This window comes from Rutilus rutilus (assembly GCF_951802725.1).
Source record: "Rutilus rutilus genome assembly, chromosome: 13".
NCBI lineage: Eukaryota > Metazoa > Chordata > Actinopteri > Cypriniformes > Leuciscidae > Rutilus > Rutilus rutilus.
The window spans coordinates 18,513,038-18,650,228 of record NC_140218.1 but is presented as its reverse complement, the minus strand read 5'-3'; the positions used below and the strand labels follow the sequence as shown (position 1 = coordinate 18,650,228).

Here is a 137,191-nt window from a genome sequence, read left to right as displayed (position 1 = left end):
TAGCCTTGCAGTGAAAGCACTAATCTGCAAATTCATCTCAAATGACTCATAACTGTCATCATGCACTGATTAAATAAATGTGTATGGAACACTGAGTCTTAGACAATAGACTATACACCTAAAAAACTCAGTCAGTACAATACAAATAAAAGACTATGTCCCTAGTCCAGTCCGGCATCATCGGTTTTTAAAATATCCAATTTGAAACACCTGTATTAGAAAAACTAACATAGTATTACTTTATTTCAGGTGCTGCTAGACAGATTGAGATGCACCATGGACCTTAATGTGTTTGTAAGTAAGAGAGGTTTCTCATCCTCCATAAAATGGTGATGACATCCACATCATGAGTGAGTATTTAAATGCCAGAAAATCTGAGACTGTTGATTTGTATCACAATTTAAATCCAACAGAACTACTGAAGCCCAGATCAGTTCACATTCAGGAGAATCAGATATGGTTTTAACACAATAGACACAAATGGAAACAATTATTTAAAATCAGAAAAACCTTGATATGAGAATTGATGTCTAATGTCAGCCTACACATATGTGGGCTGCTGATGAATAGGCTATGGAAAAGATGCTCAAATTCCATTGTATATTTTACAAAACAGAAATGCCTTCATTATGGTAAACCGGCGCAAGTCACATCAGGCAGTGATACTGTTTAAACATCTTTTATTTTTGTCACGACGTAAATAGCCTACTATAGCAGCAAAAGCCGGCCTGCGTATTGACAAATCATAAATTACTCAGGTATTTAATGTAAATTAAATGTAACATATACCATTTCGCCAGCAATGTCTACCGTAATTTAGACGAAATGATAGCCTATTCTTTCACGTTTTCCAGCATCCCTACTCACCTCGGAGACGAACACCGGATAATTTCACGCAAGTCACTCCAGTCTCGCGATATCAGCGGAACGAGCAAGAGTGTGTTAGATGATATCTCGCGATATCTTTGAGGCGCATCCTGGTATGTGCGTTCAAAATGTCAATGAATGTAACTCATGCAAGCGGTGTTCTATATGAACGAGGATGTAAGATCTCTAAGTATTTACCTATAAGTATAGAAAATTACCCAAACTTTTTTTTAAATATAATTTGTTGATATAGCCAACAATGTTTGTAACAAAATATAAGCACATGTCGATTAGAAAATCGTGATGTAACAACGTGATTAGAATGTGATTAGAAAACTCACCAGAGTTCACTAACATGTTCAGTGACGTGTTTTCTTAAACTGAAAAATTAAATTTTAAAGAAGATTATGGACCTGCGTGATGAAAGCAGATTTGAATGTTATGATTTTTTTTACAAATCTAGGCTATTTCATAAATATATACTGGTAAAGAGGACATGGTTGTGAAACTTTATAAATAAAAAGAGGTGTAACTAAGTAATCTTTGTTAAATCAGGAAATAGTACTATTGTTCCTATGGAAGATGCAATTTTTTTTGTTGTTAAGTTTAATAATATTTATCTCAAGCATTGAGTTGGTTTAAGCACAGGTGATTTTAGTAAATGAATGTAAATGGTTTGATACAAAAAAATATGTGAGTAAAGAACATTCTGATGATCTCTAAATCAATTTAAAGTGGAAATGTTGTTTATCCGGTTAAGTTGGCAGGTAAAGTTGTATTGTTTCATGTCTCAAAAAATAATAATCTGTGAGCTAATACATTTTGATAATGTTTCCTCCAGAAATGTGTATTATGTGATAATTTACAACTGAAGGATCTGTTGCTGCAAATGTTTGGAAGCACATTTCCATATTGTGATTAATTATTCAGCTATGACTGAATCTAATGAATAAGTAACCTACTAGATGCTGCCAAATTACAGAACTTGGCAGTAACTGATTTCCTCAGGCTGCCAACTCAGTAGTTACTTACTTAGATATTGCATGCCAGATTATCAGTATGGCAAAATATCACTCTTTATAAAGATCATATTACACTACAAGAAATACACACAGCTTCATGACAAGCTTAAAATCTTAATGGGTCTAATTATTACAGGACTTGTCACTGCGTTGTGCTTCTTGTACATCAATAAATTTGTTTAAAATGCCTGCTCATCTAGATTTTTTAACAGTAATTGTGCACACAGTGCCTGCCCAGACCTAGTCCAGATGAAAAGGAAACTTGGTCCACCGTGTGTCAGTGGGTTTATGATCGATGTGTTTATCAATTCAGTGGTTAGGAAAAGAGAGAGGGAGTGGAGCAGATGCTTGCAGCTGCACACCAGATTATAGGGTGGAGTGCTGTATGGGGGGGGAGTGCTGTGTTTGTGTGCACTGGGAGTTTTGGGGGTTATGGGGTGGGCAGAAGAGGCTACAGTGGGTAGGGGTGGGAGCAGGAAAGCTGGGCTGGGGGGTGGTGGGGGTGGTGGGAGTTATAATTTAAAGGAGCCTCTCCTCTGAAGTGTTTGCCAAAGTGCACCCCAGCAAACACAATCATAAGTCGGGTTGGTTAGGCTTGCAGAACTAATGAGGGCTTGCACATTTAGGCAATGGCTTTGATGTTCTGGGTAACTGGCTCCTTGTTTTTTCTTTCCCTTTCTCTCTCTATCCCACATCAAAAATGGAAGGGGTAGCTGGACAAGGAGCCCAGAAGCAGATGTTTCCAGCTGTTTTTCCCTTTTCCTTCTCTTTTGATGTACCTAAGTATATATTCACATCTTTCCATTTCCGCTTCTACCAATATCTCATGTTTTATTTCAATTGCACATATCTATCTATCTATCTGTCTGTCTGTCTGTCTGTCTGTCTATTTATACGTATAGTAACTAACCGAAATATTTCATATGACCCAACATTAGTTCAATGCCCTTTTGTCTTAACTGTGGCAGTCTGGTTGTCATTATTCTTGATGCTGTCAGTATGTTGCTTTGTATGTGTGATTGGCTGCACTGCATTATAGGGGGAGGTGTTGGGGGGGGGGGGGGGGGGGGGGTGTCTATGGCCGTCCAATTTCTCTGTCTCACACATGGGAGAAACAGCGACAGGAAATTCCCTCTTGCAGCAGCTCCAGGGTGAAATGATAAAGGAATAAAGAAATACAAACCAGATATCTAGTGCTTTATCATTCCACACCACTCTTTCTCCAGTTCTCTTTCACTCCCATCGTTTATTGCCAGAGGAAATACCACAAGAAGCGAGTTCGATAAAGCCAGCAGACCGTAGGTGGTCACTTCACTCAATCGCCAGCCGCCACAGCGCATCCTCATTAGAGAGGCTCGTGAGGAAACATACAGAAAAACTCATTTATTCTTAAGATGTTTGTGATTGTTGTGCAATCACAGAACTCAGACAGAGTGTAGACATCAGAAGCGGGCCTGTGTTTAGTTAGGAAATCACAGTGGTCCACTCTCTGACGGCTGCAGATGCAGATTCACAGACGAGGACAAACAGTACTCAGCAGCACATGGCACAACTTTGGACAGCTGATCCCTGTAAGACAGGTTCATGCCTTAATCTGCTCATAGAACTCTTATGAAAGCCTATCCCTGTTGTCCATTATGAGAGGTCAGATTCAGTTAAAAAAAAAAAAAACTCCAGAAGAGAAGAATTATATCTAAAACGGTGATCTATGGCCCCTCTTCTGTTCTAGAGGGTCTTTTATGGTTCTAAAACCAGTGTGATTATACACACAATAAACCAAGAAAGGTTCCTTAACATTAAAATTGAGGCTTTCTTAACATATTACAACAATAAATTCTCTACACTCTCCTTGAAAATGCAAAAGGCGGCAATATATGAAAGTTAATTTATCCATATAATTCATTTGATTTCCTAAGCATCGCTTAATCAAAATGAAAGTTTTAAGACTGTATACATCAATTTCACTGTAATAAGATTGTAATGGCAACTGTTTAAATACAGCTTAACACAGGACTTTAGAGTATGAATGTCTTCCATTCTTGCATCAAACGCATCTGGCATCCAATATCGTTCAGCAGTTTGAGATGAGATGTGACTGTTTTTAATCAGCTGCAAAAAATCCACGGGAGGCACAAGTGTTCTCCAGTCGTTCCTTCACTCTATCCATCTCCGTTTTCTGATTGGTCTGTCTCTATAAAGGTTAGGATGGGGTTACACAGCATATCAACTTCACAATTGTCCTGGTTTTCATAAAAACCAACCAAACTCAGACCCCTACGCAAGGCACATTCTCTGTCGATGGCCAAGATTTGCTCCAGACTTGGGAAAGTTTCTCTATAACATCTTATGAAATGGCACTGAAATGTTCCATTCAATTATCAGAGCCGCTGATTCTTCACGATCAACGTGGGCAAAGATCATAACGCTGCAAGATACAGTGTTTTGAAACCTCAACCCAACTCAGATGGTTTTTCACCATCGTAAATGATTACAACATAAACTTCTCAAATATTTTGCCAAAGTAAGGAATATACATTAAGTGCACTTTTGAAAGAGTAAAAAAAAAAAAGGTAGACCGTAGCAGTGCCTATATTTTGCAGGAATAATTTGTTCCTGCTGTTGTGCCTTGTTATTTGGAGGAGTGCAGATGACGTTTGGGCCTTTTGCATGCTGGAGGCTGAAGATTCCAAGTGAGGAAAAAAAGACAAATGACATGAGTCACCTCCTCCTCAATCTCTGACTTGGCATTTTGAGAATAACAACAGCAACACAACGCAAATGGATCCCAGATGATGGAGGTTAAAAGAAGGAGAGAAATGGATAAACAGACACACCGTGGGAGAGCCAAACACACAGGCAGTCACATTCGGTATGGCAGGGTACAGGTTGTTGTACTCCCGGTCCAAAAACAAGGAAATGGAGATTTGGACCAAGGTGGGTCACTCACTTGCACACATTAACCCACTCCGAAACTCTGCACTCCTCACAGAGCACGTAGCAGCACCAGTGGAAGCGGCAGTGACACCGTTCACTGCGTGCCTGTTTGAGGATGTTGTGTCCGCGGCCGCAGCACAGCGACCCGCAGCCGTCCATGCTGGGGCTGCTCTTGTTGCAGATGCGACCCTGCGTGCCCAGCGAGTCCACCTCGGGCTCGTGGTCGCAGAAGTCAGGGGACTTCTCGAAGAACACTAACTCGCGCGAGATGCTGCGTCGCCGGCCTCTGAGCTGATCTGAGCCGGCGCTCACGCCAGTTCGAGAGTTGAATACCCCGTTGTTCTTGTTCTGAGAGTTTATGAAGATGGCAGTCATAAATTTCTCCCGTAGCAGTGACCCCACCAGCCGGAATTCAGGAGAAACATACCAGCAGGTCTTGAACTGGCAGCTGCCTGATGTGCCATGGCACTTGCACTTTCTTCTCATGTTGTCAGTAACTACCTGTAAGGTCAAAAACATAATAAAAATAATATAGTATTTTTAAAGTTAGAAATCAAATGCTTAACACCGTGTCCTAACCAGGAATGAGTGAGCCAACAAGCAATTTGACAAGCACTAGTGATAGTGTCTATAATAAGAAAAAAAAGTTTGAGACAAGATCTATCTATCTATCTATTAAAAATCTAGTGACACATGGACCAAGTTATTAAAAATGTACCCACATTGTTTTTTATATTTTTATTGAAAAATGTAATTACTCTAAGAGTCTAGTGCAACCATAAAAATATATTTTTCTTACATCTTGAATGCATCTTGAAACGTGTACAGTTTAATCATTAATTTCAAAAATGTTTTAAATATCTATTTTTTAATGCATTTTATTTTTTTTACAAATATTCTTAAATTATTAATCTATAAATATAATTATGTTTTTGGGGAACATCCAAAAAAGTTTAATTTAAATTCAGAAATTAAAAACATTTGGATGTATAAATTGCATTTGCATGTGTTTTTGGATAAATTAATAGATTAAAAACAGTGTCATTGACCCCCAACCCAAAACTCCAATATACATTTATTATTTCACGCCCGTTTAGGACACAGTTGTCATTGTTTTAAAGACCATATAATGCAATACAGATTATTAGAAATGATTATTAGATTTGAACATATAAAACCACACCTGTCTGCCCACTCTATTATTGTGAATCCGCATACGAGCGTGTATATCACGAGGAGATCCTCTGGAATCCAGCCAATCCCTAGAGAACCGTACGCCAACACGAACATCGTGACTACAGCCTCCCCACTCCCAGCTGTCCTGTAACGTTGTGACCTCATCTGGTAAGGGTTTGAGGAGACTGACGGGGTGGGACGAGCGCAGATTGGCCGGCAGACCGCCCTGGAGTGAACTGAACTCAGGTGTGTTCTCTCCTGCACCTGCTATGGACACTCCACTCTTCTGAAAAGTCTGAAGTTGGAGCTGGGTTAACTTGAGACGGATTTTGTCATCGTCCAGGTGACGTTTAGCCTCGCAACCACACCCGCGCAACTTACCGAGGCTGCAGGCCGAAGCCACCGAGTGCATGACACCTGCAGCCAGCAGCGACAGCGAGAAGGCGCTCTCTCGGAAACCTGGGATGAAGAGAGCAGTTTTAAGGGCCGTTCACACCAAGGACAATTAGACAAAGATAAGACAACGATATTAGCGTATACATTAATGGACGATAACATGCTGTTTATAGACCTTAGTCAGGGTAGCACCAGGAAATAAAATTAGGCTGTGAGGGATAGAATTACAGTGCGTTCAATGGACTGTACTGTTGTTTAACAACATATCGATTGTTCAGCTGATGAAACATAAAAAAAAAAAAAAATTCGAGTTTTACAAGTTGTGAATTGTGACAATTACGTGATCTAGGACCTGTACACTGTGTGTGCCACTGTAAAGACTAAGGCTGCATCCGAAATCGCAAACTTCCCTACTATATAGTAGGCGAAAAACAGTATGTGATAAAAGAAGTATGTCTGAATTTACGGTACTCATAAAAGAGGAGGCAAAAAGTACCCGGATGACCTAATTACCGGCGAGATTCTGAAGCGAGCATTCGATGGACACTTTACTCTCCCATGAGGCCACGGGAGAGGATTTATGAATGACTGTGAAGTGACGTACAGTAACTGACGCTGGTAGGTCACGTGATAATGACAGCATGGTTAATGTGGTATGTGCAGATTACATTCATACTACACACACTTATACTACATAGAACATACCTTTTTAGCAGCTGTGAAGTAATTACTTATTCAAAATAAGTACCTACTCAACAGAGTATGCGATTTCGGACGCAGTCAATGTCTGTACCTCACAGCCTCATTTTCATCCTCATTAAATTCAATATGGCGTCTAACCTGACTAAGCTGTGCTGCAGTTTTGTTGTCTGCCTCTTTAAATGTTTAAGAATTTTAAAGTCGGATGGATTCTGATTGGCTGTTTTTGAAAAGTGATTCCAATGAGATAGTTCCTCTGTGACGTTATAGTTGTGGTGTGCCCACTATTAAATTTAGAACGATTTTTAAAACTATCTTTATAGTTATGGTCCTTAGTGTGAATGGGCCTTTACATAGCAAATAAAACTGCCAAGAGAGTAAACAGAGCCTTCAGAAAGTGAAGCGCGCACGAGCCAGCTGGTGATATAATTATCTATAATGATCTTTATCTAAAATCTCATAAAATATGTTTTCCATGGCGCAAATGCGTTAAACAATGACTCAACGCTGATATTTGCCTCTCTGGCATTTGTAGCATTTCAATGCCCGGATTATGACTGTATTGGCTCTCTCTACAACTTCAACTTCAGCACTTCCCATGCCCCTTTTGCCATCCACTCACCCCTGTTGAGAATGGCACTCTGATGGGGCAACTTGCCATGGTTCTCCAAGGAGGAGCAGTTCCAGCGCTGGTCTCTGAGCTGGTGTTGGCATTCGTGAATAGCAACCTGAATGCCCTGCAGAGCAGAGGCTGTGACATCAGGGCTGCGCACACACAGACGCATCTGTTTTTTGGTCAGGCCAGCCAGTCGTAAACACACTGCGTTGGGGGTAAGCACTGGCTCTCCTGCCACCTTCAGGCCAAGGATGTCATTGCCCAGCACCCTGAGAAAGGAGAAAACTAATTTTATAGCAGTGATATCATTATGAAGTAACACCGCATGCAGTAAATACTGCAGAAGGCTGGTGTTACTTAGCATCACATGTGGTCTTTTTTAAATGACTCACATATGTGAAGAAATTATGACAATGAATTCAGTCATTAGCGAGACGCAGGAAAGATTGTAAAAGGAATGGATGTTTTTATGGTGCCATATTCATTTCAAATAATATGATCAATACATGCTTACTGGAACATTTTAAATATGGCAAAGAAAAAAGTGACAAATTCTAGAGATTCAGCAGTTGGAAACACTTGTGTGCTCAAGTGCCCTGCCACTCAAACAAGGCCGTGACCTTGCAAGAGGCATACATAAAACATCTATGAATATTCAAACGCCCTGGTTTCTATCAGTGTCTTGGCATGCCTGAGGATAATCTGATGAGAAAATGACTATATGGAAAAGATTTGTGGGAAGTATTATATCCAAATCATAACACACTGATGTTAATAAATACTTTATGCCCACTGACAGTTTTGAGAAAAGTGAGAGAGCTTACATAAGTTTCACAGTTACAGTAAAATTAAAACTCTTTCTGGTAACAATTACCAGAATTGTGTCTATTCAATTAGTAGGAAAACCAAAATGAATTGTTACTATTAAAATGAGTGAAACAGGTACCAGCAACAGTTGGAATACAACTGAACAGTATCTGAACTACAGATTCCCATTTATTCAATGCCAAGCAAGCATGTGCAATTTGTTACCAGTAACAATGGAGGAGTCACTTGTCTAGTAGCAAAGGAATAACTAGCCTACTATGTAAATAAATCAGTAGCCTTTTATTGACTTGAAAATGATATACTTGGAAAAAACAAATACTAAAATATGATTAAAAACAAATACTAGTAACATTAATATAGAAGTTACGGTTATACTTTATTTTAAGGTGTCCTTGTTACAATATAATAATACATTTAAGTACTAAGTAATATTAATTAACTACATGTAGCCTACTTACTAGGGTTGGGATGTAATTATGCATAATTTATAGTAATTACTTTAGAAACTACATGTAACGTGTAACAAGGACACTGTAAAACAAAGTGTTACCGAAGTTACATTAAAATAGATACTAGTTCGTTTTAGATATAAGTAGTTTACTAAGGAGGTCACTAGTTTTAGATAGCCCACTATTACCCGCTGTTACACGTTACCTGACATATTTTATTAAATAATAATAGCTAATAATCATGCAAATGACAATTTGAGGCTATTGTACAAAATCATGTTTTTGAATCCCTGGCTTTCTAAAACAAACAGATGATTTACTCCAGCAGATTCCATGAAAGGGATCTACCTTTCTACTTACGTGAACGCAGGTGACAGAAGCGCAGCAGTCACAATCAGGACTCGTCCCAAACACTGTCTGTGAGGTAACTCCATTGCGCTGAAAGCTTTTCTCGACGGGACATTAAAACACCTGTGGGATCGCTTTATGGGCGAACTGGAAATGACTTTTGTGCGAGGAGCGGAGTTGAGCAAGCAGCATTTGATGAAGCTTGGGACTGGAGCGTGTATGTCACTGAGGAGGAGGGGGCGCCGTCGGGGTGGGCAAACATCGCCTGAGGCGCTTGTTTTTAAACACGATGAAAAAGTGGCGAGGCCTGTCAAATTCTCCATATTCCTGAAACTGCATGTGATGTGATCTCTACCAATATTATTCATGCTGAATGAGTATAAATCTGGCAATGAATAAATAAATTATTGGTTGTTTTCAGTATAGCCTATAGTCCAACACTCAACTAATGGAAGCAATATTGACAACATTGACTATATTTAAATCTCGTTTGGTATCAAGTGCATTGAACAACACGTGACAGAAAATAGACATGTTCTCAATGGTAGCCTATCTATTTTTACCATCCAATTTGTTTTAATTTTATTTTTTTTACAACCATTGCATTAGCTTTTTTTTTAATTGGTTGTATTTATTTCTACTTTTTACACAGCAAAAACATTAAATAGATTATAATTTTGTTTAGCCTATTATTACTAGGCTATTTGTGCCATTACATTTATAAACAGCGAATTTATTGTCATCTTTGTTTTGGGCAATAGGCTAACACGTTCCTTGTTGATCACTTGAAAACAAATGGCTGCTATATGTAAAAAGTATTTTATGCCAACCACATATAATATGCAATTTGCTTTACATGTGATTACTGTTGTTTCCTGTTAAAGTATTGTAATGGCATTCTCGGGTGCCGTTTTTGAAGAACCCCCAAATGATGCCATGTATCGGTATACCGATACCTGATTAAATAGAAAAGTATAACTCAGGTAAATAAATAAATAGTCAATTAAAAAAATTAAATAAGATTTTAATTGCAGCTTTGAATTTGAAGTAGGCTAGGCTAACATTCATTTGGTGTACCCAATGACAATCTGTAATAAATTAATTTCCGTTTTTTTTTTGCACTTTGAATTGAATTAATGATAAACATTTGAGTTGAAACTATGCAAACTCATTAAATCGAGTAAATTTACCTTAATTGATGGTGTACACTGCCTCTAGTGTGTAACTTGATGCATCGCTGTTGTTACACTTCTAGAACTTGTCCGTTGTCAAGTGTTACCATTTGCAAGCTGTTAATTTTTATATTGTCCGCTGTCTATTTCAGTGTTTTTGTTTTGTTCTTGTTTTTTACAGTGTAGGCCTATTATCTGACCTGCAATACTGCAGAATTTGTGAAAAGACATTTTTCTACCCCGTAAACATGTATGTCAACTATAAGCTAAACTAAACTAAGAGTCATTCATATAGGCTACAATGAGCAGGGCAGCAGCAGGCAGGCGTGCGACTCTTCTCGAACAATGCGAGGTGCGTGTGCGCGTTCATGTGTCCGCCCATCCTCCCACTCCGAATCAGTTCAACAGTTCACCGTGCAGCCCTAGTGACGTTTCACTTTAATTAGGCCCACATTCATCATTTTCCCCGACACTCTTAATGAGAAGGCTTTGCTGACTGTTGCTGCCGGAGATAGCCTAGAGCACTACTGGAAAATAGACTTATTTCGTTTGTTTGTCTACACGTCTGAGTTTGTGCGTATAATTAGTCCCATAACTGACCATGATGGAGAGGTTTTTGTCAAGACTCATTGAAAGGGATGCGCAATTACATAGTGGGCCAACAAATTATGCATAATGCACATAATAAGTTTGTTCAATATACAAGCTGTCAGTGTTTTTTATTTTTTTCTAGTTGAGACGTGATATGATACAAGAAGACTTGAACACTGAATGTATGAATAAACCAGAAATTTTAAGGCATTAGCAGTTTACAAGATTAAGGGATTATCGTGTTGGTGGTCAGCTATGCACTATGCGCAGCAGGTGAAAAAAAAAACTCTTTAACTGACCCTATAAGAGCATCTTGCGTCTTATCTTTATTAATATTACTATTAACAGTAGTAGAATTGGGATTAATGTCATGAAATTGAGTTAAATCCACCCTTAACCATACTTAACACAGAATCCTGACAACAGTTCTTGGTTTTGGGCTAATCACCTCCTATTCTGGAAGATCAATTCTTGTATTGGAGCTAATCACCTCTATTCCTCTTCTTAAGCTCTGGCAATGAAAAGTGCATTAGCATTTTGCCATGGCGTGTATATCTAAGTGGCTTAAAAAGTGATTTGAAGTTGATTTGTATATAAAAGGCGTCCCTTTAACCGGATTGCCGCTAATCTGCGCCGCATCGCATGAGTGTTTCAGGAAAACCTGTTTAAGATCCTTCAAGAGTATAAGAGCAGGCTAAGCCCAGAAAAGCAGCCCTCATTAAATACCACTAACAAAAGCGCACTTCCTTCAGTTAGCCATTTACTTCAATCCCTCAGAGAAAAAAGTGCGCTCTCTTTCTCCCAGATTCTTTCATGGCGACATCAAACACCTTATATGCTTAAAACACGTTGATTTAATATTTGCCACTTGATCATAATTCTTGTGCAGACGATAGCATACCACAAATGTATGGAGTCAAAACTGACAGCAAGATACTATTTTATTCGTGCCTTTAGTGACCATATGCGATCAAGTGAGGTCTGCAGTCCAGATGGGGAACAGTTTTATCATGACTATTTCTCCTGTGGTGTCACACTGTAAACTCAGATGTGTTGAGTTATTTATCTGTAACAATTTCTTATTTTATTCGTTGTCGCAAACGACGAAGAATGGCCTATTCGATGACTGGGAGTGTTGTAACACCATCAGTGTAACCAATTAGAAATGAGCTTGCATGGGGTTAAATTACTATTAGAAGTTGTAAGACTCTGAAAACAATTAAAGATTTATAGAATTAATTTTGAGGTTAAAGGGTAGCCTATATTTTATAAAATGTTTGGCATTTATTTACCTTTGAATTAAATGATTAAAATGAAATGAGGATGGGGTGGTGATGGAATAATTATTTTGAACAAATACATTTGATAACCATAATAAATAAATGTGCACAATTTAAAATGTCCACGTTTTCTATTACTGTTACAATCAACGTATCGTTCCAACCCAACATCCCTTATTGAAGTTGACATTCATTTACACAGTTTAGTGATACATTGTAGACATCTAACCCATTTAATTTGTAGCAAACAAATATAGCCTAGGCATATGCATAAATATATAAAAATTTGAGACACAACACAAAAAAGTAGTTGTTTGAAACAAAAGAGTGTTACACTCTCCGGTCAGACTCATTTAAAATGAGAAACTGAAGCAGAATTAGCACTGCCCCATGTCTTTAATATTCTCCTTTTCATTTAGCCCAGATTTTTTACCATAATCATAGCATGACGTTTCCACTTGATGTGCTTTATTCAGGCTAAAGTACTAACGGGTGAGTGCAGAGCGCAAGCATGGACATCTATAAAAACACTTTTTTACGCGCAAAGAGGGAGGAGACGCAGTTAAGGGAGTAATGCATGCACTCCGGGTAAAAAAAAAAAAAAAGCCAGTTTAGATGTTTTATATTCCCTTCTTACAGTAACCGTGTCGAGACAGCATCCACGCAGAAGGAACTGCAGACACAAATGGCGCGCGCGCGCACACTCACTGCAATGAGAAGGAATAAATCTGCTCTGCATATATTGAAGACGCCTGAAGGAACTGTATTATATGATTTCGCTTGAATGTATCTGAGGAATCTCTAGACGAGGATTACAAAATGATATGTAATTTAAAGCGCCTATAACGGATCTTTTCTTCATCTCCTCTCCTTTATGTCGGGTTTTGCCTCCTGTATTCATTGTGCCCAATGAGAAGAATTAAGCTATCCGTCCATTCAGTTCCACTCAAAAGGAGGGAGGAAAAAAAACAGAGGGAGATGAGAGCAGCAAATCCCTTTTTTATTCATCTTGTAGCGTTCAATAAGTGAACAATGTGTCGCCTATCAGTCACCGAGGGGATCAGGTCTTCGGGACTGTCCCACGCGCTCAGTGCTGTGAGCAGAGCATCACTAACACACAGACTGTAAGAGCAGCAGCAGCAGCAGTTGCACTGGCATCCCATCCAGGACCCTTTCTGTGACTTCTACACTGATTTTATGAATAAACATTGACCCGCGCTGTCAGTCGCACTGGAATGTGGAGTGGTAAGTGGATGCGTAATGCAACCAAATTGCTTGTTTATTTATTATTATTATTATTTAATTTTAGAATGTCAAAAATAAAGGTTCTTTATAGCACCAAAAATCATTTTGGACAGTATAGGGTTTCGTGTGTTGCTATATGGTTCTTTGGAGACTAAAAAGTGATTGATGTTGGGCTCTTTAGATAAGCATATTAGTTCCTATGTTCTTTAAAACATCATATGGTGTTCGAAAGAACTAAAGAAATTTATGGCATCTGGACTATATTGGCTCTAAACCTTTAAAGTTTTTTTTTCTATATACGTGTAGACTATTTTTAGTTGAGCCACATACAGAATCCTGACATTAGTATTTTGATATTCGTGTAAAACTTCATAAACATATGTAAACAAAAGCGCATTTCTATAGGCTATAATAAAATTCGCCATGCGCTAAAAGGCTAAAATAAAACATAAATCTCATAATTTCATTGCACTACACTAATTATTTTGCTATTTTTATTAATTTCATAATTGTTAAGATGCTCACCAGCTCCTCTAATATAGAAAGACATAACATAGACTGACATCGTTTATTATTGCAGGAATGTAATTTGAGGTTAATTGGTTAACTTTGCCCTTTCAGATATCATGCGGGTCCTCGCGTTGCTTCTCGCAGTCAAAGCGGCATGTGTCCTCCTGGTCTCCTCTCTCACTGGCACAGGGGCGGTCAACAACAGCGGCCGGTGGTGGTAAGATACAGCAGGCCTTTAATATATATAGCAACTATGACATTTAGTGTCATGTAAGATATAGTTGTATAGCATGTACATCCTAGAATGTGAATAATTAGTGCTATTTTTCTTTAGGCTGGTGCACAATGTCTATGATACATATCTAAGTCTCTCAGATGCTTAGTGCATGATATAGTAGTAGGCCCGAATTAAACAATCAAAGATATTAGACAAGCTAAAGATTTATAATGTCATTCCGTTGTTTGAAGTGAAACACTGCGTTAGCATGCGAAGGGCATATGCGGAGCTTCATTGTTATTTTATTTCATATGGGCTATATAAAAAACATATTATTAATATTATAAGTATATTATATATTATGAATATATTATAAGTCAAACTAATTTCCCAAATAAATGAATGCATTCTCAGCCTGTTTACTCAGAGCCACTGCTTGCGCGCGCGCGCGCTCTCTCTCCCTCACTCACTCGGTTTCTCTCTGTCATTTTGACAGTGTGGCTTGAACACGGGACAAGATTTTTCAATCCAATGTGGGATAAATTAAATGCGGATTTATTTTATGGCTGGGAGCAGTTCCTTTCCAGGTCGTTTTCAGGGTCGAATTCGTGTAATGTGCTGAGCGTTCCGGAGTAGGTTAAAACTAGACACGACATATGAGCCAAAGCCTTAAAGCTGTACGTATATGGCATAATAGCGGTCAAAGGGGAATTAAAAATTAAAAATGATAAACGCTGATTGATAGGCCTACACTACAAAGGATGAAGGTCTTCTTTCTTCTTCCTTCTTTTATCTATATAAATAAAAGTGTATATATTATTTTATATTATAATCAATTTGATTATATATACACATACATACATATATATATATATATATATTTATATAAATATATATAAATTATATAGCCTAAATATATACATACGTATAGGCTATATATATTTATCTCACAAACCAAACCTTAACTTACAAAGTTTTAGCATTTCAGTCCATTCAGATGATAAATGGCCTTTTTCCAACTTACCAAAGTCAATTTTTCGTTTTCTCCACCAGGGGTATTGTGAATGTGGCATCCTCAGGCAATCTCCTCACCAACTCTAAGAATGTACAGTTGGTGCTGGACCCAAGCTTGGCGTTGTTAAGTCGTCGTCAGAGAAAACTGATCCGGCAAAACCCTGGCATCTTGCACGCCATTGCAGCAGGCCTGCATACAGCCATCAAGGAATGCAAATGGCAGTTTCGTAACCGGCGCTGGAACTGTCCGACCACCCACAGCCCCAACGTCTTTGGCAAAATTGTCAATCGAGGTGAGCATGGTTTCTCAGAGTGGCAAGTATGAAAGCTTTAAACGATGTGCTGAACACTGTTCATATCTCATACCGTGAAATAAGAGAATATATAATTACACATTAGTATTATCTGGATGGAGACGAGATTGTAAGTTGTGCTTATTGTTTTGTTAGGTTGCCGTGAGACTGCATTTGTGTTTGCCATCACAAGTGCTGGTGTTACTCACGCTGTGGCTCGGTCCTGCTCTGAGGGGGCCATTGAGTCTTGCACCTGCGACTACCGGCGCCGAGGTCCTGGAGGGCCAGACTGGCACTGGGGAGGCTGCAGCGACAATGTGGAATTTGGCAGGATGTTCGGACGAGAGTTTGTGGATTCCAGTGAGAAGGGCAGAGATCTACGGTATTTGACCAACCTGCACAACAATGAAGCAGGAAGAATGGTAAGAGACCCCTTAAACACTCAACTCTCCGAGGCCATTTGTCTCATCAAATTACCAGTATGTCAGAAATAGATTTATCAATAAATGGATTTTCCCAAAGTATTCAAAGCATTTTCTCTCCTCTCCCCACAGACAGTCGCATCAGAAATGCAACAAGAGTGCAAGTGCCATGGGATGTCCGGGTCCTGCACTGTGCGAACGTGCTGGATGAGACTGCCCAGCTTCCGCGTAGTGGGAGACTTCCTAAAGGACCGTTTCGATGGCGCATCCCGTGTCGTGTACGGCAACAAAGGCAGCAACCGTGCATCCCATCGAGCCGACCCCCGCCACCTGGAACCGGAGAATCCAGCACATAAGCTCCCTTCGGTTCGGGACCTGGTCTACTTTGAAAAGTCGCCCAACTTCTGTTCCTACAATGGCAAAACAGGCACGCATGGCACATCGGGACGTACCTGCAACAGTTCCTCGCCGGCGCTGGATGGGTGCGAGCTGCTGTGTTGTGGAAGGGGATACAAGACTCGAATGGAGCAGGTCACAGAAAGATGCCACTGTACTTTCCACTGGTGTTGTCACGTGAGCTGCCTCAACTGCACCAGTACACAGACTGTCCATCAGTGTCTATGATGAACAAACACAACAAACTGAGAAACCAGAGACAAAGGGTCCCAAGCTGGGTAAAAAAAAAGGGGCCATTGGGGTATCTGGAGGTTATAGAGGAATGAATAAACATGTTAAGTTTAAATACTGGAGAAAAGAGACAGGATGGCAAGGTTAAAAGGGACTAAACACAATCTGTTGGTTGAATAGGCAAGTATATTCAATGTATTAACTACTGAGAACAGTTCAAAAGTTCATGAGCAGAACTCTTTGCTGATGGTAGGTCTTGAAAAACAATATTTTGGTGATGTTACTACAGCATAGGGCTTCAAATCGTAAGAAATGGGTCGAGAACCACTACACACTGCGCAACTATGAGCAGGAAAAAGCGTTCATGTAGGCCCCGTTTAAAATGTAGGGTGCTGAACCACCAAGTCCTGAGGTTCTAGCTTGTCTTTTCCTCTCCTGATCTCCATCTCTGGTACTCTGGGGAACATAGAAGCTAGAAAGTAGTAACTGGACACAGTTTGACAGATGTTCCTGTGGTTAGCGAACCACAAGCATGCTCTCTCATAAACCAGTGCAAAATTCTAACAAGAGGGCGGTTCTTTAAAATATTTTAGTGTTTTGTTTTCTTTAGCTGCAGTCCTACTCGTCTCACATAAAACTGTGTGAAGTGCTTCTCAAGGGATGGGGCTTCCTTTTCCGATTACTATGTAGCGGAATCCCGAACTCGGCCCAACCTCTCGTGATTTCCCATTCGGACCTGCCATACTTCCCGTCATTGCTTTGAGTCTCCTGCCATTTTTTAATACCATTTATTATTATGTGGTATACCATGTTATTGTACTGATGGAAAAGTATTGGGAAGAGAAAAATTAAGATTGACCTGAGATTGACTCGTCGATTCAGCTTTGACAGAAGTATGTTTACTATTACAGAAGAAGGCTTCTGTCAGAAGTTGTCAAAGACACTACATCGATTACGCACAAGTACATACTAGTTTTAAAAAAAGTGTGTAAAGATAATCCTGTAAATGCCCTACTACCTAGTTTACAGTGGACAAACAGTTCACATTTATGTTTTTGAAAGAGCCACAATTATGGAAACTGTATTTTGTATATCAGCTAACATGACCAAAATGTTGTAAATATTATAAATAGATATGATCTATATATTTATGCTGCAACTTGCAATGTGAGAAAATGACTTAATCTGAAAGTGGGGTGAATACACTATTATTATTTACAATTTTATGAGTAATTCCATCCAGTTGTGTGCTAACTTATACAGATGATCACAAATGGATGATCAAAACGAGGCCACATACATCTCAGAGACATGATTACTTTGTCAAATGCCTGATTTGCTTGTCTCTTGACACTTGTGTTTTACATGCACTGAACACCATCTTTTAATATTGTGAATGAAAAGTATTTATTATTGTATGATGGCTTTTTTTGTTAGAAAAAGGTAAAAACGCTGATAAAATGAAATATTTTAGCTCAGTTTAGAAAAGTTGTTTTCATATAGAGTAATAGCACAATAAAGTTTATATTTTCATTATCTGTGTTTTCAGAGAACCCCTCATTTCCTAACACTGCTCACAGTCTGAGCAGAATAACAGGTTCGTCTTTCATATGTTCCACACAATATTCTCCTCAGCTTAGTTTATGATCTATCAATCATTTCTCAGAACCACAACCTGGCATGACAGGGTATGTCTAAAGCACTTAACCTAAAATCAACAATGTGAGTGTGCAAAGTATATCCGTTCCTCTAAACATCATTCCCACCACCAAAAGCACAAGACCAGCCCTCTTCATCGAACAGTTAAGCACCCTAAATCCACAGTAACCGCTGAGGGAATTTGGGCAGTGGTGTAACACAGCGTTAAATCTGTATGTTTTCAAAACACTAGCGGTTTTGCTTCACTTACTTAATATCAGAAACAAAATAAAGAAATGGTATTAGAAATAATGACAGGTTGCGTTGTCCCCGCCCTGCTGCCGAGGCCAGCGCGACCACAGGAGTTTGGATGAAGGCAGACGATTCTTTCTCTCACCCACCGCAACATATCGCAGGGCCACTGAAGGTCAGCCAGACGGAGTGCAGCACCGCTGTAGTCGTCACATCCGCATCCCAGAACACACAGCGATGGGAAAGGATGAGAGGAGAAATAGGATCTGGAATGCTGACAGGATAAAAGAGAAAGCTCACAGATAACTGATAGAAAGAAAAGAATATAATAAATATAAACATAGATTAAAAATTAAATGATATAAAATATATTTTTTTTAATGTTTTTGAAAGTCTTTTATGATCACCAAGACTGCATTTATTTGATGAAAATTACAGTAAAAACAGTAATATTGTGAAATATTGTTACATTTTAAAATAACTGTTTTCTATTGTGATATATTTTAAAAATGTAATTTATTCCTGTCATGGCTAAGCTGAATTTTCAACATCATTACTCCAGTCTTCAGTGTCACATGATCCTTCAGAAATCATTCTAATATGCTGATTTGCTGCTCAAGAAACATTCCTTCTTATTATCAATGTTGAAAACAGTCCTGCTGCTTTTGTGGAAACCGTGATATACTACCACTCAAAAGTTTGAGGCAAGTAAGACTTTTTAAATAATCATACTTTTATTCCAAAAGGATGCACTGAATTGATCAAAAGTGACAAAGACATTTATAATTTTACAAAAGATTTCTATTTTAAAATAAATGCTGTTTTTTTTTAAACTTTCTATTCATCAAAGATTCCTGAAAAACTGCACCATGGTTTCCACAAAAATATTAAGCAGCAAAAACTGTTTTCAACATGAATAATAATAAGAACTATCATTAACAATTGAGCAGCAATAGTAATTGGTAAAAACTGAGCATTAAATCAGCATAATGAGTTCTGAAGGATCATGTGACACTGAAGATTGGAGTAATTCAGCTTTACAATCACAGGAATAAATTATATATATATATATATATATATATATATATATATATATATATATATATATATATATATTCATTCAAATAGAAAAATGATATTTAAAATTGCAGTAATATTTCACAATATTACTATTTTACTGTATTTTTTATCAAATAAATTGAGTAATTCATGTATAGCTATAATGTATAGCTATACAATCACAGGAATAAATTCAATTTATATATATATATATATATATATATATATATACATACATATATTCATTCAAATAGAAAAAGGATATTTAAAATTGCATTAATATTTCACAATATTACTATTTTACTGTATTTTTTATCAAATAAATGGAGCCTTGTCATAAAAGACTTCTTTAAAAATAAAAAAAATCTGATTTATTCCAAACTTTTGACTGGTGGTGTAGTTATACGAGACAAAAACAATGCACATTATACATACTTTCGTTAAAAGCCGTAACCTTGTGGGCTGCACTTCTACATATTGCATAGTAGCGCCTCCGACGATCTGAGTTTGAATCTCAGCTCGATGTCCAATCACAGTCCTTTCACTTCCTGTCTCAATTCAACTGTCTTAATAAACCCAAACAAGGCAAAAAATATATAACTAAAAAGCTTCCCTGCTTGAATGGTAAATAATACTGAATAAAATAGAAATAACAAATGAAACTGATCTTTGACTTTACAGGAAGTTTCTGTATACATGCATGTGCATTATAAGGCAAAATAATGAAACAATACGAAGCATTAACAAAAACGGTAAAGATATAGTGAGAATAAGGAGAGAAGGATAAAAAAAGGGGATAAAGAAGCAAAGTCAGGCTGCATTCCCAGGCACTGGTGGGATGAGGGAGGCGGAGGGTGGAGGGCTACTGTCATTGTGGGAGTGCTGAAGAGTCACTGATAATTAGCTCAATTAGTGACAAAGGCAGTGTAATAAATACCGACTTAGTGTCTGGGTCCCTGCTGTCCACTCTCTACACGGCCTGTGATGCAGCCAGGGACTGACGGACAATTCATTAAACCGACAAAATACCCCACCGTCCAGGCGTGACGCTGCGAGTTAGCCTCCTACAGGCCCGGCCCATTGTTCTAATTGTCTGGGTTGGAGTCGCTTTCTGGCCATCTCCTCCTCGCCCCCTCCTTCGTCCTCTTCTTTCAAAAAACCCAAGGAGTTAATGCCCCTACCTAACTCTGTAAGTAGGTGATCGGCAGGTTGGGGGAAAGAAAAAAATGGAAAGAGTTACTCGGGAGGGAGGGGTGCAGTGGGATTAGGGTCCGAGGGTTGCCCGGGAGTGTGAAGACCGGCCCCGATCGGAATGTCGTAGAGATGAGTCCAGAAGCTCGGATGCGGGACAAAGCGAGAGTTAATTAGGAAAGATTGAAGGAGTTGGCGACAATGGGCCGCCACCCGAGTCGAGATGAAATTGCTTCCGCGGATTATTGGGGAGCGAGTGTGTGGGTTGCGGAGATGTGTGCGCCGGGAGGGGTTCGAGCAGGCTTGGATTGATGGCTGCCCCTCTGGTTAGGGAATAGGGGACAGGGGAGGCTGACCGGCTGTTCCCACAGTCTGTTCTGCAGCAGCCACCTTTGACACACGGGCCTGCCAGGCGGCAAGCAGGGAGGGAGGCTGGGAAAGGGAGGCATCTCGAAACACAAGAAAAAAATAAATTCATTTCTCTTTCAATGCCAATAAGGAGCGTGATGGACATATGCAACCGACGAGTCAAAAAGCACAAAGTCGCAGATTGCGATAGATGCAAAACCGAAAACTCTTTAACACTCTACATCTCTATTTAGTAACATGGTCGAGAGGGTTTATGAATTGCCGTTTTCCTTAATTGGAGCGCTCTGCTCTTTTTCCAAAACTGAGCAATAAAGTTTTAATTCGATAAGTGCCCTTGAGAGTCTCTGAAGAACTTAGAGAAACGTAACCTTCCAGTCGTGGTTTGAAGCTAATAGAATAATGGCAAAAAATTAAATCACTTGATAAAAATCCAAAACAAAACCTCACTGGGTTGGACGGAGTAAGAGTTTGGCTAAGCGATGTTGTTGTAGAATGACTACTTTCCATTTGAGGAAAGAAAAGAGTCACTTTAAACTCAAAGGAACAGTACAGCAAACAGGTACATGATATATGGACCACAAAAAAAACGTGGCAAGCAGCTTCTTCCAAAAAATTCTGGGAGATTGTTTTCCCTCTAAGCTCGGGGCCTATTCAAAGGGTTGAGGAACAGGCTGACGGGCAAAATGGACCAAAGAAATGGAATGTGAGCAAAGTTCGAGTCACCGTGCTGAATAGAGCACAGTGGAGCAGTGGTCACATGCAGGGCTGATGCAGTGTGGGCGCATGGGTTCAACAGAATGTGTGGATTTTGCACAAACCCAAAGAGGGAGGAAAAAACACTGGTACCTCAAGACAAGAATCCCAACATTCTTTACTGTCAGCCCTGATGAGAATGGTTTCGGCAGCGCAGCATGCCTGGGATTATGCGCGTCTACGAGTGTGTGTGATAATTGCGAGGTGTGTAAGTGTGGTTGTGTGTGGATCTCGGAGTGCCTGGGCATGGCAGCTGGGAAGCAGGCAGAATCCAGGAGATTTGAACCCTACATGCTGCCTGACCCTCTCAGCAGATGGTGGCTCCAGAGAAACTGCCATCTTACATCACAAAGGCTCTAGTCTTGTAACATCTCCATCATGCGCTCGTACTCTGCCTTGCAACTGCTCCTTGAGGAGGAGAAATGTTAAAGATGACAGGGCATTAGTTGGCATCATTGTTTAGAAATCATAATGCAATTAGATGTATGATCACTGATCTAATAGATCATTTGATTTGATTCATATGGGCACAACTTTAATTTAAAGGGATGGTTCACCTCAAAACGAAATTGTGTCGTCATTTACTTGACCTCATGTCGCTTCAAACCTGAATGACTTTCCTTCTTCCGTGAAACACAAAATAAGATATCTTGAAATATGGGGTCCATGGGGTCCAAAACAACACTGGACCCTGTGGATTTTCATAGTATGGACAAAAACACATGAAATTATCCAAAATATCCATCTACAAAGAGATTTGTGGCTTTTAGTCTATATCTATGGAGCCCATTATGTCATTTGGCCACGATTAAGAATTCAGAATTCAATGATTTATTGTAAGACAAGGATTGAATTTATTCAACGTGGTCAAGATTTACCTAATACAAGGGAACAAATTATTAATTAGCTTTTTTTCCTACATATCATGTGCAGGGATACATTTATATCGGATAGCCGGAAGCCAGTTCTATGCTAGTGGACTCATAAATATCGACCAAATTTATGTATATACACATTTAAAATGTACATTCCTGCTCTTATAGAAAAAACAAACAAATAAAAAAATTGATTACTTATCTTGCACTCTGGGTCACATGCACATTGCACATTGGTAAATACCAAATACCAAATAATGTTTGATGACTGTGACGTAACTTAGATATTTGATATGTCTGTCCAAACCTCCTGTTTCAGTACAAAATATTTGAGCATATGATAGAAAATGCACAAATCAAGAGGTTGAGACACATAACATTGCTTTTAACAGAGCTGAGGGTATGAGATTGACATGAAAGGTCAAAGAGAGAGAGAGTATTACATTATTTAGTGTATGAGTAGTCTATATCCACAGAAATAGGAGCTGTGACAATCTTCAATCCACTTATTTCCTGAGGATGTGTCTGTGGAATGAGGGTGGGAAGTATAAACTATTAGACTGATATCTGTGGCTAATACTGAGCAATGTGTGAGTGGAGTCTGCCTGTGTAATGTACAAGTCTGCATGATAATATCTGTATGTCTGTGCAAGTGTGTACGTTGGCGTGTGTGTGGGCGAACAGGCCTGATGTAGTAATGATTTAGGTGGCAATATCGACCCCCCTCACTAATGGACCATGACCTCTTGATTTAGTCTATTGAGGCGACGGGCGGTTCTCAGTAGGCCTGTTTTTCAGCCAGGCTAAATCACTTTCTGCAACCACATGATGACAGAGATAAAGCTCAAATATAATGGTGCCATATTTTTTCAATGACTGTAAAAAAGTGAATTGTTACTGTTGACTCAGGGGGAAAAAAGTCTTGAAGGGTCAGTTCACCCCAAAATTAAGATTCCTTCATCAGTTACAGTGGGGAGAACAAGTATTTGATACACTGCTGATTTTGCAGGTTTTCCTACTTACAAAGCATGTAGAGGTCTGTAATTTTTATCATAGGTACACTTCAACTGTGAGAGACGGAATCTAAAACAAAAATCCAGAAAATCACATTGTATAAATAATTAATTTGCATTTTATTGCATAACATAAGTATTTGATCACCTACCAACCAGTAAGAATTCCGGCTCTCACAGACCTGTTAGTTTTTCTTTAAGAAGCCCTCCTGTTCTCCACTCATTACCTGTATTAACTGCACCTGTTTGAACTCGTTACCTGTATAAAAGACACCTGTCCACACACTCAATCAAACAGACTCCAACCTCTCCACAATGGCCAAGACCAGAGAGCTGTGCAAGCAGCTTGGTGAGAAGGCAACAACTATTGGCGCAATTATTAGAAAATGGAAGAAGTTCAAAATGACGGTCAGTCTCCCTCGGTCTGGGGCAACATGCAAGATCTCACCTTGTGGGGCATCAATTATCATGAGGAAGGTGAGGGATCAGCCCAGAACTACACGGCAGGACCTGATCAATGATCTGAAGAGAGCTGGGACCACAGTCTCAAAGAAAACCATTAGTAACACACTACGCCACCATGGATTAAAATTCTGCAGCGCACGCAAGGTCCCTCTGCTCAAGCCAGCGCATGTCCAGGCCCGTCTGAAGTTTGCCAATGACCATCTGGATGATCCAGAGGAGGAATGGGAGAAGGTCATGTGGTCTGATGAGACAAAAATAGAGCTTTATGGTCTAAACTCCACTCGCCGTGTTTGGATGAAGAAGGATGAGTACAACCCCAAGAACACCATCCCAACCGTGAAGCATGGAGGTGGAAACATCATTATTTGGGGATGCTTTTCTGCAAAGGGGACAGGACGACTGCACCGTATTAAAGGGAGGATGGATGGGGCCATGTATCGCGAGATCTTGGCCAACAACCTCCTTCCCTCAGTAAGAGCATTGAAGATGGGTCGTGGCTGGGTCTTCCAGCATGACAACGACCCAAAACACACAGCCAGGGCAACTAAGGAGTGGCTCCGTAAGAAGCATCTCAAGGTCCTGGAGTGGCCTAGCCAGTCTCCAGACCTGAACCCAATAGAAAATCTTTGGAGGGAGCTGAAAGTCCGTATTGCCCAGCGACAGCCCCGAAACCTGAAGGATCTGGAGAAGGTCTGTATGGAGGAGTGGGCCAAAATCCCTGCTGCAGTGTGTGCAAACCTGGTCAAGAACTACAGGAAACGTATGATCTCTGTAATTGCAAACAAAGGTTTCTGTACCAAATATTAAGTTCTGCTTTTCTGATGTATCAAATACTTATGCCATGCAATAAAATGCTAATTAATTACTTAAAAATCATACAATGTGATTTTCTGGATTTTTGTTTTAGATTCTGTCACTCACAGTTGAAGAGTACCTATGACAAAAATTACAGACTTCTACATACTTTGTAAGTTGGAAAACCTGCAAAATCGGCAGTGTATCAAATACTTCCCCACTGTATGTGCCCTGATTCAAAATTGCATAACTTTTTTCTTCAGAACATAACTTTGTCCATACAATGAAAGTCAATAAGGGTCCAACGTTGTTTGCAATGTTGTTACTTACCAAAAATATATAGACATAAAATATTTGATAATTTTACCTGTATATTATCTCAAAGGTCTTTTTCACAAAAATCAGTAACAGATGCATTTTTGTAAAACAAGAATAAATGGTGTAATACAGCAGACAAAAAAGAAACGGTTTCAGTTAGCCGATAAGTAGTTTGATATATACAGTGTTACTACAGACAATGGTAAATATTAGGAAATATCTGACCGCTGGATGGCACTATTGACCAATCAGAATCAAGTATCCCAAATAGTTCCATAAGTTTTAACTGGATTCTACATTGCTAACAATCCTCCAGCATGGCCATCACAAAAGTTGCCTGTGTGGATGCAAATGATATATATAGTAATCTGCAGTGTCTTGCACACTTCCATACTATCCAGTCTTGGTGGTAAAAAAAAATATATGAATGTTACATTGTCGAAATGCAATCCACTGGACGAAAAATGTTGTTTAAGACAAAGGAAAAAGTATTGGGTTTTTGGTTTTAATTATTGCCTATGTTTTTACAGCAACAGTGGGCAAGTGTTCAGCTCTGACACATGAATGGAGGAATGTTTATTTGCTGCAGTTTAAGGGCATAGTGGTTACAGGAACACTGACACATTCCTGTGTCACCATCTCTCCTTTTTTCTCTGTCTCATGAAAGCTTAAAACACTATTCAGCTTCTGCACACACACTGACAGGCACTTTCCATTCTCAAATTCAATTTACCAATGCAAATATTATAGCCACAGCAAACTTTCCCTCAAGTATGACTAAGTCCCAGCACCGAAATGACTATCTTAAATGCCATATTACAAGGTCAAAGTAAAATGAGAGGGAGTATATTTGATTGAATGCACCTTTGCGTAGGTGGGCCCAAGTTTTATCCTTTCAATTCCCATCAGTGACCCTGTAAAAAAGACTTGGCAACAGCTCCCTAAGTGCAGTGACACAGGGGACAGTCAACTGCAGGAACTACACATTCACTCTTCCAGACTGCACATGCATGCTGAGAGCTGCTTGCATAAGAACACCTCCCTCTTTTGCCCCCACCCTTCACCAGAGCTCCACTCCACAACCCAACTCTGTAATCACTTCCAGAGGCAAACCAGAGGACATCAGCCAAATGTCAATCATTGTCCATAATCTCAGAAATCCACCGAAGAAATTACAACACTGGTACATACAGAGGTGTGGTTTGATCTTCGATGACTGGTATTTTAAACAGCAAACGTGTTCATAAAGAAATCCACTGTGCACTGAGCACTAACCAACATACATAGATACTGAGAAGGACCAGTCCATTTAGATTAGTGGTCAATCAATGTAAGTGTCTCAATGACTGATTCTTAAACTTCTATATTTGGTATCTCTCAATATTCGGTGCTTGTCCACTAGTTTAGCTATTAAGTGGTTTATCTGCACTGACTAAATCTAAGCATTGGCAAAATCATTAAGGTGAGAGACTTGGTAACGTTACTCTGTGCTATAACAAAGCCTTTACTGACATCTAGTGGTAGTCTTAATGGGCCACAAACGTACTACGCACACGAATTTATACTTTGCATTGTTTGGACTTACCAAGAAGATAATAAATCAACTGTATTGTTCTTTCAGTCAGGTTATTTTACGTCTGTAAACCACTAAATGGCACCAGTTTACGTTGCAGACCGTCTGTCTTTATAACGTTACGTATCTATCTGCAAATATCACAGGTAAAATACACTACAAAACACTTCTGAAAACACATGGTAAAACACTCATTTTTTACAATCTTTTTTTGCTTAAGTTTAAGATAATAATAAAGAAAATAATGTTAAATTATTTTAAAATTAATAATGGCTTTTATTATATTACCGAAAGACGTCCGGCTGCTGCGCGCACTATATAAATGACGTAAAAGTATTTCCGGTCCTCTCTCATGCTTCTCTAAATCAAGATGGTGAGTTTACCAATCGTTCAGAATGAACACCGTCTTTTATCCTGTTATTATTGCGACAAGTGCGTTTTCTCATTCGTTTCACATTTCGGAGTAATATATCTCCGTATACAACCAAACACCACTCAGTTTTTCATAGTTTTTGATCATAATAATTCATTAACTATTCTACGCCTGAAGTATCACGCATGTAACGTTAGCTGCTACACTAAACACGCATTACAGTCTTTTATCTTGTCTTGAACCGATGAGTTAAGCTTTTACCCCCGTTAATAGCTAACGTTATCTGTATTTTAAGAAATTCCGTATCTTAATTCTTGGTATCTTAATTTGGATTGATTTACCTATTCTCCACAAATTACAGCAAAGTATTTTATTTACTGTGCTTGTTTGCACTATAGGTGTACAGAGTCAGACGGTTTATAAATCAAATTCACATTACAAAACACATAAGAATTGTTAAATTGTATAAAGTATCAAGTGCAAAGCCACCAATTACAATTACATTTTAACTAATAAAACTAAATGTTTTGTAAATGTGCATTAACAGATTATGATTTCAAGGTTGTCATTTGCAAACCAGTGCTAACTTTATTTCTCCATCTCCTAGACTAAGAAGAGGAGGAATAACGGTCGTGCTAAGAAGGGACGTGGGCATGTCCAGCCCATCCGCTGCACAAACTGTGCCCGGTGTGTGCCCAAGGACAAAGCCATCAAGAAGTTTGTCATCAGAAATATTGTGGAGGCTGCGGCTGTAAGGGACATCTCTGAAGCCAGTGTGTTTGACTGTGAGTAAGATACTGGGCTTCTTAGGGAGGGGAACAAACGGGCTTGTTAAAACATTTATCGAACTTGTTTCTTTGTCGTCCTACAGCCTACGTTTTGCCCAAACTGTATGTGAAGCTGCACTACTGTGTCAGCTGTGCCATCCACAGCAAAGTGGTGAGGAACCGTTCTCGCGAGGCCAGGAAGGACCGTACCCCTCCTCCACGCTTCAGGCCCGCTGTAAGTGATGCAACCATATCCATTTTAAATTAGGGAGTAGGCATACCTATTGTGCTTAATAGCTATTACATGCATAAAAATTGGCTTCTTTGACTATTTTGTCAATAAGAACACTGATCAATACAATATTAATTTGTATGATTTCTTTCTTTCAGGGTGGTCCCCCACGTCCCCCTCCAAAACCAATGTGATCTGGAGATATCTGCATACATGTTTCTGTAAAGAAATAAAGATGACTAAACCTAAAATGTTCTCTTGTCTTTGTTTAATCAAAAATGGAATATGTTGCTGTCCTCTAATGTGTACAAGAAGGTTTTTTTCTTGAGGTTGTTTGTTGTATTCTGAGAGGTCATTTGGGGAAAAATAAAGCTGCTTGATGTTAGTCATTTAAAATAGACCTTAAATTTAAGTTTTTATATTTAAGGCAAAAATGGTGTAAAACATGAGTGGGTCTTAAGTTTACTGAAACCCATTTTCAATAGGAAAACACTATTAGTTCTATAGTTAACAATACTTCTACAGGATTTATTAATCTAAATGGTCATTTTAACATTTATTAACCACTAACCATTTTAAAATCAAATGTATCTGTTAACATTAATGAATGCTCTGAACTATCATGAAAAATTGTTTTTAATAAAAATTAATAAATGCTGTAAAATACATTGCTCAATGTAAGCAAAGTCTTGCAATATTTTTTACAATAGAATTGAAACCGCATTATCATAAAAAAAACAATTTGATGAGAATCTAACGGTTACTAGAATCTAGAGTTACAATTACTAAAACTAAAAACTACAACAATACTAAAAAACAATATTAAAAATTGTTAAACTACAAAAGGTAATTCAAAATATTAATAAATACTATAATATAGTAATACTGAAATAATACTGCACTGAAACAAGTTGGCTGAACTGAGGAAAAAATGCCTTAAATAGTTTATAGTACATGCTATACTAAATTATTTCTAAAATTGTTTTTATTTCATTTTGTCCTTATATTAGTTTAGAGATCACATCGAATATTTGTTCTTTTTCAAATTCATCCGTCACACTGCACAACTATTTAAGTGCACTACAAAAATGCAGTTAAAGATGGTGAGCAGTCACTTTAAATGTCCACCTTGACCACATATTGAACCTGTAGAGAAACAATTCATAGACAGATTATTTGTTGACTCGATCAAGACTGGACATGAATTAGGGAAACTAGAGAACAAGTGTTTAGAGTTGTAAGCGGACAGAAGTTACAACAAATATTACTTTATTGGACATGAAAAATTACTTCAACTTAAAGTTGGGTTACACTCTTTAAAAACAAGATCAAATAAACAATACCTCTTGAAACCAACACACCTTTTTATAGAACATGAGGCAGTTTTTTATATTTTAACAAATTTGAGGTAAAGAGTTTTTCTTTGTCATATACATTTTTTTTCTCACAAAATATTTAAAAACATTGAACCCAGGGATAAAGCCCAAGAATGACAGAGAGTTTGATCCCTGCCTCCCCAAAATGCTAGGTCTCTCTTTCTCGGTTGCTGCTCGTTATGGTTGCTTCACAGTTCGTTTAAAAATATTGAGTTCACACACCTTGGGGATAAGAAATATGAAATGGTGCAGAAAAGAGCCTGGTTTGGTTTAGAGGAAATCGGGAAAATTGCAGCTAGTATTTCACAAGCAGAACAGTTGCAGAACCCCAGCAAACAAACGAGTACACATGCAAACTCTCTCATTCACACACACTCGGTAGAATTCATTAAATAATTTCTTTTTGACCGATAAGTGCATTAAGTGTCATATATGGTTTTTGCCATAATTTCAAGTAAATAAATTTATGTCAGCAGAAAAAAAAATTAAAGTCTATGAAGGGTGCAAAGTCACTGACTTAACCTTTGTAAATACTGAATTTCACTTCTTCTTCCATTCATACTGTACTCCGTAGGCTTGCACTGGAGTGAATCCAAGCATACGTATTAAGAGGCCTACAAATGTTGTAAAAGTAACTGAAAAGATGTAGGGTCAGTGGATTACACACAAGCAAGTTTTGGAAACAGCTGACCACCTCCCAGGTCAAGTGATACACACATGCTACAACATCCAAGTACCCTTAACCACAGCCCACGTCACATAAAGATGTACAAGCAATCAAACAAAACAACTCTTTGAGATTCTCCAAAATTCTCTCATTGGTGCTTTAGTTTCGTTTCAGTTTGTGCAAGTGAGATCCGCTGATAAAACAGGCCACAATATATCTTGGCAGGACGGTACGTAACTCTACAACAATATTTCAGTCCTTTCCTTCAAATTCAAGCAGCAGTTTGTACTCAGTGGGGATCGAGAGTACCGTATGCATGAACTCATATGGGACATGACCACACAGGACAAGCGTACAGGATACAAGTCCAATATCAAGGGCAGAAGTCACACAAACATCCAAGCACCAAATTTTACAACACAAGGAGAAAATGTTCAGTTCTGAATCCTTAAATGACCGTGACCCCTTTTATGATTAGGAAAATAGCCTTTATAGAATTGTTTTTAAAAACACCACACTGTTCATCTGGTCTTTATAACCAACGTGTTCTTGTATCAAATTGTTTCTTGTTTTCTCTAAATAGCATTTTTATCAGAAATCAGTGCAATAGAGCAATTTCAGAAAACAAAAGAATATGTTTCAAAGCTCAGTTACCAGTCATTACTGTGTCTGCTCCCCTAAAGCCTTTGAATAAAATCCCCCTCCCGCCCGGTGCCGCCCCGCCTGTCCGAAACCCTCCCAACAGCCCCAGCAAAAACACTCACATTTAAGCAGAATTAGAAAAAGTGCAATCCTCCTTTTGAGGTAAAAACCCTTCCCCTTCACTCGTCTTCAAATTCACGGAATGCAACATAGGTCTGTGTTTGGTCTGCACCAGAATATTAAGGCTTCGTTTCCGCATCTAAAAAACATAATGTGGCTCACTGTGTTCGCAGCATGGCAGAGGATGGATGGCGGGGACTTCGTACTACAAAAACTATTTAAAAAAACCTCAATAGATTTGATAGGCAAAATCTTTATCGCCACTTAAGTGAGGTTGAGATAAAGTTGGAACGACAATCAAGATCTGAGGCACAAGGAAATCAACTTTTTTTTTCTTTTCTGGACAGAGGTTGTAGACTCAAAAACTAAGGCAAATGTTTCAAGTTCATTTCCTTTCTTAAATAAAACATTAACATACATTTTAGAAAGCAATAAAATTATCCGAGCCTTAGCCTAACCACAATCCTATCTGACCCAAGAGTGACGTATCATCTTTGTTTCGAAGTTACCCGAATTCAGGCTGCATTGTACCTACGGAATGGTCCAGCATTAAAAACCATGTGCAATTCTAAAACTAACTCGTACAGGGTTCATATAAAGCAACGATTAAGGCAATATGTGTCTGTGCTCCTTATATGGCTAACATACCAATACTCCAGCCTCAATTTTGCAATTCACGCTGCTTGCTCTCCATTCCCTCTCTGTCAGCAGTGTCCTCCCTGAGTCGCCTAATTTCAACAGTCCCACCGAGGTATCCTAAAAGAGCACAAAGTTAGTGTGAATACTCTTAGGCATAGATTTCTTGTTTAACAGGCTCAGAAACTTTGGAAAACCACTCTGGATGAAACAGTCCAGACTTTGGACGTCTAAGCAATTCAGTGTCTTTCTCTCTTCAAGAGGCAGACTCTATGTAAACGCCACCAAACAGATGGGTATAGACCTAATCTCACATCTCGAATTTCTCTTCCCAACTGATAAAAAATAAACCCCACCGAAGTAAGGCACTTCTAAAGCAAAACAGCTGCTTCTTGCGATGAATGACTTGGTGTAGGAGTGCAATCGGAGGATATGCAATTGCACGTTTTATGCTCGTACCTAAGCGATTAGCCTTCGACGGAAAATCTGATGTCCGCTAATTATAAAAGCAAGTGCTAATGTGCCCCAATCTGGTGCAGACCGAACTAGACGCCATGACGCCATCTCAAAGCAGCATACAACGCTCTGTACATCTCCCCCCCAGTCTTGACCTCAGCCCACCTGGTGCTCCCCGCGGACAATGTGCGAGGAGAACTCGTAGCGGTCCTGGCTGCGGTGGCCGCAGATGTTGCACTCGAAGGGCTGGCGGAAGCCGTGGCAGCCCATGTGGATGGTAAACATGACATGGTCCAGGAAGAAAATGCGACAGTGCTCGCAGCGGAAGGAGCGCACCGGCCGCCCTTCCCCGTCCACCACCTGCATGGCTTCCCTCGTCAGCGGGGAGCGCGGGCTCGCCTTGGTCGGTAAACCCCCAGGGATCCCTTTCTCCCTGTCCCCCTCCATGTCCGTTTCTTTGGCGTGACTAGGACTGTGCCGCTCGCGCCCACGGTGGTTCAAGTTTCCCGGTGGCACCGAGGTGATGACGCACTGCTCCTCCGCCATGCTCTCAGTGTCTGTCGAATCTTGGTAACCGTTGCTCGGCGAGGCGGCGTGGCTGCGGGTGGAAGGTGCATCTTCGTGACCCTCGCCGGCCTCCCTCCCGGCCAGGCCCATGGAGATGCCCCCTGCACAGTTTAGACGCTGCCCTAGAGAGGTTATATGAGGGTAGACGGAGCTGATGACTGGGGTGAACTCTGAGATGCAGGTGGAGTGGGGGGGCATGCGCAGCGACCGGGAAGGATCCACATCGTTGCTGCCTCCTCTCGGCCCCCGAAGGAAACGCCCTCCCATGCCTGCTAAAGCAGCGGGGTCACCCTCGGGGTGCGACAGCAACATGTCCCCTTCTTTATCAGGATTGGGGTCGAGTTCATAAGGTGCTTCGGATATATTCAGTCGCATGTGCTTTTCACCTAGAAAGCCAGGAAGCATCATAATCATAATGATCATTAGATTGCACTGAAATGATTCTGTTTTTGCATCTACGCAATAACCAATAATATTGTTACTATACTATTTCTAAATCTAATTTATAGAAACAAAACTCTGAAACTCAGCAAATTGCAAATTGAGATTTTTTAAAATATATTATTTAAAATATTATATTTTAAAAAGTAATACAAATATATACACTACCGTTCAGAGGTTCGGTTATTTTAAAAGAAATGAATACTTTTATACATTGCATTGATCAAAAGTGACAGTAAAGACATTTCTAATGTTACAAGAGACTTTTGAATTTTGAACTTCCTGTATAAGAATCCTGACTTTAAAGAAAAGTATCACAGTTTCCACAAAAAAAGAAAAGAAAAAAGCAACACAATTGTTTTCAACATTGATAATAATAGTAAAGGTTTCTTGAGCACCAAATCAGCATATTAGGCTGATTTCTGAAGGATCATGTGACACTGAAAACTGGAGCAATGATGCTGAAAATTCAGCTTCGCCTATTTAACTATTTTAAAATAGAAAATATTTATTTAAAATTGTAATAATATTCCCTTTATGACCATAAGAGCCTTTTTTCAAAAACATTTTGTAAAAAAACACTTACAGAACCGAAACTTTTGAACAATAGATTATACATATCTTGAACAACACGTTGTCACATTGACAACCAATCATTAAACAGACAAATTAAATTATTTTGCATGTTTATCACTCGCTGCATACAGTTCACAAGCTCACAACTCAGGTATCACTGTTCTGCATAGGTATTCAAAGAAATGGGCCTACCCAGAAACTTCTGGGGTGTAGATCTCTTCCTCTTGGTGATGCTATTGGCCAGCCGATCAATGAAGGTCATCTTTTCTGAGGAGGACTGGATCAGTGGTTCAGACATCATCTCCACATTATGGGACTCTTCACCTGAAGACAATTCACACGCAGAAGAATGATTATTATTTTGAATGGTGTGTGTTTGAGTATATCACACCAATTTTGATACCACAGCATTTAATATGGTATTGAAACTATATTAATTATCGTTCGAAAGTTTTGTGGTCAGTTTTTGAAAAAAATCTCTCACCAAGGCTGCATTTATTTGATATTTTTTTTAAATAAAATTAGTATTGTGAAATACTATTACAATTTAAAATAACTGATCAATTTTAATGTACAGTTTAATCCTGTGATGGCAAAGCTGAAAGTCATTAATTCAGTCTTCAGTGTCACATGAATAATATGCTGATTTGTTGCTCAAGTAACATTTCTTCTTCTTAGTATTATTTTCAGGATTTTTTGATGAATAAAAAGTTCAAAAGAACAGTGTTTATTTGAAATTGTCTAACAATATATAAAAATGTCTTTACTGTCACTTTTGATAAATTTAATGTATTTTCTGAGTAAAAATTATTTTCTGTAAAAAAAACTAAACAAATTGTACCGACACCAAACTTTTGAACGGCAGTGTACACTTTTATTAATAAGAGTAAAAAAGAAAAGAAAATCACAAGTAGTCTAATGTAAATTAATTACTAAAATAATTATTATTGCAGAGTCTTAAATATATGATTTAGTTATGTACATTAATATTGATTCAATGCTCTCAGAGTTTGACTGAGCAGCAGGTTATTTAAATTAAGAATAAAATTCAGCATATTAACAACATAAGGTTAGGTTATATTAGGTTACATTTTAGCTCATACTGCAAGGCCTACAGCACAGTCATATTTTTACACACAAGCACCTGTTTAGATTCTCTGTGTTTACAATAATACCTCTCTAAGGCATGTATTTTAATCAAGAAGTGCTTTGGACCGTTCAAGTGCGCAGCTACATCACCAGCTGTGATCTTCACAGAGCATGCACATAACAACACTGGTGAGCTTTCAAAAGCAGCCTCCTGTCAGGCAGCACTTGGGACGAATAAAGTAAGTAACTGCAGAAAGACGTCCATTAAAATCATCCAATTTAGTGTCAACTTGATATCCAAAGTACTGCTAGTTTTGACCTCCCAAGCATTTGTGTTAGTAAATATGGCATTACCGTGCGCAGGCTGTGTGTTATGAGCAGGCTGGTGGTCCAGACTCTGTAGGTAGCTGTGGCAGCGCTCACGGTGCTCCTCCAGGGTGCTCTGCTGCTTGTAGCTGCGGCCACAGTAACTGCACTTGTAGGGCTTCCCTACTGTAGGGGAGGACACTGAAATAACGCGGAGGGAGAATATGAATGCATTTCACACAGCTTATGTGTTATGTAAACAAACATCAATAACACAGTATTGATGCTGTGGATAATTTAAGGTGTTACCCTGTAAAGTTATTAAATAATACACTGCCTGGCCAAAAAAAATAGGGAAATGCTTCATTATTGCCAAGATCATCTAGCATGTTATATGTTTGGCAACAGTTCTTTTAACCCTAATTGATGGAAATTACACCACAACATCCATTTTCATCACGAGGTTCATCTATTTTTGGTCATGATCTTGTATTGACAAAGCAAGAGTGTCCAGCACTCTGTAAAGTCGACTCCAGCACATAAATGAATTTAAGGTCTGGAGGTGCCAATTCATGTGTGAAAATGATTCTTCATGCTCCCTCCCAACCATTCTTTCACAATTTGAGCCTGATGCATCTTGTCACTTTATCATCTTGGAATATGGCCATGATGTGTCTTCCTACATGGTTGTTTAAGAAATGAAAAGCTACTCCATCAATCAGGGTCAGAAGAACTGTTGACAAACATATAACACGCTATAAACATAATAATCACTGCAATAATGATCCATTCATAGACTCTTAAGCATTTGCCTATTTAAATCTAAACAGCAACCTATTTTGGCCGGGCAGTGTATATTATATATAAATATAAATAATAATATATTATGATATATAATATATTTCCAATATAATTACATTAGAATACTCTAATTACTGGTACAGGATTCGTCAGACCACAGAATTTCCCTTGTCACAATTTCCCCAAAAACGAAATGACGCTGCTCATCTATGACGTTAACAGAAGAGGAAAAAACTACAGACCACATCTGTCCATTTAGCTTTAGAGATGTGCGTCATTTCAGAGAAATTCATTATTCTATCAAGTGATTTCTCTGAATATCTGCAATATTCTCATTCAAAGGACCTTAGGCACTACAGGTGAATGCTCTTCATCATTCAAAAACACAAGCAGGATTTCCTGTTTTCATAATACTCTAAATGTCATACTAGACCGCTGCATTTCGTTTGACTAAAAAACGTGATTATATAACCGATCAATGATGTCTTATTCACACTTATTAGTCTGCTTGCACAAGCTCTAGTAGAGCAACAGGTTTAAAAGGAAATTCTAGGCAGCAAAAATAATCACCACTTACATTAAAAGAGAAGTAGGTTACATGACCTTGACTATTCATTTATGCTCAGTGGCAAATCAAAATGGCTTTTTCCATCCCACACACTTTTCCGTCCATTTATTTTCCAGCCACAAAGTTCTCTCTCCTTCCTTCTCTTTATTTCTCGCAAATGGCCTCTCTCAAACCACAAAGGCTCACCGGAGTGGGTGCGGAGGTGTCCTGTCAGGGCGTCACGGCGGCGACAGGCGTAGTTACAAAAGGGACATTTGAAGGGCTTTTCGCCAGAGTGGAGCTTGATATGACGCAGCAAGTTGCCCTTCTGAGTGAAGGAGGCCCCACACTGGTTACATTGGAATGGCCGCTCACCTACCGAGACCAAGACTACCAGTTTTCCCACCGGCGCAAAAAAACAGCAGCACATATCTTCAAACTGACATTTTTTTTAATATATTTGGTCTTTTTTTTTGTCAAGGGTCAGTGAAAAAGCACTTACCTGTATGGCTGCGTTTATGCACCATTAGAACATTGGGTCCAATGCAGATCATCCCACATATATCACATTTCAGTTTCCCATTGGGCAGCCGAATGGGACCAGGGGATGCGGGCTCAGAGCTGGCCATCTCTCCACAGCCACTCCCAGCCTGTCCTCGTGTACCTCCGACCATCTCCACTCCACCATCTTCAGCCAACTCGCCCTTTTCATCTTTCCATCCTTCATTCTTCTCCCCGACTCTCCTTTCCGCCAGCGGAGCACCACCTGCCTCCTCGTCACTGTAGAGCTCCACCTTGATGGAGTTAGCTGGGCATGGAGATAAAGTTATACATTTATTCACTTGGCAGATGCTTTTAGCCAAAGCAGAACTTGTTCAAACTAAGATGTTAAAGTGCGTTTAATGGACAGACACTGACCACTGAGTGAGCGACTGGGTGAGGACTGTTGACTGTTTGGTGTGCTCACGGTGGGACCTCTCAACCCTGCAAAAAACTCCCGCTCTGTTGAAGAATCTCCACTACCTGAAAACATGTACAAGCACAATGGGGCTTAAAATACACCTTTGTATTTTTTCTTATTTCATGCCAAATTTCCACTAGAAATTATATTATCGGCATAACAGTTTGAGTGAAAAGTTTCATTGGAATTCATTTTTTTAGAAAGTCTCAGGATTTTTTTTTAATTCAATGTGTTTAAAATATAGAAAAATAAAATAAAACAAAAAATAACCTAAATAAGTATTTTAAAGTTTGCTTTGAATAAAAACTCTTTAAGAAAAATTTCTTCAAAAGAGTTTGTTGAGTAATATAATTTCCTAAGAGAATTTAAACCAGCACAATTCAATAAAATATGTTTAAAATTATATGTTTACTGGATTCTTTCATGAGGATCACAGCAGTGGATATATATAAAAAATGTCCCAGATCTCAGTGTGGTCATTGACATTTGGAACCCACTATATTTAGCTACATGCATATCTATGAAAATAACTTAAAAAGATACCTGACCTGACATGTACGAACGGCCATTGCAATCGTCAGCATTCATCATCACAGCAGCTGCCTGTACCAAGAAATCATACACAAATATTTGTTTTACCAACTTACAATTTCATCATAGCCAACAAATAGGAAAGCAAGTTTTTAAAGATATGCATTGGTACATTTTACAATAATACAGTGCAATCAAAAAACATTAAATCATATATATTTGGCTCATCTGATTTCAGGTGAAAAAAGAAACTTGGTAGTTCACTTGCAGTTTGTTATTTCTCCCTTTCCTGTGTGGTTGCACGGTTTAAGTAGCTGAATAATTGATATACACACTGGTCAAGATCTCATTTCTAACTCAGCAGCTGAATTGAGTGTCCATTCTATAGAATTCTGGTCTTAAATGAAGAGCGCAGTGTGCAAGAAACTGCCCTCCCTTTATCTTGTGACCTATCAGAACACAGGCTGACATCTAAAGCAATGATGATACTAAGCTAAATGCAGGGGTTGTTATGATTTGCTATTACTCAGAAATTTCCACATATTATCGCTTTGGTATTGGAAATAGGCTTTAAATGCAGCACATATTAAAATTACATAATTCGTTTTTATACAAATAACTATTTGACTCATCTGTGGTCACATCTGACTTGCATATGAAGAAGCAGTTTCATCCTTTCAGCGTGTTTTCTGGACATCTATAGATCAAATGTATCCCCAAAATCGTTGATATTGGTTAAGGTTTACCCCCTCACACATACAGTTCTAGATGATAGGAAATAGTAGGGCTAAAGACTACTTGTGGAACAATGGCTATTGTATGTAAAAAAAACTAAACTAAATGACAACAAAAACCACCGTTGCACTTTCCTAAACAACATAACGTAAGAGGGAATAAATTAATTTGTTTAATTAATTTGAAAAGTTGACTCATTTTGACTGCTCCATTCACAACAGAAAATGATGAAATAGGCTACACAAACTAAAATTAGATATAAACAGACATAATACATTTACTAACAGCAAAATAATGCACAAGGTGTTTGAACTAAACAGGAAAAGTGACACTTTTACCAACACTAAGTCTTCAACATTTCTTTTTACACAGATTGTGTTAATCCACGAATATTTAAAGTGAAAATATTTTGTTTATGCATTATAATACACTTTGGAACCAGATTAAAAACTCCTTCTGAATGACTTCAGATCATAATTCTATAGCCTAATTTATGAATTTTTCATGGTTAATAATATGGCTCAAAATTGATCACAGATTAAAAAAACACATAATTTAAACACATTCCGATGTCACAAAGAGCAGGTGCTCATAGATGCTATTATCCCATGAGATGACAAACTGCTTTCTTTTCAGTTCTTTCAAGCCATGAATAAATATGGACTCATATAAATAATAAATATGGACTCTTACAGAGTCGAGTTATGTTATATCGGCTTTATGGATGCTACATGATCTAATAACAAACAGGCCTTCAGATATGTAAGACCTCATTGTGTCGTATGAGACATAACGTTAAACCATTCACAGCTGCAACAGGCAGATCTCATGAAGCTGTCAATGAGTCTAATTAACGCAATAATCGAAACAGCCCTGTCTGTCTGCAGTCACACCAGAAAACAACGCCTGACGACGAGAACACGAGCTCTCGTATGTTTAGTAACTTTACATACACCATCGTGCTGTAGAGGAGGACTGACAGCACGCAGAATCATGTCAATCCGGTCTGTCTGGAGCAACACTAGCTAGCCACCGCTGCTAACCAGCTAACGAGACGTGACAGCTCACAATAAGCCAAAGACGTCGCTAAACTAACTCACAAACGAAAGAACAAGTGTTGCTGAAAACGCAATCCGATCGGCAGCCTCCGGTCGCGAAATACAGTCGATCTTTAGACGTGACAAACTAAAGCAGAATTCTGTTTCCTGAGAGCCCGCTGGCGTTGCTATGGCACCCAGCACTCGACAGATGAGTCTAGCCGTGTAAACCCTCCCAATCCGAACATAGTTACCTGACCTAATGTCACTCTCCTTGAATAACTGCCATTGATTTTGCACGGTGACTATTTTTTCTTACCTGACGATCGACTGTGATTGCAATATTTATACAGCAGAAGCGCCGTTTGTTTTCTCTAGCGAAGGCAGCATCTCCGGGATCTTTTACCTGAAACCCCAAACAACTTCCGGGCCCATGCCGGGATACAGGCCCGAATAACCTATAACCGAAAAACTGCCTCTCAAATCCATGATTGGGAGGGATTATCGAATGCATCGATCCTCATGCTACAGGTTAGAAAAACAAAATCCTGCAAAAAGCTACAAATACCAAATATTATTATTATTTTCAATATTATTATTATTAATAGTGTTGATGTTGCTATTTCGATGGTAGTATCAGTACAAGTGGCGTATGTGTTTACTAAGATTTATCATTAATAAAACTTCCTTTATTTAAGCAATTTAATAAGGCATTTAGCCTAATTCTTTCTCTGTGTCAAACAGGTAATATATGTCTATTTATGGGGATTTTGTTGAATGTGTTAGAAAATGAAATTTCTATGAATTAGAAAAAATATAGGCTACATTATGATATTCAAACATTTTAAAACCATTGATAATGTAATTAGTGTGATTATTATTATTATAGTAGGCCTACATTATTCATATTCTATTTTAGATCTACTCCAAAGTGGCAAAGTGACCGGCTCCATTTTACATACTGTATTAGAGTGTTGCATTTTAAGCCTGGCCTGTAGAAACATGCATATAGTACCATGTACATTGCAAAATACTCTGTTTTGATGTACAGAGTCATATACTTACTGAGACTCTTTACTCATATACTTTCTCATATAGCCTACATTCATTTTATTTTAATACATTTTAATGTGGGGGGACAGTGAACTTTAATATGGTATATTTACTATTAATGTATATACATTTTGTTTAATATATTTTCATTTATTTCTTCAAAAATAGTTTGACAAACAATAATTGTCCGACCCCCTGCAGTATCACTACAGACCCTCCAGGGGTCGCCGAATCACTGTGGAAGACCCCTCTATTTGAAACAACTCTATTCATACTGTTACCACAAGATGGCGGAGAATCCTAAATTGTCCTAAGAGGAGAATTTCTCTGAACAAAAATGAAAAACTCTTTTGTTTTAGATAGTTTCACGTTTATTCCACCAAATTGGCTTTATGAAATAAAAAATCCTGATGTTCTTGGGTATGTGAAAGTTAAATCTGAGCCTTCTAAAGGGTACATGTCCTCTTCCTCAGAAGATTATTTTTTCTGTCTCGTCTTGTGTCTGTCGAGAAGTATCTCATATGCCTCCTGGATCTGAATAAACATCTGTTGTGCCTCTTCTTGCTTCTTGGGGTTGTGATCTGGATGCCACTCTTTAGCCAGTTCCCTGTAGCTGCGAGTGACCTCTTCCAGAGAAGCTTCTTCTGGCAATGATAGTATCTGATTGTAAGAAAACATTATAATGACAAAAACATCATTAATTACCTTGTGATTATATGTAAAACACTACAAAGTGCAAAGTATAAATGTTAGATTCCCTGTTGACCACTTAAAACTGTACTGAACTCACCTTCAGCGCCTCCCTTTCTTTTTTACTATACTCATTAAGAATTATTTCCAGCATCTTCCTCCAGCTTTCCTCGTAGAACCCCCCTCCTGTCAGGATACATAACAGACGATATGGCAACAGCAGAAAATACTCCAGAAGTCCTTTGAGCCATGGAAGGAACCAGAAGAAATCAAGCAGGGCCGCTATACAGTCCGATATGTAGTACAATGTGGCTGTGGTGTTGTGGAAAACACAGTATCCCAGCGGAGCGGAGAAAGCCAGCACACCTAAACTTAGACGATACAGACGAGGCCCTTGGGAAGATTGACACAAACCAGGTTAATTAAACACATTTATTGCACATGATGTAAGACCAGATTGACACATATTTCCCAAAAGTGGTGACCATAGGGGATATTTGTTTTTTTAATGACGAAGTTAAACCATCGAAATATGTGTATATATATATGGGAGAAAAACAAAAAAACACTAATCTTGGTAGCTGTATAGTTTGCCTTTTTTTGGAAAAAAATGTTGTCAGAGAAATGACTTTATAATTATTTTGCAAAAATATTACAGTTATATAATAATAATAATCAGTTATTCATATTTTGTTGGTTCTCTTTTGTTTTTGCATGTGTTAATAACTACACAATATGCTTACAAAATCTTTAAAAATATATATATAATATTTGAATAAAGGGTGAAGATGTCAATTTTCCTAGGCTGGACATCACTTTTGGCCACTAACTATTTTATAAAATATGGCTAACATTATACAATAAGGTTTAATTTCTTAACATCAGTTAAATACATTAGTTAAAATGAACTGACAATGAACAATAATTCTACAGCATTTATTAATATTAGCTAATGTTTATCTCAACATTTACTAATAAATTTTTTAGATCAAACGTTGTATCTGTTAACATTACTTAAAGGTATAGCGGAGGATTTTTTACTTCCGGGTGGATCACCTATACTATTGGTCCTCCTAATTGTCAATCATTCTGGTGAATCAATCAAACTTATTCAAAAAGTGGAGAGGGCGGGTCTTATCTAAAATTCGGAAAGATCCTCCACTATACCTTTAATGCACTGTGAACTAACATGCATATCATTTTCTTTAAGTAACATTTAAGTCGCCATGAAAGGGAAGTTGCTATAGTCTTTTCTTCCCTGCTGTGACGTATATCCAGGTGAAACGGCTTCTCGACCAATAAAAAATGTAGGGCAGGACTTGATGTCGTTGCAAAGGGTCAGACTCAGGATGTTATTTTAATTAAAGATTACAAGGGCACATGCATTTTAAAGAAAATTATGTGCACAGATAAATCATTTATAATAATTATTGTGCAATATTCCATAAAAAACAAGATTTGCAAAATTTGATTTCATGGTGACTTTAACAAATGTTAATGTGAGTTAATGCATTAACTATGACAAAGGAGACCTTATTGTATATAAAGTGTTACCGAAATGTACATAGTGCATCTCACCCAGTGGCTCTGGCCTCAGAGGTTTGGACATGCTGTGCTGCGCAGCGGTGACACTGGCAGCTATGCTGATGGGCAGAGGTGAGAGATTGCTGCCGTAGAAGATGGAAGACGTGATGATGCACGTAACAAAGGTCTTTTGAAGGTCAGAGGTCTGCTGGCCCACAGAGGACACCAGATGCACACCTGCACCTATGCTCAGTGGCAGCACTAGGAAGTAGAAGAAGCTAAGAGAACTGAGGCTTATTAAAGCCACAGAGCCAAAGTAAATACCAACACAAATTTGACCGGCAAATCGAATCAGGCCTACTGGTGGTGGCGGAGCGGCACGTGGATGTCTAATACGGGCTCTCTCTGCTTCATGGTTGGCCTCGCTCACATACGATGGGATCCGGAAGAACTCCCTTGCCCAGCCGATGCCAAAACCACCGAAGGTCAGTATCCAAAGAAGGGCATGGCTGTCTCTGCCCAGGTAAATGTGATGAAGGCCAAGTGGGCCACCCATGGCCCACAAGGCATATGTGATCAGGAGCTTTTTAGCCATGAGGTCATTCTAGCTGCGCACAGGAACTTGAAAAAGAAGTTAAGGAAAAAGAAAAATATGATTTTTTTTGCTTAATTTCATTGTTCAATCCACTTAAATATATCAAATTGATGTTTACTTAATCAATTTCTGTTGGGGATACATGAACTGAATTTACTGAAACTAGTACCCATGATGCTTTGTATATGGCTGGATCAGGAGAGTAAATGTTGTTTTTTTAATGTGTTTTTGAGTAAAGGGAAATACCTGTTAATGTTTAATGTTCAGTTATATTTGAGTTTCTGTTTTTGTGTTTTTTTTTATCATCATACTGAAGACTAGCTTATGAATTAGTTGAAGGTGGCTACATATAATGAGTGTTAATTCACTCAATGAGCAATAACTGTACAACAGATCTTAGTCAGCACCATACTTAATTTTTGACAGGAAAGAAAAAGAGGCTGTGAGAGATAGAATACAGTGCAGTCAATGGATTGTACAGTTGTTTAACAACAATCCGATTGTTCAGCTGTCGAAACGCCTTTCTGAAAAAAAGTTTCAGTAGACAAAAACTCCATTAAACAAGTTTAGAAGTTGTGAGAATTATATGATCTAGGACCTTTACGCATTGTAAAGACGGAAAGTCTATCCCTCACAGCCTCGTTTTCATCAGCGTTAAATTCAATATGGCGTCTAACATGACTAAGGTCTATGGCAAAGACTATGGCCAGTAACTTTTAAATGTACAGCATGAATGTCATTTCCATACTAGGACAGACTTGAATAAATCAAATCTACTCAATATAATTGAGCTGATATAACTAGGCTAAAACATAGTTGATTAAGTGCAACTAAAAATGCATGTTTAAAATTAGGATGAATTGTAAACACTTGCCTTAAAAAAACTGAGTAAAATTTTTCCAGTGTATTAAAGCAGATTATAACATGATTATGAAAAGTGCTTTATGATAAATTAGGGGCAAGCACGTCATGTGGATCTTATACAGTTTTTAAAGGAATAGTTCACCCAAAAATGAAAATTCTGTTTGCTCCTCATTCAAAGCTTTTATGTAAGACTTGGAATATAGCATGTAAATCGTAATTACTTATTTTATAATTGCTTTTTTGGTGCTTGTTTCTTTTTGGAACTTGACATTCCTTGGTCTGCGTTTCCACTGAATGAGAAGAGCATATTTTGGTATATACCTTCTCCTTTGGTATTCCAGAAAAGAAATTAAGTCACACAGGTTTGGAATTCATGACGGTTAGTAAATAATGACAGAATTGTTATTTTGGGGGTGAATTATGGTTTTGATAATTTCTCTTGTCTCTCTTTCATATCACCAATATCACTGGCTTTCAAGTTATAAAATCAAACAGGTCACTGTTCTCTTACCTGCGGGACTGAGAGATCAAGCTTCATTCATACATCAAATAGTTTTAGACGACTCCTACAACAAGGTCAGCATTAAAAATGTAAGAATGCATGCAATATATCACAGCTTTGAAGTTAACTTAAAATTTAAATCATTCACTTTCTGAAAATAATGTAACCTATGGACTTCCGTGTTTGCGCTTGTATGGACTTTGGTTTGATGATGACACGGGTCATAAAGAGTAAACTTTGATTTTCCATATCTGTGGATACAAATAAGACACAGAACATTAGACATTTGCTAAAATGAATTGGACCAAACTGTTTTTGCAAGAGTAACCCTTACATGCTGTGCTGCTCAGACTGTAACCTTAAACACATTTCTGTTAATATACACTACTATTCAAAAGGGCCAGTATGAATCATTGTAAATAAATGCTGTTAAACATTAAACAGTATACATTGGTACATTTGGATTATTGTTGTTTCCATCTTTGTTGGTTTAAATAGAGAACAATAGAGAAACAGCCATGTTGCTATAAACTATACTTGCTATATTACTTTTTATTTTATTTTTTATTTTTATGTGAAATATTCCATCATTAGGACATAAAGGCCTGGTTTCACAGACAGGGTTTAGATTAAGCTAGGATTAGGCCTTAGTTAATTTAGGACATTTAAGATTTAAAAAATGTGCCTTAAAACATTACTGGTGTGCATATCGAGACAAAACAAAAGCACTGATATATTTTTATATAGGCTATGTCAGTGCAAGTTCCTTTCAGTTAAAACAGCTCAAACTTTTAAATATGCTACTTTGATATATTAAATAATCTGTGCTCATATTTTTATTATTATTAGAAACAGCATGTGCGCTCATATTTTTAATACATAAATATATTTTTTACAATTTCATATGTTCTATTAGGCCTACATCATCCTCAAACGAAAATATTATGTTTATAACGTTGTATTATTTAATATAATATAATGGTATGCAAATGTTCACCATTGATCAAGTTTCATTAGTGTTAAATCCGCCCCTTCCTCCTCCCACAGCCCAGCCTCTCCAGTAGATGGAGTTTGAGGAGAGACTGGAAGATTCATTTTGAGGAGCATCTGTGAACACGCTGACTCGATGAGTTCGCTGGTGAATAATTATTTAAGAAGCTTCTATCCACCTCAATGAAGTAAAACAGGAGTAGTTCGCTGACTTAGTGACTTCGGAAGGAGTAACTGCAATACGTTCAGAGGTGGAAAGCGTTCGTTCGAAACTTGAGACAAGTTTCCACGTAAGCTATTATCTTCTCGGAGACTCAAATGCTTTGCAAATTATAACCCAGCACGCGCCAAGACATGGTTTCAAAGCATGGAAACAGAAGACGTGACGGTTAGAGAGCAACTATTCCACGACCGAGTCCGAGAAACCATTGTGAGTTTCCCTCTCTTTGCTGCTTTTGTTTACATAGTACCGTTTGCAGTGTTACAATCTGAATGTGCCCTTGTGTTTGTCCTAATGGTATTCAATAATAATTGATTGATTAGATGACTGTGTGACGTTATACCGTGAACTGTGCACGAGTAGCCTACTTTATGTTCTTTCATAAAATATTGATTGATTTCACTGCGATTAGACCGTTTGGAGTGTGCAAGTGTTATCTTTGCTTATTATTTATAAGACATTTAATTATTAAGTAGAGTAACGTGTACACAATCAGACTCTGAGGCAGTATAAGTGCGAACAATGTCATGATGCAGCTGCTCGTTGTGAAATTGAACACTCTTTAAATGGCACTAGATGAGCCTTCTCCGCTTTGTGAGATCCGGAGCTCATTTTGGAGAACAACAGCTGAGTTTTTGGCACCCTCGTGTATGAAAATGTCTTTGTCGACACCTAATAAAGTACAACTATAACTGAACTTCAGACCTCAAGGACTTTACAGCAAGACACTGGGGGATAACCTTTACTCCCTCATAATGATGTATCTTACTCAGCATTTTAAACAAACAGTTTGGTGCATAATATTTTTTAACGACTCATCTTTCAGATTATGTAATAATCAGCTTTTCACTAGCTGCAAAAACTAACCTCTTAAAACTATAGGTTAAATCCAGTGTTTACCAGGACAAAGTAACATCAGTTCAGAATTAGTTCTGGAGTTCTTTGTTTTTCTACACAGACAAGCTGCTCTTTAAAGTCTGTTTTCAGACATTTTAAGGGCATTCACTTTTATTCATACACGCTTCTGTTCTGCTTTGTGATGCAAAGCTTCTGTAATCCTCCTAAAAAATGTGAAATGGCTCTCTTAATGAAATGCACAGATGGATCATCACACTAGATCATGTAAATTGTTTTTACTATTGTCCTGCCCCAGGCTTTGGGCACCATGCACCGAGCTCATGCTGTCATGGTTATCTGGGATTTATCATTTAAATCAGTGATTTAACTTGTGGGTTTTGACCCAAAAATGCATCTCCGATCTGTTCTGATAGGATCACGGATTACAGGGAAAATCAACGTTAAATGTAAAATTGCAAATACTAAAATGCAACTAATCTCAGTTGTTTGTTGTTAGGGTAGCAACATATCAATTCAACTTTAGAAATGGGTGGAGAAAATGCTTCACATATCTTTTGTTGTTGACATCAAAGTTTGTGCGTAAAGTCAGGCTGTCTCAGTAATATGACTAATACCAATAGAATATTTGACTCTGTGTTTCCTCACTTATGCTGATAAATCACTTCTGCATATTTTTTTTTTTATATGTGTACATTTTTGACAGTTTTCTTCCTCATTACTTTTTCATGCTATATAGGTCATTGTTCAAGTTCTTTTTCTTGCTTTTGTGTGAAAATCAGTTTATGTCCTGTGTTGGGTCACCTTTTGATGCCCAATCAAAAATCAGAATTTTGAAGTGAAACTAGTTTGAGGAGAACAACTGATTTAAATAATATGTGTGTATTTTGAAGACTTTCTTATGCTCATCAAGACTGCATTTATTTGATCAAAAATAAAGCAAAGTTAAACCGTAATATTATGAAGTATCATTAGAATTTAAAATGAAAGTTTACTATTTTAAAATGCATTAAAATATACATTATGTATTTCTGTGATGGCAAAGCTGAATTTCCAGCATCATTACTGTCTTTAGTTTCACACGATCCTTCAGAAATCATTATAATATCCTGATTTGATGCTCAAGAAACATTTCCTATTATTATCATTGTTGAAAACAGTTTTCATCTGCTTTATATTTTTGTGGAAACTGTGATACTTTTTAAAGGATTCTTTCGATATTCCCAGATATTTATTTACACTAATATCAAACAATTGTTACCACAAGTTGTTACCACCTAAATCAAATTAATTTAAATTAGAACTAAGTTAAACTAAGAATGCACTTGGATGATTTAATATGTCAGATAAAAACTTTTTTGAAGGTGGATTCTTGGTGGAAGTCAGAAGTATTGAATTCCCACTTGTAAAGCAACACAAAATTGATGACAATGTTGCAGTTTTGTACTTGGTTGATCTTCAAGAGAGCCAACGTGTTAGAGGGAGTAGCTGATTTGGAACGGTTCCCATTATGTAGATGTGCAAGGAATGCAGTGTGCGTGTAATAGACTTTATTAAGGTGCATATCTGAACATGCCGCTTGGCCTTCAACAATAGAGGGCTTTGTATTTACGTCTGCAGAGGTTAATAGTATTTATTAAGAAGATACCTTCTTTATGATTGAGTAATTTGGCATAAATCACTTGATTTATTTGATGTGCTTGTCATAAATGAATAACACACTGTGTTGCTTGTATATCATAAATGTAATAAAAACACTGTGAAAATAAATTTTAGGGGCCAACTAACATTTTTAAAAAGCATAAAGTTTCTGACACTAGTCTAAATATTCGCCTCCTTAACGGCCCGGTTAAAATCAAGTTGTTAGTCATTTTGTCCTATATGTCTTTTACCAACCTATCACACCATGAGTGTTGTTTTCTCATTGTGTCAGTTCACGGTCGCTCTATAGCTGACTGTTTTGTTAAATAGGCTTTCACTTCAAGGAATAACTTTGGCTTCGTTCCAGGTCTTGTATTGTGGGCCGAGGATTACCCAGAGCAGCTGAATGAGCCCTAAGATTCAAAATGTTTGAGCTCGGCCGTTTAACCAGCCCTGCCAAATCGGTCAGCGAATACACTGGTTGCTGGTTAATACTACGGTCGATTACACTCACATTTTGCGGCCAGTCTCAATACCATTGATGATGAGCTTTGAAAACATGCCCACCATTGCCTGCATATTAGTTAAGGCAAAGTTTCTTTCTGTTTAATGACCTACGACAGACGGTATTACAGGGACTTATTGTCAAATGTTGTCATTGTCCACCCTTGTGGTTATTTGAAAGGATTTAAAGGGGATAGTGCACCAAACAATGAAATTTCGGTCGTCATTTACCCGCCCTGATGACGTTCCACACCTGTGTGAAGTTTTTTTCTCTTCTGTGGAACACAAAAGATATTTTCATGAACTGTTTTTTCAGTTGAGGCCAGTGTTGGTTTGGGCCCCATTGGCTTCAATTGCGATGACAAAAAAAAAAACAAGTATTTTTAAACATTTCTTTGACTTGTTATACAATGAGACCAGACATGTATTCTCATATTCAAATGTGTTAAGCAATCTTTTGTTTCAGGTTTAACATATTCTGTAGTTTAGCTTGGATGTTTCAACTCTGGTTCAGTGCATGCTGTCTTAGTCAAAGGAGACAAACTATTCAAATGCTGAGCACAGATGAGTGAGAACACCTTTCAAAGCTCCAGAAATATTTATCCCACAGATCCATTGTTTTCCCCGCTGTTGGCACTTTGAAGACAAAATCCCAGCTTCCTGCCCCCTCCCTTATCCCTCATCCCTCTTCCTCTTGCTGTCATTCTTCTTCTCTTTTATGGGACATACAGTGCTTCAGAATGTTTTTTCTTTAGTTCACTTATAAGTGTAGATATAATCATGTCTTATGTTTCACTTCTCAAACAAATTGCGTACACATGAGGATCTTATATCTGAAATTAGGTTAGAGGTTAATCATGGAATTAGAAGGTTATTGTCATGTGGACAGGTCCCTCTGCAGCTCTTCTGTAGGATGAGAATGGGAACTTGAGTCATGCATTGACTTTTTTTTCTACTGGTTTTCTCTTGCATCTCTACTGTATGTTCTCTTCTGGTCAAATGTTGAGAGTTGTTATATTGCAGCACTGCGATTTTATTTATTATTATTATTAAGGCCTATTTTAAGTTCTGTCATGAAACTCTATGGCTATATATGTATGACAGTAATATACAATATAAATTACCAACTATTTATATATGAATAGCTATATAGATAATGATGTAAGACAGTAATATACAATATAAATATGTCCAACTATTAAAGGTACAATATGCAAGAATTTTGCATTAAAATATCCCATAATCTCAAGGCCAGTGTTATATATTTTGTTAAGTTGATTACTTACAATATCCCAAATGTTTCCAACTATTTTTAAATCGTGAGAAAATTGCGACTTTAACCAAGGAAACGGGGTGTTAGAGCAGGGGGGAGCTGGGAGTCGCCAGTCAATTGCGTCATATCCGCGTTACCCTCGGTTTCCGCTCGTACTGCGTGGAGTCCTGGACAAATGCGGAAGTTGTAGTTGTAGCGTCTATCAAGCAACAAACGTTAGCTTGTTTCGTGCAGTTGTTATGGAACACAATTATTCTTTACCGATTGCAGCTGGTTCTGTCGACAAAGCATGCTTAATTTTATATTTTCCAAATGTAGCATTCGGTAATAGTTATGTTTATGTAAGGGAAGTATTATTGCTTTAGATTTGTGTTTAGTTTATTGACATTGTTTATCACGTCTGGTGTTTATGGCCATGTAAATAAATATAGCATGTGTTATACATAAAGATTAATCAGTATTTTGGCAAATGATGTGGGTATGTTCGAATGTACTTTTACAACAATTGTTTAGAACACGTAAAACTGCGCCGTGTTATCACAACAATGAATTCGACATACAGTAACATCTATGATAACCAATTTAATATTAAACCTTACTTTTCTTGCAGTTAATTCATTTTAATGAAATAAAAGTGTGATGAGGATTAAGAGTCAGGAAGGAAGAAGACGGGTCGGCGTGACTGGGACTCATACTTTATTAAAATAAAGCGAAACAAACAAAAGTCGTGCACAACGCGCATTCACCGTGGCAACCGCGACGGCACAAAACAGTTCAAAAATGAGAGCTCGGATCCACCAGTTTTCTTTCTCTGCGTCCAATTTTCTCTTCAGTCTCTCTCTCTCGTTCCAGCGCGCGGCTTATAAGCGGTCTCTCCACGCCGATCACTGCAATAAGACACAGGTGTTCGTCATTTGCACTTGACCTACTTGCTCGTCTCTTCTCTCCCCCATTACAGACCGCGCTGAACCACGCCCTCCTCGCCACAAAAAGCATGTCATTATAAAAAAAGAACTTGGCCTCATCCATGAACATGATTTTTCGATTCCCGTCTGACTGATTTACATCCACGGTGGAGTTTAAAACGACAGTTCCCATCATTCCACGCTCCTTCACATCGTCATCAAGCTACGCCGTTGTTGTTGTTTGGAATGTAGCGCCCTCTAGCGGCCAAAAATTCTTGCATATTGTAGCTTTAAGTTCTTGTGATAAATCTCTACATTTTACCAAATCTTTACTGTAATCACTCATCTAATCCCAGTTGTAACTGCATGGTTTAAATCTTCATTTGCATTTGAGCTGTAATCTTCATCCTCCATCTGGTGCTGTTACCCTTATTTTTAAATCTGTATTTTGGGTGTTCATTAATTAAGAATTCAGATTCCTCAGAAAGGGGACAGCTGTCTTAAAAAAAAAAAAAAAAAGGGGACACTCTACCTATTGATTCACTTTCTATTGCTTTTACATTCTAGGCCACAAAATGCAGTTTATCACTGCTACCCCTTTCTTCCCATTATCTTTATCAATAAAATGAAATCTAAACCTATAACATCTTTGACTGGTCTAGTCCCATCACCGGACTGTGTGTTATCGTTAAGGACCAAATGTCCTTGATTAGGAGTTCTTATGTCACAGAGCTATAAAGGCAATTCTGGACTGCGCACAGCAGCGTGTATCAGTGATAATAGGGATGTGTTGGAATCTCTCTCATGACCTCTGCTCCATTACATGCTCTTTGTCTAACGTGTTCTTGATAACGTAAATTGGCAGGCAACACATCTAAGCAGCGCGTTTGCATAGCACGTCTTGTAGCTGCCTGTTCACGACTATATTGCTCATTTAACTGCATGACTCATACTGCAGATGCCTGTGAGAATGTAATTTCTGATACTCTGCAAAGTGGCATTTACACCCAATATTCTAAGAAAGATTGTTATTATTCCATCGTGGAACATAAAAGGAAACGTTCAATTGAATAATGTTCACACTGCTCTCTTCCATAAACTCTCAGAAAAAAAATTGTATAAAAGCTGTCACTGGGACGCGTGTACTTTAAAAAAAAGGTTCTAACATACAAGTTAAGCACTAATATGGACACTTTTGGTACAAATATGTTACTTTGAGCTACTAATTTGCACTCTTTAGGTACTGCCCCAGTGACAGCTTTTGTACCTTTTTTCCTGAGAGTGTATAATGACATTGGGTGCAGGCCAAGGGTGGGGCGCTTAGTTCCTAAAAGGACTGGAAAAGCTAGCTTTATGTGAGCTTACAAGAAGAAAATACAGTTTTCATTTAGAATAAAATGTGCTTGAAAACTAGCACTTCAGTTACAGTTGTAATCGAAATTATTCATCCCCATTGCAAATCAGGTTTATTTGCAAAATTTGCAGACTTTCAGCTGTTTGCAATGAACAAATCAAACAAAAGTAATTGAAATAGCTCAACACAACAAATGTTTCAAGTGGTTTCCCCAAATTCAACTGAAAATGCAACTTTTAATGACTTCTGCAGAAATGTTCAAGCCCTTGAATTAGGGCTGGGCGATATGGCCAAAAAATCATATCTCAGTATTTTTTGGTTAAATGGCGATATACGATATATATCTCGGTACTTTCTACGTTTTTCTATTTGGATAAAGAAAATCTGTATTTATTTAAAAAAAAATAATTTCACATCCTGCCCAATGATATCCTACAAACAATGTTGATATTGAAGGATATGGAAACAAATATAGTGAATGTAATGTAGGCTATGCAATACATTATGTGCAAAAAGGTGGTTAAAATCACATTACATTCTAACATTGTAACATTACAATCTAAAAACAAAAATAATGCTTTTGTTTTTAAATTGACTAAAAAATGTAAATAAAAGCACTTAAACTAATTATATTAGCCTGCATTTGATTACCCCGTTATAATGGTCACTTTCATAAAAATATACTTGTAGGTTTAAAATTCCACATATGGCACATTTATTGTTTCCAACAACTATTGTTTTAGCAATATGTATATTTTAGTCAGAATTATTGCGCTACTATTCTATTGTGCTCCGTCTGTTTGGCGCGCATGCGCGCGGTGTCGCTCATTCACGGAAGCTTGAATATTAGCGGAGATTCAATTGCAGAAGCTCGTCCTCTCCTGACAGTGAAATGGACATATTTGTTTGACTTTCTAACATTTAAAGATGGAGAATATACCTGTGAAATGTAAGTTAAGCACTGAGGAAAGCACCACATCTCAAATGCATTAAACAGCGCAAGTATTTATCTGTCAGTCAGCAACAGTATCTGTCAGTAAGCATCTGACAGGGCAAGCTGCTTTAAACTTGTTAACTATATCTTACCAGTTATTTTGAAGCCCTTAATATAGCTTGTCATGTTTAGGACAAATTGTACTATGTACTTTCACTGCGGCAGCTCACACTGCGTCTTCCGCTATTTTTCAGATGTGCTCGTATCAAGCTACTGTATCGATATAAAAGGTATTGCCTCATTGCATATCGTTTCAAAAAAATATATCGATATATCGTACAAACTCGATATACCACCCAGCCCTACCTTGAATAGAATCTCTCACAACAGCACAAATCTGCAAAACAGGTGTTGTCTCAAGCACACCTGATGCAACTAATCAAGGGCTTCATTAGTTGCACCAGGTGTGCTTAAACTAGAACACATGAAATATCTGAACTGGCTAGGTTTGTTGAGTGTCACGTTTGACTGCATGTTAGAAATATGGCTAAGTCAAAAGAATGGTACAAAAAGTTAAAAGAAAATATCATCGCCCTTCACAAAAAAGGAACTGGATAAAAAAAGATAGTAGTAGAAAAATAGAAATGTTCTTAGATGCGGTTTCCATGCTAGAACTCCAAGACGTACATCACTACTGACCCAAAACCAAAACAAAAGTGCTCAAAATCATATAAATAAGCCACAGAAGTTTTGGGATTCTGTTCTGTGGAGCGATTAAACAAAACTGGAACTTTTCGGGTGGAAGAATGAGATATATCTCTGCCTACAGTTAAACATGGTGGTGACTCTGTGATGCTCTTGGGTTGCTTTGCATCCTCTGGCACTGGAAACCTGCAGCGTGTGGAAGGCACAATGAATTGATTGAAGTATCAGGAAATCCCAGGAATACCTCAAATTCCACCAAGGCTTGGTTGCAGAAGAAGTCCTGGAAGATTCTATAGTGGCCATCACAGTCACCTGACTTGAAAATCTCTGGTGAGATTTGAAGAAAGCGGTTGCAGCACGCAAACCCAAGAATATTACTGAACTGGAGGCCATTGCTCATGAGGAATGGGCGAAGATTTCTCAGAAACGCTGCCAGAAGCTGGTGTCTGGCAAATCTCATTTGCAGCATGTCATAATAGGGTGTTCTACTAAATACTAAAGATGCTTGCCATGAAGGGGTTGAATAATTTTGAAACTGCAGAAGTCATTAAAAGTTGCTTTTTTTGTTGAATTTGGGGAAACCACTTGAAACATTTGTTGAGCTATTTCAATTAGGCTACTTTTGTTTGATTTGTTCATTGCAAACAGCTGATAGTCTGTCAATTTTGCCAATAAACCTGATTTGCAATGGGGGTTGAATAATTTCGATTACAACTGTATGTTCTTACTGTATGTATGTATGTTACAGCTTCCAATCTTTTTTTTTTTTTTTTCTGATGTGAAATGTTCAGACTTCTTGAAAGACAAGCTTCAGTGTTTTTGTAAATGTTTCAAATGTCATGGTTTCAAATTGCACTGATTTTCTTCTTTTTTTTTCTTCTTTAGATTTGCGTGCTGCTTTTCATTTGCCTGTACATCTTGTCACACTTCATTCTCACTCACTTCAAGAAGAATGCTGAGTTTGTCGCCGGTAAGTTAAACGTGACACCCAGGACCCTCAACACTTGTTTGGTTTAATGTATTACAGTCCTTTAAAGCACACCTGTGATTTACTGCAGCTGCTCTGTGAGCTGAACAACATTTCTACACACACTGACTATTTATTGGTCAGCATGACCTGACATGATCATTCTCCTGCATTTTCCAAAAATGCTTACCTAATCATTTTCACATAGTGAACCATTACTCTATTTCCTCTGTTATGTGATTAATAGTTTTGGTGTTCTTTAGCTGTGAAAATGAAATCTTCTTCAGAAAAGAAGAGTCGAAGTTTCTGATTGCTGTTGACAGCAGCAATGTAACATTGAGGGAGGGCAGCAGTGTGGGTGAGGAATGTTCCCGTGAGATAAACATAGGCCCCCTGCCCGAGCACTGCTTGAGGCTTCATAGGAGAACTCTACCTCATGTTTTGGTGTACACCCCTTTAATTGAACTCTCTGCTCTCTCCTGGTTCGGCTAAACCTGCTCTCAGTGGAAAATCTGAGGGATTGTTTTCTCATGCCTTTTTTAGACTGTTGAAGAATTGTTAGGAGCCGCGCACACAGGATGCTTTCTTGTTGTTCAAAAACAGGTACAGCAGAACAGAATGCAGGGGTCTTGAAATATTTTTAATGAAATACATTTTATAATATTTAGAAATGTATTGGCTTTTTACATTGTTCCATTTATTGATCTATGACAGGCAGCTAGGTACAGTGGAACAGAATTCAGGGGTCTCAAACATATTGTTTGCATTCATACATGTAAAAAAATAAATAAATGTATATACCTTTTATAATTGTCTCCTATCAGTGGAGAGGAAAGTGTAAGGAGAGATTAGGGAAATCATTTTGAATTTGAACCTGGGTTCCTGTGAGCACAGCTGCTCCTGTGTCAGTGCAGCCTTTAGAAATGTCCATTCTACCACATGTTTACATGATCAAAAATGTAAAAATAGTGCAGAGGAAAGTAAGAACATGTCCCGTGTTAGACACTTTTGGGGAACATTGTGTACATAACTTCTAGCCAGACTGCTAGATGCTTGAAGAATTGTTTTACAATTTGTTAAATTATACAAGGTAATAATTATATAGGTCAGAGACAGACTCTGGAATGGAAAGTGTAAGGAGAGACAGGAGAAATTGGTTCTGTCTTGAATCTGGGTCCCCGTGAGCACAGCAGCTCCTGTGTCATGGCAGCCTGTAAAAACGTTCGGCTGGCACGTTTACATGATCAATAGTGCAGAGGAACATAAGAACATCCCTTGTGTTAGACACGGGGAACATTGTGTACTTCCAGCCAAACCATTATCGGTATGATACATATTCTAATTTAGGAACACAAACAGAATCACTGCACAAGATTTGTTGCTCAATTTTTGTGTATTTTTAACACCTCTATAACTCAGTCCATTTGATAGACTAAACGTGCACCAGTCGTGGAAGGCTAAAGCTGTTTCTTCAGTTGCATATTGGTTGTTTTGAAGGATATGTGCAGAAAACCTGTTCTGCATTAGGTTTGGGGCTCTCCCAGGAAATGTCACTCATATCTACCCTGGAGCTCTGTCACACTGGGCATGTTTTGCTCTTGTCGCAGGAGAATGTTTGAGGTTTATTTTTCATTCTCTCTGCCTCATCCCTGTTATTGCGACACATTCCTCTTTAAATGGATATTGTTTTCCTGCACGTGCAATAATGAATGATCAAACAAAGAAGGCTTCCCAAAATGTTTCCAATACATTTGTGTTGTTTCCTTCATGGAATAGCTTCATAATAAATCTGGGTCCTTCTGGGATCTTATTTTGTTCAGTTTAGTTTCAAGGTGAAACTGTGAGTCATCAGTATGTCTGCAGAGGGATAGTCTTGTGGACAGAAACTTATTTCCTCTTCCTTTTTTTTGCCCACAGATGACATTGAGGATGCCACTGTCAACAAAATTGCGTAAGTAATCAGTATTTAAAGAAGCACAAAAAAAGGGGGAATAAAGGGGATAGTTCACCCAAAAATGAAAATTGTCATCATTTACTTAGCCTCAAGTTGTTTCAAACCTGTATGAATTTCTTTCTTCAGCTGAACACAAAAGAAGTTATTTTGAAGAATGTTAGAAACCAAACAGTAAATGGACCCCATTGACTCCCATGGTATTTTTTTATTTCCGTCAAAATATCTTCAAAATATCTTCTTTTGTGTTCAGCCGAAGAAAGAAATTCATTCGGATTTGGAACAACTTGAGGGTGAGTAAAATAATTTTTGGGTGAACTATCTTTTTAAGTAAAGTATCAACGTTACATGGAAATTTAATTTCTTATTGTGGGCCGCACTACTGTTGGATAATGCACAATAATAGGCAGAAATTTATTTAGCCATTATTTCAGCAAGCTCGAATTCAGTCTGGCTCCCATTTTTAACATCCAATAAATTCCAAATGCATAAAATCAGCCCTCACTTTACTTTAGTAATTATATATCTCATTTCACTCAGAAATGTCACATTATGGCAGTAAAATGGTGCGTTGCACAGTAATTCACTCTGACTCTAAAGGACACGCTGCTGGTTAGTATTTAGTTTTTTTTATTAGTTTGCCCTGAATGATTGTAAGTGAACAAATTGCCCTTTGGTCTCCAGAGTGGCGTTTAACATCCACCTCCCTTCACAGCTGGCACTATGTCAAAGTAAATGGCTGCAAAAGCATTTCCTCGCCCTTCTTTGATTGTTTTTCTCACTCCGCAGGCTGTGGCTGTGTACATTCACACTCTCGGTGGCCGTGTGTGCAGTGTTGCTTCTGCCCATCTCTATCCTGTCCAATGAAGTTCTGCTCATATTCCCACACAGCTACTACATGCAGTGGCTCAATGGCTCGCTCATCCATGGTACAAACACACGCACTAATGAAAAACTAAGTTTGCTTTGTACATTTGGATTCTGTGTCTACCATATCGGTTTACAAAGAGTCAGTAGAGTTATCAATATAATAAATTGCAACTTCATTAGGTTCTCAAGCAGTATTTTGTCACCCAATCTGAACTGAAATGGTAATGTTTTTATTCCCACAAGGACTTAGTCTGGAAACACAAACTAATAAGTCTTACAGGTCTGTGTTAGCACGTGATGGGCATGGTAGCGAGTCTGCCAAGAGTATGAGATGTTCTGGCTGTAAATCAAGGCCACAATTTAGTTGAAAATCCAGATTTATTCAATTTGCCAGCATTTGGTGAAATGCTGTTCTATAGTGCACGTGTAACACCAGATCTCATAAGCTGCACATGGTTGCCCCCTAGTGGTCTGTAAGTGTACTGTATTCTTTGTATTCCTCCTATTAACCTGGTAGTTCTTTTGAAGCACAAAATATTATATATACATGGTTAAATATTGTTGATGTGTACTACTGTTTAGAATGTAATTTATTCCTGTGATGGCAAAGCTGAATTTTCAGCATTATTATTGCAGTCTTCAGTGTCACATGATTCTTCAGATATCAGTCTAATATGCTGATTTGGTGCTCAAGAAACATTTTTATTATTAGCACTGGTGAAAACGTTTGTCCTGCTTAATATTGTTGTGTGTTAAGACATGTTATCATGCAAGTTTGGGTTTTTTGCTTTTTAATATGGGAAGAGTACAAAATCATCTTTCATTTAATCACTCATTCTCCTCCTGTCTCTGTTTCAGGCTTGTGGAACCTAGTCTTCTTATTTTCAAACCTCTCTCTGGTCTTCCTAATGCCATTCGCCTATTTCTTTACTGAATCAGAAGGATTTGCTGGGTCCAAAAAGGTAAAATGATGTAATTAGTTTAACAGTAAACTCATCTCTATAGCATCTGAATTCAGATCTGTGTTTGTTCAGTTGTTGTGTGTTTTCCTCTTAAAGGGCGTTATGGCACGGGTGTATGAGACTGCAGTGATGCTGCTTCTCCTCAGTCTGTTGGTGCTGGGCATTGTGTGGGTGGCATCAGCTCTTCTCCATCACAACACCGCCCGTGAGAGTCTTTACGGTAAGGGCAGCAATGCAACATTAGAGACTATGTGCTGCACTTGTTCAGTATCTTTGATTGAATGGATCTCATCACAGTTTTTAATGCCAGCTAGACTCCCAAATGTCCTCTTAATTGTGTAAGAGCAAGATAAAGGTTTTGTAATATTCTGCTCTTTTTCTTGTGCTTTTCAGACCTGTGGGAATATTACCTGCCCTATCTCTATTCTGGAATCTCACTTTTTGGAGTTCTGCTGCTTTTGTGTAAGTGTATATGCATTTTTATATTATTATTATTTTTTTAATCATTTGATGATTAACATGTAGTTTGGTATTTCATTGCTTTTGACTTCTCATATATAGATTTGTTGGCTTTTTTGTCTTGTAACAGTGTGCACACCCTTGGGGCTTTCACGTATGTTTAGTGTCACTGGGAGCTTATTGGTCAAACCTCGGGTAGGTGGACAAGATAACTGTTTTTTATTTTTATATATATATATGTATGTGTGTGTGTGTGTATATATATATATATATATATATATATATATATATATATATATATATATATATATATATGTATGTATGTATGTATGTATGTATATATATATATATATGTGTGTATGTATGTGTATATATATGTATGTATATATATATATATGTGTATATATGTGTGTGTATGTATATGGATATTTATGTTAGTTAGTTTTCTATTTTAATGTATTTTGTATATATAACTAATTCTTCTGTGTCACATGATCCTTCAGAAATCATAATATGCTGATTTGGCGCTAAATGAACATTCCTTATTATCAATGTTAAAAACAGTTGTGCTGCTTTATATTTTTGTGTAAACTACTGTGATTCTTTGAAAAGAATAGCATTTATTTGATACTGTAATATTTTGTAACATTAAATGTCTTTACTGTCACTGTAAACTAATTTAATGCATCCTTGCTAAATAAAAGGATTAATCTTTTAAAAAAAAAAAACCTCACTTTTAAATTATAGTGCATATATTTAAAGAGAAATTAGAAGTGTGAAGTTAAGAGTGTTCTCTCTCTTTTTTTTTTTTTTTTTTAGTTGTTGGAGAACTTGGAAGAAACAATGAACTGCACAGTTTTTGAAGAGGCCTCTCTGTCCAGGAAGTTGAAAAGTGAGTGTCAGGATGTGAGAGAAAAACTCTCTGCTGTTAAGGAAGTGGGCCCACCTTATAAAGTTTTCTCTTTCTTTCTCTCATTTTCTTTTTATTGTCCAAAGCAGTTTTTTCTGGCATTATGAACCAGGATTTACATTGGCAAACATGGTTTCCTCAACTTATAAATTCTCTCTCTCTCTCTCTCTCTCTCTCTCTCTCTCTCTCTGATGTTTTAGGTAACACCTCCTGTTGGATCAGTGCTAACATGGAGGCCATCAACAAGGAATTTTTGAGTGTGAAGTCCAAACGTATTGCTCTAGGTACGAACACACTTGTCAAACTGTTAAATACATTGATAATTGTACTATCATGAATTGCTTTTCATCCTTATTTCTTTAATTTAGAGATGAGGAAGAGAGTATCTCCATGGCAACGCAACCTGGGATACCCAGTGGCCATGCTACTACTTTTAGCTTTGACTGTAAGAGTAAACCTTATGGAATTCAGAATACTTATACTGGCTATGATTAAACCATTGTGCTAAAACAAAATGTACGGTGTTTCTCAGGCGGTGTGTGTGCTGATGGTCTGTTTCCATGTGCTGGAACTGCTCTTTGATGAATCTGCTATGCCTAGAGGGATGGAGGTGAGCTACATGACAATGGGATTCATATATGGACCTGTAAATGCAATATTAATAAATATTAATATAAAAATAAATTCAAGGAAATTTTTATTTACTCACCCTCATGTCCTTCTAAAACCATATTCTGCCAATTTTTTTTTTTTTCTTCCACAAAACACAAAAGAAGTACTAAAAACGTCCCAAATCATCATAAAAGAAGTGCAGCAATCATTAATGATCATAATCTCACAATGGTTGGTTTTCTTTGTTGCAGGACCCTCACTTGGGGCTTGCCTCGTTCTCAATGTTCGGTTCTCTGGGAGCTGTAGTGCAGGTGGTCATCATCCTGTATCTCATGGTCTCCTCTGTCGTCGGCTTCTACAGCTCTCCACTCTTCACCGGTTTGCTGCCACGTGCACAGGACACTACCCTCACACAGGTACAGAGATCTCGTATACTCGTCATGAAACAACAGTAGAAATAGTGCTGGATATTTCGCATTCAGATGCTGTGGGTCTTTATAGTTAAATTTAATTGTTTATATCTCTCCACAGATTATTGGGAACTGTGTTTCTCTTTTAATACTCAGTTCAGCCCTGCCTGTTTTCTCCCGCACATTGGGTAAGTATTTTAAAATTATTAGTCATTATTTGATGTTTTTATATGTAAAATGTTATTTAATAGCAGCATGATTTTGAGGTCTGTTGTAGGCCAAGACACAATTTGCAAATTTTTTTCAGTGCTGATTTTAGAGAAAAATCTGCTAAATTATTATGAATGAATTTAAAGCAACACCAAAGATTCTTTTGTACCTTAAAATAATGTTTCCAAAATCGTTTCAGTGGTTCATCAACTCGTAACAGGGTGAACGGCACTTCTGCATTTGCTTTGCAACCCTCTATCGGCTATAACCACACTATGCAAGTTTGGCAAATCGGGTAGCGGATCTGTAGTTCGAATGAGACATAAGAAACTACAAATTTGACTTGCTTTACGGCAAGCGTTACAATAGCCAATAGGTGGAGCCTATATAAAAAAATAGCCGTTTCTGATGTCGCAATACATCATACTTTCATAAAATCATGCAACATACTCTACCTTGTCTGTGGACATAGTTATTTCCAAAGCCGGTGCTGGATAAACATATAGCGTGCGTGCACGGTAGGCTAAATTATTTACGACACCGGTAATGGACAATTCCGCTTCCAACCTGTAGGGGGACCGAAGAGGAAAAGTGCTTTGGTGTTTCTTTAAACTGTTAAATGTAGTGTACTACACATTTATTGGTGGTTCAAAGCATATTCATGTTAGTGAAAATGTTTAATAAAAGGACTCTTAAGGGTCATGTGTCAAACTTCATGAATAACAAGAGTTTAATTTGTAATCTTTTGTCTGTCCACAAGACGGCAGTAGTTAGCAATAATTCAGCAATATGTGGCCATTGTGTATTACAATTTGAATGAATACTTTATAATTTTCCTCTTTTTCATGTAACTACATGTAGGAATTACAAGGTTTGATCTGCTTGGAGACTTTGGACGGTTTAACTGGCTCGGCAGTTTCCACATTGTTTTCCTGTACAATATGCTTTTTGCTGGACTCACATCCGCCTGCCTCATCAACACAGTCACATGGGCCTTGCAACGAGAACTCATCCGTGCCTTTGGTTAGTCTTTTATATTTTTACTTGTCTATTTAGTTTTAGGGGAAGATCCATATGCTAATTATTTTATTTATTTATTTATTTACCACTTATTTTGATGATGCTTTTATTCTTTTTAAATATTCTGTGGAAAATACAGTACCAGTCAAATGTTTGGACACACATTCTCCAGTGGTTTTTCTTTATTTTTATTATTTTGAACATGTACATTAATACTGAAGACATCCAAACTATGAATGAACACGTATGGAATTATGTAGTTATCAAAAAAGTGTTAAACAACCCAGAATTTGTTTTATATTTTAGATTGGCCAAAGTAGCTACATTTAGCTTTGATGACAGCTTGGCACACTCATAGCATTCTCTCATCAGATTCACGAGGTAGTCACCTGGAATGGTTTTTAATTCACAGATGTGCCTTGTCTAGAGTTATTTTGTGACATTCCTTCTTAATGTGATTTAGACCATCAGTTGTCTTGTGCAGAGGAAAAGTGGGTACAATAAAAAGTGAAAAAGTGAGTCAATAGCCCTATTAGTGTTACTACAACTACTGTACAAATCTATATTATGGCAAGAAACACTCAGTTAAGTAAAGAAAAAAGACAGTCCATCATTATTTTAAGAAATGAAGAGGGTTCAGTCAGTCAGAAAATCATCAGTATATGTATATACAGTATGTACATCATATATAACGCTATGATGAAACTGGCTCTCATGAGGAACATCCCAGGAAAGGACCCTAGAGCTACCTCTACGGCAGAGAATAAGTTTATTAGAATTACCAGCCTCAGAAACCGCCAAATTACAGCCCACATAAATGCTTCTCAGAGTTGAAGTGGCAGACATATTTCAACATCCACTGTTCAGAGGAAACTGTGTGAGTCAGGCCTTTATGGTCGAATTACGGCAAAGAAACCATTACTTTGGAAGAACAACAAGCAGAAGAGACTTGCTTGGGCCAAGAAACAGTAATTTTTATAATGACTGGATTGCTCATTGCATTCTAAACTGCCAGCAGGCGGTGAAGCCACCAGAAGTGTTCGAGCGGCCATCTTGCTATTCCCTACCGACAGAGTGCATCCATTAACTTACAGCCAAAACATCGACCAAAAATCACCTGATTTGCAGCGTATCAATCGCACATGAATAGTTTTTAAGATGTATGTATGTACATTAATGGATAAGCGATATATAGTAATCATTAAGATGGGTGTCTCTATCTCTATCTATCTATCTATCTATCTATCTATCTATCTATCTATCTATCTATCTATCTATCTATCTATCTATCTATCTATCTATCTATCTAATTTCCTGTTAATTTAGGGAATACCAATATGACTGTGTGGTGGCTTCACTTTTAACGTCATGAGCAATCCAGTTCTCAATATAGATCAGTGGCCAAGAAACACAAAGAATGGACATTAGATTAGTGTAAATGAGATTGGAGATTTATGGTTCTGACTGCCATGTCTTTGTTAGAAGTAGAGAGGGTAAACGGATGGTTCCAGAATGTGATGCCCACTGTGAAGCATGGAGGAGGGGGTGTGATTGTGTGGGGATGCTTTGCTGGTGACACTGTTGGTGACTTAACCAGCATGGCTACCACAGCATTTTGCCGCGGCATGCCATCCCATCTGGTTTGCACTTAGTGGGGCCATCATTTGTTTTCCAACAGGACAATGATCTCAAACACACCTCTAGGTTATGTAAGAGCTATTTGTCCAAGAAGGTGTGTGATGGAGTGCTGCATCAGATGACCTGGCATTCATAATTACCTGATCTAAATCCAATTGAGATGTTTGGGATGAGTTGGACCAGAGAGTGAAGGAAAAGCAGCCAACAAGTACTTAACACCTCTGGGAACTCCTTCAAGATTGTTGGAAAACCATTCCAGGTGACTACCTCATGAGGCTGAGAATGCCAAGAGTGTGCAAAGCTGTCATCAAAGCAAAAGGTGGCTACTTTGAAGAATCAAAAATATAAAACATATTCTGGGTCATTTAACAAGTTTTTGTTGACTACATAATTACATAATTGTTCTGTCATAATTTCAATGTCTTCAGTGTTAATATAGAATTTTGAAAACAATAAAAATAAAGAAAAACTTCTTTTTTGTACAACACTATAATACATATAACTCTTTAGGATTTGGACTTTTAATGCCTTTTATTTCCAACATCACACCACATATGTTGTCGATAGACCTTAACTTGTATTGACCTTTTTTAATGGTTAATTCTAATATTTATCTCAAGGAAAATGTGCAAGGAGAGAGATTTGTGCATGTACACATTGTATCTTGAAAGGACAAGGGGTGTGCACTATGCTGCCATTTGCCAGTGTTTGTAGTTTGTAGTTAGGGTGAGGTGTTCCTCACACAGGCCATGTTTCTCTATGGGTAGGTCTCTTTCCTCAGATAGAAAAAGCACAATTCTCTCAGGAAAGTGAGAGGGGACAGAAGGGGTGAAGCAGGGTTCCTTTGGGACATCAGGGCGTCAAACTCCTTCTGGAAGACACACACCCATCGCCCTCCGCCCAACACAAACAACACTGCTGAATGTGAACACACACACACTCTCATAGACCATCTTCAGATAGCATTTCTTTTTCGTTACTCCCCCTACTGGCTTTTGTTCTTTGATTGATTTGCTTTTAACCCAAACATCGCCCGCCAAAGTTATCTTTTCTGGTTGTTAGAGCAGGTTTAGCGCTCTGTTGTTTACTCTCCTGTTTCCTTTCTCCAGGTCTCCACAGACTGCCTCAGACTGTCTCTCGTTCAACCATCCCCCTCAAACTCCTCCTGGCCAATGGGCTCTCAAAGATTCATTGAAGAGCGATCAGCTTTTTCATTCATTCATTCATATTGAAGCCCATTACCTTCTGGAGATGGTTCTGGATCGCATTCTGTGGCTTTCTCCTATTGGACCAGAGCTATTTTGCATCCATGATAGGTCAATGGTCACCAAACCTGTTTACAAAGGTTGCCTGAACGATATATATCGACTGATGGAATTTCCGGAGTGGGTTTCTGCAACTGCAGTTTTATGCGTTGTTTACTTCAGTAATATTTATACATATAACTGCATTTAAAAGGGATGTCAAATCACTGGACGCCTTGAACTAACGCCTTATGAAAAATGAACAATGGCTTTGGAGGACTTTGACATGCATCCAGAAGAGCTATTTCAGAGGATGACATCACAGCCATGACCACGTTTCCTTTTCCTGGTGGTGGAATGAGAGTGTTGAGTTCTGTCCTGGTGGGCCCCCCACGCTTTCCCCTTGTATATCACTATTTTTAGTGTCATCCAATGAATCCAATCTCTGTTGTACTGTGGGTCCTTATAGCAGGGAGTTCATTATGATGGGGTTTGTCTGCTTCTAACTAAAGTGAAGAACCTGAGAAAAGTGATGAAAGTGGAACAAGTGATACTGATCTTGGAGATCATATGTTCGGTGTGAGAAAACATGGAGGGATTCTAGTTTGAAAAAGACACTTTTTGGAGAGTTCAGGTTTTAAAATGTATGTTAAAGTCAGACTATGGCTTGCCATTGATTTCAAGCTTTAGGCCAAGAATACTGTGAATGTTTAGGGATTTTGTTCCTGTTTTTGTTATTTCATATGTGAAACTTTATTGTGCAATATAATATTCTGAAATGTTAACACATAATTATGCAAATGTAACTTTACTGCCTTCCAGAAACTTGTGCAGATGACCAAAAGATGATGTTTGCTTTGATTAAGAACATCCAAATTGGGCAATAAGTCACTGTTTGGTTAGTTCATACATTTTGGGTTGAATTGTGTGGCAGGACAATCAACGCACATGGCCGTTTCCTGTTTCATGGACACTACGAGAATGTGATTGATGAATGTGGACTTTCTGATTCGATAATCACTAGTTTTATAAAGTGCAGTATTTATGATGTACACATTTTATTTGCTGATAAAGATGTTGTTTATTCTATTGTATGATTGTTTTATTTATGGATTTGTTTCTGTATCAGCATCATTTTAAACCAATTTCATTTCACGTCAAACATTTTATTTGTCCCCAGGGGGCAATTTACGAGGTCACATAATGTACCATAACAACACAATATACATAGGAAGCATCATACATGTCATAATGTCCTTCAACTGGTGGCCAGTAGAGGACAGTGTACCACAAATCCATTATAACAAAATGTATATACTACATTTTAATAACATGATAGTTGCATAAATCAGATTTTTTAAATATAGCAACATGAATGTAAATGATATTCTAAGTCAATTATGGATGTAAATCATTGCTTAATGGATAGTCCGCTCAAAAATAATAATGTTTTATTCATTATTCATGTGCTAAACCTGTATGGTTTCTTTCTTCTCTGGAACACAAAAGAAGATATTTTGAAGAATGTTTGAGGTTCAAAATGTTTGACCCCATTGATTTTCAGTGTATGGTCAAAAATAATCACTGAGATATTTTTCAAGATATCTTTTCCATTCATATAGTTTGGAACGTTGAATTTTTTGAGTGAACTATCCTTTTAAGTGTTTTTACACACTCATTTTTTTACAGCTCAAAACAACTGGATTCAAGAGTGACATGATGTCAGACTATCTGTCCCGCACTGATAGATCATTATATGGATGTCTTTTTTACTTCATTATTAATAGAGAACTCTTATGGATGACAAAGAAAATACAGTGAGCATTAATAATTGTAAAAAAAAGAAAATGTTGACCATTTAATTTCTTTCAATAATTCCAGCTGCATCCTTAAAGCATAGCAAGGAACTGTGACAAACAATTTCTCCACAGGAGAAAAGTACAATAAATGTTTTTTACACCTGTTTTTCCAACCAGTGCGTCATTTGTGAGTCATTTTAAACCCATTTTTGGTTCTGGATCTGCTAAGGACCTTTCCATAGAGGTCAGCATACATTTCTTGCCATCTGAGCACCTGACTACTGCTTTAATGGCGCCGTGGTGGTTATGTTTAGCTCTGGTGTTAGTGTGCTCGTCTGTCCCTCCACCCGTAGCTGTCCGGCTTTAATCAGGGTCTTTATTTTGCCCCAGGTCTGTCAGCAGGCCCGTAGAGACGCCGCTGCTGACCCATCCTGTGCTTTCCCTTCACGGATGCCCATGGCAGATAAAAGCCCTACATCATCAGGAGAGTGCAAGCCACTCGCTTTCTCCCTTTCACCCCCCACCTCTATATCGTCCATCCGTTGTCCTCGTTGAGTGTTCATTTCCTTTTCCTTTTTTCTTTTCTCCTGAAGCAGAAAAAGAAATCCCGGCCTCTGATTATGATTTGTCTTGATTTTTGTTTTCTTGCCATTTCTTGTGCTCTTTGATGGATGTCCTGATAGACCTCAAATGTTGAATTTCCTCTGCTGAAACAGTTAAACCATAAAGGTTTTTTATTGAATTTTTTTTTACTGAAAATGTAATGTAAAATAACATCATTAAATTATGATTTATGCTAAAATAATATTTAACATTTCTTAAACCACTGTGTAATCAAATATTACACCTTTGTTTAGTATTATAATCTTGCAAATTGTTTATTTACTTTAACAAAAGTATGGGGACATTGAAAATGTGGGATGAAAAATCTAGTTTTCTAAATCTAATTCAATAAAAAAAAAAGAAATATGTAAATAGCCTATTAAGATATTATGAAGGAAACGTTTAGAAAATGTCTAAGACTCTACACTATTTAAGAGTAACTTTTCAAAGCAAATTGGGACATTGATCATGTGAACTCAAACTAACAAACGTGCACGTGTGTTTATAATGACGGCAGGTAAAAGCTTGTCTTCTTACTTTTAGTTTACCTCAGAAACATTTAGTTCAACAATATTGGGTGGACGCATGCCACTTCTGTCAGCAGAGAGCATTTTTGACTGGTCCAAAATGACTTAATCATATCAGACAAGAGGAAGACAGGCAGTCTTTCACAGGTTGCGATAGGCTATCGTTATTGTCAAAACACAAGAATGAAGGGGGAAATAGGCAGATTAGCTCCTGGCGGTTGTTTGAAGTGTGTGCCAAAGTGCATTAGAAGATATTATTCCTTCTGGAAAATAGAAAACTCTCGGCCGGAAAAGACTTGCTAATCAACTGATAATGGGCCGCTGCCCGCCTCCAACGGCACATCCACACCCACCTTGCACACTCATGACACACTCCCTTCACACACTCAAGGGCCTTTCTCACATAGACCTCAAGAGGTGTTTTTGTAAGAAACGAACCGACATAACCGGGAAAAAAAATAAGAATAAAACAAGAAAAGGACATGAGAATTTGGTTATATATTTTGAATCGGATTCCAAACTTGTTTTTTGCTTAAAGCACGTGCTTGCCAATCTTAAACCACGTGACTGCGGAGAGAACTCCAGCGCAGGTTTCCTTACTCCATTAAAAAAAAAAAAAAAAAAAAAAAAAAATTATATCGTAATGTGGTAAAAAAATAAAAAAATAATGCATGGTTAGGTTAAACCACATAGATCACAGATTTGATTTGTGTTTCAAGTATTTTCGTGCCAATCACCCAAACAACTTAATCACTTCGACAATGACTTTTATGTCTTACAAAAGTTTCATGAAGACTCGGTTGCAGAACCAGATGTGAAAATAGCAGCTGTAATGGGACAGCATTTTTGGTAGGTGGTGATATTCTTGTTGACCATGTAGGCTATGTACCATGTCGACAAGCTTTGAGTAGGCTAATGAACCCTATGATACAGCAGAGAGGAACACCTCTGTGTTTTTCAAAGCTTAAGACGTCACTATTTAACAACGTTTCTCCAACAAATACAGCTCCAAAATAAGCCACAACACGATCAACCGTCGCTGAACAACACCCAGTACAGAAAGCCCTAAATGTTGAATGAATTAGGGTTATGAACGAGTTGTTTGAGTGAATGATTCAATGATTTACTCATAAAGACAGGGTAGGCCTACTTATTTTGAAGAATTACTTTGCATCCACTAAATAAGTATGTTCTAGTATAGCCTATATGTAATGTAATGTACTACATCCGCAATGTTGTCATTATCATGTGAGTACAAATCCTCTTCCGTGGCCGATAGTAAAGTGTCCATCGAGTAGTAGGTCATCCGAGTACATTTTGCCTACTCTTTTATGAGTATACTGTGAATTCTGACATCTTTTGTCACATAGCCTACTGGTTTTTTGCCTTCTAAATGAAGTATGCGATTTCAGATGCAGCCATGCAGTCACTTAAAGGAACACTCCACCTTTTTTTCATATTAAACTATGTTATTCCCTTAACTAAGACAGTGCGTGCACTCAATCGCTCTGGCGCGCGGCGACACTTTGATAGCACTTAGCTTAGCCCGGTTATTGAATCAGTCAGTGTTTTTGAACAAATGGGTTGAGTTATTGATTCAATTGATTCAATGACTCACTCATAAAGACAGTCCCTAGTCTGTCAACCTGTTATATTTACAGACACTCTAAACAAGGGTTTTTATAGTACAGAGCTCTTAAAGTGACATTCACATTTATTTATTTATTTTTAACAATAAATACTTGTAAATACTTGGCTGTGAGTGTATTTTTAAGTATTAGCCATACAAAAATGAAACGTGAAGTTGTCCTTTGCATGGTATCTTTTATTTTCCTGGTCGAGTACTGCTGTAAAAACATGTTTCTAAATCTGGTCAGCATGATAGCAGGTACAGTACATTATCTGCAATATATTCTCTTCTCTTGACCTTTAACCTGTTTGTTTCGGATCAGGAAGTTCCACCCTGATCTGCTATTGTTCTGTCACAGTTGTTGTATTACTACAATTATTATATAGGCAAATTTCAATATCTTCTTAAAGCACAGAGCATGCATATATTGACGGTGCATGAGTGTCAACTAAACCAGGCCATAATGCAGTACGGTGTAGCCATGTACACCCAGCATCCTGTTTATCCATGATCCCTAGCATGTTATTTAAGGTAAGGGACAGCCTATGAAGCTGTATGTTGGCGCTGAAGCCAGAAATCATGTGCTTTTAGCATAGCACAGTACAACACACCACCCTGCCTCTTCCTGCACTGATAACAGGGTGAGGGACGATAGAATTGACCGATGGTGGTGGGTCATAATGGATGTCAGTTCCTTGACTCTTCTCGGCGACCCCCTCATCTCGGTCCCCCCAACAGCTTTTGTTTCAGGAAACATATTCTTTAAAGCATCTAGTCAGCATTTTCCTACTAAATCTAAGTGCCTCTACTTTATTTACAAGCCCGTGTTATGTAAACTTGCTCTATAACGTCTGACATGATTGATTGAACACCATCACCCCCGAAGATCAGCTGACTATTCTAGGCAGTTTTGGAATTGAGGGCTTTGCGAATGACGCAGCATCTAATTTAGCTGAGGCCAAGTAAAGCATGAGCTCAATGGTACTTTACTATTATAAGGCCAGGTGTAGTCACGATTCGTCTGTAACGGGAAAACGAGGGCTGGAGCAACTCTGGCAGGAAAGATCTCATTTTCTGTGCTGTGGCTGCTCAGGAAACTCAGGCATTCACTGTTCTATATACTCCCATCCTGAAGTGGGGGAGTGAGGTCGCTTAAGAGGCTACGGGGTGGGGGGATGCAGAAATACTAATAACAATTACACCGTTACCATTTTGAAACAGTCGTGTTTATTTTTATTGTCATCTCCTCCCTTTAATGTTTAATGGCAGCTATTTTCTCTATTTCCCCTTGGCGGAATGTCAGTATCACTGATTGTGCTCTTGAAAGCATTTGCACTTGTGATTAAGCCTTTCGCCACATTTGCTGTTATTTGTGGTGTCTGGGACGTGTGATTGAACCATAGATCTTTCTGCCATGAAGAACATAAAAGAAGACCTACTGCATGATCTTGGATCTTTGATGTTGCATAAATATATTACTTGAACACAAAATTATCTTACTTTATAATGGTTTTTGTATATTAGTCAGAGATAATGAAAATGGGTCATTTAAAAATGTAACTTAAACCTGAAAATATATATCATGAAGGAAATGAATATATGAAAAAATCTATTTTTCTTAAACATTTTGCATAATTTTTGTATCTCCGAGAGGCTGAGACCACATTGAAAACTGGTACAATAAAAATGTAATTTAAAAGTTTAAAACAAAGACATGTTTGAAGGAAAATGAATATAAAATATTACGTTTACATTTATCAAACATGTTGCATAACTAAATCACCTGAACACAAAATAATATCTAGCTTTATTATAGTCATTTTTGTCCATTGGTGTAAAAACATCTGTCTAATTTAAACCTGAAAACATTAAAACAGCAATATTATGAAGGAAAATTAATATAAAACATTATGTTTAAATCTGAAGGATTGAGAGATTTCCGAACAGCATTAAACTTTACGTGTTTTATCTGTGTGTGTGAATTAATGGTCTGAGATGCCAAAGGTCTGAATGCACATCGCAGGTCAGCGGAAATCATTTTGATATTTTGTTGCTCTTTATTTTTCTTCCTCTCGCTAGCATTGCCATATTGACTCAAGATATTTGTATTGTCTTCTAATTTTGAGCCATTGTTCTGAGGTGGTTTAAAATTACGATGCTGATAAAATATGGGTGTTAACAGCTCAGAGGTCTTCTCGGCGCAGGGTGCATGTGTCAGCCAGTGTCTTCTGCTTCAGGAGAAAAACAAAGAGAGAGAAATGAATGACTCATAGAAATGTTGCGAATGACTATGTTATCTCTCATACATTCATGCCAGTGAACCTCACCTGCAAGTAAATACAAGCCGATGGACTGAGAGTAAATGGTTAGTTTTAAGCACTTTGCTACAATATGGAAGTTGTCACACAGTTGGCACAAGGGTTTGTGTTTCAAATGTGTTTTTTGTTGAAAACCCCCTCTTATAATAATTCGATTTTTTTAAATGAATTAAAATAATTTATGCAAGGGTCTATGTAGGTTTTAACAAAAAGGTTCAATTGTGTTCTCAGGAGGACAACAGTATTTTTCATAAATATGAAGCCTGGGCAAGTCTCATGTATGTTATGTTATTATATATATATATATGTGTATCAACATACAACACCAATGTAAGTAAAAACACATTTGTGTAACTGGACTTTTGAACTATAGCCCCAGTTCTTTATTTATTTATAAAGTGACTATGTACAATTTTTAACATAAATGTTTCCATTTCATGCATTGTACCGGATTTAGCCAAAGGCATATTTTCATCTGTAGTCCCCAGGCAGGTCAACACTAACATAAAATTACACAGACTACCTATGTATGATATGTGTTAACATACAATAAAAACATACATACACACATACTATCAGGGCTATTAAAATAAATAAATAAATAAATAAAACGGTTTACAGAGTTGGTTCGATTTAAAAAAAGACCAAGAGCTTTACACCCTTTTATATCCTCTGGTAGGGCATTCCACTGATTAGTAGCTTTCACTGCGAAAGACGAACCAGACAATTACTCATGGACGATAATCTGGTAGATCTCACACAGTTTTCAGAGATTTTATAAACCATACGCAATTTTGAAAAAAGTCTAAAATTGTCAAAGTTCAAAAAAATTGGTTTCTCTATGATCCTACAATAATGAAAATGGTTTGTTTTTTTTCTCTAAAATTTTTAACGTCTGTTTATATAGGGATTTTAAGGGTTTAGTCACAGTTTCACCAGCTTGACCCCAACATGTCAGACAATGATACATGTGAGAAAGGATTGTAGTATGCATAAAAGTCTTAGCTACGTCAACAGAGAGACATTGTCTAATTTGTCTGAAATTTGCCAAGTTATATTTAATATTCCTCACTATTTTCTTTACATGTTTTTTAAAACTGTGATTTGAGTCCAATATTATGCCAAGATAATTGAACTCATGAACTATTTCTATCTTTTCCCCATTAATAAACATCAGGAGATTTAACATTTGTTTTTGAGAAAAAAATTCCTTTTGTTTTAATAATGTTCAAGCTAAGACATGATTTTTCCAGCCATTGTGTAATCCTTTCTGTAGCAGCTTTTAACTTATTAGCTGCTAACTCTGCTGTTCCCACATGTGTAAAAATAACAGTATAATCAGCATACATTTGTACTTGTGTCCCTTCACACTGCTGCGGGAGATCATTAATATACAGACTAAATAATAAGGGACCTAACACTGATCCTTGGGGTACACCCATTGTATAATGTAAATTGCAGGACTTAACCCCTTTAATTTTTACAAATTGTTCTCTACCCATGCTAAAGCTTCAGATGAAAACTGAAATGTAGACAGTTTAGAAAGGAGAACTGCATGATTAACTGTATCAAAGGCTTTACGTAAATCTAAAAATATAGCACCAACAAATCCTCCTCTGTCAACTTTAAATTGTATTTGCTCTATTAAATGTAAAGTAGCTGTTTCAGTAGAATGATTTACTCTGAAACCAAACTGCATACAATGTAAGCCAGACTTAACTGTGTTAAGATGGGATGCCAGTTGTTCAAAAACAATCTTCTCTCCAACCTTTGAGAATACTGGCAGTATGCTTATGGGTCTGTAGTGTAATTACTAGCTTCATAATGATCTACAGATTTAAAAATAGGAGTAACAATGGCTTGTTTCCACGCAGTAGGAAAAACACTATGACAAGTTAATTAAATGAGTGATGACAGGGGTTAAATATATATTTGTGAGTTTTAACAAACATAGTATCCAATTGATGAGCATCTCCACATTTAGATTTTTTCAACGAGCTAATAACTTTGTTGACTTGCATTTCAGTTGACTTGGTTATAGACTAAAGCCTAAATTTATGTAGCGAAGTGCTTAAAACTACCCATTTATATATTCTGTAAAATAAGCAACTGACATATGTAATAGCAAACGCTATTGGGGCATGTTGTCACAAAAGATCAACGTGTTGCCAAGACTGTACGTTTGTAGAAATTGTACATTTCTAAAATAAGAAAATAAACCGACCCTGAGAAATAGCCAGTTTATTTATATAGTCCCAGTCTTCCCTGTTTCTCAGTTCAAGGAGAGACAAGTAGCCTATGCTGTTAAATACACAGCACAGGAAAGTAAAACTTTGCACTCATTGCAATTCACTGCAATGACTTCACAGCTGCATGACTGGAAACGCGCGCAAGGAGGCGTGTGCGCTACTGTCCCGGAGCGCGCGCAGGAAGGGAGGGCGATTTGTCCGGTCACAAATACTCAATGGTCCGAGCGCAACGCTTAAAAGCGGGAGCAAACACATGTTGGTTCCAGAGTCAGAGCCCTCATACAGTAAAGGGATGAAATTATGCTTGAGCGCGACTATGAGGCAGGACAAACAGAGACACGCGCTGTGAACATTATTGCAGAACACGCTGCTTCGCGCGGAGCTGTCCAAGGTGGGGTAGGATGATGGGATGAAGCACCTGTTGCTATGCCAATATCTACAAACGAGAACGAGGATGCGATCAATCCATCTCAGCTTGGAATACTGAAAATTGGCTATATAAATTTGACCTGCAAGTGTAAGCTCATTGAGAGCTATTTTATGCAAATTATATGGAAAGTTCTTCAGTGTTAAACAATCACCATGTCTGGATGTCGGATGCATTGATGTTAAGGTCTAAATAATCAGTTTAATCTGGAAGCCATTACACTTTGGTCAATGATTCACGAGCCTAATCCCCACGAGTGCCCTTTTTAATTCAACACCGTGATATGGACATGGAAAAAGTCAGTTGTGTTAACGAAATGCCACGAGGTGCTGGGAGAGACGCTCGCGCTGCAGGGTTCGCGGCTCGCTGATCTCCTGGCACACTTCTCGCGCGTCAATGACGTTGACTCCTTGGTTAAGGCTGGCAAGGCTCGGCCTGCTGACTGCATGTCTTTATTCATGGCTGGCGGTTGACGGATGCGGGCCGGGTCCCAGTTACGGCAGTCGCCCTAGGCAACGCAAGTTAACTCCAATGTCTTACAAGCAGTACGTGCCCGGTGTCTCTGAGAACAACCTGGGAGCGAGCGGAAGAGCGGAGGGCAGGATAACGAGGGATTCGGAAGGCTTCAATAAGCTCGTGTGCAACTACAACCCTGACATTGTCTTCAAAGACGAGGAACATACCAAAGCCGATCGGTTAATGACCAAGGTAAAGGAAACCCGTGTGTAACGATTCATATAATCAACCGCGTCATATTTTTTGCACACTGGTCAATGTACGGTGCTTTTTGTGTCTCTCATTAACAAGTGTAAACAATGACTAACCATTCTTTTTTTAGACTTTCTTCATGGCTTTTTATGTGATAGGGCTATATCTTTGTGTGTATATTAAAACAGTAGGTCTAATACATAGCCTATATAGAAAAATATTAAAATAGCCTATAATTTATTTTTCTTTCTTTTTTTCTAAAGATATTTTAATAGGTTAGAATACCCTTTGAATTTTTAAAGCATTTTTACTCGATATTTATTAAAATAATTATTTACGAATAATTACGAATATGCCATTATGTCATTATTAGGTAGTCAATAAGGAAAGTTTCTTACTGGTAGCCAACTTACTGGTTTTGTACACTAAATATATATATATATATATATATATATATATATATATACATACATATATATATACATATAGCCTATAATTGTCTTTCGTATAAACAGAAGCTTAGTTGGATACCAGCATGCCATCCACAAATACACAAATTGTCTTTTATAGAATCATAATCTTGAAGACAAGGCAATAATGGCTAAATCAACTGTAAAACTGTCAACTTTGTTACTGTCAACCCTGTTAAAGGCATAGCTGTATCCTAACATGTATTTCATTTTTAAAATGTATACAATTTAAGTAAAGCACAATTCAATTTATTAATACCTAAAGGCATTCTTTGTCTCATATAATGTTTAAAATCTAATTTAAAATCAAAATGGAGAATTAAGGCACAGATTTCGTGGAATGACCCAGATGCATGTCTGGTGGCCCATTCAACTCTCTCAGCCATCCATGACATACTTCATGCACAGTTAAACAGTACTTGAAAATACAGGGGTTTTGAGATTCCTGTAATTCAGATGTGTTTCATTGTCATAGTTTTCTAGTTGCAAATTGATGCAAATAACTATTATGATAATACACAGTGACAGAATGTGATTTTTTAAGAACAGGCCCTGCAAAATGAATTACCTTAAAGTAAAGAAATCTTAACAATAATTATTGTAATGTTTAGATTTGTGCAGCTGAAACTCTAGGACCAAGAGGAGAGATTTTGACTGATGTTGACAGCATGTTTACCCATTTTCCCATGTTCCCTAGGCAATGTAAAAAAACAAACAAAAAACATGACAATAGGACTGCCTGGACTGCCACTGCACCATTTAATCTTTAACCAAGTTCTTCATTAGAGCCATAAAATGATCACTACACCTCTACTTCCTTATAGCCTGGGAGTGTGTGTGCGTGTGTTCTCTTGTATAAACGTGAAGGTAGGTAAGGCAGATAACATTGTGAAGAACACTAAATATCATTTTTAAACCTTAAATACATACAAGTCACAATATGAGACATTCAAAACTTGTTACTTTAAGGCAGTATGATGAAAATTTCAGTTAAATAAGTTGTCCTAATTAGGCATGTCCTAATCTGTAATGGTATCATAGGTCGTTTGGAGATATTACTGATAAGTTTGCTATCACTGATAATAAGTTTGACTAGATTGGCATCTACTGAGTACTCTTATGAAAGTGCTTTGCGTTGGTGTATGTGTACGTATGCATGTGCCCTCTTGTTGCCCAACTCTGAAAGCTATCCTTTGTGCATCTTTTCAAGCCTCTGCGGGGTCGCCTGTGCAGAATTCTCGCCTGTTGAAGTAATGGCACCATTGGAAAAGCCTCTATTGTAGTTTCCACAATGAATCGCCTCTGTCCAACAGCATTGCGAGAAAAATCTCCCTGGTTTGTTGTCTTCCCCTCTTGATTTCTCACTCTTGCTGTCACATTCCCAAGAACACGTCTAAACATTCCATCCATCTGCCCTCTCGCTCGGACTGGTTCTTGCTTTCTTCTCGCTTGCCTTGGCTTTTCAACCCTGTTTTGCTCTCTCACCTTTTCCCATACCCTCTCAATCACGACCCTATAGTCACATTATATTATTTTCACAGACAAATAATACTACCTTCTCACAGATTCCCCATCACGTGAGGTGTAGAGAGACACAACATTTTGAAAATTTGTGGAGGAAGTCTAAATGCTTTAGTACAAGTCTCAAGGTTAACACTGGGGTCGTTCAAAAGACTGTGTGAAAATGTTCCCATCGTGTGAAGAGAAAAAAAAGGGAATTGACCTTGACTTCTCTCTGTGACCATGCTGAAGTGTCCGAAGAATGCTGGAAATGAGTTAAAGTAGCTTTGTTCTTGTTAGATGTTAAGGGGGTGGAAATGGCCTTTTGCAGAGCTGAGCATGCTGGACAAAAAAAAATCACTGATGTCTACCAGCACCAATTTTTGCCAAAGGATTGTGAAAATAGTTAACTGTCATGGTATTTGCATATGCTTTTAAAATTAGCACACTTTTGGTTTGAAACATTAGTAAGAAGGGAGACAGTCTGGAATGGTTAAAGTGAAAATTCACCCAAAAATGAATATTATTCCTAAACTTGTATGACTTTCTTTTTCCGTGGAACACAAAAGAAGACACTTTGATAAATGTTGAAGAAAGAATGAATGTCATACAGGTTTAGAACGACATAGGGGTGAGTAAATGGTGACAGGCTTTTAAACTAGGAAAACTATCCCTTTAAATGGAATGTTTTGTCCTTCTGTTTGTGTCACCTGTATGATGGTTTCATTACTTTTTCCACTGCATAGCGCTGTAAGGACTGCCTCAATAAACTGGCAATAGCAGTAATGAACCAATGGTTTGGGGTCCGACTGCGAGTAACCGAGGCCTGGGACGAGGACGGCCATCACCCTGATGGTTCTTTACATTATGAGGGCCGTGCTGTCGACATCACCACCTCAGACCGAGACACAGAAAAATATGGACTACTTGCCCAGTTGGCAGTTGAGGCTGGATTTGACTGGGTGCACTATGAATCCAGGTATCATGTACACTGCTCAGTCAAAGCCGGTAAGCTGCTCAATCTTTCCTTTTCAATGTTATTCCTCATTCAGATCATGTAACTCTTAGAGGAAAATGTCACCCCAAAATCCTTATTTACTCACCCTCGAAACTGTAAAAAAATGTCCATACATTGAAAGTCATTGGGGTCCAGTGTTGATTTGGACCCCATTGACTTACAGTGTATGGACAAATGATAGTGAGTAAATGATAACAGCATTTAGATTTTTGGGTGAACTATCCATTTAACTTAGTTCCACCTCTATAATTTTTTTTCCAGATCACTCTGTAGCCGTGGAGAAAGGTGGCTGCTTTTCAGGATTGGGACTTGTGACAATGGCCGATGGTGTTCAAAAGCCTATTTCGAGTTTGTGGCCTGGGGAACAGGTGCTTTCCTTGTCTGGGTCAGGTGAAATTGTTCTCAGTCGGGTACTTCTCTTTCTACATCTGAATAGAGAGAGCAGAGCCACTTTCTTTATTTTTGGCACCGAAAATGGTAAACAAATGGCACTTACTCCCAATCACCTCATCTTTGCGGCTCACAATCTCGAACTGCACCACCATGAGTATGAAGCTATTTTTGCCAAAGAAGTTAGGATTGGGGACTATATACTTACTACTGGAGACAATAGAGGAATTCAGCCATCTAAAGTGGTCTCGATTTCACTGGAGGAGAGGATGGGGGTTTATGCTCCTTTGACAGAACATGGGAACTTATTTGTGGATGACGTGCTGGTATCCAGCTACGCTTCTGTTGAAGATCACAGACTCGCACACTGGGCGTTCTGGCCTATCCGTGTCCTGTTTGGCTTTTTCCAGACAGAAATGGAAGAAAACTTACAAAGAGTGGGGGTTAAAAATAGTGCCATGATCCCTAATATCTGTTCCACAAATCAGACCTTCCTTACAAATGTGATGCACAACAGTTCTTCCAGCACATGCAGCAAATTCCAAGATGCCAAAGTGGAAATGGAAAATGAACACAGTTTTTTGCCGCAAAAGGAGGTTTACTGGTATGCGAGGCTTTTGCACACATTAGGACGGATATTTCTTGACCCTAGGAAGTTTTACTGATGGTCAAGACACAGAATATGCAAAAATAATACAAAACTGATTTTTGAACTGACCAAAAAAAGAAAATGCATTAGGCACTATAACTGGTATAATTACTCACCACATAACATCCAGTTACAATTACTTTATTAATTGCGAATATGTAAATGTGTTGCCGTTATACATATAATGTATGTGAATTATTCAGTGTAACTTAAAAAAATCATATTTTTCAGATAATACTTGCCATATTGAATAATCACCATATGGACAATAACGGGATTTGAAATGTAAACTTGTATTTTTATTTTTGTTTTACAAGAAAATATTTCAAAGAGTAATAAATATTTATTTTTATACATCTGGATTCATAATATATATTTCATGTAGTTCAAATTATGGCTCGAGGCCCTTTGTTATACCAAACAGACACTGATACAATCTTTTTTTTATTACTTATTGTAGTTTATAGACATTATTCACACAAAACACAGATAGTTTTATTCTCACTAGAGTTGTACTGAGTGCAATATCATGTCAGTTCGCAATTTGTTGAAAAATCAGCATATTACATCCTGTAGGTAGTCATTTAGAAGTTCTAAACAGAAATGAGTTGCCAACCAAATATTGTGTTAACACTGTTTAACCATGTCTGACTAATTGAGGTCAATTTCCAGTGTCTGAAATGATGGTGCTAAACAGGAATTAACAGTGCATCACACCCCCTTGTGGACACCGAAGAATACACCACTGTATCCTCTGATGTGCTTAGTATGATTTACAAATGATCTGTTCTGAAAAACAGCTTCCTGAAATTAATAAAATTAATGAAGTAATAAATTATTGTTTGTGATATTTTTAAGTTGTTCTCTATTACTTTTCGTGTTTTAAAAAAATGTGTGCATCAGCATTAATGGCAAAAATGACTGGGGAAGCTTCTTTTGTTTAATTTTAATAAATGCAATAGAAATAATAACAAAAATCACATTGGGTGTGTAATGTGCATATAGGCAACTATTTCTTTAAAAACTGGAACAAAATGTACAATTATAGTGCACTATGCTAATCCATTACAGCCTGATAATGTAAAAGATTTAGCATTGTAATGCTCAAATTAAGCTTTTGAGACTGTTGGTTTTTAGAAAGTGCATGTTTTTTCCTCTATTTATTTTTCTCAGCTGTGAAGGTATAGAAGAGGATTATCTTGCTCATGGAGGGGGCAGATGGACACACACCCCCACTGGAGAGGAGCTGTACTAAACTCCATCTGGATCAGGCCAATGGCAAACTCTGTAATGTAGACCCACCCAACCATTACCATTGGTGAACCAATCAGATTTTTAAGATAAGCTTATTCAGGCTTCATCCAAACCTTTCCTGTTCAAATTAATCCCAGTGAAAGCTGGGAAGAAGTTATTAATCTTGTCAATGGGTTAGTTTGATCAGACAATTTTTTTTTTAATATGCCACATTATGTTCTGTAGAGATCAATATACCAGTTTGTGTTTTAAAAGACACTGTGCACAGAATATGCCTGTACTGTGCAACTGAATTTTGCAATATCAGAATTTCTGACTTAAACGTGACCTAGTACAGCATGATTGAGTCATGTATTAGAAAGAACATGACTGCATTGTAGTAGATGTTGGTAATGCATTTCATAAATAGACATCGTTTCATTCTTCTCCATATGCAAATGAAACTGTTTGGGTGTGTTGAGTGATGTATTTACTGCCTGTGATCCAAACTGCCACATTGATGGCTTGTCAGCTCAAAGAACACATCTACCTGCCTGGTTTCTTCAAAAGATAAATTCAACAATCCTCTGTAGATTGAAATAAGATTCTATTTAATACGAAATAGCCATGTATTACAGGCATACATAATAGAGACATTTTATTTCAAATTGTGCAGCTTATGCATTTACACGGGATCAATAAAGTCGGTCTCTTTATAAATCTACACTAGTCTAAGAATAGACATAGTTAACCTTTGATCGGGCAATATTTTGTGGTCTCATTTACTCATTTTAAATGTTTTGGTTACAATTGATTTTCACTGAGCTAATAGTGTGCTGATTTTGAAAGCAAAGATGAACTGACATTTATTATGGCCAAATGTATCTGTACTGAGAGTGTTGCCTGTGAGCATTGTGGCCAGATAATAAATGGGCCACTTAAAATGGCTACCTTTTTAAGGCAATGAATAAACAGAATGAATCATTTAATTATTTAATTGTGTATTGTAGGCTATAGACAGCAGAGGTGGACAGTAACACAGTACATTTACTTGAGTACTGTACACTTTTTGAGTATTATTTTTTCTGGAAACTTTTTACTTTAACTTACGACAAATATCGTACTTTTTACTCCACTACATTTCTGTCAAGGTCCTTGAGTAGAAAGTGGTAACGTCAGTCAGGGGATGATTTTGATTGCAGGGATTGCATTTTGGTTGGAAAATAAAGTCGGTTTGATGTCAGAACCCGACGCCGGATTGACGTCTGAACCCGACGTCAGATTGACATTGGATTTTGGTTGGAAATGAAAGTCGGGTTTACGTCAGAATCCGACTGATGTTGGTTTCTGACGTCAACCCGATTTTAATTTTCAACCACAGTAGGCTACAACGTCTGTCCAACGTTGGAGATTAACGTCAATCTGACGTTGGATTCTGACGTCAACCTGATTTTCATTTTCAACGTTGGGTTTGGTCTTCTAAATGCGAATTTTGTCATTGTTTTGGAGCACACTAGCTTATAGATAACAGTAAGGCTAACATATTCATGCTAAAAGCAAAACTTTAAATAGGGCACTATTTGAGGGAACAGCCATTTGGATGTCCGAAACCATTGTGGACGTTATTGAGTGCACATATTCAATCTCACATTCAATCCCACTACTGGAACTGTGTTCTAGAAATAAATTTGATATTGATATGAGGGTAGGTAGGTAGGTAGGCAAGCATAGATTCAGATGCATAAGGTAGGCCTAGGGGAGCGCGGGGCACAACGTAACACGGGGCTAGTTGACTTGTAACACACTTGTTTTAAATACTTCCACACATGCTAGCATGACGAAACTTGGTGTATTTACTAGTTGCCATATCAACACTATATAGAGAAAAAATTGCACCAGAATTTTTTTTTTTGAAAGATATCCATAGACATTTATTAAACCATAGCAAAAATACATTTCTTAAGTTAATTTTTCATCTCTATTTTTTGTGTTTATTTAAAATTAGACAAATCTGATATTATTTTAATCTCCAATATGTTATTTAACAGTTGAGATAGTTCTTTAATGCTTCGCTAACCAGCAGAAGACACTAGCTGGGTTTAAATCCCAGTTGTGCAGGCGGGGCATGTTGTCACACTGCGTTACAATGTGCCCCTATTAGAAATATGCTATTATATTCTATACTTTTATTAATTTTATTGAAAAAAACATGAGAAAAAGGTGAATAAAGACTGAGAGTCAATGTTCAGAAATTACTAATTATTTATTTGTTTTGAACTATGCTGTATAGCTGTGTTTTCCTGTTCGTAGTCAAAACTCAAAAATGAGTTTATATTTAATTATTTAAAATTGCCATTATTTTATATGAAAAAGTTTTTTTATTGTATTTTATTTAGAAAATATTTTAGTTTGTCTTGTATATTTTTTTTATTAGATCAGATAACATTTTAAGCTGTCATATGGTCATGTTACAATGTACCCCACCTATGGGGCATGTTGTCACATTTCACTTCCATTCTTTCGGGGTATATCAAGAAAAAAGTATACTGTATTAATAAAACAAAACCACATAATTGTACTAGACATGTGGGAAAATAACGTGGGGAAAAATAAATACTCTGAACCATAAGGATTTACACAAACTGAGAAAGTCAAAAAGCGTTACTTTGTGCCCCGCTCTCCCCTACTGTAAGTATTACATACAACAATGTAACAATAAACAAACAATGCATTGACATTTAGCCTACTTTTTACTTTTGATACTCAAGTACTTTTAAAAACAAGTACTGATAGACAGGCAGACAGACAGATAGATAGATATGTATTCTAATAATAAAATTAATAATAATAAAAACAAACAAACAAACAAAAACAACAGTTATTAGTTATAGTCCGTTACAGCATAGCATCTCTCCAGCACTACAAGAGACAGGTAAAACGGGAGAAACACTCTCTAACTAACTTAACCATGACCCAGAGTAGTGCACCCCTGTTTGTCCTCTCAAAAGTAGGGGTCGCCGTTGAACTGAGCATAGGTGTAAAAAACATTGTTTAATCTGCAGCCTGCACTCGCACAGGCAGAAAGCTGGTGCCGTATCCTTCAAACTGTTACATGAAGCAAGTTTATCAAACAAGCTTGCTAGATTTCTCCAGATTGAAGATCTGGGTGTGGGGGTTAGCCAAAGCTACTCAGTCTGGATGAAAGCAGCAAACATGAGAGTCCAGCATGAACTCATTTGATTCACTGGTATTGGCCAACCAAAATCTTAATATCAGGTAGTTTTGCAAACGTTTGCTCGTCCGACAGCACTTCCCCCATCAACAACAAACTAGTAAACCCTGCCTAGCCAAAGCTAGCTTAATGAAATGAAACGGACCCCAGCGATTATTATCCGGAGGATTGTTCCGATCATGTACGAGGAGGTTAGCAGCGCATTGTAGGTGAGTGTTAAAAGACGTATTTAATTTTTAAATGAATATATATACTTGCTGATTAATCACCCTAGCAATACTCGGGCCCCCCTTCTACGTCCATTTAGCGAAGTGAGTGCGAATCTGTCGGCCAAAATGAATGTGCTGCTAGCTTCATACGTAACTTACCATTGCGTTTCCTAAACTCAAGGTTAAAAACACCAGCGTTAGGAATGTTATGTTATTTTGCAGGCCGTTTAGGTTCTTTTACGGTAGTTCGTTGTGGTTTTTAGTTTAGCTTGGTGCATGAGTGTTTATGTCCTTGGTAAATGGGTAAGCCATATTTTTAGCCAGCACCAGTCCATGAACGTTCCGTCATTAAGACCTTATGAACACGGAAACCACTAAAGCTTAAGAGTTAATATTGTCAGTATTACAATATTGTTGCTTACTGTCAGATATACATTATCATATTATCAATCATGTTACCAATCTAAGTCAATAAAACTGCTCTATTTGTTTTTGCTGGAAAGAGCAACAGCATTTTGGAGTATTAAAGTGTCTGGCTAGCAAGAGTTAGCAGATGTGAAACTGGGTGATTTGTTTTATTTATTTATTTATTTTGGCAAAAGTGGGGCTGATAATAAAATCTGATCAAAATAGGTGATTATTCTAATATATTTCGTTTTATAGCAGTGGTTGTAGTTTTATACCACATAGAGACGCTACTTGCAAGCCTGTTAGCATGCACTGCTTTACAGGCAATACGTTTGGTTCCTTTTTAATATTTTCCTCGGTATAAAACAATTGAAAATGCTATAACAGAGACAGATAGTTTAAAATGGATTTTGTTAAAGGACTGCTGTCTGTAGCATGTGTGAATGTAATCGTCAGTTAGCGTGTTAGGACTTAAAACTGCTTGGGAAACATGTCAACAAATTAGTGTGAAAGGATTTAGCTTGCCAGTTTATTCCGAGTTAAAGGGTCAGGGATTGTTAAAGTGGCGTTGTAACGTTAGCCTATATATTTTAGGCATTGGGTGTTTTCAAAAAAAAATAATTCAGCTAAACGATAATAAATAATGACAATAAAACACTAGTGTGAATGGCACCAATGTCCCATATTTTTGTAATTAGCTACGCAGTTGAAAGTTAAAATGGGGAAGCAGTGCGTACAGGATTACACAGTTCCTTATGCGAACATCGTAGTAAAAACAACTTGATCAAATTGAGGAAAGAAATTATAAACGTTTAAAGATTTTTTATTTATTTACAGAAAAACACGGTCACAGTAAGAGCAAGCTTAGATTGAGTTTCCTGAATAATCAGCATATCAGGATTTAAACCAGAATATCAACATAATGCGAAATGTATGCATTCATCCATAAGTCATATTACTTTTTACCTCTCTATAAATTAATTTAAGGATTAATATGATCTGTAATTCCAAGTTGCTTTTATTATATGTGAACATTCACATAATTAAAGGTCATGCTTAGCCTAAAAAGTTGTGTTACTAGATTAGGCTTTAGATTAGGATGTCCACCAATCACTTTAAAAGTCTTTAAAAGTCTAACTGGTAATTTTGTGTTTTTTTCATCTGGACAGTGAAATTTCTTTAAATATTCATTCAAAGCCAGTAAACATGTCACTACAATATAAGTGATAAAATGCAACATTAAATAATAAAAATCACTTTAATTTATTACCTATTATTGTTTTCTAAATAAAATGTTAAACTATTAACTATTAAACACTTTTTTTTTTTTGAAATGAGAGGAAACAGGCATATAAATCAAGAGATGTGCGTGCAGGAGTCCTGACAAGGACAGGACATTGTATTTCAGTTTGAGTTTCGTTTTTCCCCCCTTTTTTTTTCTTTTATATATGAAATCTTGAGCACATTGTGGAACCTTGAAACTGAATTGCATTTCCGTTTGAACTAGCAACATGAAGTGACAACAGGCTTAGATAGATAGATAGATAGATAGATAGATAGATAGTTAGTTAGTATACAGATACAACAGGAACTGCAATAACATGTGAAAGAAGAGAAAGACGTAATTACATAAATGTTTCTTCAAATACGCTGCAAATCGAGTGATTTTTGTCAGTATGATCATATTTAAGTTTATAAACGTGCACTCTATAACAGGCGGAACAAAATAACGTTGCCCATGTTTTAGCCCGACCTCGTTTTGTGTGTCACAGGAAGCGCGGTACACGGAAGTTGTATTTTCTTTGTGTTTCTCCCTTTAGCGTCGTTTTACATAAAGAAAGTAACACGTTATCTTAGTTATGCACGAATTTGTAGAGTTTTATTGACCGCGGGTCATCACTAAGCAACGGAGCTGTGTATACGTGTCTGTATATACCTGGTTTGATGATGGGCGAATGGATTATTTTGCATAGAGTTTGTTAACCCCGGCCAGAATGCTAGCGTGTTAGCAGCTTCTAGGCACTACTGTAAGCTGAGCAGAACGACGCAGCTGCAGGATCAGACAAATTTAACAAACCCTCTAACCGTTGTTTATCTACCAGCGCTAACCAAAACGGAGAAAATGCACCGAACACGCGAATCCACCTCATGGTTTGTATTTAATCAGCTGATTTTTGTTTTCCTATATACACTAATGTTTGCGTAGTTAGGTGTGGAGTAATTTGAACTTTGCTGGATTATGTACATTAAGTAGCCTACGCTTTTGCGGAATGACTAGACATTCCCAAATGCAGTTGATCGGATGGTGTGCATTATCAAGAGTGAGGTTGACCAGTCCAACTTTTTCGTTACCGCCTTTGAGAGGCTTTAATAAAATGGCACAGTGGTTTTGTGGTTGTAGATCATTGCAAAACTTGGATTTGTACATGCATGCTGCTCTACTTTGGTGGCACGATCATTTTGTTTTTAAACCATCTAACTGTCCTCCCTGTTTCAGATCTCTGCAATAGAGATCTTCTTCAGGAGTAGGAATGGACGAGCAGAAATCAAACTGCGAAGAAAATGATTCAGAAACTGCAGGTTAGTAATCATCAGGAAAACATGCACCAGAAAAATAAGATGATTTCTTTAGCCATAAGTGTGTCTGTAGTTCACAAGTGTCTTTTCACTCTTATAAAGGGCATTTCAACCCTTTTATAAGTGCATGTTGTACTAACTACACTATTTTTATTCATGCACAGTTTTGTGGATGCATTACTGTCGATAGCTTAACAAAGCATATAAAAAATAATCTTAAATCTTGCACCAGAATGATATCTTTAAATGGTGATCCTCTCTAGCATGTGACCTTTTCTTGAATTCCCTGTGAGGGAGCAGTGTTACCTATCTGGGATTTTTAAAGGGCACATTTATATTTGCTCCATCTTAACTTACGGCTACCGTGTTTCTCTCAGCTGATGATGGGACCCCTGCAAAGGAGAGCGTCCAAGTTGAGGGGGAACTGAGTGTCCCTGTTGCTGCAGAGGACATCTCAGGCACTACTGTGGACACTTCCTGCTCATCATTGTAAGGCCTTCTATAAATATTGCAGTTTGCGCTGCTTTGCATAAAATGTAGGTCATGCTTGAATAGCTCAGTTTATATGAAAAGGCTAATCTTCATTAAATAGAGCATGAGATTATGTAGACAAAATAGTCACTCGTTTAGAGCCTTAGATCTATCAGCCAAGGTCAAATGACACACAGGATTTGAATATTAATGCATCCCATTTGATTGCACTGAGCAGTTTTGTTGAAGTAATGTGTGCAGAGTTGCTGATCATCTTTTTTGTGTTGGTGTTTTTTTGTTTTGTTTTTTAGGGAGACTGTCAGGGCCTGTGCTCTGTGTAACTGTGTGGAGCGTAGTCTGCATGGTCAACGGGAGCTCCGGTGTTTTGGACCCTCTTCTGATCGGCCCAGCTTGGAGCCCTCTGTCTCCTCTCTGCCAGCAGCTGGAAACGATGACCTGTCTTCCATTGGATTCTCTGAATCCACCTGTCTGGCATCTTTCTTTGATGACACAGGTATACTTAGGAAATCAAATGGTTTGAATCATAGTGATATCGCTGTCATGTTCGGATGCAGCAGTGAGACACTTTAAGACACAGTAGTTTCTTCCCAGTTTGTAACCTTTCTCCATGTTTGAGTGAAATATTAAAAAAAAATTCTATTTGTGACTATTTAGGACAATACAGAGCTCAACGATTTTTTTTTTTAATTTACATTCTTACGCCATGCCCCCACTATCATTCAAAAGTTTGGGGTCAGTATGATTTTTCCCTAATGTTTTTGAAAGGAGTTTCTTATGTTCACAAAGGCTACATTTCTTTGATCAAAAATGCAGTAAAACACTGATATTGTGAAATATTATTACAATTAAAATAACCGTCTTCTATTTTGACTTTATTTTATTTTTTTGGGATGCACCAATATGAACATTTTGGTTGATACCGATAACCGATAATTCTTTATATTTGAAAGCCGATAACTCTAAATCCAATTTTAAAAGCCTGATTTCAAAAACTAAAGTCTCACCATTAAAATGCATGTCCCAAGCACACAATTATAATGTTCTCATTATAATTTTATGTAGCCTATATGACAGACTTGCACTGCACATGTTGCACTTAACTGTGTTTTCCTTATGTGATTCCAATCATATTTCAAGCAATTGAAAACCATCATGGCCAAATTTTCTTACCGGGCCGATAACGGTAACATTCAAAATGGACATATATCGGCCGATACCGATATGTTGGCTGATATATTGTGCATCCCTACTTTTTAATGTATTTTATTCCTATGATGGCAAAGCTAAATATACTGATTTTCTGATTTGGTGCACATTGCACAAGAAGCTTATCTGATTATTATCAATATTGAAGACAGTTTTGTGGAAGCAGTAATTTCCCCCCAAAAAGAACAGCATTTATTTGAAATAGAGATCTTCTGTATCATTATATATGTCTTTAATGTCACTTTTGATCCATTTTATGCATCCTTGCTGAATAAAACTATGAATCTCTTTTTAAAAAGCATACTGACTTTTGAACGGTAGTGTATGTGTATGTAACAGGTGTTTAAGAAATTTTATTCATTTATAGTTTAACCCATTCTAACTGATACTTCTAACATAATTGCAAAGTATTATTTATAAGTAATATAATAAAAATAAATTATAAAAATGTAAATTCAAAATTATTATACAATCAAAATTGGGATAAGAAAACCTCATAAACCTTGTCCATAATTTTTTTTTTCTCAGTTGTGTTATAATTGCAAATCCTCTCTTTTGAAACAGGGAGCTGCTGGGTTCACCACTGGTGTGCCGTGTGGTCAGAGGGAGTGGAACAGACTGAGGGTGAGGTGCTGATAAACGTGGATAAGGCAGTCATCTCAGGGATACAGCGGGTAGGCTAAAAGCTTCCTTAATCAAAGCATTAAACCTTATAAATATTGCTTTATGGCGGGCAAATTAACTTTCCCATCTTTCGCTTGGCTTTTCTATCTCTGCTTTAGCCATGTGATTATTGTAAAAGGATGGGCGCTACCATCCAATGCCGGGCCGAAGGCTGCTCACGGTTCTACCACTTCCCCTGCTCGGCTGCGAGTGGATCTTTCCAGTCCATGAAGCAGCTGGCGCTCCTCTGTTCAGAGCACATAGACAAGGCAGAGGAGATTGGTATGGAATTGCAGCGGAAGAGATGCGATATCATCCGTAAATAACGTTAGCAGTTTTTGAGATGACAAACTCTGTGTTTGTTTTGCAGCCGGAGAGGAGGCACGGTGTGCAGTGTGCGACTCTGTTGGGGACCTGTCGGGTTTGCTATACTGTACGGGCTGTGGGCAGCACTATCATGACGCCTGTCTAGAAATCAGTGCTACACCACTTCAGCGGTCAGGCTGGCAGTGTCCCGAGTGCAAAGTTTGCCAGACCTGCAGGTATGGTTGAATGCTTCTTGCTCTTTTTATAAAGTTAATGTCATAAAACTATATTTATATCGGTGTTCGCACAGACTTTGTGGTTAAGTGTATTTTTTTTGAATGACGTACAGGCAGCCAGGAGAGGATTCGAAGATGCTGGTTTGCGATGCTTGTGACAAGGGCTACCATACCTTCTGTCTACTGCCAGCCATGGACTCTGTGCCCCCTGATTCATGGAAGTGCAAAGTAAGCTTATACTCATGACTCACTCTTACATGCCCTTAATCTATCACCATTTAAGGCAGAAATTAGACCTGTGCAGTTTATTTACATAGTTGCTCTGCTCTTTTCTCATACCCAAAATTGGGTGGAGAAACCACTTGAATTCCCCACCAAGGTTCTCCTAAAAGTGAAAATCGCTGTCATTTAACTCGCCACCATATCGTTGAAACACAAAAGAAGTTTATTCAGTTCAAATAAAATGTCATCTAAGCACTTTTAAGAAGCTGTTCACACAGAAGAAGGACTAGATGGACACCTTTGACCATTGCCGTGACTGTCTGGTATCCTTTGCAACGTCTTACGGTTGATACGCCTTTCCAAAAACGCAGTGCTCAAGTTAAAAAGTTCAACTTAAAAACAAAAAACAAATCTCTAGTGCGTTTTTATGGCATGCAAATCTTTTTTAGTTTCACTCTGCATCTCGCATTTTTAACTGCAAAAACACACTTTATGATTGGCTTCTAAGGAGGTTCAAAATGTGTGCCATTCCTTTTAGAATGTCCCTTTGAGTGATTGTGGCGTGTGATGGTGATATCAGTTTGAACAGATGTTTGGCAAATAGGAAAATGTGATTTTTGTGAGTGAAATATCACTCTATTGGTTTGGCTGACCTCATTTGCATGTCTGTTTCAGCGGTGCCGTGTGTGTATTGACTGTGGCATGCGAGGGCTGAAGCTTCCTGGCTCTGAACAGTGGTTTGAGAGCTACACAGTATGCGATGGCTGCCAGCGCAGGCGCACCTCTGTCTGCGGTGTGTGCAGTAAAGCCGTGGAGCCCTCGGCCTCCCTCCAACATCGCTGTGCCATCTGCCACAGGTTAGTTTTTTGTACTTTCTGCTATAAGGCACAGGCAGGTGAGCTGCTTCCTTGTCTAGAGCAGAGCGTTTGGTGGTGTACAAAGAAGCAGTTTACTAAAATGGAGGTGACCTTTTAAAGATTCTCTATTGTGAAGCAATATTTGCTATGAAGTAATAAACAAACTGACTTTCAGTTGTCTCTTTGCATATTTATAACTTGTTTGATGTCGTCCGCAGATGGGTTCACAGAGATTGTGCCTCTCTGTCAGGACCTCCTGAGGAGAAATGCATCTGTGTGCTCTGCAAAGAAATCCCAGATGAGGTTCCAGTCGAGTCTGAGGTGTCATCCACAAATGTAGATGAGAAAGCGGATTCGGAGGTGCCGATGGAATTGGGTATGTTTTTTAATACACTGTTTTTAACTATTTTAAAGGGCTCTTTAAAACGAGTCTCGTGATGAGGACTAAATAGGGTCCAAGATTTTTTTCAAACTACATTCAGATGTCAGAATTGCATGTGACATCGCATTTGTAGTGTAAACATTAATGACTCCTGTTGCCTGTATTCCTGTAAATCCTCCATTAGGTTTTACATTTTTCTGGTTATCCTATCAATTTATTGCATCCTTGCTGTTTTAAAGTATTAATTTCTTTAAAACAATGGTACTGACCCCAAACTTTTGAACAGTAGTGTACCTGATGAATGCAAATTTGAAAATTGGGCATTCAAATGGAATTTAAAATGCTTCTTTTAATTCAGTTCTGAATGCTGCATTGCAGTCAGTGTTTTCTCTGTATAGCTATGTGTATGTGGTATCATGGGTTAGTTGGTGAGAACCAGCCCTAGTTTCTGTTCTCTGTGTATTATTGACTGATATTAGATGTGGATATTGAGCTGATGTTTTATTTTAGGGACAGAGCTTGAGGTGGTTGGAATGGCAGAAGTGAAAGAAAGCATTATAGAGGAGGAACTACGGCCAGAAGGTGCTGAGGGCTCCACAGAGACTAATGTGCACAGTGAGGTCTCTACAGAGCAGCAGGCTTCTTTAGCTACGGTTTCAGGTAAATTTCGAAACCCACCATAGTTCAGGTTTTTACTTGCAAACACTTACACTGGCCCTGCCACAAAAATAGGCAATATGCTTTTTTTTTTTTTTTATGTAATCTGATGGGTCATTTTATTTTAATGGCAGCATGGTTCAATGTTTAATAAAAATATAATTATATTTTTGATGGGGAAATGTAATTTATAAACTACACATATTTTATACATATATTTTTAATTAATGTTTTCAATTAAGTTTTATTTGCAAACAAGCTGCAAATATTAGGTTTTTATTTGCAATAATAGCTGTAATATGAAACTACAACACTGATTTTTTTTGTTGCAAAATTACTTTTTTTTTTTTATTCAAAACTATCACAAAACATTCCTTGCAGTTCCCACAAATCCTCCATGCTACAAACTATTAGGTATTTTAGAGATTTTTTTGATGTTTGTATTTCTTAAGCTTGTTGTCTTCTATAGATATGGATGAAAAACAAAAAGAGGAGGAGAGTACCAGTGAAACAGTGGTTACAGAGGCAGTTGAGGAAAAATCAAAGGACACTCAGGACCCTCCTATGAAGGATAGCCCAGACAGCCCTGTCCCTGACACTATAGAGGAAGCCCAACCTGATGTATCCCAGATTCCTATAGAAAGGCAGGAGTCGCAAGGGCAAGACAAGCCTCCTCAAACAGAGACAGAGGTGGACATTACAGTGGATTCCACTGAAACAAAGCCTCCATCAAGCCTGTGTTCTCAATCTTCTCAAATCACACTCCCTGTTTTGGAAGAAGCAGAGCCAGTTGCGATGGACATGGAGGACATGGGATCTGAGACGCGGCAAGGGTCAATAGACAGGACTCCTCCACATGCTCCTCAGACAGAAAGGCCCCTTGCATCTGACACCGATGACAGAATGGGCCAGTCTGAGGAAGAGGATGATGAGCAGGGGTTGGAGGAATCCTTAGATGAGTCTCTCCTCAAAGATGAGAGTCAGGGAGAAGATGATCAATCCAGGAAGGAGATGCAAGAAGATATGAAGCCCGAGCTGGTCCTCGATGAGACATCAAACATTAGCCATGGTGACGAGAGCAGCAGCGGTTTCCTTGGCTCGCCGGCTGAGGCAGACTCTCAGATGCTGTCCATGGAACTCAGCCTGGTGCCAGCTGGCAGGACCCGTTCTGATTCGCTGCTCACCGAAACAGAGGACTCGTTGCCATTTGATCCGCTGAAGCCCGATGGGGAGAAAGTGAAGCGTAGGGGTTCCCCTGGACGCTCACGGGTAAAGCAGGTGGATGTCAGTCTCTAAACTTTTTCTGCATGATATTTAATTCTGATGGATTTTAGTTCTCCAATAGTCCAAGAGCAGTTAAGTTTGATGCTCATAAATGTATTTCCTGACCCTTCAGGGCAGAGGCAGTGGTTTCCCAGGGAAACGGCGGCCACGAGGTGGCGGTGGCGGCGGCGGCGGCAGCGGTGGTGGCAGAGGGCGTGGGCGGTCACGTCTCAAAGCAATGGCCTCTTGTATTGACGCCTTTATAGTAAGCTCTTCACTTCATCTGCAGTCCTTCCTTTTTTCTTTTACTAGTGTTTTAAGGCATTTTAATGTAAACTTTTGTTGTTTATTAGAATTGTACATTAACATTTTAGTGCCCTGGTTAAAATGAAGTATTTTGTTTTAGCAATATGAATTATTCTAAAACCATTACAACCAGTGTTACTAAATAATCTATTAAAAATATTTTTTATTAAGGCGAGACATGGCAGGCAAAAACATCGTTTTTTTTTTTACTGGTCAATTTTGAGATTTGTCTTCAATAACGTCTTCTTTCAGACTTGTGGTGAAAAAAAGTCAGAAATACACATTTAGGTCTTTTATTTTATTACACTTTGTCTGTTTGCGTCTGTAGATTTCTCATAAATTCAACAAAAGTTGGCGTTCTTAATCAACATGCTGCTCCGCATCGCTGCCGGCACCCTGTCATCACATGCACCGTTAGGAAGCTCTCTCTGTCCTGTACAATCCTGTCGGATCCAAATATGGTCATTTCCGTTTTATCAGCAACCAATCGTGAAAGTAAAAGGGCTGAATGCGCAATCTCATTGGCTGATGATAAATCTTTAAAGCCCGTTTTCTCAAAATGACTTTTCTCTCATACTCCAAGTCCGAAATCTCCACTTCAGTAGCACCTATATACACCAAACTTTCCAGTCTTGTACCTAGTTATATTATGAAGACATTTACTGAGGGATTTGTAAATATATTATTCCTAGCCTGATTTATATAACATTTTATTCCAAAAAACATGGCGCAAATCTTTTTTTTTAAGGCTATTGACAGTATTTTCTGATTTACAGGATAACAAAAGTAGATATCCATAAATCCCTCGGTAATTTTTTCCCCATCTAATATGTGAACACAATGAAAAAATAAATTTTAACCTGGCTTTATCCAATACTCAGATTTTTTTTAAATATATATGCAAATTAGCGCATATTTAATTAGATATTGCCTAATTTGCATATTTAAACATTAAATTACAGAAAACTTGTAATACATTTTTTTTTCTCATCTTAATGTAGGTAATCAACTGGGAAAGTTTCATGGTGATATCTGCTAGTTAAAAATTCTACCCTATTCACCTGTAGTGTCTCGCCTTAATGGAAATAGAAAATATAAATATTAAACTAAAAACTAAAGATTTTTGCCATGGCAATTATCTGAAATGAGTTTAAATAACGAAATGCTAAAGGTACTAAAGCTGAAATAACTTTATTTAATCTTATTATAATTAAAAATGAATGACAAAAGCTCATAGAAAAATAATTAAAAAAAAAAAATTTGAAAGCTAATTCAAAATGTTTATAGTACTAAATAGTTATTTAGTTAGTTGGCATTAAAACACAATCATAGAATTTTGATTTAGCCTTATAGCCTTTTTTTTTTTTGTAACAGTTTAATAGTGCTCAGGTTATGTCAGAATTCCCATAAATAGGAGATGTTGACTTGTGAAAGGTACACTGTAAATCTTTGAAACAGCCTTTACCTCTTGTGCTAAACTATTATTTTTTTTTAATTAAATGCATCTATATTTACAGCTAAGCATGACTGCAGACACTGGACTTAGCAAAGAAGAAGATGAGGAGGAAGATGACACCATGCAAAATACTGTGGTACTTTTCTCCAACACTGATAAGTTTGTCCTGCAGCAGGTACGACTAACTTTCATTATTGTTATTATTATTCTTTCAAATTCTTATAAAATTCAGCATCATAAGTGACTAAAATTTGTCTCTTTTTGTGTGTAACAGGACATGTGTGTAGTGTGTGGTAGTTTTGGACAAGGTGTGGAGGGCCAGCTTTTAGCCTGTGCTCAGTGTGCACAGTGTTATCATCCATACTGTGTGAACAGCAAGGTAAGCTTTTGAACTTTATTCTGTATGGTGACCCTCTTTATGCACAGATCCTCATTATTTCTTTATTTGGATTTCTCCTCTATAGATCACCAAGATGATGCTAAGAAAAGGCTGGCGTTGTCTTGAGTGCATTGTGTGTGAGGTGTGTGGGAAGGCTTCAGATCCTGCCCGATTGCTGCTTTGTGACGACTGTGATGTCAGCTATCACACTTATTGCTTGGACCCACCCTTACAGACTGTGCCTAAGGGAGGCTGGAAGTGCAAATGGTGTGTCATTGCCTCCGTACAGTGATTACATGTGTCAGTTGGGAGCCCAAAGAGAAAATGTGGTAACCGAACCATTGATCTACCCCCCTTCAGGTGTGTGTGCTGTATGCAGTGTGGTGCTAGTTCCCCTGGGTTCCACTGTGAGTGGCAAAATAACTACAATCACTGCGGCCCTTGCGCCAGCCTGGTAACATGTCCTGTGTGTCGTGAGAACTTCATGGAGGAGGAGCTGCTTCTGCAGTGTCAGCACTGTGACAGGTCAGTCTGGAACTGGATCATATTATATTAATAAAGGACAATCCTAGCTCCCATTCTCCTTCGTCATTAGTTGGTCTCTGTTTAATAGTTCCGTCTAATAGGTTATTAGATAGAACTGTTAAACAAAGTATACGGTATATGAAAAAGTATTATAGCGTTTGCATTAATATCATTAATAATAGAAAGGCAAATGCTATAATACTCAATCGACATATATATATTTAACAGTTTCTTTATTTGTGAAAAATACTGTAATAGATTTGCAGAATCAAGAAGTTACCGTCTAAAGTATGTCTTTATTTTACAGATTTTAAAATTCCTTTTCAAATGATTTATTTCTAATTTATTCAATTATATTGGCCATTGGCCATCCTGCTCTTGGCATAGGCCATCAAAAAACAATATCGGTTGACCACTCAAAAAATGTATCATGGTTTCCAACAAAATATGAAATAGCACAACTGTTTTCAACATTGATAATAATGAATGTTTCCGAGCGCCAAATCAGCTTGTTAGATTGATTACTGAAGAAGCATGTGACACAGCTTTGGCATCACAGGAATAAATTACATTTTAAAATGTATTCAAATAGAAAAGCCAGGGAATTAAAGGAAATAATAGTTCACAATATTTCTTTTTTTTGTAAAAGCCTTAGTGAGCATAAGATACATTTTTTGTCTTTCGTAGATGGGTTCATGCTGTATGTGAGAGTCTTTACACTGAGGATGAGGTTGAACAAGCATCTGATGAAGGCTTTGCCTGTACAGCCTGCACTCCATATGTACCCAGGCCTATTGGTGAGTTTCGTGATAGATTTGATTAGACCCACTAATTTCATTAGTGGGTTGATTAGAAGTCAAGTTCTATTTCACAAAACAATAACCTTTATCTATCTCTCTTAGTGGAGTCTCCTATGATGTCGGTTTTCAAAATGAAAGATCCAGGTATGTGTATGTTTGATAATTAGTTGTCAGGCTTTCATCTATTTGCTATTTTTATCTGACTTTATCTCTGTTTCTCCATCCACTTGCTTCAGAGCCACAGTTTTATCGTCTGGAGGGTGTCTGGCTAACAGAGACTGGCATGTCTTTATTGCGAAGCATCTCCATGTCACCCCTGCACAAGCGCAGGCAGCGCCGGTCCCGACTGGGCACCATGTGTATTGATGAGCTGAAAGAAGGTGATGCAGATGGTGATGAGGGGAAAGGTCAGTTTATTACAAAGTTGAATTATTTTTGTACTGTATGTGACTAATTCTTTTTGTCTTCGTTGCAAATGAATGCTGGTACAATGTTTATAAATACTTAAAGAACTCTTCAGGCTGTTTTCCTAGAACATTGTGTAATTAAATCAGTGTTGTGATTTAGTGTGATTGATTATGAATGCAAATAATATAACTGTGTGTATATATATATATATATATATATATATGTATATAGGAGGTGCAGAAGCGATGGAATGTGAGCCCAAGCTGGAAGCACCGGGGAGCCCAGACAGGGATGGAGTGGACAGAGAAACTGGGACAGATGGGGGTATAGAGGGCATGGCTGACTGTGAAACTCTCAAAGGAGGAGTAGAAGAGACTGATGACGGGAAGAAGAGAAAGCGGAAACCATACAGACCAGGTCACTGAGCCGTTTTGTTTCCTAATAGCTGTATCAGTGTGCTTTGAAAGAAAGTGGTAATAAAGAGATTTTTCACTTTTAGGGATTGGAGGCTTCATGGTCCGGCAAAGAAAGTGTCACACACGAATGAGGAGGAGTCTGTCTGCCTCTGGTGATGCTGTTCCTGAAGGTCAAGCAGCTGAAGCGAAACTTGAGGAAGGCAAGTGTGTCCAAATTGGCCTTCACACTGCCACAGCAAAAACCAGCATCTAATGATTGTTGAGTTTTGTTATATCAGTGTTGAGTCTTGGAATGTTTTAAGCATACTGGTATAGTTTTCAAAAAAACTATGTTGTAGTCTGACGTAATCACATAATGCTAATGTCCCTGCCAACTACTAGAGTTCTCAACGGGTCGGGTCGGCCCGACAAACCCGACGGGACCCGCGGGTTCGGGTCGAAAATATAATCAAATGACTCGGGTCGGACCTCGGGCTTAATCTTTTCCGCTCAGTAAAAAAACAACAAAAAAAAACATTTATTAATCATCGCTGCTGTTCACCGTAAAGAAAGTCTGGCTGCTGCGTAACGTCAGTAACGTGCATCATGGAGAGGGGCGGGGGCAGACCTGCGTGCGCGGCTGCGCGCCTTTATAGGCGGATCTTTTGTGACGTCATTGTTTATGTTTGCCGCGTTGCATCACGGGAATCGTGTGGCAGGAAACACCGCTAGATACCTGTAATTTGATTGTTTTGCACGTTTGGAGGAGGATTTAGAGAAGAGGATGGTTCACTCTTGCTGTGTGGTCGATTGTACGGCTCGTTGGGGGCCTGATAAAAAGTTTTTTCGAATTCCCTCCGAAAAGGATCGCGAAAAACGAAAGAAATGGTTGCGTGCAATTAGGCGATTGAACCTGGACGCTCCGAAGCCTGGATTCCTAACGTTACTGATCGAGTTTGTGAGGCTCATTTTGTTCATGGTAGGCCTGAGTCTTAGTGACTATGTATTTATAGAAGATTGAATAAAATAAAAAATAATAAAACTGAGTCAAATCAACCGAGTCATATGTTTTCGCGTTCTGATTCAGGTGTCCCAAAATCCACAGCACCCAGACTACCGTATTTTCCGCACTATAAGTAGAGGCGCACCTTCAATGAATGGCCTATTTTGTAACTGTTTTCATAGGGCGCACCGGGTTATAAGGCGCATAGAATAGAAGATACTGCAGTCAAACGTTTGACTGGGTTTGCGTTATGCAGTGGTCACCAACCTTTTCAAGCCTATAAGATCACATCCAAGTCCAAATGTAAACCAAGATCTTCCACTTGCAAAAAAATATGAAAAAAACAAGTGGCCGAGCTGTAAAACCTTGTTTATACTCGACGCGTCCGCATGAGCGCGAAGGTAATAAAAAAACTAATATCCGTCTGCTCGGGCAGATTCGGCTTAACAGCGCGCGCGCCTCCGCATCCGCAGATGCACGACTTTGAGCCGAATCTGCCCGAGCAGACGGATATTAGTACATCTCATCATCACCCAGTTTGCGCGTCTAAATCAGTTGTATGGTCTGGTGTTCAGTCTAAAACAAAACAGTTGCGTCAAGTATAAATGCCTCGTCTGTTTGGGGAGCTGCACGCACAGTCAACGGAGATCTCATATGGGCTTTGAATAACTTCGATTTTGTCACCAATACAAATTTTGAGCTTCTCTCCAAACCTCCTCCGGTCTTCAGATGTTAAAGTGCTTATATATTGTGGATTTTGCCCGCTAACTCTCTTGAAAGTGCTCGTCGCGTCTTTACAGCCCGCAATACTGTTTGATTTGTTGCCACACAACCACTCGCGCATGCGTACAAAGATGTCAACAAAGATCCTCCTATAGCCTGGAGAAGAAGATGGAGTTGGTGAGAAGTAAACTTGCCGCAGGTGAATTCACCGTCGCTACTACAGCCTATTTATATATTTAAAGTTTATTGTTTCAGTTGTTTGTATTGTTAAAAGGCGTGAACATTAAAGGTTGATTTGAATTCCCATCTGCTGGTCATGATAATACGTGTATGAGAGAAAAAAAAAAATCCGACGCGGCGTCGGGCCGCGGGCCGGGTTCGGGCAGATAATTCATGTTTATGTGTCGGGTTACATCGGGTCCGGGCTTTAAAAGCCACGGGCCGGGTCGGGTCGGGTTGTCATTTTCAGGCCCGTTGAGAACTCTACCAACTACTACAAAAAAAAAGTCTGTGGATGCAACTCCCTTGACTGTCTGGGGCTGTCAGTTATTATTGACCACAAAAAATGTCTTTCAGTTCCTTTTTATGAAATATATTATAAATGCCTTGCATCAAAACACTCAGGAAATCTGAACAGTGAAGTACAAATTTGCAAGTAAAATTGTATGGTCATAATCTTGCATGTTACAGTCCTCTGGCAGTTTTCTCAGAATAAAATGTTCTTTGATCTTTTCAACTTTTATAATATCAAATAGAAAAATTCTATCTGTTAAATTCAGTGATGTTAAAAAAGTTTTTTTGTTTTTACCCCAATGTTTTAGTCCAGCATCCTTTAGTATTTTTTAAATGTTTCTTAGTGCAGTGTGGTCTTACATGGTAACCTCAACATCTTTTATGATCTCAAAGCGTTCACCAAACCTTCATATAACTCCAGTAATTTTAACAGTCAGATTTTATTCACGTAGGACCTCATCCTGACATACCTCTCGATGTCCCAGAGGCAAAGACGGCAGAGGTAGAGGGTGAGCAAGCCAAGAAGCGCAGGGGCAGAAAGAAGAGCAAGTTGGAGGACATGTTTCCTGCATACCTACAGGAAGCTTTCTTTGGCAAGACATTGCTTGATCAGAGTAAGAGAGCTTTTCTTGCTCCTCCAACCCAAAGACAGGGCATTCAGAGACCTTCTCTCCCTGGGAATGGGGCCAGAAATACAGCCTCTGAACCAGGTAAGACATTACGTCAGTGTTAGTGTTTGAGAGTAATAAAGCTAGATGTGGCACAGATTTAAACAGTTGTTTCATTTTGTTCTTACAGTTGAAGCCACAGTCAGGCTGACTGGTCTTCCCATGGAACTAAAGCAAGAGGGTGAGGGATCCAAGCCTCCAGGTGATCGATCAGGTAGGATTTTCAAAGCTGTGGTAGTTTGATATTTTAGCAATGATTGTTTTCAGAACATAATATTTAACTTGCACAACATTTTGTAGCAGTAGTGCCAGGAGTAATTGGGCAACTTTCCAACACGGAACAGAGCTCAGGTGATGCACAAGGGTCTGACATACAGAAGAACGAAGGTAAATACTTTCGTCAACAAAAAAGTGAGGTACCTGTTGTCATGAAAAGTTGTATTACTCAAAAGACCACCCTTTTCACCCACCAGATCTCCCTCGGGGACTAGAAAGTCAGGATTCTGAGCAGTTCTTCCGCAAAGTACTTGGACCTACTGAAGGGAGCTCTGTGAGTGGGCCCCTGCAGCCTAGCATTAAGCCTGTTCAGGAGAGTGATCCAAATCTAAGTGGTTTCCCTCAAAGAAACCTCCTTCCAGGTATGGGCAGAATTGTATACATTAAATTATTTGTTATATGTAATTTACTTAAACTTTTTTCACTCAAGATGTGTTAGATTTGTTATACTTTTATACACTTAAAAATGCACCATGATTTAACTACAGGTGCTTCCTTATCTGGCGCACTCCCCTCAACTGGTATCATGGACTCTTTTTCAGGTCTTTCCCAGTCCCCCTTTTTCGACATACGGTAAGCTTTTTTTCTTTGCCCTTCTCCCTTTTGTCCCCTTATGAATTGTGTCCCCTTCTTTATATTACTTTATTTTTCTCATCTCCAGTGATCGAGGGGGTCTTTTCAGTCCAGACCAGGATGAGGAAAGTCCATGGGCAACACCATCCACTCCAGCCACCCCTTCCACTCCTCCAACTCCTACTGAACAGGAAGGTGATGGCCTCTCCTACAATCAGCGCAGCCTGCAGCGTTGGGAGAAGGATGAGGAATTGGGAAATCTATCTACCATCTCTCCTGTATTATATGCTAACATGAACTTCCCTAGTCTCAAACAGGACTACCCTGGTTAGTATTGAACTGCCTTTTGGATGTTAAAGTGTTGTTGAAGGTGTACCTGCTAATTCCACTTTAACTTAGTAATAGTTTTACTCCTAAAAATTTGGAGGGCTTACATGAATAAAGATTTGTTAGGTCTGCTTCATAATTTCCTTTCTTACCATAGACTGGGCAAGTCGCTGCAAACAAATAATGAAGATTTGGAGGAAGGTATCAGCTGCAGACAAGGTTCCTTATCTGGTAGGTGCTAGTTTCAACCTATAGTGTAACTTAATTTCAAAGTACTGTCTTTGTCCTCTAACAGTTTTCATTTGTTTACCACTTGTCCCTTATCCATTCAGCAAAAGGCCAAAGATAATAGGGCTGCTCAGAGAATAAACAAGGCACAGAAGGTAAGTGACAATCTCTACAAATGCACTGTATATCATTTGATGTGTCTGCATTGTAATTGTAAATTTGTTTCTTTATTCTTCTCAACAGCAGGCTGAGAGTCAAGTATGTCGGCCTATCAAAACTGAGCCTGGACGTATTAAAGGCGAGCGCCCTAATCTGCACCTTCAAATTCCTCCACCCTCAGGCTCTGTATCCACTCCCTCCCAGCCGAGCTCTGCTGAGAGTCCTTACCCCCATGCCCCAGACTCTGCATCTTCAGCCTTTTTTCCTGATGGACCCCTCAAGACTCCTTGCTCAGCTGATTTGCAGACAGACCCATTTTCTAAACTTCCCTCTCAGTCTCCGCACCTTCAATCTCAGCCATCCACCCCATACTCGCAGCCTTCTTCCAGCCCCTTGCCAGTCTCTTCCTCAGGATATCCTATGCCTGGCTCACAGGGTGCTACTCAGGGACGGCCAGCCAGTTTCGGCTCCCTTGACATGCAACCAGGGACTCCTCGCAGGGCCCAGCAGGTTGACCCATTTTTTAGATCACAACAGCAGATCCCCAAACCTCAGCAGCCCTCTCAGGAGGCCTTAGGTCCACCTGAGAGTCCTCGACCTAGGCCTAGTGGGCCTGGAGATTCTCAGATGTTCTCACCACCTCATACAACCCATTGTGGCGACCCTTACCGTGGCCAGCATGGAGCTGCCCGACAAGATCATACTTCATCTCCTTCTCAATCTGCAATAGCTTCTTCACCTGCTGGGGTGGGCCCAAATAGGGCAGAAATGAATGCCCCATCTCCACGTTCTTCCTTTGGCAGACAAGACCTTAGCTCTGGTTCTCCTGCTAGTTTGGACTCTGGAGATGGGTTATTCAAAGCCCCCATGACACCTCGTATGCATCAGGGGGATGCAGGTGGCTTGTCTGTTCCACAACCTCCGGGTGCCTCTCCTAATCATCATCCTCCTGAGAGCTACCGCCAATCTCCCTCCACGTTCTCTGACCCTTACACCCAGCCTCTCACACCGCGACCTCAATCGGGTGATGGCTCCTCTCCTCTACCCCAAAGGCTTCCTGCGCCACAGCAAGAAACGTATTCAAGATTGCCTTCCAGTCCTCAGTCGCAAGGCAGTTCTCAATCACCTCTCACACCAGGAGCCATTTCCAATGAAATGCTTTCTGTGCAGTCGCCAGCCGCTCCACGCTTCCAGTCACCTGACCCTTACTCCCGCCCACCTTCACGACCTCAGTCCAGAGATCCCTTTGCCTCACTGCATAAACCTCCTCGCCCATCTTCTGTAGCACCAGAAGGTAACTCCCCATTTAGAGGCTCACCTCATCCTAGCCAGCAACCTCCCTGCTCACCCTCAGTAGCAGATCCACTTTCTGGAAAACCCTCTGCTTTCAGCTGCAGTCCTGGTGTAGGGCTTCAAATGGGCCAGCAACAAATAGTTGGCCAGCAGCAGATGATGACTTCTCAGCAAGCTCAGGTCCATCTCCAGCAGCCACAATCCCAGAAGCAACCAATGGGTGCTGATTTTAACTCAAGAATAGCACTTCAACCTGGAAACCAAGAAACAACTGTTCGGCCAACAGATGCTCCACATTTACCCAACATGCCAGGGACGCAGGATATGTCAGACCTGTCAGCTGGACAGGATCCAGCTCTCATGAGCCTTAGTCCATCCGAGTTAGAAAAGCACAGACAGGTAAAGTAGACACCAATTAGATGTGCACATTTAAAAAGAGTTTTGGGTAGAATTGTTTTATTTACATTTTTTGTTTTCTATACCACAGAGGCAGCGATTAAGAGAGTTTTTGATAAGACAAAAAATGCAGAGAAACTCACTTCGCCAAGAGAAGGAAGCACCTGTGGTGAGTAATCCTGCTCAGAATTGGCCAAGCGGGGAAATGCCGGCCTTTCAGCAAGACAAAAGCCAGCGAGCACCACCTCCTTACCCTCAGGTATTGACATTGAATTAATATTGAATGTTTTTTATTGAATCTGATGAAATGGTAATTAGAGATGCACCGATGTATTGGCCAACAATCAGTATCAGCCGATAAAAGCTATTATTTTCATTATTGGCCATTGTCCGATTGTTTAAAAACAGCCGATGATCAGTGCCGATTGTATCCTGTCAATCATAAGGGTGCGGTAAAACATGACCGACTGCAACTCTCACTGTGTGTGAAGAAAATCTCTTGTGTTGAGTTAGGGCAAGTTAATGCGACAATAACACATTAACAGCTAAAAACAGCTACATAAAAGCAGGCTCTTTTTGACCCTATGAATCACCTGTAGTTTAAGCTAGGGTTGCCAGATCTGCAGTTTTTCCCTATGCTAAACATTATTTGTAGCGCACCTCTTATCAAATAATCGCAAATATCTCTGTGCTTTGTTACTTCTAAAAAGAAACAAGGTGTCATCTTTCAAATTCTGTTCATTTTATCACGAAGTTCAAACAATAAATGACGTTTTGACGCTCTTAAATATGATGTGACAGACCGCTGTAGCGCCTCAGTTCAAGCAACAGCACGGAGCGCACATGCATGAATATCAGAAAGGAAGTTGAAAGTTACAGTACAACCGTATCATGCCTCATGTAATCACTCAGTCAGTGTTTCAACCGTGGAAAGATGTCAATAAAACAGCTTGTGAACAATATCACTTAATGTTGCATTTACCTCAGCAAATTCATCCATTTGTTAGTTAGCTTTAAAAAAAATTAAAATAGAGAGGAGCTTATTTACTGCTAATTATGTATGTTTGAATAAATTTGCCATGAAGACAAGTGCATAACATCACCTTACATCCATCAGGACAGAGCTGTGGTTGCTCAGGCAGCCCTTAGCAGCAGGATGCCTCTGCCAATGGGAGCAATGGATGAAAAGCTTTGCCGCCCACCTCCTCCTGGGACACCAGCAACTATGGAGCCCAGTGCATTAAGGTACAATGAGCTGAAAAATGCAACTGGTTTCGATTACTCTGTGATTTTACACAGTCCTTGTAAACGTTACTTTCACAATTAACATTTTTTTATCTGCGCTTTTTATGTAGGCAAGCTGGGCCCAATATTTCTCAGGGGATGTATCCTCGTCCATTATTTCCTGCACAGTGGCAAAACCAAGGTGCTCCGCGGAGGTTTCCGCAACCATCTATGATCGAAGCCGTTCCCAGGCAGCACCTTAATACTCCCATCAACAATTCTCTCAACATGCAGTCCATGCAGAATATCCCTAATCCTTTGACAGGGGTCACAGGCACTGGCGCAGAAGCTGTACAGAGCCATGTGTCGGGAGCACCACCTCAGTTTATAGAGTTGAGGCATAATTCCCAGAGGATGCCACTCGGTCCTCAGTTTATGCAAAGGGCACCTTTACCCAGACAACGCATGTTTCTTCCACAGCAGGAAATGAATGCTGCTTTTCTTCAGCAGAACTTAACCCCATCTCTCAATGCTTCAGCGGAGGGGATGCGTGATCCCAGACTTGGGTTACAACAGGGTGGTATGGACTTATTAATGCAACAACAAAGCAATGTACCACCTCCTCAGTCTCAGCTACAGCCGCAACAGGTGCCAACTACTACACCTAAAACGCCCATTTCTCACACTACTACTCAACAGCTTCAACCTCAAACAAGTACAATAAGAGGTCAACAGACTGTTGTGAATCCAGTTGACCTACCTGAGTCTGACCTTGAGGATGCCTTTGCTTCCAAAGGGCTGGGTGATACAGTGGCAGAAACCGGAGTGGAGGATGATGATCTTGCTACTCTTGACCTTGATCCTGATAAAGGCGATGATGATTTGGGAAACCTCGACAATCTTGAGACCAATGATCCTCATTTGGATGATCTGCTCAACAGTGATGAATTTGATTTGCTGGCATACACTGACCCTGAGCTTGATCAGGGTGATCCCAAAGATGTTTTTTCTGACCAGTTGCGACTTGTGGAAGCAGAGGGGGAAGGACCAGGGTCTTCTGCTAATGTAGAAATCAAGGTCGAAGAGAAACCAAGAGTCGATTTAGCTTGTCAGGTCACGCACACAACTGCCACTCAACCACCTTTAAAGACTGAGAGTTCATCTGCTACTAATACTCCAAAAGTAGAGTCCTCTGATGCCATTAGACTGTCCTCTGTAAAACTTGAAGGGAAGGGATTGGTTGAACAACCACAGTCAGGACAAGCTTCGGTTAAAGATGACCTCAGTGAAACTGTGTCGGTTTTGCTCAGTGGAACAAAAGCCTCTAATCAACCAGAGACCGCAACTGCTTCTTTGAACACCGTCCGTTTAGGTGGTATACCTTTTCCTCTTCCCAGCCAAGCAGATACACTGTCCTTTCCACCATCTGCACCACATCCAGACCTGGGCAATGATCCACTTGGGTTGCCAGATTCTGGCCACCACTCTACAGCAGAGGATCTAGACAAAGTAGAAAGCTCTCTGGAAGCTAGTGAACTACCTTTATTAATACAAGATCTTTTGGAGCATGAAAAGAAGGAGCTTCAGAAACAACAACAGCAGCAGCATTTAAGTGCTCTACAGGGAGGGATTGGTAGTCAACTTCACAGCATTCAGAATCAGCAACAGCCTCCTCAGGGGCCAAATCAAATTATGATGCCACAGCACCACCATCCATCCCAGGGCATTGTGCCTCAAGCAGGTATGGTGCCTAGGCCACCTCATGTGTTACCACCACAACAGCAGCAGAGGTTAAGTGGTACTGCAATTCCTTCACCTCCCCATGCAGCAATGGGACAGCAACAAGGCATTTTACGAGGTGGACAGCCTGGCAGAATTCATCCTGGTATTACTCCTCAGCAACAGACAGCACCACCTCCACATATCGTTAAACAGCAGAACTTGGCCAGCAACTTTTTCCCAGATAAAGGTATGTTGAAATGAGTTTCATCAACTGTTTATTCCTATTTTATTATCCCAAAAATGTATTTGATGTTGTAAATATTATTTATTCTCAGAGCTGGATAAATTCATGACAGATGACATAATGGATCCTATTGCGAAGGCTAAAATGGTTGCGCTGAAAGGAATTAAGAGGGTGTTGGCTCAAGATCCAATAGGTGTACCACCTGGAATGAATAGGTACCTTTTTGTCTTTATTAACACAAATTGTTGATCAGTTCTGCTATTATGGATGTAAAATTGAAAGTGAAAATATGAAATGTTACTTTTTAGAGAGAGTACCATTTGTATAATAATATGTTTAATATAATATGTTTAGGCAAGTTTTTCCTGTTTAAATCAGGAAATTGTTATTGTGATGCAATACACTTTGAAGTGCACAATTATATAATAGTCATATAAAGTAGAAAGATTGGCTCTCCAGTTTTTTTGTGTAATTTGAATAATTTGGTGTACACCTCATGTGGATGATACATTATGCAATTACCTTAAATCAGTTATCGGTCTTTAGTACAGTAATATAAATGAATAATTTAGTAGGGGTTTTGTTCCTTTTCTAAAAAAAATTGCTGGTTGATATTTCCATGAAATTGCCCATTTCAGTTCTGTTTTGGAGATAATTTAAATTTTTTTCAACTTTAGGCAGCAAGTATCTCTTTTGGCTCAGAGGTTAACTTCAGCCCCTGGAAATGAGGATTCCCAGGCTCAGCTTGCACCTGGATCTTCCAAGGTAGGTTTGTTTTAATTTTTTAGTTCACATTTTGTGTGAATTTATAATCGCATCTTAAATTTATTCCTTCTATTTCAGGACGGAGAAGGCAGCAACCAGGTTCAAACAAGACCGAATCCTCCACAATTTGGCATCATTAGTATGTTGTGCATTTCTATTTTTGCAACAAACCACCCCTTTACTACTTTTATTACCCTTTCCCTTATTTATTATTATTATTATTATTATTATTACTTTCCCTATGTAAACACAAATTTAATGTCATGATTTTGACAATGCAGAAAACAATCAGACATTAAAATGGACATTCTGAATTTACTAATTTGACAGTTTCAGAATCTAGATAACATGGAAATCTGGCTATTTTTGTTGCATTGCACAATTTGTAGCAAACTATATTTTCCACAAAGTATATAGGCAGACATTGTGCATACAGGTTATAGACAGGTCGGTTTATTTCATGCTTTTAATGTCGATGTTAACACTCATAACAGATGATGCTGAGCAGCACCAATATGAAGAATGGCTCGTGCACACACAGCAGTTGCTGCAAATGCAGTTGAAGTTCTTAGAAGAGCAAATTGGAGCACATCGCAAATCCCGTAAAGCTCTGTGTGCCAAGCAGCGCACTGCAAAGAAAGCTGGGCGTGAATTTGCAGAAGCAGATGCTGAAAAGCTCAAACTGGTCACTGAGGAACAGAGTAAGATCCAGAAACAATTGGACCAGGTATGCAAAATATCTTTTTACAAACGAATGAGAGATTTTGTTGTCTTTAAAGTCATTCAGCTAATAACATTGAAATGTGCTTTTCTAGGTACGTAAGCAGCAGAAGGAGCACACCAATCTTATTGCAGAGTACCGGAGTAAGCAACAGCAGCATCAGCAAGGGTCCTCCATGCTAGCTCCAGGGCCCTCTACACAGGCGCCCCACATGCTTTCTAAGATGCCTGGACAAATGATGATCGGCCAACAGGGAGGACCAATTATTGGTCAACCACCTGGAGGGATGCCTCAAGCAGGGATGCCTCAAGGAGGTATGCCAATTAGAATGCCACAAATGCAGCCATTTAGTGGAGCCCAGCCTCCCACTCTCCCACTTGCAGCTGGCACTGTGCAACCAGTTCCACCTCCTGGTTTTTTTCCACAAGGCCCTGGAGCACAAGGACCAGATCCAAGAGTTCTACAGGAGCGACAGTTACAGCATAGAATGCAAATGGTCCAAAAAATGCAGCAGCAGCAACAACAACAACAGTTGATGATGGGGCAGCAGCCTATGTCACATCAACCTCAGCAGCCCGGTGTAATTAACCAGCAGCCTGGAGCCATAGGCAACCAGCCAGCCCAAGTTTTGATGGGCAACATGGGGCAGCAGCAACCAAACTTACAACAAGGATTAATTAATAACCAGCAAAATCGTCAGGGGTTAATGCAGACTCCTCCAGGAATGATTGGACAGACGCAACATAATGTCATGGGCCAGCAAATGACCCAAACTGCCAATATGTTGGGAGGCCAACCACAGGGTATGGGTGGTAATCAACAAATTGTTCAGCAGCTTCAGAGACCTCAAGGTTTGATGGATCAGCATGTTGCCAGGGGGCCACCAGCCCAGCTCACACCTCAACAGGTAATGGCTCAGCGCATGCTCCTGTCACAGCAGCAGCAGAATGCTGCGAAAAACCTTGCTCAACTTCAACAGCAACAAATATCACAATTGAAACAACAGACACAGGCTGGTCCCTCTGAGCCACAAAGAGCTTTAGAAACTCCACCATCAGGGAGTACCCAAGGAGTTGCCGAGAGTTTGCAACAAGGTGTCCAGGATCTTCAGAATCCTGCCCATAAAGATGGAGGACTACTTAGTCCGAAAACACCCCCCCAACAGGGTGGACCTCCTACACCACTTCAAATGCAACAACAGGGATCTAGTGGAGAGCAGCATTGTGTTGTTGGACAGCCACAGCAGCCACATGCTTTTCTGGCTCAACAACCGACAGCACAGCCTCAACCAAACCAGAACATTGGAGTTGCTGAACAACATGGTTTTGTAGGCAACCAACAGGCTGGAACACATCTTAAAGTACAACCACAGCAACAACAGATGCAGCTTGGTCTTCAGGCCCAGAACACCATACAAATAAAACAGGAAGATCAGCAAATGTGCTTTATGGCCCAACAGCAAGCTGGTCAGGTTGCTGCACAACAACCACAAGATGTGCTTGTCCAAAATAGTGGTCAGACGCAAACTACAATGACTGGCATTGCAAATCAACAGCAGCAAGCTTTATTGACTCAACAGATGGGCATTCCTAGAGGCCAGCAGATGATGATGACTCCAAGGCCTGGTGCTTCTGCAGGGCAAATACGTGCCCCTATAAACATTCAGGCCTTCATTGCGCAGAATCCCCAACTGCGTCACCTGACTCCTAGCCAACAGTTACAGCAAATTCAGGCTATGATTGCCCAGCGACAGCTACAACAAGGCCAGATGCTAAGAATGCAGGGTCAGGTGCAGGGACAAATGCGTCCCCAGGTCCCACAGGGGCCACCAGTTGGTCCACGGCATCCGGGTCTTGAAATCCAACAACAGCAGCATCGCTTTGGAATGGCCGGCAAACACGGTCCAGTTGGCCCTCAACAGCAATCGGGAGCAATGGGACAACCATCTGGTATGGCTACACAGTTTCATCAAGGTGTTGCGGGGGCTATGCAACAGCCTTCTCAAGGACCCATGCCTCAATACATCAATAGTGCCCAGCAGCAGCAGCAGATGTTACAACAGCAACAACTGCATCATCAGATGATGAGAGGTCAAGTTCCCAGGTCGGTACTGGGTCAGGTTCGTGCCACAGCACCTGGACATATGGCTAGACCAATGTCTCCTCGCCAGTTAGTGGGTCAGGGTTCTCCTGGAAGCCCACTTTCTAATCAGCAAAGGATTATGAGAATGTCTCAGACTCCACCTGGGCCCCAGCATCTACAGCAACAACAGTCCCATGTGGCGACAGCACTGAGCCCCTTTCGAGCCTCTCCCTCTCATGCAGGTTCTCCTGCAGGGTCCACTGTTCCAGAACCTGGTTCAAGCCCAGCATCTGTAAATAAACCTGAGACAGGCAACCTGTCACTCTCCAGTCACTTGTCATCACCTTCTAGACCAGATGGTATTGTAGGAAAGGGTAGTCCCTTTAGCCAGACAGGGGGATCAATCGCTTCACCTCTGAGATCTCCAACTACAAAGACTCAGAGTCCCAATACTGAAGCTCTTTCTGCTCCTTTTCCACTCAATGGTCCATCTCCTCAGTCAGCACCCAACCTACACCAAACACCAACCGCTGCTCAAGTATCTGAGGGTCATATGTCTCAGCCAACTCCAGTACCCAATGAAATGTGCAAGATAATGCTGCAAAACATCAAACAGGAACCACGTGAAGTCCAATGTGACACAGGAGATAGTGTAGAGGCCCATTCTGATGGCATAAAGAGAGAAATTTCTGGAGAAACCATCAGTGCCACTGCTATTTCGAACTCTGCTCTGGGCTCTAGAAATCAAGTAGGAGATCTTGGATCCCAAATTCAAAGGACAGAGACTGGCCAACAGTTATTACAGAAACTCCTTCGAACCAAAAACTTACAACTGGCATCTCAGAGGCCCTCAGATGGTATTCATAATGAGATAAATGGGCACATCAATAGCAAGCTAGCAATGCTTGAGCAAAAGCTTCAAGGAACTCCACGTAACATGGAGGTAGGCCAAGGAAGTCATTTTATTATGCATATGTATTATGAAATTGAGCATCTCATTCTTATCTGATTCTATTTTTAGGATCTGCAGTCACTCACAAAGAGAACTCCAATAGTCAAGGCCAAACGTACTACAAAAGCTGGAGAGCGTGGGCCAAACTCTAGAAAGAAAACCAAGAAAGAAGAAGTTGGAAAAACTGAGGCAATAATGAAGCAGCTGAAACAAGTATGTGACATTGGCTTTTTGAATCTTTGCTTTCTGTTTTAAGAGTAATGCATGGCTATGAACAATTTGGATTAATATTATGAAGTTAAATCATTACTCACTTATGGTTAACCTACAGGGACTTTCTCTTCTTCCTTTGATGGAGCCCTCCATTACTGCTAGTCTGGATTTGTTTGCTCCCTTTGGCAGCAGCCCAGCCAATGCCAAGACCCAGTTGAAAGGCTCATTTGGAAGTGCTATGCTAGACAATATTCCAGACTACTATTCCCAGCTTCTTACAAAGGTACACTATAGTTTGGCATTTTCAGTTTAACCATGTACCTTACAAAAGACTTTCTAGATTGGATTGGCTCTGTGTGTATTCCTCATTCTAGAAATTCCAAAGACTGTTCACTGTTGTATGCAAGTTCTTAAGATGCAGCCAGATTGCAACAACTGCAACACTTTTCCATTCTTTTCTCCCATATTTCACTTAATTACAGTAAAATTCCATATTTTTAAATGTTTTTTGCTGCTTTTTCCTTTTAGAACAACCTCAGCAATCCTCCAACACCACCATCATCACTTCCCCCAACTCCACCACCTTCGGTGCAGCACAAACTTCTAAATGGAGTGACACCTGTAGAGGAACTAGCAGAAGGTCAAAAAGGGACAGAGGCATCAGAAGATACCATGGGTAAGACATTACATTGATTCAGATTTATTAGTGAGCCGTTATGACTTTAGTGACTTATGACTTCTAAGATTTTAATCTTTCCTTGTACTTGAAGGTTCTGTTCCAGAGGAAGTAAAGAGTGTAGACATACTAGCAGCTCTCCCCACTCCACCTCACAACCAAAACGAAGATATACGGTAAATTGCCAAAATTTATTGAAAAACTAATCTTAAGCTTGTGCATATGTCAGCGCACTAATGGATTCTCTCAACTCAGGATGGAGAGCGATGATGACAGTGATGCTCCAGATAGCATTGTGCCTGCATCCTCACCTGAAAGCCAATTAGGTGACGAGACAACACGCTTCCCCCATCTATTGGATCCCAAAGAGGAGGAGGATGAGAGGGCCATCTCTCCTGTTATCCCCATTATTCCTCGTTCTGCCATCCCCAGTATGTGGCACTATTTGGAAATTATTTTAATTTGTTTACTTGAATCTTTCATGATGGACTGATCTTACCTATGTACAGGTTTCTCAGAGACAAAACCATTTGAGTCAGTGGATGGAAAAGTTGAAGCCTCATCCAGCCAGTGGGACAAAACTAAAAGCAATGAAGTATCTGTAACCTTCATGCTTTCATCAGCTGCCGCAAAGGTATTTAATTCTCTAAATGTCTTAACCCAACCTTAAACTCAAAGGCATTGGATAATTTTGCTTGACAAGGTTTAAGTACTGTTTTCTTTTTAACAGAATCTCAACACAGTGATGTTGGCTGTTGCCCAACTGCTGCACATACGTATGCCAAGTTCTTACGAGGTGGCTTTTCCCCAGAGTCCTGGTAGAGCAGGTGTTGGACCTGGGAAAGTACCTGACTCCTCCAACCCAGGTAATGCACTCAATCTGTCTTTCAAAATTATTCTCAAAGTATCGGCTAAATGATTAGCTTCTTGTTTTTGGTTTCTCTAAAGCTGTTTTAATGGGGTTTTTTTTCAGCTATGAAGACAGACCCTTCTGCAAGCAATGATGCAGAGTGGCTTAGGCAGTTTGATGTTTCCCTCCCAGGATGTACTCTGAGGAAACAAGTCGATATTCTAGCTCTTATCAAACAGGTGAGTTTCCTGAGAATTTCTCTTTTGTTTTCTAAATGTCTTCTTTCTTTTGAGAGGTACCTTACATATCTAATTTCTTCTGACATGTTACTCTTTTGCAGGAATGCCAAGATCAAGAAGATAGACCTGCTCAGCACTGTTACATGACAAATGTTTCAGACCTGGATGTGCGCCACCTGCCTGTTATTCCTGTTGAGGTATCTCCACCTCCATCACCATCCCCACCTCCACCACCACCATCTTCTGCTGTAGCTGAGCCAGAAAACATCACTCAACCTGAGCCCAAACCTGAACCGGATGCACCTGTTCAGACTACATCATCCCCTTCCGCAAGCCTGAGTGATCCTGTCAAAACCGACCCTATAGTTAAACTGGAGGCTCACAGCTCCCCTGTTACCGTGGAGTCTGAATCTCAGGAGCCAGTGGTTCTCCCCTTAGCTGCTCCATCAGAAGAACAACCTTCTTCTCCAGCCATTTCTCCTACTCTAGACTCCCCCACAATAGAGATGTCCCTCAAACCTATCAAACACCGTAGTAGGACTCTTTCTGATGAAGAAGAAGAACGACCTACGGTCAAAAAATGGAAGGGTCTGCGCTGGAAGCGTCTCCAGATAGTCATCACTATTCGCAAGGGTGGGTCTAAGAAAGAGAACAGCCGTGAAGTTTCTGAGCTCATGGAGCGCCTCCGCATTACCCTAAAACCAGACAAGCTGCCCAGAGACAAGCGCAAGTGCTGTTTCTGCCACGAGGAAGGAGATGGTGCCACAGATGGTCCTGCTCGTCTGCTTAACATCGATGTCGATCTGTGGGTGCATCTTAACTGTGCTCTGTGGTCCACCGAGGTGTATGAGACCCAGGGCGGTGCGCTTATTAATGTGGAGGTTGCTCTTCGGCGTGGACTGCGCACCCGCTGTGCTTACTGTCAGAAGACGGGTGCTACTAACAGCTGCAACCGTTTGCGCTGCCCGAATGTTTATCATTTTGCCTGTGCCATTCGGGCGCGTTGCATGTTTTTCAAAGACAAAACTATGCTCTGCACCCAGCACAAGCTTAAAGGTCCCAGTGAAGAGGAGCTCAGCAGTTTTGCTGTTTTTCGACGCGTCTACATTGAGCGAGATGAGGTGAAGCAGATTGCAAGCATCCTGCAACGTGGTGACCGCATTCACATGTTCCGTGTTGGCGGGCTCATCTTCCATGCTGTGGGCCAGCTCTTGCCCTCTCAGATGGCTGTGTTTCACTCACCTACTGCTATATTTCCAGTGGGCTACGAGGCCACACGAATTTACTGGAGCACTCGCGTGCCAAACCGCAGATGTCGCTACCGTTGTCGCATCAGTGAGCAGGATGGCAGGCCTCTGTTTGAAGCGCGTGTCCTAGAGCACGGGTATGAAGACCTGCACTTCCGAGACGCCACACCAGATGGTATGTAAATCTAAGTTTATTTTCTGAAATGACTGTAAATGTAATCCTGATGGAATGATTTATCTTGCCGCATCATGCTAATGTCATGCCACTGCTCTTCAGGCATCTGGTCCAAGATTGTGCAGCAGGTTGCCAAGCTGCGTGATGAAGCAGCCATGCTGAAACTCTTCACAGAGCATGTCAAGGGAGAAGAGATGTATGGACTTACTGTCCATGCAGTGATGCGAATCACTGAATCGGTGAGAAATTAACAAGTATGGTTGGGAACCGAGAACTGGTATTTATTTGGAACCGCTAACAAAAATGAACATCATTCAGTTAATAAAACTGTAAAAAAATAAAAACCTAAACCATATGATTCATTTTTGTTAACTATTCTTGCTCTGTTTTCTTCTGTTGATCAAATCAGCGACAACACATGTAGTTAAAGATAAACAATGTTTTGTCAGTAATATGTAAAAAAAGAAATGAAACCATTTTTATCATCGTTTTTTATTATATATTTATGGTCAATTATTGGATTACATTAATGCTGCCTCTAAAAATGTTTTCTTTTTTTTTTCTTTACATTTACTATTGAAATGATTTAATAATTTCTATATTTACATTTATCTATTGTTGAAAATATCTAATTTGTCTAATTGCATTTCTTTTTTCCAAATATTTATTCATTAAGTCAAAAAAATGAACTGGAACCATTGAGGAACTGGAACCAGGATGTTAAATTCCTGTGATTCCCATCCCTATTAAAAGCATTTTTCTTCAATATCTTGATTTATAATTATTAACAATATAATACAATTTTCGCTGCTCAAAATTTGTCCTGCAGCTTCCTGGAGTGGAAAACTGCCAGAATTATACGTTCCGATATGGCCGCCATCCTCTCATGGAGCTTCCCCTCATGATAAATCCTACAGGCTGTGCACGATCTGAACCCAAAATTCTCACCCACTGCAAACGGTAATGAACAAAAGAAATGGAAGACTTTAGCTTTCTCATGTGTCAATTGATTTAAGACTCTTAAGTATGGAAAGTGATTGTAAGAATCTAATGTAATTTTATCCTGCTTCTCAGGCCTCATACTCTGAACAGCACGAGTATGTCCAAAGCCTATCAGAGCACATTTACAGGGGAAATTAACACCCCATACAGCAAGCAGTTTGTTCATTCCAAATCTTCTCAATACCGTCGACTGAAGACAGAGTGGAAAAACAACGTGTACCTGGCCCGTTCTCGCATTCAAGGACTGGGTCTCTACGCTGCTAAAGACCTTGAAAAACACACCATGGTCATAGAGTACATTGGCACCATCATTCGCAACGAGGTTGCAAATCGCAGAGAGAAGATTTACGAGGAGCAGGTTTGTAGATGTCAAGCTTCTGCTAAATATTTTCTCTATTTTTCATTTTTTAACCTCTTTGGTTTCTTCAATCAGAACCGCGGGATCTACATGTTTCGCATAAATAACGAGCATGTGATTGATGCCACCTTAACTGGCGGTCCTGCCCGGTAAGATCAAACTTTCTGTGCTGTTCTTGCAATACAAATGTTTGGTTTGGGTCTTAGTTTATGATTTCTTTGTCTCCCTAGTTATGTCAATCATTCTTGTGCACCCAACTGTGTCGCGGAAGTTGTGACATTTGATAAAGAGGACAAGATCATCATCATTTCTAGTCGCAGGATCCCGAAGGGTGAAGAGGTAGGTTCGAGTTACATTTGTCATTTGGCAGTGCTCTCAGTGCTGTTCCCCAGTATAATCCTTTGTATTCTCCTCTCTCAATCTGTTTTAGCTGACGTATGACTATCAGTTTGACTTCGAGGATGATCAGCACAAGATCCCCTGCCATTGTGGAGCCTGGAATTGCAGAAAGTGGATGAACTAACAGGGACAGAGGAAGAGTCCGACCCGTCTTTGCTCCCTGGTGCCAGAACACTCCTGCGCCAAAGCCTGTTATATTCTTACTATCCAGTTAATAAGCTGCTCTGAATCGAGTAAGAAAAGTTCACTCTCAGTCACCTGAAAGACAAGACTTTGTTATTCACAACAAGAGCCAAAGCTTTGAAGAGTAAACTTTTGAAGACACAACCTTTTACAGATGAGCTTGAAGGTATTGGACCTGCTTGAATCTTTCATGTTGATTAAAAAATTCACCTCTGCCAAAAGCACTTCCACTGTTTCCTCCTACAATAAGCTGACTCTGGCTACAACTGATCCCTTCGACATCTACCAAAACAACTGAAGCTATAGCATATCAATACACTTAGACTAGAACTCAGTGAAGATGTTTGATTAAAGCCATGTAATTTCTCAAAAATGAACTAGTACAATTTATCTTGGACCTATCCTTTCCGCTCCCATCCTTTCCATCACCCCAGACGAACGCTCTCCCATCAAATCATCAATGAAAATCGTGGACCTTGGCAAGACAATCCTGGAGTGGCTCTGCTTAGAACTGTGATGAGATATAACGTTGAGATACTATTGACCGTGGCTCGAGAGGCACGAGATGTTTTATTATATTGATTTAAAAGGTGGGTTTATTTCACCCAGTCTACCTCATTGAGTTTGTGGGACGTCACTGCTTTGTATTAAACTGTTAAGTGCTACTGTGGAAAGGGGAAGGCAGGAATGTGTCCATGGCAATTGCCTTCTCGGGTAAGCAGGGAAACTTAAGCAGCAGGTTTGCTCCTATCTATATTTTGCTTTCGGATGATTACAATAGTGAGCCAGTGCAACTCTTTTTGATTTGATTACACAAATGAGATACAGTATATGATGATGCATTACTTCGAGCAATCAAAACTCAAACGGGTGTCTCGCAGGCCACCTTTTTCCGATTGTAGATATCATGTAGCTGCGTCAGCGCGTGCAGATCATGTTTTTAGAGTATAAACGCTCATCAGGATCCTCTCGCATTTTTAACGATGGAGCAAATAATGAGAAAGGGCCACAGTGCAGATCCACGTTGATGCAATTTGAAAGATTATAGGGCAAATAAAACTAGTGATGCAAGACTGCCACTGCATTTGACATGTTTTCCCATCTTGAATCCTTACATCCTGCCTTCATTAGATCTCCATTCGGATCTCATCACTCCAACCAGGACCCTTAGGTGTAAGCCTCTTCCCTTCTGTGATAGTGGACTGTTGTAAACTTACTGTAGTGAGTCTTTCTCTGCCTGCTGACGGCCGGTTGTATCTAATCTATGTATCGTGGTTTGATAGTGGTAGCACAGTCTACAGGCTTGATGCAGTGACGGAGGAAGACTTAAAAAGGGCATTTCTATTTTCTTTTATATTAAAGTAATTTAAAAGTTAAAAACAGTTGAATTTCAAAGAAGGGAGTTGAACAAAGTCTCCACAAAGCCCATGCTACTTTGTTCCTTTCTCCCCTTACATATGACCTCACGTAAGAATAAATGCAAAATGTATAAACTGTAAATAATAGGGGTCTAAACTCTTTATCCAGCCCCTTTTTAATCAAATTCAAAATTGTAGAGAAATAAAAATCATGAAAAAAGCAACCACTGGATATCATTTTATCAGAAAACCTAATGTGTATATATCTATAAATATATGTAAAATGGCAAACTAAGTAATATCTTTATGTATATGAACCAGAGTGTTTTTGCATTTAACTTTTTTTTTTTTTCTATCTGTTTTTTTTTTTTTTTTCCTACAAGACCATATACATATTAAAGGTGTGATGTTTCTCTTGTCTTCACCAATGAAATTTGGAAGAGTGGTTGCGGTGAATGAGACAAACATTTAAGATGGGATTCATGCAAAGTTCTTTATTGAAATAGATTGTTTTGTTTTGGAAAGAAACAGCAGTAAAATGGTGCATAGCATTTGTGTATTTATGTAATATTGTTCACGTATATTTCTTTTATTTATGCTACTGCTTGTGAATTACTGATCCCTGTCCTTGAATCAGTGACAGTTTAATTAGTATATTCAGTAAATGGAAAATCTTGAAGCTCCCAAGATGATACTGTTTTTGATTCGTGTCCTATTGTTCCCAAACCCCCCTCCCCCCGCCCCTCCCGGTAGAAGTGAATGTTTTATATGACTTCTGAAAAGGCTGCATAGTCGTAGAAAGGTATGACTTCATTAATCGAAAATATCTCCATTAATTACATGTGAATTGCACTCAGCATTTTTTTTTATTTATACATCCTCCGAACTAGCATTGGTTCTTTTAAGGGTAGTCTGTTATTAAAGACGCTCACTGGATTTTAGCCTGAGTAACTCTTGCCCCCCCCCCTTTGTTCTTTTGAAATCTCTTAATTTAAGCTCTATACACATGTTGTAATTAAATAAATAAATAGATCCTGATTTTGGTTTTCAACCTGATCTACTTTTTAAAAAAAGATGCTGCAACTGTACAGCAGAGCTACTTTTAGGGATGATGAATAAAATGGTAATTTTTATTGTATGTGGCATGTTTTGTATGGATATAATTTTGAATTGTACATATTTTTTGACGTCAGAGGTTGCATCTCTTTATATACAGCTGTCCCCTTCCCTCCCAGCCCTCCATTTATTTCTTTGTCTCTGCTTTATTTCTTGTAAAGGAAAATAAAATGCATTTTAAATATAAATGTTGTCAAATTTGCAATTTGCTATTATATATTCTAAATTAAGTTATTGGAAAGAGTCAGTGAAACAGAAATAAGAAAAAGGATTTATTACTGTATACCATTTATGTACATTATATTAACTAACCCACAAGCGGATTTGTTTTTAACATGTTTAAAATACACATGGAATCTTAGGATCAAGAACTCATATGCATCTGACTGAAAGCATCATCTACCAAGTCTGAACTCTTATTATCAAGACTAAAATGGACAAACATGTCAGGGAATTTAGACTAAACTGCCTCTACAAAGCAGCAGTAACTACCGTCTGAAACGAGTGTCGTTCAGAATCATCCAAATGCCTTTCCTCAAGTCTTAAGCACAAGTTAAAGAAGATGTTTTACAAACAGCTGCAAAATCCAAGTTGTGCGAAAAAGCAAGCACAATATAAATAGTGGAACGATTAGCCTTTACATTTCCAAGGACAGAATTCCCAGTGTATAATGTAGAGCACCATGGTATAACAAAATTCAGTCAATTATAATTTTAGGCATTCTCAATGCCACCCAACTCAACTGAATCATGCTACTGTCATCAAACATATTCCAGCTACTTCCAGAGCAGATTCATATAATATGACCTTGAAAGTATAAAATGCATAGGTCAAACAGAAATGGACTGTAATAGAGCCTGCAATAGATTTCAAATGTTACACATAATACAAGACCCTTGTTCTCATCCAGCCATTCTACAAGCATTTCAGACCATTAATGCCAAAGCTAGTCTAGTCATTTTTCGCACCTACTATTATACATATCCCATAGATTCCAGTTAACCATTCAGAACATCTGCAGGTTTTTGATTGTGATCAAGACATTGGTGCAAGTTAATAAAGGATGGAGGAAGTAGTGAAGTTGGCTTTCTAGGGATGTGCTAGTCATACAATGTCGCCGTGTCCAACATTTGGTCTTGGCAAACCCCAACTGTAAATATGAGAAGGAAATGTTTAGTTGTACTTTAAATAAAACTGAATGACAACTCTTCAATGCAAGGCAAAGCAGAGCAATATAAATGTTATAATGCAGGCAAATAGAGAGATGCATTATTTTACTTCAATACTTTACATGTGTGTTTTCTGAAGTGGTACTAACTACTAAATCCCCAAAAGGACACTGACTGCAAACAAATAACAACAGTGCAGTTTAACATGCCAACATCCCAGAATAATAGGAATACAACATACTAAACGATCCCATTAAAATAACGGTTGAATTTTAACATACAAGTGGTAATGACTTTCCTTATGACAAAAATCGCTCATTTTCTCAAAATGCGGTCGGATAGCAGTACTAAACATGTGCAATCATTCTACAATGCATTCAGCAATCACAACACTGATTTTATGAACCCAGTTAAATAAAACAAAAAAACATACACACACACACACACACACACTCTCCCTGTGAAAATTTAAAAGCATTTGAACCCAAAACCACATTAATGGTTTTGACATTTTTATCAAACGCAGCCAGAAGAAAGATAAATAAGCAGGCTGATTTTTACATGAGTAAATGATCTGCACTTCTTCATTTCTTCCACAGGAACAAAGAACTGCAATGCCACTTGGTCACACGGTCGCGGTGTGTCCGCTTTGCTACACTTAGCTTTGTACATGAATTGCTAGTCATAACAGGAGGAGACAGTGTTATCCACGTTTCTTTTTTTCACATTCTCACAACAGCAGTAGAGCACTATATATAATCGTAGATTGACGCTGAAATATGACATATGATGTATTAGTGAATGAGGTTGAAAAAAATCTAATCTAAACACATTCTTTCAAAAAGTCCATTTTGGACAAAAGTGGTGAAATAAAAACAATGATAAAATCAAAATGCCTGTCACAGTTCAATTGTCATTCCTGCCAAAAAAAACAAAAATAATTCAACAACAGTAGGTCCATGGAGGGAGGTTGCGCTGATATCAGCGGTTGGAGGCTCATCCATGATTGGGAACGTTGATGTTGGAGAAATGGAAAAGGGCTGGGATGGACTCTGACTCAGTAGTTTCGTCTTAGATGGTGAGGTAGGCCTCGGCACAACTTTAGAAGGTTCAAAAAAGGGCTAAAACTGGCAGGCTGCTTTTGGCGCAAGTCTTTAATTGCTTCGTCGTCTCTGCCGGGATCTGCAGTGTCCCACGTGTTTCAGATCTTAACGTCTTCTTGGACGCTGAGTTGCGAGAGAGTCTTCTTTATCCGCAGAGCCGTAAGCCGCGCCGCTCCGTTGGCATACCAACACTCCCGCATGATCTTTCCCATCACTCTCAGCGCCTGTGGAGAGAAAACAAATCAAAATGAGTTTTCCAGGCTCTCTCACAAGTATGCCTGCGAATCACAGCTGAATTTAATTAAAAGGCTGTATTTTTACATGGAACAGCCTCAAGATGGCACATGTGAAGCACATTGCACTCAAAAATGGCTTTTCAAATTGGCAAGCATGTTTGTGGTGAATTTTGCACCATTATTTGAGTGTTTGTTTCTTATTATGGTCTACTAAAAGTCAAGTATTGACGACAAACTGTGGTTGGTCAATTACTGCAAATGCCAATTAGATGACCTTTTATATAAGTGGGATTGTCTTGGGCACAATAAGCTAAAAAGAGTTTTATACCTCGTAGCTCTGCCACCAGTTGGGCACATTGGGCCGTAGTCTCTGGTCACAAACCACCTTCCTCATCTCTTCTATGGAGGGATCAGAGGGCACCAGATCATAGTAGGGAAGCTGGTAATCTTCATGAATGCCTGAGAAGATGGTCAAAACGTGAGCTTGTTTAGTGTTGAATGGCTTAATGCATATATATCTATATTATTTAGCGTTACTGATCATGTGTAACAAAATACATCAGAATTCCCAGTCCCAAGGGGAAAAAAACATGCATTTTAACTGCAATATGATACATTTTTAAATCTCTAAATAGAAAATATAGTGCCTTACAAACCCGAATCATTCGTAGATGCATCGGATAAAAGTCCAATATAAACTCAAGAAAAAAATTAAATAAAATGCAGGCCTATAAATCCCACACATGCTTTAATACGAAAGTTTATTAGTAATGTTTCAGTCAATCGACCTTCCAAATATTTAATCTCTAACTGAGATAAAAAATAAATAAATAAAAATCTCTAAAGTTGCTAATATCAATAAGAAAGCGGTTACGTCAGTAGGAATGTTTGTGTTTTTGCTCTCTTATGCTCACCAAGGATGCATTTATTTGATCCAAAATGATACAAATACAGAAACATTGTGAAATATTATTAAAATCTGAAATAAAGTTTCTATTTGAATGTATTTTAAAATGTAATTTATTCAAGCCATTACTCCAGTCTTCAGTGTCGCACGATCCTTCAGAAATTAATCTAATGCTGATTTGTGACTCAAATAAACATTTTATTACCAATGTTTAAAACTGTCGTGATGCCTAATATTTTTGTGGCGACCGTGATACTTTTATCTTCAGGATTTATTGATGAATATAAAGTCCAAGAGCACAGCATTTATTTGAAACGGAAATCTTTTGTAATATTATAAATGTCCTTTTGATTAATTTAATGCGTCCTTGCTGAATAGAAGTATTAAAATCTAACTGACCCCAAACTTTCACATGGCAGTTTCTAAACACTTTTTCACTCACAAATTTAATCATTTAATAATATGTCATTGAAAAACCCATAATGACAGACCACTATTCAGGCACTGAAGTGAGACACAACCCCCAGAGATCTATTGCACCTACAGCCTGTGAAAGCACTGATTTCTATCACATTTGTTAAGATGCTATGGGTGGATGATTAGTCAGGCTCTTTGCAAGCTTCTTTTTCCTCACCTCCAGCATTACACCGTCGTGCAATCTCCCAGTACACCAGTCCCAAAGCGTAGATATCAGCACACTTGAAAGAATCAAAATGCTTCATGTTGATCGTTTCATCTAAAACCTCTGGGGCCATATATCTAAAAGGCAAAATAAATTCACATCAAGTAATGCAGACTTCATGGTTAAATTTACATACAAGCAGCTGTTAACAGAATTTAGTAAGAGTGCCTGGCGGTAGATGTACCTTTTAGTGCCAACCCTCTGATTGGGGGCGATGTCTATTGTATCAGTGATGGACTCGTGCCGTACAGCGAGCCCCAGATCTGCTATGGCACAAGTACCATTCTTTTTCACCAGGATGTTTTTAGATTTCAGGTCACGATGTGCAATGCCTGGTTTCCCTGTGGGAGGAGACAATCTTGGTTTAGTTCGGTTTTGTGAGTACAGGATTTGAGAGATATTACAGCTCATATAACCGATGCATCAAATGTATCCATTCATAATTACCCTGCGTTCCCAAGATCTCCATGTGCAGATGTGCCAAGCCACTGGCTGCTGAGAGTGATAACTTAATCATCCCCTCGATAGTGACGGAGTAGTGGTTGAGATAGTCAAATAATGAGCCATGTTCATGATAGTCTGACACCAGCCACAACTGTGTCCATGTGCCATTGTCTAAGAAACGAAAAGTCAAAGCAAAGAGATTTAAGGGTTGGAACAAATGACTCTCTTAAATGTTTGATCAATTTGTAAGAGATAGAGATAGAGATAGAGATAGAGATAGAGATAGAGATAGAGATAGAGATAGAGATAGAGATAGAGAGATAAGATCTTACCTTTATTATCGGCAGCAATGAAGCCTAAGATGTTCTCATGACGGAGCATGATGGTCTGGTAAATCTCAGCCTCGCGGAACCAGGAGCGTTCCTCTCTGGATGAGAAGATCTTCACAGCCACATCCCCTCCCCTCCATCTCCCCCTCCATACTTCCCCAAAGCGACCTTTACCTATGATCTCCTGCAATACAATTGTCCTGGCCACTGTCCTCTGAACAAACAAGGGCAGACCTGCAATGAGAAAACACATTAGCACATGAACAAAACACTTGTCAGATATGCTGGAGAAGGATAAAGATGCAGCTTACCGGATCCTGAACCAGAGGTGGACAGATCAAAGATGAGATCCTGTAAGGTCTTGTCTTTGGCCAAGTACAGATGATCACAGGACGGATCCTCAACGTCGAGTCGCTGCCGGTGGTTATAGTTCCGTTGGTGGTACTGGAAAACGAGCACTCCAACGATAAGCAGCAAGCAAAAGAGGAAGACCGGGCCTGCTATCACTGCCACCAGCTCTACTGGACCCCAGCTTCCCCCTTTACCTTCAGGAATCCCTGAAAGAGACGGGGAAATGCACATTACACGCTGGACCTGTAGAGATGAACTGATGTTAAGATTCTGTACGATACTGAAATTAATAATTTTCATGTTGTAAGTTAACTGCAACAGTAAGTGTTAGAGATGAAGGTAATGTAGATGTAAGAATAAGGGGGAAATGCATACACAATTACATATCCTATATTGAGCAGCATAAAAACTTTAATTTTGGCAGTTAACTGAAAGAGTACATACATAACCGGTAATATTGTGAAATATTAATAAAATATCTTTTCTATTTGAGTATATTTTGAAATATAATTTATTCCTCTGATGGCAAAGCTGAATTTTCAGCAGCCATTACTCCAGTGTCACATGCTCCTTCAGAAATCATTCAAATATGTTGATTCATATTTTTGTAGAAACCATGATACATTTTTTTCAGGATTCTTTGATGAATAGAACTTTTAAAAGAACGGCATTTATTTGAAATAAAAATCTTTTGTAATATTATACAGTCACTTTTGATCAATTGAATGTGTTCTTGCTGAATAAAAAGAAAAATCTTACTGAGCCCAAACTGTTGAACAGTAGTATATTTTAGCCTGTACTCCTACCGTTGGGAATCTGGAGGTTGATGCTGTTGCAGAAGTCTGTATAGCAGCAGTGCGTGTTGAGAAAGCCTTTGGCACTCAGGCAGTAGACGGGCTGTCCAGGTGGAACCAGGCTGACCTTAGGGAGGCAGATCCGTACTTGCCGCTCCTCCTGACCATTGATATGGGACGTAGAGGTCATGCAGGCCCCATCAGTCTCGCACACATATCCGGTGTTCTCACATGCCGTGCAATTACACTTAAGAGCTAGAGAGGAAGAGAGAGATTAAAGATTAAAAACTGCAATGTGTGTTCATTGTAATGTCAGGTCATTAATGAGGATGCATTCAATTCTTCCTTCAGCGGATGCTTTAAGTGAACTGTGCTAACTCAAAATATCCTCCAGAGGGCAAGCAAGACCAATTTAAGGAAATGAAAACACTGAGTAAGGGAAGTCAGGCAAAAGCACTGCATGCAGAGTTCAGTTCGCAACTAAACTAAATAACATGAAACTGAATCCGCCACTGCAGATGAATCCAAACAGACTGTGTACAGCAGAAGCTGGCATGGGATGGCCTGATTTGGACCCCCCACTGCAGCACCTTTATATCAGCAGCACATATTCACAGACTGTTTTGCTTTATTGAACAGTCATATAAACAAATAATGAGCAAGATGAGAGTTTATAAGTTAAAGTTTATTAGATTTGTTGTATTTTGAATCCAATCTTTCTTTGTAAAAGGCATTTAGTTAATCTTACTGATTTCATTCATTAGTTTGAATATAAATTGAACCAAACACTATAATAACATCTTAGTTGAGAATTCAATATACTTTATTTTAGACAAAACATCCCATGTTTTGGTCGTGATGGTACATTTTCGGTAGTGACAGTAACGTTTTGGTAGCGACCACATTTTAACTCACATACTAAAACATACTAAGATACTAATGATTTGCATAACTGTACAAAATATTTGTTTATTTCCCCCAAATATATGATTATGTGTTCCCTTTTGTCATTACCAAAACAATGATGACATGTTTCGGTAGTGACGGTTTCGGGAGCCTAGCTCAAAGATGCTAATCAGCACATGGTTAACTAGCATAGTTCTGAACAGTTGTACACACACAAAAACTAAATTTTATCAAATAAAACTCAAAAAACCATGTCACAACCAAAACTTCACCACGTTTCGGTAGTGACTGTTTCGGTAGTGACAATTTTAGATACTTTTGAGCCTAGTTCAAAGATGATAACCAGCACATGGTTATCTAGCACAGTTCTGAACAGTTGTACACACATAAAAACTACATTTTACGGAAGAACACCCAAAAAAGATTGCTTAATTGCAGAAAAAATGTGTTTGGTAGTGACATTCCTTAAAGTTACACACAGATTTTTGAAAACATTTCCCTCAAAATGATGGTACCTATCTACAATGATAGAGAGGCTATGAGAGATAGGGACACAGGAATATTTCCTGATCAAAAATGTAGGGGTGTGGTTCAAATCAGTCTCAGCCAATGGACTTAAACACACACACACTGTTTCGGTACGGTAGTGACATGAAAATGCGGGACACATTTTTTTACATAGAGTTTCATGCTTTAAAAAGAAAATAAATGTTTGTTTTTTTTACTTAACTTTTTAAAAGAAATCAGAAAGATATTTTGGAGATATAATAAAAAAAAAAAAAAAAAAAAAAAAAAACATTTCAATATCATTTTCACAAGCTGAAATTTAGGGGTTAGGGTTCGGGACAGCCACCTCCCAATTGAAAGTACCCAATAAATTATGATTTTTAATATATATTAAGCTTACTTATATTTTAAATATTATTGTGGGATTCAATAGAAACAAATGCCCCATCCAATACACTTTGGATCACTGATGTCATGTTCTTTCTAAAACTGGAAAAAATAAGATACTCTAAAGAAGGTAATCTCACCAAATTTTACAATAAGTGGCAACCATTTATGCAATTTTTCCAGGCTAACTAGGCCTAACTCCAACACACACCCTTTTTCTTTTTTTCTTTCCCTTTTATGACAATTTTTTTATTTTTATAGAGTTGTATACAAATATGTTTGTTATTGTTATCCAAGTGCCTTCATTGTTTTTTGTGTGCATACCAATAAATATATGAAACAGGGATTCAATAGATAACAGCAGGATCTCAGTAAACATCAAAAATCTGAATACTTTTTAAACGCAAGCACGCACGCACGCGCACACACACACACACACACACACACACACACGTCTGGTTCACTATCTTTGTGGGGACTCTCCATAGACTTAATGGTTTTTATACAGTACAAACTGTATGTTCTGTCCCCTTACACTAACCCTACCCCTAAACCTACCCATCACAGAAAACTTTCTGCATTTTTACATTTTCAAAAAAATATAATTTAGTATGTTTATTTACCCATTCCCCTCATAGGGACCGCTGGCTGGTCCCCACAATGGAGGTGATCTCAGGTTTTACTATCCTTGTGGGGACATTTGGTTCCCACAATGTAATATAAATCAAACGCACACACACACGCGCACACACGCACGCACGCGCACGCACGCACCTCAAGTCTCTAGATATGGCTCGGGTGCTTCCTTCAATGTCTATAGCACTGGTTTCTCAACAAGGGGTCTTAAAATGGTTTGTTAAAAAAATATAATTAACATTATTTATATTGTAAATAAAAAAATATATATAAAAAAATACACAAAAATAAAGACCTGACATCACATTTTGGAGTTAATTTGTATTACAACAGAAATAGCTTAGATAGTGAATTCGGATTGCTTAACACTTCTTTGACATATATATATAGCCTTCTCCTTCAAAACTGTTTATCATCCATCGACAAGGCTGTTCGATTTTGATATTCACACTTTTGTTCAACCACCTCGACAAGGTTAAGAGCCGATGCTGGAAAGTTCAAAATATCATCCAATTTATTAAAATGTTACTAACTAGAGACCACTAGATATATGTTTACATCCAATAATTTTAATCAATCGGAAAGAATCCAATCCGATTCCAGATTCTTACACATTACAGGACGTGATATCACCAGATGCGACCAAGGGCTACCTGTTTTATCTCGTCATAAGAGCTCCGTTGCCCATTACAGTTCAGTACAGGCATCAGAAACGCCGCCTATTTGCAACAGAGGAATTCCTGACGCTGTTTTGACTCCTTTACACATTTTCTCAGTTGGTCATAACGCCATCATATACACACATATAACAAGCACATTTAGCCCAGCACACAGGCAGCATTGTTCTGGATGTTTGGTAAGTTACGTCCCAAATTTTTTTTTAATCTTTAGGTTGGGTCTTAAAAATGGCAGTGGGAACGAACGGGACTAAATGTATTATTTTTGTTGGTCTGAACAAAAGAACCAAACTACAAATGTGAACACACCCAAAGACTCCTATGGTACCATGTACCTTTTTGTTTTCATTAGCAACAACATGATCTTAAAAGCCTGTGGGCATAAAGACATCATTTATCTTCAGGGACATTCAAATCATCACTGTGACAGAGGACCATATCGCCTTTTGTAGCCATTTTAGATCTGTCATCACTATTAGTTATATTTGTGTCTCTTCAGCAAGTCAGACAAACTAAGACAGGATATGATGACCGCTGGAACACAGACTGCCGAGGGTGACCGAGGTCATGACACGAGGGGTGGCATTCACACTTCACCGGCGCCCCTGATTTTATCCGAGCCGCATACAATGGCAGGCCACTTAAGACAAATTGCAGTGGTTTTAAAATAACAGGACTTCAGAAGCTTGACGCCTGATCACAACAGGGCCCACCGAGGGACAAACAGCACTTTAAATCCCAGGCTTTTCTGGGCGTCCCTGTCAAGAATGTTCTATTCTAATCCTCTCATTTCAATGCTTTTCTTTCACCTTTCCCTCATGTTCAGGCCTCTGTTTGTACCTTGTGCTCCTACTGTCACTCATCTCACTCCAGAAACACTTAATTAATCTGACTCACTACACTTCCTCCCACAGTTTTTCACACACAGGTTTTATTGCACAACTCATGACATGCAAGTGGCTGAACCACACCCTTCTGAACAAGTGTCAACTTTGCTTTTTCACCATGTGTATGTGTGTGGGGAGGGGTGTATGTGTCAAGTGTCATAGAGCAAAAGAGGGAGTGCGAGAGTGTGTTTGTGTACTCTTTATAAATCTTCTAAAGGCTGTGATCTAACAGACACCGAAGCGCACTGCCAGTAACCGTTAGTGGAGCGGATCCAAGTCAACTGAAGTTCACATGCACAAGGAATTTCCTGCAGATTACACGGAGGTAACCAGGCCCCGATAACAGGAGAAAAACAACCCGGTGCCATAATAACCCTCTAATGGAGCACACACGATATCATTAAATCATGGGGCAGCAAATAGAATGACTGTAATTGCCTCAGTGTCTTGCTAAAGGGTTCTGAGAAAACGCAGTGTAGTTATCACTTTAAATCACAATCAGGATAACTATACTTACAGCTGAAGGGTGTCTTTTTATGTTAAAAAATATCCCAAGTTATGCTCAATCAACAGCACCAGAGGCAAAATGTTGATTAGGAGTAAAGTCACAAGACATAAATAATATGAGCATTAACATGATTTTATTGTGGGAAAAAAACAGTAACCTTTTCTGTGTAATAAACATATAATCACCCTAAACACAAGTTTTAACAGAAGACTTAATGTGAAGTGCTTTTAAACAATTAAAAGCTTCTCATTTCTGCTTTGAAATTCTCTTAAAAAAAGCCCCATTCACTTCAATTGAAAGAGCGTCGCCATTTTTTGTGGTAAACATTGTGCCATAAATCTAATATGCAGAGATAACTATAAAGTAACCATTTGTAGGGCCATCTGTTTTTTCGACCGATGGAAGATTATATTTTCTCTTCATGTTGTTAAGGGTCATAATGATACACATCAACAATAACTTTGTCGACAACATACTACACTAAATAATGTAATATGACAATCTATGTGCAAATTCATGTACTTTAAGAATAATTTCACTGAACAATGTAATGCGTGTTGTTAAATATACTATTTAAAATGTACCTTGTAATTTTAAAACAAAAAGTCTTAACTCGATCTTCCAGTGAAATGACAGAATTCTAGCTGGTGATGTATGCTGGACTTTAATTAGTCAGCTTAAACCCCGCCCCTCTAAAAAATGACTGAAAAATCCAATAAAAATTATGTATAGCCCCCACCCTACATTTTTTATTTTGCTGTTACACTCGGATACACGGAACAACACAGAAGAATATATCTGTCGCTATTTCCATTTCATCACAATAATTTTTTTTCTTACACAGCAACCAAATTTATCAACTTTTGAAATCTGACAGCTAGGGAGGCCTGTTTCCACCTTACAGTAAAAAAATAAAACTGTCACAGTGTGAGATATAAAGTCATAATCATGAGAATTAAACCTTTTTTTAACTGCATTTCCTGTTATTGCAACTTCAATTCTCACAATTGTGACTCACTTACTAAACTAATAAACCTTCTACAACATCAAACACCAAATCACTTGCACTACAGAAACACTTTCCACTCAAACTCCTGCAATATGGTCTGCAAAACTTCAAAAAGACCGATCAAACTTTACGCAAAGCCACTTGACAGAACGGTGTGAGTGGCTCCAAACCTGCGGAAAGGGAGCTCGAGCGGTTCAAGCCAAGCGAGGTCTTGTATGTGCATAATTGGTAGCCTTACACTGGCTCTTTGTGTGGAGATTAAGGGGACATGAGGAGGGATTGGGCGGGCTGTGTCTGGACAAAGGATGGGAGTGGGCTGTGCGGTGGAGGATGGGGCAGTTACTGTTAGAGTGGCTGGGGGGTAGGGGACTCCCCTGACATGCTTTTAAGAGCTGCTGTTGAAACAGATACGCCAGGACAGAACACAGAGAGGTAACAGAGGGCGACTTACAGAACCCCCAGCTGTGATGGGATTTCGGCCGAGAGACTAGCTACGACAGACCTTAAAACCCTAGTCTAGACTTGGCTTAACCCAACAGAAAGAGGGGAATTCAGTAAAGGACAACATCAAAACCTCACTGCCAGTGTGAAGTTCCTATCATTCCATTCTTGTTTAGACAGGAAATGAAAACCATTGCGGCAAGACGTGAATGAAATCGTTGCCATTAACAGTGTGCTTGGTTGATCACAGCCTGGCTCATGGAAAGTCTTTAGTCAACGGTGAAGCCACAAACAACTTCACATTACTGGTACTGTGACTAAATCCTTCACTATGGAAGAAAAATTTCACAACCTCTCCTTCAAGAGCACCGACTTTCCACGTTGGGGTCAAAGCGAGGATTAAGAGCTCACAGGGTTTGTGGTTTAAACACTCAGACGCAAATATTGCCCCCCACGACACAAGCAGTCTTCTCATATCTATTACAAATGGACGGCCAGAGCGGTGCTTGTCTCTCGATGGAGGCATTATCTCTTGCTTCACCTCCTCTGGATAATGAAAGCCCATCATCCTCCTCTTCTAGCAGGATGCCAGGGGCTACTGAGAGCGGGCAGACTGAGAGAGTGCAGTTACCCAAGATGCATAGAGCTGAAATGAGATCCATTGAGCACCCAGACAGGGAGCTGATTAAGACATGCCGACGCCACCAGACAGAGCGCGCACACACACTCACACAGACATGCACAGCGAACTACACTCACAAAATCAATGCAGTGAAAGGAAGGGGAGCTTCTTTAGAACCCTCATATGGTCAAATTACTCATCTGGTCCAGAGGAACGAATGTCTCTCCCCCACCGAAAACATTCAGGATTTTTCTCTTTCAACGGGCAGCAGCCTCAAACCATTTCATGCAACAAAACAATACAGTTCTTCTGACAAATATTATAAGCAGTGCATTAGTTTTAAGTAGGTACACTAGATTAAGATTTTGGTCTTGTGCTCACCAAGGCTGCATTTATTTAATCAGAAATATAGTAAAACAGTCATATTACCAGTACAATTTAAAATAGCTGTTTTTGAATATTTTTTTAAATGTAATTTATTACTGTGATGGCAAAGCTTAATTTTTAGCAGCCAACTCCAGTCTTCAGTGTCACATGATCCTTCAGAAACCATTATAATATGCTGATTTGTTGCCTTGTTATTATTATCAATGTTGAAAACAGTGCTGCCTAATATTTTTTGTGGAAACAGTGACACTTTTTTTCTGGATTCTTTGAATAGAGAGTTCTAAAGAAAAGTATTTATAAAAAAAAAAAAATAGAACATTATATGTCATTTCTGACACTTTTGATCAATTGAATGCAGAACTAATAAAAGTAATTTTTTTATTTTTTTTTTACTTAAACTTTTGGACGGTATAGCATAGTTTGGAATTGGATAGTCTACATGGTTTATATGCCATACAATAACAGTTCATTGTTGGTCTATTCTGTACACAAAACTATCGTAAAATATATAGTGCACAAGTCACCATAGTAAAATATGGTGCCTTTTTTTTTTTTTTGGAACTTGACAGACGTGGTCAGACACTATTGAGCTACATAATGACTCTTCCAAAAAAATGTCTACTATTCTGTCTGATGGAAAAATGTATGCTATACAGGTTTAGAATGACATGAGGGTGAGTAAACAATGACACAATTATTCCTTTAAGCTTATAATACAAATGACCCTTATTTTTAAGAAAATTATGAAAGATAATATTTTTTAGTAATAAGGGGGGAAAAAAAGTCAATTAAATGTGCTATTTCTAAACAAGTACCGTAATGTAGGTCACACAAAGGTCTATCTCTCTATGTAATCGGAACTGCCCGCCGGCCATTCGGGTCATTAGCAAGGTCATTAATGAAGCGGAGACCAGCTTCAGTCGGCTATGACCGTGGACTCAACCCCACCAGCCGGCTTCCCCAGACAACACACTCGCACGCGCACACACTCCCCATGAACCCACATATCTTTCTTTGCTACACTTTCCGTACTCTGATCTTATATACAAGCACACACATGCAAAATATGGCTCGATGTGCTCCCTTTCATTTCCATAACAGCACTCGAGGCCTCCTCTGATACAGGCTTCAAACGTCTGCTCCTTCCTGCCTGCACAACACAAGTTCAGGGCCTTTGTGATTCAGAACATCCATTATATTTTTATGCTTAACAAACACTTAAAATTGCGAAAGTACTTTGTTTTTGAGAATTAACTCAGTTTTTCCACTTTGGCACTGCAGTTATGAGTGGGAACACATTAATGATCATTTCTTGTAAGCAAGTGAGTCACTCGATGTAATGTAAGTTTGAATGACTTAATTCACCATTCCTGGAGCGTTTTTCACCAAACGTAAATGTGGAGGAGCTGGGACTTGGAGCATGTTTAATACTTAAGTTTGGTCTGTGTGTGAAGGGAAAAGAAAAATGTGGGAGAGAATGAAAGATGATTAAAGCGACGCACCCTGCCTCACGGCTGTCTGCCTAGCTCACAGTGCCCATATCACATTGCTGTTGTTTTCTCACACAGGCCTGCGAGAAGCGTCACACGGACATCTAGGAGTTCGAAGACTTGCGACAAGCCAGTTTATCAAAAACAAACAAAAAAACAGCATGCTAACTGAGAAACTAGGCAGTCATACTACAAGTCCAGAGCCTTAGAGCCCCCGGTATCAACAGCACCACGGTGGAATAATTACCATAACACGGCTGGAGTCGCCAATCTGTTTCATTTCCACTAGTTTGTGTCCAACTACCGGCAGCTGTGCAAACCCATCACTGGCAGCCCGAAGGCACCTCTCGCGCTACAATCCGCTCAGTGTAGAGTCTGACATCGAGGCGACCCTGTCAGACGTACTACAGGTGGGATCTGTTTGTTTAGCATTTCCTATCAAGTCCTATTGGAGCATTTGGCAGCATTTTGTGCAACACAACCGTTTGCGAACAGTGGGAGCGATGCTTCTTGGAAAAAGATGAGTCACCAATTAGAGATCACAGATTGCTTAACTTTTTTTTTAATTTGTAGATGAAAATGGCCCCTGCTGTGATACATTTCATTACACAGTCTTCCTTGATACGTCTGGAGCACAGCAAGCCACAACAAGACATTTTTTCAACTCTTTAAAATGCATTAGTATTCTAGTTATGATCACCATACAAAAAAGGTGGCTAAGTATTCATACCATTTTGTTGGCTTCTCAGTACAATATGAAGAGCATCACACTGATTCACAGTTTTGTCCTTCCAGAAAATCTCACCAGTGCATAGTTATCGTGCTGTGCCATGCAACCACAGACATGTTTATTTGTGCTGTGGATGTAACCACCATCAGTTTGGCCATACAAAAGAAAGGCAGACTCCCTTGACAGGCCACTGAATAGGGCTCATTGCCCACATTTCCATTACAAAGGACCAGACTCCAAATCTGACTTCAGTCTGAACTTGCTGAACGACTAGCTTCCCATCGTACTCTACGACAGAATTGTACTTGCCAGGGGTTATAAAGCACAAATTTAGCACAATTTGTCTCTAAATAATATTCAAATTGTCAATATTTTAGGCCTTATGGCTTGGTAGTCATGGGGTCAATGAGGACTGTTTCACCAGTTGAAATATACAACGCTGATTATTGTTAAGAAACCACCAGACTGTTTTGTACACAGGGTATACCACAGCAAACGATGTACTAACAACATTTATGATATAATCTAACACATAACTACAAACAAGGTCCGTCATTTTTAAACAGATCACTGGAATTCATGTAGAGCTACATGTCACAACTAGCAATGGGAAGTCAGATTCATTTCTGTGAATCGGTCATTTTGAACATTCCTCTGAACTGAAAAGTTCTCTTTGTAATTGAAACTGTATAAAATTAAAGCCATAGAAACGTCAATCATCTAGCCTACACCACATGCCGGTAATATATTTTTTCTTTACGAATTCATTTACGAATAGAATGAGAACGCTCGTCACAACGTCGACCAACCAGGGAAGGTTGGCGTTGCAAGTAAATGTGAGTTTTGCAACATCTGACGTCAGTTCTCTGAAGTCCTGTGAAATAGTGGAGGTTTGGCCATAAGCTACATGCCACAATTCACCTCACCTAAATTCGCCTTTGTGCAAATAATACTTTAGTATTTTAACGTAAGGTAAATATGCATTTAATTTGTAATGGACAGCAGGCCTGTATTTAAACAGAGGTTGGTTGTGTCAGTGTGTAGGCAGCATATATATATATATATATATATATATATATATATATATATACACACACACACATTTTTTTTTTACACACACACACACACACACACACACACACACACAGACGCCTATTTAGACCTCTATATTGGTTAGTGTATTTGGTTAAATCAACAATAGGGACAGCAAAACATACTCGCGTGGTTATATCTTACACGAATCTCTTAAATGATAAATACAATTACAAGTCATGCGCTTTAGAAAATATAAAACTAGTTCAATATAAGGAATGATTTAGGCTACAGATGACTGGTTTACAGCGCCATGATGAGCGCCAGGCTGCCCCGTCCAGCACAGCACAGCCTGGCCACACTCTCTCCACACACCAGCAGCCTATCAAATAAATAAATACACACAGAGAGGTGACACACACACAAACACCCGACTCACCATCGCCGACCGCTATTAATCCACACAGGGCGAGCAGCGCTACAGCAGTTCGTCGTGGAAGCATGACTGCAAGATTCCCATCTCTTAGCATTAATGCATTCGTTTTGCGTGATATTGACAAGCGAGCGAGACTTCTAACACAACCACAAACCAACCGACCGACCAACCATACACCGCCTGCCAGGCTCGGCTAGACAATAGTGGGTTAAAGGGGTGTGCCTACTTTTAAAGGGGAGGGCTAACACGCCTGGGCTTCTTTGTTGTGGTGAAATGTCTCTTTACAAGGACTCATTTGTGAATTGGCCTGATGGTTAAGGCCACCAGTTCAGGTCTCATCAGAATTGTTTTTGATTGATTCCGTATTTTAGGTTCAAGACATTTAAGTTGTGGCTTTAACATGGATTAAATTTAGGCAAATATATATATTTTTTAAAGTTACTGTGATAAAACGGATTACAAAACAAGAAAAAATGGTTTATGTAAGGAATTAATCTGTTCAGAATGTTCAGACATAGCCTACAAATTTTCTCAAAAAAGGTGTGTTTTTCCTGCTCTTTAATTCAAAATATGGGTCACCACTCCCAGATACAAAAACAATGTTTCC

General features: G+C 38.8%; 10 protein-coding genes across 17 annotated transcripts in view; 5 read left to right on the top strand and 5 right to left on the bottom strand.

Annotated features, from left to right (window-relative positions):
* Positions 1-919, bottom strand: part of arf3a (ADP-ribosylation factor 3a) — a 6,424-nt gene extending 5,505 nt beyond the window's left edge. Inside the window, exon 1 of one of the 2 annotated variants that reach the window (XM_084428244.1) lies at positions 868-919. The gene's annotated coding sequence lies outside the window, so the exon portion shown is untranslated. The remainder of the gene's footprint in view (positions 1-867) is intronic. The other variant, XM_084428245.1, reaches the window with a different exon arrangement.
* Positions 920-3,129: 2,210 nt separating this feature from the next.
* On the bottom strand, positions 3,130-15,503 carry wnt10b (wingless-type MMTV integration site family, member 10b). Of its 2 annotated transcripts, none has more exons than XM_084428142.1 (4): positions 15,375-15,503; positions 7,717-7,979; positions 6,007-6,458; positions 3,130-5,324 (listed from the first exon to the last, which is right to left on the bottom strand). In XM_084428142.1, exons 2-4 carry the CDS (start codon positions 7,877-7,879, stop codon positions 4,833-4,835), a joined length of 1,107 nt encoding a protein of 368 aa, XP_084284268.1. In that variant the 5' UTR covers positions 7,880-7,979; positions 15,375-15,503; the 3' UTR covers positions 3,130-4,832. The 2 variants fall into 2 exon arrangements, with proteins under 2 accessions (XP_084284268.1, XP_084284269.1); XM_084428143.1 differs by lacking the exon at positions 15,375-15,503 and adding an exon at positions 9,348-9,466.
* Positions 12,125-18,864, top strand: wnt1 (wingless-type MMTV integration site family, member 1). Its single transcript, XM_084428144.1, has 5 exons — positions 12,125-13,623; positions 14,245-14,350; positions 15,404-15,657; positions 15,814-16,079; positions 16,212-18,864. Exons 1-5 carry the CDS (start codon positions 13,614-13,616, stop codon positions 16,701-16,703), a joined length of 1,128 nt encoding a protein of 375 aa, XP_084284270.1. The 5' UTR covers positions 12,125-13,613; the 3' UTR covers positions 16,704-18,864.
* An 8,441-nt stretch (positions 18,865-27,305) lies between these two features.
* Positions 27,306-28,630, top strand: rps26 (ribosomal protein S26). The gene is made up of 4 exons (XM_084428141.1): positions 27,306-27,380; positions 27,988-28,165; positions 28,252-28,382; positions 28,538-28,630. The coding sequence occupies exons 1-4, from the start codon at positions 27,378-27,380 to the stop codon at positions 28,571-28,573; spliced, it is 348 nt and encodes a 115-aa protein (XP_084284267.1). The 5' UTR covers positions 27,306-27,377; the 3' UTR covers positions 28,574-28,630.
* Positions 28,631-29,616: 986 nt separating this feature from the next.
* Positions 29,617-40,302, bottom strand: ikzf4 (IKAROS family zinc finger 4). Of its 2 annotated transcripts, XM_084427354.1 has the most exons (9): positions 40,187-40,302; positions 38,113-38,167; positions 37,522-37,626; positions 37,106-37,411; positions 36,811-36,978; positions 35,304-35,456; positions 34,053-34,184; positions 32,442-33,229; positions 29,617-31,940 (listed from the first exon to the last, which is right to left on the bottom strand). In XM_084427354.1, exons 2-9 carry the CDS (start codon positions 38,153-38,155, stop codon positions 31,824-31,826), a joined length of 1,812 nt encoding a protein of 603 aa, XP_084283480.1. In that variant the 5' UTR covers positions 38,156-38,167; positions 40,187-40,302; the 3' UTR covers positions 29,617-31,823. The 2 variants fall into 2 exon arrangements, with proteins under 2 accessions (XP_084283480.1, XP_084283481.1); XM_084427355.1 differs by lacking the exons at positions 29,617-31,940; positions 40,187-40,302 and adding an exon at positions 38,360-38,488 and having other exon boundaries at positions 32,307-33,229; positions 36,811-36,993; positions 38,113-38,163.
* A 975-nt stretch (positions 40,303-41,277) lies between these two features.
* dnajc22 (DnaJ (Hsp40) homolog, subfamily C, member 22) lies at positions 41,278-45,279 on the bottom strand. Of its 2 annotated transcripts, none has more exons than XM_084427294.1 (4): positions 45,105-45,274; positions 43,189-43,755; positions 41,711-42,003; positions 41,278-41,580 (listed from the first exon to the last, which is right to left on the bottom strand). In XM_084427294.1, the coding sequence occupies exons 2-4, from the start codon at positions 43,727-43,729 to the stop codon at positions 41,398-41,400; spliced, it is 1,017 nt and encodes a 338-aa protein (XP_084283420.1). In that variant the 5' UTR covers positions 43,730-43,755; positions 45,105-45,274; the 3' UTR covers positions 41,278-41,397. The 2 variants fall into 2 exon arrangements, with proteins under 2 accessions (XP_084283420.1, XP_084283419.1); XM_084427293.1 differs by having other exon boundaries at positions 41,279-41,564; positions 45,105-45,279.
* Positions 45,280-46,141: 862 nt separating this feature from the next.
* lmbr1l (limb development membrane protein 1-like) lies at positions 46,142-67,699 on the top strand. The gene is made up of 16 exons (XM_084427292.1): positions 46,142-46,515; positions 55,362-55,446; positions 57,361-57,394; positions 58,184-58,323; positions 59,123-59,226; positions 59,323-59,446; positions 59,620-59,688; positions 59,816-59,880; positions 60,505-60,577; positions 60,796-60,879; positions 60,964-61,040; positions 61,128-61,205; positions 61,459-61,623; positions 61,739-61,805; positions 62,689-62,850; positions 65,595-67,699. The coding sequence occupies exons 1-16, from the start codon at positions 46,453-46,455 to the stop codon at positions 65,678-65,680; spliced, it is 1,476 nt and encodes a 491-aa protein (XP_084283418.1). The 5' UTR covers positions 46,142-46,452; the 3' UTR covers positions 65,681-67,699.
* Positions 67,700-75,119: 7,420 nt separating this feature from the next.
* Positions 75,120-80,866, top strand: dhh (desert hedgehog signaling molecule). The gene is made up of 3 exons (XM_084428020.1): positions 75,120-75,990; positions 78,707-78,968; positions 79,240-80,866. The coding sequence occupies exons 1-3, from the start codon at positions 75,679-75,681 to the stop codon at positions 80,031-80,033; spliced, it is 1,368 nt and encodes a 455-aa protein (XP_084284146.1). The 5' UTR covers positions 75,120-75,678; the 3' UTR covers positions 80,034-80,866.
* A 3,335-nt stretch (positions 80,867-84,201) lies between these two features.
* kmt2d (lysine (K)-specific methyltransferase 2D) lies at positions 84,202-120,102 on the top strand. 4 transcript variants are annotated; one of them, XM_084427915.1, is made up of 54 exons: positions 84,202-84,691; positions 87,597-87,679; positions 88,054-88,165; positions 88,459-88,661; positions 89,939-90,048; positions 90,157-90,319; positions 90,408-90,579; positions 90,693-90,807; positions 91,477-91,658; positions 91,877-92,034; positions 92,551-92,700; positions 93,167-93,981; positions 94,094-94,225; positions 95,784-95,897; positions 95,997-96,101; positions 96,187-96,368; positions 96,462-96,626; positions 97,314-97,423; positions 97,529-97,570; positions 97,663-97,833; positions 98,066-98,251; positions 98,334-98,450; positions 100,921-101,178; positions 101,267-101,350; positions 101,437-101,523; positions 101,610-101,774; positions 101,901-101,985; positions 102,074-102,312; positions 102,470-102,543; positions 102,645-102,695; positions 102,784-104,391; positions 104,480-104,647; positions 105,506-105,633; positions 105,744-107,581; positions 107,670-107,793; positions 108,256-108,343; positions 108,422-108,482; positions 108,838-109,070; positions 109,159-112,089; positions 112,168-112,311; positions 112,430-112,594; positions 112,840-112,987; positions 113,082-113,163; positions 113,243-113,418; positions 113,497-113,621; positions 113,718-113,853; positions 113,961-114,076; positions 114,178-115,498; positions 115,601-115,737; positions 116,328-116,458; positions 116,573-116,858; positions 116,934-117,007; positions 117,089-117,197; positions 117,289-120,102. In XM_084427915.1, the coding sequence occupies exons 2-54, from the start codon at positions 87,631-87,633 to the stop codon at positions 117,379-117,381; spliced, it is 15,018 nt and encodes a 5,005-aa protein (XP_084284041.1). In that variant the 5' UTR covers positions 84,202-84,691; positions 87,597-87,630; the 3' UTR covers positions 117,382-120,102. The 4 variants fall into 4 exon arrangements, with proteins under 4 accessions (XP_084284041.1, XP_084284043.1, XP_084284040.1 ...); XM_084427917.1 differs by having other exon boundaries at positions 93,167-93,966; positions 117,289-119,485; XM_084427914.1 differs by having other exon boundaries at positions 116,573-117,007.
* Positions 120,103-120,173: 71 nt separating this feature from the next.
* On the bottom strand, positions 120,174-136,843 carry acvr1ba (activin A receptor type 1Ba). The gene is made up of 9 exons (XM_084427920.1): positions 136,588-136,843; positions 125,942-126,184; positions 125,096-125,341; positions 124,788-125,018; positions 124,459-124,626; positions 124,196-124,352; positions 123,964-124,088; positions 122,751-122,881; positions 120,174-122,410 (listed from the first exon to the last, which is right to left on the bottom strand). The coding sequence occupies exons 1-9, from the start codon at positions 136,676-136,678 to the stop codon at positions 122,285-122,287; spliced, it is 1,518 nt and encodes a 505-aa protein (XP_084284046.1). The 5' UTR covers positions 136,679-136,843; the 3' UTR covers positions 120,174-122,284.
* Between the last annotated feature and the right edge of the window lie 348 nt (positions 136,844-137,191).

Bases quoted from the DNA above. Each gene is read 5' to 3' on its own strand.
- dhh (XM_084428020.1), top strand. From the start codon at position 75,679: ATGACGTTGACTCCTTGGTTAAGGCTGGCAAGGCTCGGCCTGCTGACT. The intron at 75,991-78,706 runs GTAAAGGAAACC...TCCACTGCATAG, and splicing joins CCGATCGGTTAATGACCAAG to CGCTGTAAGGACTGCCTCAA. The intron at 78,969-79,239 runs GTAAGCTGCTCA...TTTTTTTTCCAG, and splicing joins ACACTGCTCAGTCAAAGCCG to ATCACTCTGTAGCCGTGGAG.
- wnt1 (XM_084428144.1), top strand. The intron at 14,351-15,403 runs GTAAGATACAGC...TTTCTCCACCAG, and splicing joins AACAACAGCGGCCGGTGGTG to GGGTATTGTGAATGTGGCAT. The intron at 15,658-15,813 runs GTGAGCATGGTT...TTGTTTTGTTAG, and splicing joins TGGCAAAATTGTCAATCGAG to GTTGCCGTGAGACTGCATTT.
- lmbr1l (XM_084427292.1), top strand. From the start codon at position 46,453: ATGGAAACAGAAGACGTGACGGTTAGAGAGCAACTATTCCACGACCGA. The intron at 59,881-60,504 runs GTAGGTGGACAA...TTTTTTTTTTAG, and splicing joins GCTTATTGGTCAAACCTCGG to TTGTTGGAGAACTTGGAAGA. The intron at 61,624-61,738 runs GTACAGAGATCT...ATCTCTCCACAG, and splicing joins AGGACACTACCCTCACACAG to ATTATTGGGAACTGTGTTTC.
- dnajc22 (XM_084427293.1), bottom strand. From the start codon at position 43,729: ATGGCTAAAAAGCTCCTGATCACATATGCCTTGTGGGCCATGGGTGGC. The intron at 42,004-43,188 runs GTGAGATGCACT...AATCTTCCCAAG, and splicing joins TCTGAGGCCAGAGCCACTGG to GGCCTCGTCTGTATCGTCTA. The intron at 41,565-41,710 runs GTGAGTTCAGTA...TATCATTGCCAG, and splicing joins AAGAAAGGGAGGCGCTGAAG to AAGAAGCTTCTCTGGAAGAG.
- ikzf4 (XM_084427354.1), bottom strand. From the start codon at position 38,155: ATGATGAATGCTGACGATTGCAATGGCCGTTCGTACATGTCAG. The intron at 37,412-37,521 runs GTCAGTGTCTGT...CTCCATGCCCAG, and splicing joins ACCCAGTCGCTCACTCAGTG to CTAACTCCATCAAGGTGGAG. The intron at 33,230-34,052 runs GTAGGCCCATTT...CTGGCTTTCTAG, and splicing joins TACACCCCAGAAGTTTCTGG to GTGAAAAGCACATGCGACTG.
- wnt10b (XM_084428143.1), bottom strand. From the start codon at position 9,421: ATGGAGTTACCTCACAGACAGTGTTTGGGACGAGTCCTGATTGTGACT. The intron at 7,980-9,347 runs GTAAGTAGAAAG...CTCCTTTCTCAG, and splicing joins CTTCTGTCACCTGCGTTCAC to GGTGCTGGGCAATGACATCC. The intron at 6,459-7,716 runs GTGAGTGGATGG...TCTTCATCCCAG, and splicing joins GAGTGCCATTCTCAACAGGG to GTTTCCGAGAGAGCGCCTTC.
- kmt2d (XM_084427914.1), top strand. From the start codon at position 87,631: ATGGACGAGCAGAAATCAAACTGCGAAGAAAATGATTCAGAAACTGCA. The intron at 101,775-101,900 runs GTATGGGCAGAA...ATTTAACTACAG, and splicing joins TCAAAGAAACCTCCTTCCAG to GTGCTTCCTTATCTGGCGCA. The intron at 115,499-115,600 runs GTATGTAAATCT...ACTGCTCTTCAG, and splicing joins CCGAGACGCCACACCAGATG to GCATCTGGTCCAAGATTGTG.
- rps26 (XM_084428141.1), top strand. The intron at 28,166-28,251 runs GTGAGTAAGATA...GTCGTCCTACAG, and splicing joins TGAAGCCAGTGTGTTTGACT to CCTACGTTTTGCCCAAACTG. The intron at 28,383-28,537 runs GTAAGTGATGCA...TCTTTCTTTCAG, and splicing joins CTCCACGCTTCAGGCCCGCT to GGTGGTCCCCCACGTCCCCC.
- acvr1ba (XM_084427920.1), bottom strand. From the start codon at position 136,678: ATGCTAAGAGATGGGAATCTTGCAGTCATGCTTCCACGACGAACTGCT. The intron at 125,342-125,941 runs GTAGGAGTACAG...CGTCTCTTTCAG, and splicing joins CAACCTCCAGATTCCCAACG to GGATTCCTGAAGGTAAAGGG. The intron at 124,627-124,787 runs GTAAGATCTTAT...TTCGTTTCTTAG, and splicing joins CATTGCTGCCGATAATAAAG to ACAATGGCACATGGACACAG.